General features: G+C 41.2%; 1 protein-coding gene across 1 annotated transcript; it reads right to left on the bottom strand.

Annotated features, from left to right (window-relative positions):
* Positions 1-29,650: 29,650 nt before the first annotated feature.
* Positions 29,651-78,356, bottom strand: LOC308285289 (protogenin B-like; the record flags this gene model as incomplete). Its single annotated transcript, XM_080726005.1, has 20 exons — positions 29,651-30,010; positions 30,752-30,838; positions 33,099-33,279; positions 34,016-34,139; positions 35,103-35,312; positions 36,121-36,291; positions 36,946-37,073; positions 39,612-39,798; positions 40,641-40,730; positions 48,416-48,640; positions 49,407-49,745; positions 51,390-51,554; positions 53,329-53,576; positions 54,427-54,586; positions 55,639-55,932; positions 58,994-59,127; positions 60,381-60,600; positions 69,957-70,268; positions 71,937-71,942; positions 78,272-78,356. 20 exons carry the CDS (start codon positions 78,354-78,356, stop codon positions 29,651-29,653), a joined length of 3,726 nt encoding a protein of 1,241 aa, XP_080582131.1.
* Positions 78,357-144,179: the final 65,823 nt, after the last annotated feature.

Below are 144,179 nucleotides of genomic sequence, written 5' to 3' on the forward strand. Positions count from 1 at the left end.
CTCTTAGTTGTATTAGAAGAATAGTCAGAGTTCAGCATACAGTACAGCAAATCCACCCATAGTTGCTTTCTCTGGTCTAATAGACAGTTGACATGATTTTATATAGTTACTGTAAAACAACAGTAGGATGGGTCCTGTCGTAATGATGTAATATCGTGACCGTGGTCACTTAGATGACCTTTATCAGTGGTCAGAACACAACAGAGTTGTTGACATGATGGTGTAATCTTGTTGTCGACGGCTTAAAGATGGTTTACCAGTTGGATATCAGACACTTGTACAGTACAGTGTCAAGGCTATTGGAATAACAATGTTCAAATAACAAGGTTTGTTTTGGAACACAGACACAGAGTGGCAAACAACACAATTAATTAATGATCCAGTAGTTTGACCTTAAAGGAGTAGTTCACCCCCAAAATGACTTTTTTTCTATTGATTAGTCACGCCATGGAGACTATAGTTCAATAATATTTTTTGGTTTTTGTCACATTCCTAAGACAAAATTTTGATTTGAGTAAATTTACCCCCATTGTTTCCGGATGGTGACCCGTTTCGAAACGGGTCACCATCCGGAATGAATGGGGGTACATTTATTGTTATCACATTTTTGTCTTAGGAATGTGACAAAAAACTAAAAATATTATTGAACTCTAGTCTCCATGGCGTGACTAATCAATAGAAAAAAAGTCATTTTGGGGGTGAACTACTCCTTTAAGACAAAATTGGTACAATAAAGTAAACCAAACTTTTAGGAGGGGGGTAGGGGGTAGGGTTCGGAGGGGGGGCTTCGGAAGGGGGGGGGGGGTGTTAGAAGTGGGGGTGACTCTGTGTCTGTGTTTTGGCATAATACAGTATTTCTGTGCATATGTGCTTCCGGGTCAAAATGACCCGCGAACAGCATTAGAGGTTCATAAAATATGAGGGGGGTGTAGCATGGGTGTAGTGCAAAAATATGTTTTTACATGTTCATCTCAGAAGAATCTTTAAGGCCAGTGAGTTTCAGGTGGAAAAAATGTTTAAACCTCTACCTTTTTTTCCAAATGAAAATGTAAAACAGGTCAAAATGACCTGAACAGAACTTAAGGGTTAATAAATATAATTTAATTAATGAGAATATTCTTGTTGTTTGGAAATGGATAATGTAATTAGAGCTTAAGGTTTTCCAACTATCAAAGCTATAAAACACAGGAAACGTGTGCAAAATAATGTAGAGTTCAAACCTTTAACTTCTTCCCTGCTGGTCGACTTTCAAAACGACTTCCTCACTAGGAGACTCTCTGCCGAGCGACTTTTAAGTCGATCGGCAATTTCTAAGCAATTTATTGGATATTTTTTGATGAATAAATAGTCTTGCCTACCTTGTACGATGGTTTCGAGTGACCGCGTAAAGTAAGGATTGGTTCGTGACGTCACCGCTAGCTCAGGCCTCCTCTGTGTAAAATCGCCTATGCTAGCCGTTGGTTTCAATACACACTACAATACATAAAGCCGCGTCATTACGTCGGATTTTGACCCGGTTTGAAGTGTGGATACATGTCCCAGCTGATCAAGCGCGCGCACACGGACCCACGCTAATGATTAGCTCCAGGCCCATGTTAACGGACACAGTAGGCCAACTATGGCCACATGATCACTCCATCCTTGAAAAGCAAAAAATAGATGCATGTTGAAAGGCTTATCGTTGGCGCGCTCTAGTGGTATATTAAAATCAACACAGCCTCTAGCCATTCAAAGCCACGTAATGTTGAACTGAAAAATGTATGATATTCCTGGCAGTATTAGCGCACATCCATATTTTAAGTTCGCAGGGAATTGGTTGTTAATGGGTTTTCTCTCATTTTATCCCCCCATAGCTGTCCTGCCCCTCCCTGTGTGTAAAGAGGAGCTGGACCAAGAGAAACCACAACCTCCACAGATTAAAGAGGAACAGGAGGAGCTACTACAAGAGGAGGCTGATGGATCAACGTTGACATTACTAGCAGTGAAAAGTGAAGGTGATGATGAAAACAGAGAGACAGAGGCTGTAGCCAGCACCTCAACTGAACACATGAAAACACAAGCTGATGTAGAGGACTGTGGAACATCACAACCAATTAGTGGTGACCAGCTCCTCTCTCCACACTGTTCTCAATCTGACGACACTGAAGACCGTGATGAGCGGGAGGAGACCAGGGAAGGTCAGTCGGTTGTAAACACACTGGATTCACACAAGACGCATAATGTGGAAGGACAAACATTGTCTGTAAGCAACAAGCTGTCCCAGGACCTGCCATCGTCAAAACAAACTCACTCCACACAGAGCCACACAGGGAAGAAAAGTTTTAGTTGTACAGAGTGTGGCAAAATGTTTAAGCACAAGGTACATCTGAAGAGGCACACAGTTGTTCATACAGGGGAAAAGCCCTTTAGTTGCAAAGAGTGTGGTAAAGGCTTTGGTCAAATGGTACATCTGAAATTACACATGAGGACTCATACAGCTGAAATACACTTTATTTGTACAATTTGTGGTAAAGCTTTTGGTCAAAGTAGTCATCTGAAAAGACACACAAGGACTCATACAGCTGAAAAACACTTTACTTGTACAATTTGTGGTAAAGGCTGTAGTCAAAGTGGCGAGTTAAAAGCACACATGAGGACTCATACAGGGGAAAAACCCTTTATTTGTACAGTTTGTGGTAAAGCTTTTGGTCAAAGTACTCATCTGAAACAACACACAAGGACTCATACAGGGGAAAAGCCCTTTACTTGTACAGTTTGTGGTAAAAGCTGTGTTCAAAGTAGTGAGTTAAAAGTACATATGAGGACTCATACAGGGGAAAAACCCTTTATATGTACAGTTTGTGGTAAAGCTTTTGGTCAAAGTTGTAATCTGAAAAGACACACAATGACTCATACAGGGAAAAAACCCTTTACTTGTACCGTTTGTGGTAAAGGCTGTGTTCACAGTGGTGATTTAAAAGTACACATGAGGACTCATACAGGGGAAAAACCCTTTACTTGTACAGTTTGTGGCAAAGCTTTTGGTCAAATTAGTAATCTAAAAGTACACTTGAGGACTCATACAGGTTAAAGGACTCATATGACACCCCTTTACTTGTGCAGTTTGTGGTAGGCTCCATGGATTTGTTTTGTCACTTCTCAGTCTGGACAGCTTCCTCTTTCCAAGGGGAGGTGAGACAGAATGCGAGTGGAATCCAAACGTGGCTTCTTATTGGTCTGTGGTGGGGATGGGACAAATACACCATTGTGTATTGGTTGGCTGATGACGTACCTAACCCTACTCTGATTTGTTGGAACAACATCCAATCAGCTAAGACGTCGCCTCCGTCAAAACTGATGTTCGGAAATACAAGTCAACGGAATCATGGCCAGACTGAGAAGCGAAGTGACAAAACAGATCCACGAAATGTAGTGTAGCAGGCTGGCACCCTGGCTACATACAGGCAGGCAAACCCTTTAGCTGCGGTTTGTGGCAAATGCTTGGTCAAGATACTGAGGATTCAAACAATGGAATTATGGATGTCTTAATTAAAGGGCCACTTCACCTCTGGGACAACCCTATCTTATTTTATTGTTGCTTGGGACACGATCAACACAATCCTGAGTTATTTTTTGTGTTCAATCTGTGTTTTCAGATTTTTTAGTATTTCAGCATGACTAGTGATGCATTTTGCATCATCAGTGATGCGTTTTGCATCATATGATGCAAAACGCATCACTAGTACATGCTGAAATACTAAAATATCTCAAAAACAGATTGAACACAAAAAATAACTCAGGATTGTGTTGATCGTGTCCCAAACAACAATAAAATAACTAATTTCCTGCTATCCCCGTCGAAACCGGAGATTTCCCGCTGTACCGCGGTGCGGTGCCATGCCCGTAAATCCCGGAAATTTAATCAGCTTTAATCATTATGAAACAATTAAAAGTATGGTCGCTGATTCTCGCCGATTCTCTCTCTTTAGGCCCGCCTCCTAACTGTATCCGGCCGTATTTCCTGTTTTGACCGGATCTAGGTTTCCGTATCCGGTCTGAGCCTGGGCCATAGTCCCGCATCCATTGGTTTACATTGTAACAGAAGAGGAAGCTACTCGGCGATGGAAAGCTCGTTTTTCAATCCGATTTTTGCGTTTGGAAACTTTGATCCAGTCTTTACACGCCTGGATTATGATCCCCGCACATATCGTGCGTTTTGTGCGCGAACGTGTCCACGCGTTACCATAGCCAGGCCAAGGTGCCAGCCTGCTACACTACATTTCGTGGATCTGTTTTGTCACTTCGCTTCACTTCGATTGTGTTGATCGTGTCCCAAACAACAATAAAATAAGATCGGTTTGTCCCAGAGGTGAAGTGGCCCTTTAACGCCAGGTGTTGTTTAGGTGTGCCCAATGCCATTTTGCTAATATGCGTGCGTTATTCTGCACACTGCATCAAAGCGTTGCGGCCCTGAATTAGTCATGGGTGTGTATTGGCTTTACTTTAATCAAACAAATCAGAGTATCAGCTGCCATTCCCTTTAACACAATCACTGCCCAAAAAAAAAAAAAAAAAAAAACCTTTGTACTGCTTCTCCGCCAGGCCCGATGAACCAGAGGATTTTTGAAATTAAAAAATATGTATTTTATCGCAGCACAACTAAAATAGGCCGGAAATAATCCTCCGCGATCGGTTTCAACACGGACCCATTGAGGCCGAAACCGGAAGCAGGACGGTCCATCCTCTATTCCGGCCGTTAGCTTTCTGTGTATACAACACAGCTTACAAATAGACAACGGCTGGACACGCATGATGCAAGCATAGTCCGTGTCTGATCGCGCACGATGGAAACTCTAGCACCCACGTTAAAAGGTAAGAGAAGCCAGGCAGTGAAAGACATTGCAACATTTTCGGGTTGCTCGGGTGGTCTGGTCAATGAGTTAATAATGTGTGATTGTCATGACATTCTCTAGAATCAGTAACATGTGGGTGATACCCCACATACACATTGTGTTCTTCAAATGCAATCAAAGGCTACAGCTTACAAAGCAAGCATTGGAATTGCTACAATATATGATTATGGCCATGCATGCACTTGGACATGTGTCCTTTCAATATGATGTTTCTTACCTCACCGCTTAATACATGTCTTGCACTGATCTTAACTCATTAAAAGCCAACCCCGCGATGTCGCGGGAAAAGTAATAGAGTATCTATAGTGCCATCCACGCGATGTCGCGGGAAAAGTAATAGATTACTGTAACGGCGAGTAAAAATACCTAGTACAATGGCCGACGCTCCGGAGACGAAATCCGCGCTGATTTGTCATCATCACGGCTCCACGAGCACACAATAGTCATCCCATAACATTGAGGTGGACGGGCCGCCTCATCTTTAATGTCCATTATCTCAAAACTACACTTTAGAAGCGAAGATGGAGGCAGATGCTCGCTTATAAAACACATGTATAAACGCTACGAGCCGATCCAGCATGGCTCCACATAAACAATGATCGGTTCAGTCGAAGGATCCGATGACGTCAGACCGGAAGTACTTCCGGTGGCCTTCAAAATAAGACAAAATAAGAGAACGGCCGTGAATGGGGGGGGGTGGGAGGCACTCTGGATATTATAATCCGTTAATGTCTGAGGCTTTTAATGAGTTAATTAGTGCTACCATGCAGTGTGAAATATTAACTCTTCAGGTGCACTTAGGTGTTGTCAAGTCCTCTCTGTTTCAGCTCCAAAAAGACTTAAAGGACAACTCAGATTTCAACTCAAACAACTTTTTATTTTCCAACTTTCTTGCTTTGTTGGCTTCTTTGTTGTTTGGTTGCTTCAATAATCAGGTTGAAAACCTTCAAAGACAGAAAATATAAAGATTAACAACATTGTCATTTTACAAATTATAAAATTTCTTTCTAAAGTATAAGATCTTTCTAAAGTATTTATTTTAAACAATTTGTGTTTCAATACTATTCAAAAATAAGTCTTCAAATAATTAAATGCTTGACATTTTTAAGTCAACATTTTAAAAGAATTAACCTTTTAAACGAATCAACCATTTAAGCCCTTTAACTTTTTCAGTGCCAGATGTTATTTATTATTGGGTTTTGTGCCAGTAAAAGCACCTTACCTTTGCGATGTTATAGACAAAGATGTATTATTTCTTTTTTCATCATTATTATTTTATTTTCTCCTTAAATAGGTGTACCGTGGCTCTACCAGCAGTAGAGGGCAGCCTCATGCAAGAATTAATGTGAAAATGGCCGCAGTAGGCTACCGTCCGTCAAGACAGCTCAGTCGCTACAAAGCAATAGATCCAGAGAAAATAACAAGCAATGTTTTGTTACTCCATTGATGCTAACGTCCAGTGGGTTTTTGAGAGTACTTTTACGGGAGCTGTCTCTACGGTACACACCCGCGCGACCCCTCATCAGTTTACAGACATCAAACCAAGGTACAAAAGAACGAGCCAAAGAACGTACAATTGGCATCGCGCCGCCGTCAAAAATGGGGCGAACGGGAACGTCCAAAGCGTGGATAGAGTTAAATGGAATAAATACACATTTACAGAATGGCTGAGCTTTTAGATCTGCTCTTTTCCAATTGGTATTTTAAACCTTTCAACGTGGCAATTTCATGAATTTCTCACTTTTAGTAGTTTAAATGAACATTTTTAAATGAACATTTTTAACTGAACATTTTTAAATGAACATTAACTTCCAATTGTTTTTATACTTTTAGCATTTCTTTATAAAGTAGCCCATTTTAAACAGTGTTTTTTAAACTATTCCAAACATAAATGTCATTCAAATAATGAAATGCTTTTAGACATTAAAGTCAACATTTTAAATGAACATTTTAAATTAAATAGGCCATTTAAGCCCTTTAAATTGAGCATAGAAAAAGCCCTTTAAATGGAAAAGGATAACTGATCTGAGCTTGGAGATCAGACCTTGTCAATGACATTTCTTCTAAACTTAACCTTTTACATTTTAAATCTTTTTAAATGTTAAACATTTTAACCTTTAACCTTTTAACCCTTTAAACTCTTAACTTCAAGCACAAAAAGGGGCTTTCATAAATGAATTCAATGCTGCAATGTTTTTTAAACAAATTAAACCCCAGCAGCCAAACATGAATACATTCAAGCATTTAAAACATTATAAAATGTAAATAAACATTCAACAGACCATTGGCATCTTTGGGCTGAATTCATCGAGTGGAACTTGGAAGTTTGCATTTGAAGCTTCTCCTCTCTGGAGCCTCTTCTCCCTGGAGATTGTTTGCTTGAATGCATGATCATTTCCACTCCTTTTCAGGTGCACCCAATCAGGTGGGCGGCCATTTTTTCTGATTCACTCTGGGAAGTGCAGTTCTCTTATCTCTGCTGAGTTTTGACTTTACAGGTGTTATATTCATTGTATTTATACAGACTAACATCTCAGTGGTTAACACAATTGACACAAGGAATGGAAACTCATGTCTGACAATTACTGGAAAATCTGCATCATAGAGATTTGTTGAGAATTAAAGTGATCCCTGAATAGTAGGCCATGTAGGCCTTATAATAAGCCTATTTAACCTAAATATACCTTTTAATACACTCAGAATGTCTTCCTTTGAGAGAAATAAGTCCTATGTTCAACCCCTGGGGGGAGCCATTGCACTGTCTGTCGCTGAGTAATGACGTATGCAAATGCATTTTGGGTGGACGGGCCCATTTAAAATGGCGGTGTAAACACTTTTAGATGTTGAATTAAGCACTTTACAAGCACGTCAAAACACCCTACTTGATATGAACAGAACAGAAAAGCACCAAACTACTAACTACAGTTAATCTGAGCTTCAAGACAATGTTTTAAATATTGTAAAGAGAACGTTGTTTTGACGTTCCATATTAACCCTATGGGCCGTCCACCCAAAATGCATTTGCATACGTCATTACTCAGCGACAGACAGTGCAATGGCTCCCCCCAGGGGTTGAACATAGGACTTATTTCTCTCAAAGGAAGACATTCTGAGTGTATTAAAAGGTATATTTTGGTTTAAGAGGGTTATTATAACATATTAAGGCCTACATGGCCTACTATTCAGGGATCACTTTAAGAGAGTGGGAGCCTCCCGACTCCAGACATTTCAGGACATTAGAAGGAGGAAGGGAACGCACGCACTCACTCTGACACACTTCATTTGTTTCTCTTCTAAGCTCTGGAACAACATCTAAACCACAAACCATTTTTTTTTGTCACATTTCTCTCTCCATTGTATATAATGATTTCTGACTTTCTTATATGTTTATTTTTGATTTGTTTGCTGTACATATGTTTGGTTTCTGATATCTGACTGTTGGTGTTTTGCATTGTGTTGTCATCTAATGTTTCAATGAATTGACCACAATGTTAGCAAGCCATAGTGCTTTGTTGGGTTAAAATCCTCTTTCCACCTTGTATTGGACTGTACTTTCCTGTGCTTTTTTTTCCCTATTTTTTCCTTCAGTGAACTTCTAATAAATGACATAAAAATAGGTTTCACTGCTACATGTATTGTATTTGTGTATATGTTAGTAACAAGTAACAGTCTTTTTTTCCTCGTTCTTTTTTTTTTTTTGGTTGTTTGATTTTTACTCAGTTTTCCTTCTTTTGTATTACCAAGGTCATACAAGTCCTTAAATTGTCACTTCACTGTCCCAACCACATAATAAAAACCAAAATTGTTCCAGCCAGAAGAACAACAGACTTCGTATTCGTATTCATTCACAAACCAAGGGCCGCTACAAAAGTGATTTGGTTCCCATGGCATCACAGGGAAATCCTTATATGGGCATAAAAGGGATTTGGTTCCCCTGGCATCACAGGGATCTCCATATATGGCAATAAAGGGATTTGCTTCCCATGACATCACAGTGATGTCAGAGTGTGATGTCAGAGCGTGAGAGTCAATCAACAAAAAAGACAAGCGTTACCCAGACAGACAGACAGACTGTCTCTTTTATACCCATATATGGAGATCCCTGTGATGCCAGAGGAACAAATCCCTTTTATGCTCATATATGGAGATATGGAGATCCCTGGGATGACAGGGGAAGTTGGGGAACCAAATCCCTTTTATGCCCATATGGAGATCCCTGATGTCCACATCACTGTGACATCACTGTGACTGTCCCTTTTATGCCCATACTGTATGCTATTATTCCTACCGTAGGGGATGGTGGGGGAAGGAGCTCTTTTTTTTTCAGTTCACCAGCGTCGGCTACTCGCCAGCGCCGTGGTTACTGAGTATAGTTTTACTGAGGTTAGGGTTAGGGTTTGGGTTAGGCATATGGAGTCTAGGTCATGGTTACTGGTTACCACAGTACATGGACTCCATATTTGGACACGGCTGACACAGCACCCTATATTTGGGAAAGGATGACTCATCGTGACATCATCATGATTACAAGAGCAAATGCTACAAAAGCAGCGTAACTCTGGATAGACAGCCAGATCCATCTACAAACAGCCGACATTGCGAACACCACTTCAGCAGAGAAAGAGAAAGCAGAACCAAGATGGGACGTTTGAAATCCTTCCTCAAATGTTTCATGTTTGTCTTCAGTGGCATCCTCATCATGGCAGGCACTGCCGGCCTGGTCGCGGGTGTCTGGATGAATGTGTCTCCAGCCTCCATCCTGGGTCAAATCGGGGACGCGCGACTGGAGCAGTTCCTGAGCTACGTGCTGATGGGTGCGGGGCCGGCCCTGGTCCTCACGGGCGTCCTGGGCTGCTGCGGAGCTGTCACGTTATTAAAAAATACAATACCATAGATGGCGTCTTTTGTAACATTGAAGGCAGGTCTCCATCAAGCCGAGGCTCACGTTACCGCAGGCATTTGTGTTGGGAACACTTGTTGTGGCAAAGCAAAGGAGAAAGTGTTTTGTGGCATCATTCCTTCTTACCCCCACTTTTTTTTTATTTTGTCCTCTCTCCTGGCTTTTATGTATTGGTCACGTAGATCCATTTTTCTTTGCAGTCCTTCACTAAACAACACAAGATAAACCAATTTTAGTTGACAGCTCTCTGCTAGACCACTAACCACATTGCATGGGTCGCGTAGAAAAGACAGTTAAGCAGTTGAAGCTGAACAGTTGAACTGTGAATAGAGAATTGGCCTAAAATGACATCTGAACTATACGTTAACATATCAATAGTATGTGTGCAGTTCAACATGACTGTGTTAAGGCGACTACAAACAAACGACAGGCTAGTTACTGTTACAGTATTACACAATTAAGTCCTTGGATAAAGATGGCCATGACCGTCTTGGAGTTAGTTGAAAACATTTTCTATATATTTTATCTTCCTAGTGTGTTTTCCAGCCCAACAAAACACACATTTTTAACGTTCAGCCCTCCCTTTGCAATCTTTGATTTTCTGATTGGCCCAGAGTGGGTGTGTTCCAACGGTTCTCTCCTGAAAAGCAGCCAGAGTCGATGTCACAGCCCGAGTTGACATCGCCCCCCCCCCCCCCCCCCCCCTCTCTCTCCCCAACTCTCTCCTCTTCTCTTCCTTCCACTGCTGTTGCCTTGCCAGCGACATATTTGTTTTTACTACCTCCATATAGAGTCCTGCGGGCCCGATGGGACCCGACCACGGCCCCCAGGCTTGTTTTGAAACTCACCAACGGGCCTAGGGCCGGGCCGGGCTCAGAAACTGCATGCTCTGAACATTTCGCGCTGTGAATTTCACACAGCACATCTCAGTGTGCGGCTGTGTGCATAGCTAGAATGGACTGTGTGTGAGTGCTGCCTCCCATAGCCACAGGCGCGCACCGAAAAATATGTTTCGGATCGGTTGGGATCGGCCGAAAATTCGGTTTGGTTTGGGTTTCTGTGTGCATTTCCAGGTCGGTTCTGGTGTGTAACAATGAGTTATAGCACAAGGTGCAGTATGTACATACGTGCACACTACATACACACACATACACGCACGCACACACACGCACGCACACACACACACACACACACACACGCACGCACGCACGCACGCACACACACACACACACACACACACACACACACAGCCCTGTAAAATCCAACACTGTTGGTGATATTAACACTGTCCGAGTGTGTGTTTGTATTGGAACTTAAAATCAACAACATAGCAACACTAGACGTTCAATGACACACGCATACATTTTAAAACGCCATAAAGCCACAAATAAGCCTCAGAGTCATTTACAAACATTATTGCACATGGATATGGAATGGATACTGAGTCTGTATCCATGATACTACAGTGAAATTACATTTGTATATCTATTATATTTAAAACGCCAACTTCAGTGTTACAAGTGGCAAGGTTATTTTGTTTTGATCTGATAACTAATGCACGAGATGAGAATGTCTCCACTGCAGGATGTCAATCAGGTCATATTGCCCAGGACAGGATAACGAATTGGATAATGCCATATCTGGCCTTGTCCTTCTGCTACTGGAACAGAATGCTTAACTTTCTTTAAATAAATAAATAATAAGCTTTATGTTTTGGATTGAACTGTTTGATATGTATACACAAATGTTAGGGCCAACATTACCTGTGACATGTTAAGGTAATAAATTAGCATACTCACAAGTTATATTGTTGATACAGGCAGTGGAGGCTGTCCCAGTGTCTGGTTTAATAGGACAGTCTTTTAGGAAAGTTGACATATTTGCTCCTCATAGACATATATTCCATTCAAGGTAACGTTTTAACGTGTCCAGCTGTCCACATGATTAACACCGTGTTGCATCTGACTGGATGCGAGATCATGCGACAGACCAGTGTTGCATCCATGTTTGTTGTTGTCATCTTAAAATGAGCGTGCATTGTTGTCAATTAGCGGTTGAACAACGTGCCAACTTTACTCACAAGTGCCCTCTCATTTGAAAGGCTCTGTGATGTATTCTAACTAATAATAACTTGTTTTGACAGTTCATTTACGGTACATACTGTACAACTAAACCGCGCGCCTCGCTTGTATTCCAAAGTCAAGCCGAGTGCCCGGCCCCATTTGAGGCTTTTTCCCCCTCCTTTTTGGAATTTAGCGTCGCGTCAGCCCAACTGGTGGTCCGCGGCCCACAGGGGACTAAACATACGTGACCCCCCCGGAGGGTACGCCCCTGCCTGTACCCTAGGAAGAAAAGAAAGGAATGTGCAGAAGGGGTGTGTATCAAAATGTGCGGGGGTATTGCACATGCACAGTACAATCTGGCCAGCACCTACACTTTGGCTCAGTAGATGGCGGCGTGTGACCATTAAATGGTAGTATTTGTTTTGTCCTACTTTAAGTGCCTGCTGGGGACTTGCTCTTTGCTCAAACTAAATGTTCTTATGCCACAAAACAAGTATGCTTATTTGGTGCCCTAATAGGCACAACTATGTATTGCATATCCTGAATGAATATTAGCTCATAAGTTATAGAAATCCATCGGATTCTCATCTACTGCTGTTTTACTGATATTTTGTGTAAGTGCAAATAAATTAAATTGTGCGGTCTGTTGAATTTTTTGCACCATACATTAGTCTGACTACAAGTATGGCACAGTTCTAAGACATATACTTCAAAGTACAGGATTATATAAAAGCATCCCTCTGAAGACCAATTATTTCCCACAATTGATTGATTTAAAACTTTATTAGAAGTTTGCATAGGAAAAGGTAGTTTCATAACAGCTGGTACAAGGTCAACTAAAAGGATAAACACCTCCAAAGAGCCTTGGGCTTGTTTCAATTGGGGTCCTTTAAAAAAAAAAAAAAAAAAAAAAAAAAAACAGCACTATGCAATATAAGAAAACCTGCAGCTGTTTAGGTGATGTGTGGAGAGAGAACAAAAAAACAAACACACACCTCGCTCTACTGAGAACGGATCATGATCTTTTTTATCTAGCGCCTCTGCTGGAACACTCCACCATGGCAGCTCCAGTTACACTGCGCATGTGCAATACCCCCGCACATTTTGTGACACGCCCACTGGCACGCCCCCTCTTCCTAGCCTGTACCCAGGAAGAGAGGAGAGTGTCTACACTCGCACGCATGCACGCACGCACGCACGCACACACACACACACACACACACACACACACACACACACACACACACACACACACACAGCAGCAGCACGGAGGCTGGGGAAAAGTGGTGAGGAGGAGGAGGGGGGACCCACTAAATGCGCACCTGAGCAAAAAAAGGACGTTTTGGTACTGCAGCTGGAGAGCCTAATAATAGCAGATCAAGTAAAAAGGAGAACGGATTTGTCAGAGTGGCTGTTGAAGGCTTACACCTGTCTGAGACTCAATTTTGAGCCTATATTTATACAAAAATTTGAGTTGTATAATTATGCATGGTGGAGCCCCTTTAACAGTTATGAACGGCCCCTCTGAAGTACCCGTAAATTACGTATTGTTCAATAAAAAGCATTTTATTTCGATCTGTGGTATTTCTCTCTGTATGCTTTCAATTGCGCGACCTTATCGGTTGGGAGATGTATTGCACTCTTGATACATATAGGCTACTGTACTGTAACTCTATGAGGATATGACCATCCATCAGATTAAAAGGATTTTTATTGGACATAACAAAGTATAACAAAGTGTATGCAGATGTACGGAAGTGCAAAGACCATTTTGAACTAACTCCAAAACTATCATAATATTTAACAGGCTTGTTGTATCACGGCTATATATATTACATTATACTAACCTGGAGCCTTCACGGCCGCACTGACTTGAATATATGTCAGTTCTTTTACGTCCGTCATGTGGAATTTGCGCATTGTTAAATCATAAAGTACTCGATGAGACACAAGTTCACATGAGCGACAACCGGTTGCTCGATTGACAGCACCATCTCCCTTCCTGAGTCTCGGGAACGTTATGCCTTCGTCTCACCCGATTGGACAGAGGGTAAAATGGTAAAATGGTAAATGGTGCATTTATATAGCGCTTTTAATCCAAAGCGCTTTACATAGATTGTGCATTACATTCACCCATTCACACACACATTCATACACCGGTGGCGGAGGAAGCCATGCAAGGCACCAACCTACTCACCGGAGGCAACTAGGGGTTCAGAGTCTTGCCCAAGGACCCTTCGACATTAACTCAGGGGAAGCCCGGATTCGAACTGGGAACCCTTCGGGATTTATACCCTTCGTGCTCTAATACCAGTTTCTCTACCCCTGAGCTATGCCGCCCCCAGGGGGGAAACAGGGCCGGATCTAGGCATGGGCAAGGGGGGGGGGGGGGGAATCTCACCCTAAATGCCCTATCTGCCCCACCATCCATACATGATGGCATGCAAAAATCTAAGATTTCATATATATATATTTTTTATAATAATAAGATATTAGAGAGAGAGAGATAGATAGGCGTATGACCTGTTGTTTGTATTGTGTGTTATATGTATAAGTGTGCCAACATGCTTTTTTTTTCGGATGTTTTAGGGGGTTTGTCCCCCCATTTCTTTTTTCCGGCGAAGCGGCATGGGCTGGACGTGATTCCCCTATAATTTCTTCCTGCCCCACCTAGTGCTAAAGGCTAGATCCGGCCCTGGGGGGAAACCAGAATCTGCGTGGAGAATTTATTTGCTCCAGCATAAGCACAAGGTCTACGTGGCGCGCAGATATCCTCTCCTGACATGAAACCTCCCCCTTCTCATTGAAATGCATTGGCGGAACGCGGATTCCACTTTCATAGGTATTTTGGAGTGTGGGCACCCTAACTGAGTATTTCTACATTGCGGCACTGATACTTTTACTTAGGTAAAACATTTGAGTACTTTCTGTCGGCGCTTCAACCATGATCTGGCCATTGTCATTATTTCTTTCATAGTTAAATGATGGGGCGCGAATTGTTGCTGGTGACCATTACTGATCATTGTGAAGTAGGCTGGAGTACTTAATTACTTTTGATACCAATACTTTTGTACTTTTGCTGAAGTATATGTTGAATTGAGGACTTTTGCTTTAACAGAGTATTTCTACATTGTAGTAGTGATACTTTTACTTCAGTAAAACATTTGAGTAGGCTACTTTTTATACCACACACACACTTACACACGCACGCGCACGCACGCACACACACACACACACACACACACACACACACACACACACACACACACACACACACACACACACACACACACACACACATTGCCACCGGGTGGCTCACTACACTGTACCATCCACTCAACTTGGGGTAACTAATATTTGTTGGTCTGTGTTTCGGAGGAAGATTTTAATGGACATACCTGACCTCATGTTTTCACACCAACAAAGATATTGTTGCGGGGCTTCTGTGTTAACCATAGGGTATCCAGTCGACTCGCCAAAAATCTAAGTCGCCAAATTCACGGGACATGTCGCCGAAGGCAGGTCGCCAACCAGTCGCGGACATCTCGCAAATTCGCTGAGTCAGCTCGCCAACCAGTAGGAAATGTCCCGTGAACGTTCATGGAGGCTTATTCAAGAGCACAAGTGTTTAAGAATGAAGAGTGTTGTGTGTGTGTGTGTGTGTGTGTGTGTGTGTGTGTTTGTGTGTGTGTGTGGAGGCTTATTCAAGCGCACAAGTGTTTAAGAGTGTTGTGTGTGTGTGGAGGCTTATTCAAGAGCACAAGTGTTTAAGAATGAACAGTTCACAACACCGTTTATAATCTCTGTAAAAAATCAATAAAAAGAAAAGAAAAAACATCTTTAAAAAATGGAGAAAGAATAAAACACTTGGAATCTAAAAAAAAAATCTTGCTGTAATCTCTGTACAAATAAAATCTTGCTGTAATCTCTGTACAAAAAAAAGGCTATGGCTATCATCACCTTTTGTTCTCAAAAGCACTTTGCACCTTCAATGAAACGTCCAGTTCAATGAGGTGTTGATTAATGGGTCATGCGCCTGCATTATGCAATGACCCATAAGTATGTGATATTGTGCTATTATGTAGCTACATTCCATGCACAAAGAAAAGCAGAAGAAAGAAAGAAAGAAAGAAAGAAAGAAAGAAGGAAAGAAAGAAATCCAGTGTCCATGAAGTGAAAGCTGTTTGTAGGCTATAATATGTTAAAGTACTATATTATATAGTAAGTAGGCTAATGGTTATAATAATGCATTGCTGCTGTCCCTGAGCAGATATTGTCTAGTGGCCTGATTGTTAGATTATAATTGTTTATATCCAGTGGTGTACAGTAACTAAGTACATTTACTTAAGTAAAGTACACTTTTGAGCTATTTGTACTTAACTTGAGTATTTCCAATTTTCAATACTTTTACTTCTACTCCATTACATCTCGGATCCAAATATTGTACTTTTACTCCACTACAATTTTTGAAAACTTTAGTAACTAATTACTTTGCAGATAAAAAATAGAATAGGCTATTATAAAAAAAAAAAATGCATGGACCACTTTAGCCCCATTTTATACCTTGGCTATTTGAAAATAGCCGATCTACAAGCTCACGACGCGTTGTGAGCTTGTAGATCGGCTATTTTCAAACATTTAGTACTTTTACTTTTGGTACTTTAAGTACATTTTGATGCCAATACTTTCATACTTTTACTCAAGTAGGCCTACATTTTGAATTCTGGACATTTACTTGTAACAGAGTACATCTACAGTGCAGTATTGATACTTTTACTTAAGTACAACATGTGAGTACTTTTTCCACCACTGTTTATATCACAGTCCGTGGCTTAGGGGTGAGCCATCCAAGCTGTTTGGCGACCTGTCCTTGGAGCATTTGGCGAGGCATCCTAACCCATGTGGCGACGCGTCCACGCTAGTTGGCGAGCTGCCCTAGAAAATCCATTTGGTGTCATTTGTCGAGTTGGAAATTTGGCGAGTGGACCTGTATTCTAACCATAGACATTTAAAGGTACACGCGTCCTCCGACAGGGGGCGTTGGTAAAAGAGGACTGGCAAGCTTCCTGAATTCTGAAGGACGCTTCCTTGTGCGTCACAGCATGGGACACTCGGTAGGCCAATCAGATGCAGGACTGGCGCTGGACTGGCGGGACTCCCTCTTTTCCACAATTCCACAGTTCCGCACTTCCTGTTGTGCCCTGCACTGTCCCTCTGCGCCCCCTGTCGTTTCTCCCTTCACCTGACTCTACTGACTTGATTGTTGATTGACACTTGTTGCCTCACAGCTGTGTGTTGTTTCGTTTGATTGTGATTCTTGTGCTCTTGCTGCTTAGTTTGCCCCAGAGCGATCATTCACGGCTCTCATATTGCCAAGTGTAGGCCACTCTGATTTTCTCTCTGCCAAACACCTCTCAAAAATACTTTGTGCCATTCTCCCCTGGCTCCCTGGGTTCCACCTTTGTTTGCCCTGCGAGGCTTATGCTCCTCTGTTTATTACTGCCTTGTGAGGCGTACCTCGGTTTGTTATTTTCTACTACAGTGTTTCCGTAAGTCTACGACTCGCCTTTGTTTGTACTCTGTGGTACTCAGTAAGGTTTATTTTCTTGCATACCAGTGCCTCTGCATCATAAGTCTGCGCTCATTTCTATGCTTCTGGGTTTCCATGCCTAACACTTCCACCAGTCCTGTTTTACCAGTCGTGCCAATGAACTGCAGCGGCGGGAGAGATATCTAGCTTTTTATATGTGGTGTTAACGCTGTTAGCTACAAAAGTGTGAAGTAATTCTCGTCATACAACTTCCGTCCAAAATAAAAATATTATTAAATGTTGTTTTGTCAACTGTACATCATGCAAGTACAGTAGCTTCATGGGAAGAAGCTAGGAACATGGGGGAAACGGCAGGATTTATGTGCAAAAGGTGGAGTCTGTTGAGAGTTGATGCATTGTTGTGTCATTCAATGACGGTTTTGCCTATCCATGATCCATCAGGGTCGCTCTGAATTAGTGGTAAGTGATAAAAGGTAAGACGGAATTCATTTCCCAGTGGACGTCAGTGCAACCACACTTGCAATTTCCCAGAATTGCACCTTTCTAGTCTTACAATAAATGCGAGAAGTCTCTGCCCGGCCTCAACCCGACACGACACGCGTTTTTCCGAAACAGCATTAAACGTCCAGAATCACCGTATGCGGAGCTGATTGTTGACATCACTTCATAAAAGACTCTGACATCACCTACGCCACATGAGTCAACAAAAAATGCCATGGTTACATATTGAATGTCATCAGTATGACGTGTTCTGATGTTTATATATGGGCATAAATGGACACAGGCAAACATATAGTCAAAACGGGTCTGATGGGGTTTGCATTAAAGGGTAGGGCATTCACAGAGATCTCCATATATGGGCATAAATGGACACCCGTATGCGGAGCTGATGTCTGACATCAGAGTTTTCCGGAACCGGCACTGTGTCTGCAGAGATCTCCATATATGGGCATAAGTGGACACAGGCAAACAGATGGTCAAAACGGGTCCTATGACAACAGGTATAATGGGGTTTGCATTCAAGGGTGGGACCTATTTCAAATTCGGCACGCGCGTTCCCTGCCGCAGCAGGTAGTGCAGTGCCCGGCCTCGACCCGACCCGATACGCGATTTTCCGGAACCGGCACGAAAGGTTCGGATTGTGATGTCTGACATCAGGGTTTTCCGGAACTGTGTCTGCTGAGATCTCCATATATGGGCATACAATGGACACAGACAGACAGATACATATATCTCCATATGTGGGCATAAATGGACACATAGGCACACAGATGATCAAAACGGGACTTATGACAACAGTTATGGGTTTGCATTACACAGACTTCGGCACGCGCGTTCACCACCACAGCAGGGACCCGACCCGATACACGGTTTTCTGGAACCGGTGTGAAAGGTTCAGAATCTCCGTATGCGGAGCTGATGTCTGACATCAGGGTTTTCCGGAACCGGCACTGTGTCTGCAGAGATCTGCATAGATCTCCATATATGGGCATAAAATGGATGCAGACAGACAGATACAGATATCTCCATATATGGTCATAAATGGACACAGGCAAACAGATGGTCAAAACGGGTCCTATGACAACAGATATAATGGGGTTTGCATTAAAGGGGGAACTGGCACTGTGTCTGCAACACAGTCGGAGGCACAGACAGATGAGATCTCCATAATGGGCATAAAGGGACACAGACAAACAGATACAGAGATCTCCATATATGGGCATAAATGGACACAGGCAAACAGATGGTCAAAACGGATCCTATGACAACAGGTATAATGGGGTTTGCATTAAAGGGCGGGGAATCATTCCCTATTTACATCGTTCCCGAGTTGGCCAGGTCGCCGACGCTCGGGGCGGCCAAGCTTCTAGTTATTAGATGCCTCAGGACGACGCGCCATGTCTTGGTCATCTGGCCAAAGGGATTTGGTTCCCCTGGCATCAGAGGGATCTCCATATATGGCACTAAAAGGGATTTGGTTCCCCTGACATCAGTGATTATATATTGGCATTTACCTATATGGGCTTAATATTGATGACATCAGGGATCTCCATATATGGGCATAAAAGTGATTTGGTTCCCCTGGCATCACAGGGATCTCCATATCTCCATATATGGGCATGAAAGGGATTTGGTTCCCCTGGCATCAGAGGGATCTCGTTATATGGCAATAAAAGGGATTTGCTTCCCGTGAGATCACAGTGATGTCAGAATGTGATGTCAGAGCAGGGGAACCACAGTGTCAGGCGTCCGCCTACGGTCGCAATTATCTCCATACAATATGGGCATAAAAGCATAGCATACAAGCAAAGCATGTCAGGCATGCCTAAATATGGAGTCTAGGTCATGGTTACTGGTTACCACTGTTGCCACAGTACATGGACTCCATATTTGGACACGGCTGACACAGCACTCCATATTTGGGAATGGATGACTCATCGTGACATCATCATGATCACGGAGAATGCTATAAAAGCAGCGTAACTCTGGATAGACAGCCAGATCCATCTACAACAGCAGACATTGCGAACACCACTTCAGCAGAGAAAGAGAAAGCAGAACCAAGATGGGATGTTTGAAATCCTTCCTCAAATGTTGCATGTTTGTCTTCAGTGGCATCCTCATCATGGCAGGCGCTGCCGGCCTGGTTGCGGGTGTCTGGATGAATGTGTCTCCAGCCTCCATCCTGGGTCAAATCGGGGACGCGCGACTGGAGCAGTTCCTGAGCTACGTGCTGATGGGTGCGGGGCCGGCCCTGGTCCTCACAGGCTTCCTGGGCTGCTGCGGAGCTGTCATAGACAGCAGGTGTCTGCGGTTCACGTTCTTCGCCGCGGCGTGGGTGGAGATCATGGCACTGCTGGCCGGAGCGGTGGTCCTCATGTGGTTCACAGGGGAGCTGCACAACCTCCTTGGCACCAATGCAGTGGAACTGATCAGGGAGAACAAGGTTCCGGCTATGTCCGTGATCGGCTGTCTGGAGGTGCTGACCATAGCTTCCTTGGCTTCCTCCATGACACTCCACAGCATCTCAAGGAAGAAGCATGCAGGTGGCCTACTACCCAACTGACACTGATGGAGTGGCTGGTTGGAAAAGGACAGGACAGGACTTGGGACATTTTAAATATTAACAACTAGAACTGCACTTGGTCGAGGTGACAACTTGCACCTAGCGCACAAGTAAGCCATTATGACCTACTTGTGCGCCATGAGGTGTGCTCACCACTGGCATGACCGCTTCCGAAGAAGACTGATATATTATGACCAATGACATCACTGGTCCCTAATTGCCTGTTAATGATGACGTTGCCAGAGATGCTGGTACCTGATTGGGCTACGGTCTTAAACAAGAGAGGACACCGACATACAGTACATACAGTACAGTACATAGATACATACATACATACATACATACATACATACATACCGGTACATACATACATACATACATACATAAATACATACATAAATATCCAAGTATGTTCAAACAGCTAGTAATAAAAAAGAGAGTTCAAACATCTAGTAATTCAAAAAAATCAGACAAAAAAATGGACGCTTTCACAGTTTTAATGGGTAAATCCAGAGCGACGTTCAGATGCAAATGCAACGCCTGTGTGTGTATGTGTGTGTGCCTCCCCCTTCTCTCTCTCTCTCTCTCTCTCTCTCTCTCTCGGCTCTTTAGCCTTTGTAAAGTGTCTTGAGATAACCTGTTATGATTTGACACTCTAATAAAATTGAATTGAATTGAATTGAATCGTGTTATCTGTGTTTTTGGATCGGCACTTTTGACCCACAAGGTGTCAGCCTCCAGGAAGAAACCCCAAATACAAAGGGAATACATAATTGCTCATAACAAGCACACCAGGGGGTCTAATGAAGTACTGTCAACCTCCTAGACACATGAAAACCAGAAAAAGTACAAAACTATGGCACCGCCTCTTTAAACCAGAAAGGTGCAAAGTAAAAGGTAGAAAGAAATTGCAAGTGTTGGTGTTGGCTGGTTGCACTGACGAGAGCCACAAGTAATCCGCTGGGAAATGAATCCGTCCCACATGAAGAACTAACTTCATGTGGGACGGAGAACTTGTGATGTCACTCCTGTCTGATTGGACATATTTATACATGGTCCAATCAGAAAAGGGACGGAAAATGTACTTCTGGGGTTACAAAAAAGGTCCATTGAACTCAATGAACAAAAAGGTTGACACAAAACAGGTTTACTTTAGCTGGCATGAAGGTTGTCGGACCTACAGTATGCCTATAGCCACCTCACAAAAAATAACACCTATAGGGCTGAAGTGAGCAGTGTGTTAAATCAGGGGATCTCAACCTTTGCAGGCCGTGACCCCCCAAATGATCATATTTTAACTGGTGACCCCCCATAATGACGAGCACTAAGAGGTGAGGCATTACATTTTGTATAATACGGTTGGTTCTATTGTGAAAATAGCCGATCTACATGCTCACAACGTATATATGCTGTTTTCACAATTTCTGCCTCTACCATTAGACAATTTGGCCAATATTACATTTTTCATTTTAGAGGTATTAAAAAGTCCTTAAATTGTCACTTTAGAAATGTGCAGATACCCTCTATACATTCAAACGTTATGTTGGTTGGTTTACTTGTTGAGTGAGAAAACAATGTTGCACATTATAAGTTAATAATGTGGGACCCCAAAATAATTTGGGGTCCCGACCCACAGGTTGAGAACCACGGTGTCAAATAGCCAACAGACAATCCTGTCTGACTAGTCATGCTTGAAAAAAGATAACTCCAGTTAACTGTTTTCAACCCAGATAACTTCAGTCTGAAAAAAATGTAAATTGCACCTGTGCACGGTGACCCACGTATCTCGGGTGACCCACGTATCTCCTTGTCTCCTTGCGTACTTTCTATGACATAAGTCTCGTACTGCGGACTCACGCAAAGCCAGACTTAGGAGCGTTTTAGCACCACTCAACAAAAAGCTTTAACTGGCAAAAGGTTCTTGGACCTAGAACAATAGTGTGTTGCCTATTAATAGCAACCACCCTTATTAAAAAGCTACAGTACAGGGTGCCTTTAAAACCAAAAGCCGGGCACCGAGGCTCCATTGAATCCTGACAGCGTGACGGGGTTCGAGTCCCAATCCCAAAGGCCTTTGCTGTGTGTCACTTCCCGTCTTCCCATCCATAAAGTATACTATATTCAACTAGAAATACTGTTCCTACAAAACAGTGTGGGCTCGCTTCTCCCTCATTGGCTAAAGAAGAATAATAACCTTATAAATGAGGGAGCAGTGTTCTTGGTGACATCACCACCAACAAGTGTAACCTGTTATTTATATCTCCCTCCCTCATTGGCTAAAGGCCCTGCCTTTGTACTGTCGGTAATAGGTTTTAAAAATATATATAAAAAATCCTGCTTGCTGGTCTCTTAGTTGTTTGTCAACTGCATCCCTCTATAATTATTACAGGACAGATAAAGCCTATTCATTTTTACAGGACAGATAAAGCCTATTCATTCTGAACTGAAATGGCCATATATGGACATGGGACACACATTTTGCTTTTTGAAAAAGCCTATTCATTCTGGACAGATATTCTGCACGTACGGGACAGAAAAAACCTGTTCATTCTGGCCTGGAGTGACCATATATGGACATGAGGTGACATACATTGTGCTTTTGAAAAACCCTGTTCATTCTGGACTGAAATGACCATATATGGGCGTGGGACACACAAAGCCACTCATAGGAAGCGGTTTTCACTGCTTCAAAAATATATATATTTTTTGCTCAAATCTGCCTCCTGTTGGCGCTATAACAGGCCCATGTAAAATATGGGGAGCAGAGGTTCTGCTATGGCACCCAGGGACTTTGTGGGTGCACAGTTTCGCTGCCATCGTGCCAACGGTGGCAGCTGTCCACAAACAGAAGGTCACGCCATTGGCGTCAGTTCAGAAAAAGCTAAGGTATGGCAACATGACTGGTGTCTTGCACGCGCGCGAAGCGAAGACACCAGTCATGTTGCCATACCTTAGCAACAGGCATGATACATTTATTTTAAGAAGTTCATTCTGACGCCCCTGGTGCCAGCTGTCCACAAACAGAAGGTCACGTACGAGGACGGACGGACGGACGGATGGACGGACGGACAGGGGCAAAATCATAGTCTCGGCCATGCCTTTCGGCCTGGCGGAGACAATGAAAAGGAAGAAAAACACACAAAAAGGAAAATAAACTAGAAAGTGACTCGAGTCATACAAATGCATTCCGTCTTACCATTTGAATTTTCCCAATTCAAGTCAATTTGGAAAATGTACTAAATGTATTTGTCGCCTTATACCAAACTCACTGATTCCCACCTTCATAGAGCAGTGAAGTCTGACGAAGTCTGACCCCCCCATTCTGAATTCCCATAGACTATTTTCATAATATTGTGTTATAGGCCTATAAGAACTGTGTTCCAAACATAAACAAATGATCTAAGCGGTTTGACTCATATGGATATGAAGAATCAACTGAAAACGCTAATGTTACTGTCGCCGAATCACGTTACATTTCCGCTAGAAACAGGCTTTATCAAATATTAGTGACTGACTATCATAAACCATACAGAGCCACCTCCTCGACAATATCACGCAAACTGTTTGTTTATTGTTGGACCACAATGCTTATTTGAGACGATTTTATGACCCAATGTTATAGAGAAATTACTTCTGTGAACCGGGGGATGAGCGAGTCACGTCATGACTTCACTGCTCTATAAACAATCTCATTAAGCATTGTCAAATCCTGAGTGTTAATCCAAATCTAAAAGTGTAATAATAATGATGATAATAATAATTGCGACCATAGGTAGCAGTTAACTATGAAAACCGGCACATCTTGTCCATATATTGTCCGTCACGCCTCAATGTCTATAGCTGTTCACCTGTTGTGACATCACCATCAATATTAAGCCCATATCTGGGAATTCCCATACAATAGAATCCCTTTTATGCCATTAATATTAAGCCCATTACTAGGAATGCCCATATGGACGTATGGCTTGGCTTGGAATGCCCATATATGGACATATTGTGTGAGTCTCATGTGGTCTATTAGCATAAGACATCGCAGATGTCAGACGTCAGTCATATCCACGCAGAGGTCAGTCATATCCATATTTGGGAAATATTTTGTCTACATTTTGTCCAAATTAAACAACCAACGGAAACTTGAATCACACTTGCAAATTAGTTCAGTCCTGTGCAAATTCCGTCCGGTGCGACCTCGCCCTAAAGGGCCCTAAAAGGCGAGGTCGCTTTTCACCCTTAGGCGTCTTACTGGTAATACTAATAAAAACAAGTGTGCAAGAGAGAGTGCATTTTTCAGGAACAATTTATTAATCTATCAATAATCATCTTGAGAGAGTCAAACAGTCCAGCAGCATTTCAACACTTACTTTGGCATTTACTCGCGAGTAAAAAACAAAGAACACTGTAGGCCTACTGTAGTATTCCAAAGTGGATAATAATATCAGAAGAGGCATAATTTAAATAATAACAATACAAAAATCTACATTCTAAAATGTACAAAATGCTGCCTGAGTTTAGAGTTCAGTGAAATTATACTTTCTCCTTATTGACCTCAAACACAGACACAATGGACGACGTCGGCCTGGGCGATAACACCTCCAATCTATCATGGTTATGGAAACCCCACCATGGTACAACAAAGCAGTGTTTCTCAACCTTTTCAGGCCGCAACCCCCAAAATAATCATATTTTAACTGGGGACCCCATCCACCCTGACGAGCACTAAGAGTTGAGGCATTACATTTTGTATAACATGGTTCTATTGTGAAAATAGCAGATCCGTTGCGAGGCGTTGTGAGCATGTAGATCTACTATTTTCACTATTTCTTTCCCTAATATTTAACAATTTGGCCAATGTTTAATTTGTCATTTTAGAGGTATTAAAAAGGCCTTAAATTGTCACTTTAGACATGTGCAGATACCCTCTATACACTTAAACTTCACGTTGGTTTGTTTACTGTTGAGTGAGAAAACAATGTTTCACATCAAGTCAATCATCTGGGGACCCCCCAAAATAATTTAGGGACCACCCCTGGGGGTCCCGACCCACAGGTTGAGAACCACCGCAGTAAAGTACAACACAGGGTTAAGACTAAACGAGTTTGTCGAATATTACAACAAACAAAAAACGTATTTGTGTAAATTTGTTGGTAGGCTATATAAGAATACTGCTAGTAAAAGGATTCTCTTAACCTACACAAGCAATATTAAGTTCTTGCCCAGCCCCCGTCAACACGCACAGACCAAATGTCAAATTACAAAGAAAACAAACATCATGCCAAAAAAAAAAGAAAATGAAAAAGGAAATAAAAAAGACTAAATCAAATTTCCAATAGGTAATTCACCGTCTTTCAGGTAAGACCTTGTTGACAAAAGAACTCTTTATTGACCTCTCAAGCTTGAAATTAAAAGCACGATAAAGATCTAAGAACTAATCTTCACGTTAAAAAATACCTTTCTATAGGGGTTCAAAAGCCCGGGAAAGATCCGATCACATTAATTATGCAAATCAAATGTGTTTGTTTTCTTTCTTCCTTCAAAATGCAAACCAAAGAAAAATCACTAAATAACAGAGATTTTTATCCACACATTTCTTTGGTCACAAAGTTATACTGATTATGTTGCTCTTCGCATCGTCGTAGGGTTTGGTATTTCATTTTGATCGTCACAATCCTTTGTCATTGTCACACCTGGACAGTCATTATCACACCTGGACAGTCATTATCACACCTGGACAGTTATTTGTCACACCTGGTCAGGGAATGTATAGAGTGACAACATTTTCACCCACAGGGACATTAAGCCAGGTTCCATTAAAACAAAAACAAAAAAAATCTTAAAGGAGTAGTTCACCCCCAAAATGACATTTTTTCTATTGATTACTCATGCCATGGAGACTTGAGTTCAATAATATATTTTTTTCGTTAGTTTTTTGTCACATTGCTAAGACAAAAAATGTGAATGCGACAAATACAAACATATATTATTGAACTCAATCTCTATGGCGTGAGTAATCCGTAGAAATAAAGTAATTTTGGGGGTGAACTATTCCTTTAATTTAATAAAACAGTTGCAGAGCAAAAATACTTGATCTGCAAGCTTATGGCATGTTTATTTAAAGAGATATTTCACTTTCAAACATATTTGGTGTCATTCTAACGTCTACTCAGGGCTTTTGAGAACCCAGACAGTTTAGTTAATTTATTCAGTATTTAGATATTTAACAGTCCACGGCCCCTTCCTATACAAACCCATTTTTAACCATGTTAGATTCACAGAGGTTCTGGTGAATGGAATTGTTTCAAACATCTTTGAAAGTGATATATACCTTTAAGATATTTTCTATCACATTCTTTTTATACATTTTTATAAGAAATTTGGCAAATTGTGAAAAGAAATTTTTGAATAAACAAAAACCAAACCTGTCTTAAGACCACTGTCACAGAATGAAAAGCTAATACACCATTTATTATCAAACCCATATTATTACACCATTTCTTATTAAACCCATACGCCTGCTGAAGCAAAGGCAACTCTTTGGATAATAGCATCGTGATCTAGAAGGCAAACGTTACGGCGTTAATTAAAGCTTTTCATCCACAGATTAAAGGAAACTTCACTAGCGTTACGCTGCTAATTGAAGCTTTTTAAGGTAACATCACTAACGTTATGGTGTTAATTAAAGCTTTTCATCCACAGATTAAAGGAAACTTCACTAGCGTTGCGGTGCTAATTAAAGCTTTTTTAAGGTAACACCACTAACGTTATGGTGTTAATTAAATCTTTTCATCAAGAGATTAAGGTAACACCACTAACGTTATGGTGTTAATTAAAGTTTTTTAAGGTAACACCACTTACGTTATGGTGTTAATTAAAGTTTTTTAAGGTAACACCACTAACGTTATGGTGTTAATTAAAGCTTTTTAAGGTAACACCACTAACGTTATGGTGTTAATTAATAAGGTAACACCACTAACGTTATGGTGTTAATTAAAGCTTTTTAAGGTAACATCATCACTAAAGTTATGGTGTTAATTAAAGCTTTTCATCAAGAGATTAAGGTAACATCACTAACGTTATGGTGTTAATTAAAGCTTTTCATTATTAAGGTAACATCACTAACGTTACGGCGTTAATTAAAGCTTTTCATCATTAAGGTAACATCACTAACGTTATGGTGCTAATTAAAGCTTTTCATTGGCACATTAAGGAACATAAAGGAGCATAAATGGACACCGAAGACTAATTGATACACAACGGTGTCATTATAGCTTCAAAACTAATCTAAAGCAGTAATTTCTTGTTTATTATCTCTTCATATTTTCAAGGATTTTCAAGGATTCCCAGTTTTGATATGCATTTAGATTAGACCATAGAACCAGTTCAATCTACACTGCATTATAACTCTGAAGAGGGTACGGATGGAACCAAATGGACCCGTAAGGGTCACAACACTTTGTATTTCCATTTGGTTCCATTCCTACACTCTCAGAGTTACAGACCTAAAGGGTCCATTTGGTTCTCACTCCCAGGTTAATTTTTACACGATCACAGAACAGTGCAACCTGAGCATTCTCCTCTATCGTACTTGGACACCAAAGTCCATCTTTGGGTGGATTTTTTTCTTGTTCTTTGGATTTATTATAATAATATGCATAAAAAAGCCCTTTTCCACGTTAAGGCCATTATTGTTTTTTTTTTCTTCTTTTTTTAAAGCTTTTCAAGTTCAGTGCAATTATTATTATGACCTCACTCACTTCCCTTGAGAATTTATAATACACTTTTCTTTCTTTCACCTCCACAACGTAACAACTCAAATCGTGTAAAACGCAAAAACAAAAAGCACTTGGACGTCGGCCGAAAACAAAAATTGTTCTACCAGATATAACGCTCCAAAAAACACATTAACAAGATGCGGTGAAAAGACGAAACGTCATAAAGGTAAAGCTAACCCCTGAGTCAGAGAAAATACTGCATTCGTTAACTAATTCATACATTCATCCATCCGTTAATTCATTGGTTCATACTTCACGGTGTAGTTGAAGAAAACAAGTTGAGGTAGTGGCGTTCGTACAAACAAACAAAACAGAGAACTGAGGTAGATATTGAGCAAGCAGGGTTTCAAACCCTCAACCCGGTTAAATAAAAGGTCTTTTGGGACATTCATTTAGGACATTCTTCGTTGGGACATTGGGACACAGGACATTCATTCGTTTAGGACATTCATCGTTGGGTGAGCTTTGGTTGGAACCAAATTAAGACGCGCACCAGAGACAGCATCACACCCCAGAAAAACAGACCATCGTGGGCGTGGCATAGGTTTAAGGTTGTCAGGTGTACCGGCGGCAGTGGCTCAGGGGTAGAGTGGCCGGTAGAGCAGCCGGATGGAGAACCGCAAGGTTCCCAGTTCGATCCCGAGCTCCCCCCCAGAAGTGTGGAAGTGTCCTTTGGGCAAGGCTCCCGATGAGCAGGTTGCTGCCGTGCATGGATTCCTCCGTCATCGCTGTATGAATGTGTGTGAATGGGGTGAATGTGACGCTTTGGAATTAAGCGCCATATAAATGCACCTGTTTTTGTTTGTTTTCTCTTTTTACCACAGTCCCTCTGGTCTCACGGCTCTCAGACCTTTTTAATGTGGAGGTCCATTTGGTTCCATACCAACTTAAAACAATTTGAACACATTTGGGATTCTTTCTCCAATTTGGTGGTTTCCTGTAGTCCGCCAGATGACTACAACATGATGTAGGTTCTTTCCGCTCCCGAACCGGATCAGAAACCTGAACAAGGGGGGTTGGCGATAGGGCCTTTCTGTGTGGAGTTTACATGTTCTCCCCGTGTCTCCTAGGGTAGATACCCTCACAAAAACATGCAGTAATCCTGGTCTCTCTAATGCCTCCCCCTGGCCAGCCGGGGCGCCTGATGAGGAGGAAAGGAACTGGTTGGAATAACGTGTTGCGCTACGTCCAAACCGGGGAAATCCCCCCTGTCAGGTGAAAAGAAACAACTTGGACTACCCATGCATTGAAGGAAGCATGAGGTCAGTCCGTTGTCTCCCCAGGCACGGCAGAGGAAGAGCAGAGCTCAGGATTACATAGGCAATCGGCACAGGGTGAAAAGGGATTAAAAAAAATCGTGGTATAAAAATTATTAAAAAAGAAACCTGAAAATGCTACTGATCCCAGGCTAGTACCGGGCAGGGTGGGACGGGCCCAGGGGGTCCAGGGGGTCCAGGGGGCCCAGGGGGTCCGGGAGGCAGCGAGGCTGTAAGACCACAGAGGTGTTTGGGAGCGGTTCTGCGCCGCGGCAAGAGGCGGAACTCGCCGCCTCTCCGTCTCCGCTGCGCCGGCGTTTGGACGAGCGCTCGTCGCTGTCCTCGTTGGAGTAGTGTCCCGAGTCGCCCGTCTCCCCACTGCCCTCGCTGGAGCTCTGGGAGGCGTCGGAGTGGAGCGGTCCGTAGAGGAGCTCTCTGGACGCCGGGGCCAGGCGCTCGTCGTAGCACAACACCGTCTTACCTGCTTCGTACAGGCAGGCCCTGTTCTCCTCCTGCGACACACAGTTATGAGTATTACTGTTCTATATGGTACCATGAGTATTACTAGTCTCTATAGCAGTGGTTCTCAACCTTTTCAGGCCGCGACCCCCAAAATAATCATATTTTAACTGGGGACCTCCCCTCCCCCAACCTGACGGGCACTAAGAGTTGAGGCATTACATTTTGTATAACATGGTTCTATTGTGAAAATAGCAGCTATTTTCACAATTTCTGCCTCTAATATTAGACAATTTGGCCAATGTTCAATTTGTAATTTTAGAGGTGTTAAAAAAGCACTTAAATTTTCACTTTAGAAATGTGCAGATACCCTCTATACACTTAAACTTTATGTTGGTTTGTTTACTGTTGAGTGAGAAAACAATGTTGCACATTAAGTTAATAATCTGGGGACCCCCCCGAAATAATTTTTCGGGGGGTCTCTCCCACAGGTTGAGAACCACTGGTTCTCAACCCACAGGTTGAGAACCACTGCTATACAGCACCATGAGTATTCATATTCTATACAGTCCACAGTTATGATTATTTTATACATTCTGAGGAGAATGTGCTAAAAGATTTATTATTGGACAGTGAAAGAAGGTTACTGAGTACTCACTCTAGCTGTGAGAGCACACACACACACACACACACACACACACACACACACACACACACACACACACACACACACACACACACACACACACACACACACACTGATAACATTAACTCATCACATGCTGTGAACTCACATCATTCTTGTTGGGATGGTGTTGTTTGTCTCTGTTGAACAGCGCCCACCTGTGGCTGACTGGAGCACTCACACTCATCACCATGTCCTGAAAGAGTGTAAACAAACTGATGTCAGCACAGTAACACACCTAGTCTTACACTATAATTCAATTCAATTCAATTTTATTAAAGTATCAAATCATAACAAGACACTTTGCATAGGCTACAGAGCAGAGAGAGAGAGAGAGAGAGAGAGAGAGAGAGAGAGAGAGAGAGAGAGAGAGATACCTCATGGTAGGAGGCCCCCACCCGGAGCAAACAATGTTGCGACAGTGGTAACAAAAAAACATAGATCACCTGGTCTCACACTAGATCACCTGGTCTCACACTAGATCACCTGGTCTCACACTAGATCACCTGGTCTCACACTAGATCACCTGTTCTCACACTAGATCACCTGGTCTCACACTAGATCACCTGGTCTCACACTAGATTACCTGGTCTTACACTAGATTAGATCACCTGTTCTTACACTAGATCACCTGGTCTTACACTATATCACCTTGTCAGGTGATCGGGTGAATTCCGTCTTACCATTTACATTATACAGTATATTGTGATGATACAGTGTAGAGCCCCACCGATACCATTCTTTTGGTCCGATACCGATATCCGATGTTGGAGAGTGCTAGAGCACCGATACCGATATCGATACCGATGTTTTGTAAAAAAAATATATATATGTTTTTTTACAAAACATAAAAAGAAATGTCCACCAGACATTATATAGCCTTAGTATATATGGTTCTGTATCCGTATATCAGACAGTTTGAGCAGATTTCATTCCAATTGGTTATATAGTAGGCCTAGTCAGACATCTATATTTCTCTGTGGATTTTCACATAGGTCTACACACCTTCCTTCACCCCAAAATGAAAAATCAGAGTTATACAGCACATGTGGTGAGTGAATGACACACGAGAGGCAGCAACTCCACTATAGTATTGGCTTGCGTCTTGGACTATTATACTGCACTCTGCTGGATAATTCTGGTATTGCCCACAAATAGGCCTATATAACTCAGGGTTTCATGCTGTCTCCGCAGACACGTTACAGTCAATTAATATCGGATATCGGTGGAATAATTCACCGATATCCGATACCCCTCCGATAGCTCCAAAACGACCGATATATCGAATTGACCGATGTATCGGTCGGGCTCTAATACAGTGTGTGAAGCATGACCACAAGCTACACGTTTACGTTTGTGCAAAGGTTAACAAAAAGCAGGTTCACTTTGCTGGCAAAGAATTCTCAGACTGAGAACTATTGTAGTGTTGCCTATAGCAGTGTTTTTCAACCACTGTGCCTGGGGACCTTTGGTGTGCCCCTGAGAAGGGTCAAGTGTGCCCCTTGAAACTGCTTGAAAGCCAGTATTGTATTTATCATTTTAAAAATGATTTAAATTAGGCACACAATGCCTCGCGGTGCGAGGCGCTGTGTGCTTGTAGATCTGCCATTTTCACTACTGTTGTGCGACAGCCTTGTATGATGAAGCAGGGCTTTACTTTGCGAAGAAACGTACACATTTGAAACTTGGAGATACAAGGTTTCTTCCCGACAGTGACGATATTTACACCCCTGTATTGTGTTGGTGTGCCCATGGATTCTTGGGACGCGAAAAGTGTGCCCATGCAGAAAAAAGGTTGAGAAACACTTAGTGGGAGAAATATGTAACAAAAATAAGATGTTCACTTCCGGCAGAAATCGTGAAAATGTGCACATAGGGTTATTTTTGTGCGCTGAATAAAAAAAATGCCAGATCCAAGCACTTTTCCCATGGGATCTGGTCGTAAAATGAAAATTAAAGATGTCTCTAATTCACTTACTATACAGGGAAAAAAGACCACCCCAAAAAATCTAGGGGTTTTTCATGATTCTGAATCCATTGCAAGCATAGAGACATCTTTAATTCTCATTTTACGACCAGATCCCATGGGGAAAGTGCTTGGATCCGTCAATTTCTGAATTCAGCGCCCACAAATAAGATTTGTTTTTTTGGGCTTTTTATGCCTTTATTCGATAGGACAGTAGACTGACAGGAAACGGGGAGAGAGATGGGGAATGACATGCGGCAAAGGTCGTCCGGATCGGGAATCGAACCGGCGACGCCAGCAGGCATCATAGCCTAGTATATGGTACGCGCCTTGACCACCAGGCCAGCGGGCGCCCCCAGCGCCCACAAATAAATCTAGATGCAAATTTTCATGCTTTCTGCCGGAAGTGAACATCTTTTTCACATATTTCTCCCACTAACTGGCCTATAGCAACCATACTAACTGTAACAGCATACGGTTGATATGTCACCTCGTTGTGGTTGAAGTGTTGAGAAGACATCATGGGAACCAGGACCACAGCCTTGTGGTCAGGGTGCTGCTCGCTGGACCTGGGGTGCTGATGACGCCCAGGGTACCCACCCTCCACAGAGAGCCCACCCCCTCCAGGTTGCCCACCCCCCACGCCCACCATCTTTGGATTGAACGACTTCCTGTTGAAGAAATGACAAGATCATCATCCAGGACGTCAGTGTCAGAGAGTTGTAAAATAAAACATGTTTGGAAATAAAACACGGATGTGTAGGGTTTTGATTGATTGATTGATTGATTGATTGATTGATTGATTGATTGAAGAATGTATTCGAAGTCTGGGTGGGTGATTATTTACAGTTAAGGGTGTAACGATATAGTAACTGAATCGAAAAATCTATTTTAATTTGCAATGATCTACTATATTGTTTGCAAAAGCAAAATATCGTACCTCTTTGGCTTTGTATCGTATCGTCGTTTTGCAATGCAAATAATGTATGGAAACGAAGTAGTTGTGCCTTGTATTTAGCAATTTTAAGAGAAAATGAAAAAGAGGGGTCTAATTACCTTTCAATTCCATATTTGATAAATGCGTGTAATCTCTGTGTTCATGTCAAGGTGTGGGTTTGTCCATATGTGTTACAATGTCCATGTATTTGCTAGATAATCACAGCGTTTACTTCCATATTAATAGATGTTTTACACGTCTGACACATATTTCATTTCTTTTCTAAATAGTTACTATTTCGATTTTAAATCATTTAATCGAATGGTGTCGTATCGCCATGAATGAACTTTATCGTCCATGTATCGTATCGTCAACAATGTATCGTGATGCGTATCGTATCGCTATTAAAATGTATCGTTACACCCCTATTTACAGTGTATGAGGTAAAACATGGATATGGGATTGTTTACCCGGAGCGGCTCTTGCTGATGAGGATCAAAGCACACGTGACGATGCACGCCAAGGCGATGACCACGCCCACAATGATGCCCGTCATGCTGCGCTGGTCGATGTGGTACAACCCGTCCTGGAACACTGAGAAACACATGGTTCAATTAGAGATCCGTCTCCGCCAGGCCAGGGAGGTTATTGTGGCCTCCTGGTGGCGCTATAATAGAGCAGTGAAGTTATGACGTGACTCGCTCATCGCCCGGTTCAGAGAAGTCATTTCTCTATGGAGGATAACATTGAGTCATCTAAAAAGTCTCAAAAAATCATATTGTGCTTGTGCTGTGTAAACAAACGTCTGCACGATATTGTTGGGGAGGTGGCTCTGTATGGTTTATGATAGTCAGTCAATTTGATACAGTCTGTTTCTGGTGAAAATGTAACTAATTCGGCGACAGTAACATTAGTGTTTTCTCACCATCAGTTGATTCTTCATATCCATATGAGTCAAACCGCTGAGATTATTTGTTTATTTTTGGAGCACAAACGTCTATGGGAATTCCCTCTTGGTGGTGCAATAACACAGGGGTTCTCAATCCTTTTCACCCCCAAAATAATCATATTTGAACCGACCGCCCACCCTGCACAAGCGCATGGAATTGTAGGAGTGGGCATTACATTTACATGTAGTTTGACTTGAACTATTCCATTGTGAAAATAGCTGATATACATGCTCACAACACCTGTAAACTCCAAGCATATAAATCTGCTATTTTCTGCCCCCACAATTTCTGCCTCAATTTGACAATTTGAAATTGAAAAGACGTGAGACAACAAATTCTTAACAGAACTGGACAACTGGTATCTTTTTTATATTGGCCAGTTGTTGTGACTGAGTTTGTGGCTGACCACCATATGAAGATGACAATTGACAAAAGTATAAAACAATCATTCATTAATGTGCAATAAGTGTTAAATGGCTTTATATTATGAATAGTACTGTAATCATTTCTTGATCGCCTCTTGTCTTGATTGTTTAAACATGACGTCATGGGGCCGCCATGCTCGAAAACAAGCTTGATAAGCCCAAAGCTTATTGATAGCGGGTACCTGTGGGGGGGTCCATGGCTGTGTTGTGGGGGTCCATGGCTGTGTTGTGGGGGTCCAGGGAGTGTCGGTTCTTGCGGTGGCGGGGTGGGGGGGCCAGCAGCTCCAGTGGGCTGCAGGAAGGTCCGTCTCCGACCTGGTTGGAAGCGGAGATCTTCACCAGGTACCTTCTCCCTGCTTCAAGCTTCTCCAGCAGAGCCATGGTGTTGCTGCCTGGAGACAATATACATATCCATATATGAACACATGGGCAGTGGTGGAAAAAGTACTCACATATTTTACTTAAGTAAAAGTATCAATACTGCAATGTAGAATTACTCTGTTACAAGTAAAAGTCCGGAATCTACAATGCACTTGAGTAAAAGTATGAAAGTACTGGCTTCCAAATGTACTTAAAGTAGCCCTACCAAAAGTAAAAGTACAAAATGTTTGAAAATAGCAGATCTACAAGCTCACAACGTTGTGAGCTTGTAGATCGGCTATTTTCAAACAGCCTAGGTATGAAATAGGGCTAAAGTGGTTTATGTATGTTTTATAATATTATGATATACAAGCACACAGCATGGCACAGAGAGCTGCGCTGCGAGCTTGTATATCTGCTATTTCTGAAAAGTTGTCAACTCTTGAACTGCAATTCAAATTTTGCTTATAGGGGGGTCGCTGGAACTAAATATTTTGAGATGGGGGTCCGTGGGACAAATACATATCATTTTGTGGGTCCTTCATGTGAAAAAGTTTGAGCACCACAGACATAGAAACATAGGGTATTCAAGATTTTTTCACGATTTTTCAAAAATAGCAGATCTACAAGCTCGCAGCGCGGCACTTGGTGCTGCGCTGTAAGCTTGTATATCTGCTATTTTTCAATGGTTAAAGCACACAATACCCTGTAATAATGCGTTCCCACTTCCCAGTCTAAATGAGTTAAACCCCCTCCCCCTGTGAAGAACATTCATGGGGGGCTCCGCAGTGAATCCTTGTACCCGGGGGCCCAGAATTTGGTGCGACGCCCTGCACTCACCCTCTACGTGCAGGACCTTCCATGGTGCGTGGGGCCCGTCCTGGGGCATGGCATAGCGGACAGTGTAGCGGGTCACCAACACGTTGCTCTCCTCAGGCGGTCGCCACGACAGCAAGGCCACGTCCTCCTCGATCAGCGTGACCTTTAACCCCGCTGGGGGCTGGCTGGGCGCTGCGAACCACAACACGTTATTATTATTATATTATTATTACAGCACATTTACTTTAGTACTTTATTATGATGGGACAATGCATGTTAATGGACATGACATACAGTAACATGCAATGTAAATACGTTGGATTGAGCAAAGATGCAAATTTGCATCCGCAGTCCCCACACGAAAACATAAAACAAAACAGGCAAACAAGGGAGTACCTTACATTAGGAAACAAAACATACAAACTTACAAACAAGAAAGTAACTTGTGCATAAAGTGATGATGTGAACAATGTCATCTGAATTGTTTTTTATTTTTATTTTTTGGTATTTAATTTTTTATTTTTTTATTTTTTTTTGTAAACAAGGTGACTTTTAATGGGCATGTGCAGGGGGTAGGCTTTGTGTGTGGGGGTGAGTGAATGGGTGTGAGTGTATAACAATAAACATAAATAAACAATGAATATAAATACAAAAAAAAACTTGTGCATAAAGTGCAGTATTGCTTTCAGATAATACAGGATTCAAGCAATAATACAATATATTATATAGGACAGATTTTCTTTTTGCACTGGTGGATTTGTCTGATTCCAGACTGAAGCTATATCCATGTTGTCCTGTGGGTTAACAGACTTTTATTGTAAATACAAGCTGCAGAAACAGCCCCACCTGCTGGCGGGGTGTGGTGGTAGACCACAGAGCTCCATGGACTTGACCTCTGGTCCACATGTAGACGAACCACCAGCTCATAGCGACTGTTCTGCTGCAGACCCTGGACCACAATGTTCTGAGAGGAACTGAGGAGGACCAGAGACAACATGTTAGTTAATGTACTTAAAGGACAACTTTAGTTTTTTACAACAAGGGTTCATATTTTAGATTGTAATTAAAGAATATAAAAGATGAGTGTTAAATTGATTTCATTTACTTCTTTCTATTGTTTTAGAGATTCTTATTTCAGTGGTTGGGGGCATGCGTACAAGAGGTATATGTATATGTAATTTTACACAGAATAAGCCCATTCCCAAGATACGACGCAACCTTTCATTGTTGGATGTGACTTATGGGGGCTAGAAGTGTTACTGTAAATAGCAATAAAGAAACTGATGGCTTATTGTGTCTAAAAAGACATATTTAGCCACTTGTACGCATGCCCCCATGCGTACGCATGCCCCACATTTTAGCACGGTAAACGCGATAAAACAATAGAACGAAGCAAATGAAAACATTTTAACAATCACTTTTTCTTTTCTCTAATTACAATCTAAAATATGAACCCTTGTTGTAAAAAAACAAAGTTGTCCTTTAATGATTACTTTCACACGGTATTATCTTCTCCACAACACTTGTATCCCCCCTATTTGACAAATGTTTTATTCCCCGGTCCAGTAGGTCAGCACAGGTGCAATGTATTATTGTTGATTAGCAGCTGCGGCACATTTTCTCAAGTGTGGAAGTCAGTTGTTTACTTGTGTAAAATAATACTATCCACTGATTGTAATCATCATGCCTTTTGCTAAGCCTCCTGTGGCAACATGACTGGTGTTCGTGTGCGTGCAACAGGGCTGGATTAACACCTCAGAGGGCCCCTGGGCACTGAAGCGCCAAGGGGCCCCCCAGGGTTCGAATTATTCCTAGAGAGCTATGGGGGCCATCATATTTGGGTGATATCTCGCCGGCGCATAGCGCCGGCCGAAAATTCGGGTATTTTCGGATATAAAGTTGTCTAAAATGGATATTTTCAGGTATAAAGTCGTCTAATTAAATCATATTTTTCCTTTCACAATATTATTTTGGGTGTCTTTGGGGCTATAATGAAAGGCTAATTGAATTAATTCATAGTTAAACAATGTTAGGGAACTCCAAGACTCACTGCTTTACAAGCATTGTGATACAGCGAATACAATCTAATATAAGAGGTAGCAAAAGTGAATTGTAAACAAGCTGTTTTCCCATTTCCTTTCCATTTGCAAACAGGCCTACATTTATGGACTGAACATTTAGTGGAGCCTATAATGATTATAATTTTAATAATGATTACATAGCCTACTTTTATTCTCATAATTATTAATGTGGGTGTGCAAGCGTGGTTTGGGTAACAGCATGTGTACAGTCCACTAAACACAAACAGTGCTGTGTTGCTCAAATTACTTCACCGTGTAAAATGAAGACAAGATGCGATGTAGCCTATTCTCCCAGACTTTATCTATGGGGGCTAAGCCCCCATTGGCCCCCACCTAATTCGAACCCTGGGGCCCCCGTGTGCCCGCAAAATGTTTTGTAGGCATATCTAGGCATGTAGGTCCAATATAACATCTGTAGCAGCAGTTGGCTCAGTGCGGCCCGGCAGAGTTTTAATCAGTTGACTTGACTTTCAGGAAATATTGTACATTGTACACAATCAGCACTTTTCAGGAGCATTCTCACATCATTTGTTTCAGGGGGTGGTGGACATCATTTATTTCATTCTGATTTTGAAAAAAGGAGATGAGAAGAACCAGAGATATATACCTATTTCGTCCCGCAAGGGAAATGAAGCATTTTCAGCCCAACCCACCTGATTCGCTACCCAGGCGGGCTCCCTAACCATCAGCTATGCTGCCACAAGAGATAACATGGTAATGAATGTTCTGCTGTACACCTTGGACCAGAACGTTCTGAGAGAGCACTGTGCAGAACCAGAGATAATATAAACTGTTATTACGCGGCTAGGTTGAATGCTTGATTCTGATTGGTCAAGCGCTGAAATAAGTGGTGAATTATAAGTGAATAATAACGGACCACAGCCTAATCCAAGGCTCAGAAATTACTCAGAATACCTGCAACACTCAGGCTGCACTGTCCAACATGACAGCCATATAAAGAAACACACAGCGACATTTACAACTAAACGTTGCTCTCAAGAATGCTTTTCAAAACATCTGAGGCGAGAAATAGATGACACAGTATCAGAAATTGGATTTTATTTGATCAGCACTTTCTTGTTTTCCAAGGCGACCGTGTTGCGCTGGGGGGGGGGGACAATCCCTTCAGCCTGATAACTCAGGCTGTCGGTCGGTACTGTTATTTCTGGAGAACCACCATGGAGCCAGTCGTTATCCCTTACAATGAAGAACCATGTTCTTCTACAGACTGACTCGCTGACTCCTGAAGGGTCCGACTCTTAATTCCAATGTTGCTATCGAGTGACCGTCGTTGGCGTTTAACCACTTAAAGCCCACCATTCTTATCCTGCATCACAATGCATCACAACGCATCACAGCGTGGCGCGTTGTGAGCTTGTAGATCTGCTATTTCTGGTGAAGAGACTTGGTGTACTGGTGTAAGGTTCTTACACAGTGAGGTACTGTACAGCCGAGGCGTTGGCGCCCCCTACAGGCGTACAGCGGACGGTGTAGCTCACAGGACGGGCAGAAGGAAAGTCCCGCCTCCAGCTCAGGAACACCGAGGAAGAGCTGTTATTGGCCACGGCGGTCACATGGTCAGGGGGAGGCGGGGCCGCGGCCGGGTGCTCTCGCGTAGCTGAGGAACACACGTACAAGCACACAAGCACACACACACACACACACACACACACACACACACACACACACACACACACACACACACACACACACACACACACACACACACAAAGGTGTTAGTCCCAGTAACAAAGTACGACTTGAGTACTGTTCTACATTCTGTTGAACCTTGGAGTATTTACTTCACTTAAACTAATGACTCTCTAACACAGGCCCATTAACCACTATAGACCAACTTAGACTTGTGACTGTGTGTGTATTAGTGTGTAGTGTTTGTAGATACTCACACACACACACACACACACACACACACACACACACACACACACACACACACACACACACACACACACACACACACACACACACACACACACACACACACATATACATATCCAGGGGTGCTGTGTGTGTGTAGTGTGTGTAGTTGCAACCGTCAGGTCGCAGTTACTATCAAAACCTCCACAAGCTGTCTGTCTGTCAGTCAGTCAGTCTGTCCGTCACACGTCACGTCACACTTTTGCCCTACTCATATCTCCGCCACCGTTGCCCCTATCCATGCCAAACTTTGTAAACACACTCATTTCTCACATGGCCCTCTTAAAGTGCCACCATGAGCCGGATTCTTGCAAAACACATTTTTGGACATTGCTCCTACAGATTTGGCCCTAGAATCAACATGTCATCAACATGGATCTGTCCCATTTCCCATATTCCCTCCTGATTGGCTACCACTGCCTTCTAAAGTTTGTGTATGCGACCTGATGGTCACTTATCTCCCGATTAGGGAGTCTTACTGGTGTGTGTGTAGTCACAGTGTGTGCAGATACTCACACACACATCCAGGGGTGCTGACGGTCTGGTCGGCATGGTAACCGTCTCCAGCATCACTGAAAGCCAACAGCCTGACCTGATACCTCCTCCTGGGACCTGGAAAGAAGAAACACACAAACAGGGACGTGCAGAGAATGTTAGAGAGGCAGGGGCTGACATTTCTAAAAGGGCCTTTTGGTGAAAGTATCGAAAATAGCAGACCTCCAAGCTCACAACGCGTCGCAGCGCGACGTCTTGTGAGCTTGGAGGTCGGTTATTTTCGTTGCTTGTTACCACACTGAACTAAGCATAGTCAAGTCAATACTGGAGACGTGGCTTAAAGGCATGGATTTCGACACAGAGAGGGCAATTCTTTACACATAAGATGCTGCATTCAAGTTCAGGAGAGTTTGGACAAGGCAATTCTCTTGAATGCTGCCTTCAGGTATGGCATGGAAAGAGTTTGCATTTCTTTCACCATAGTAAAAACTGCATTCATGGTCACTCGGAAGAGGGCACTTTTTACACACAGCTAAAAGGGCAGCCCCCTTTGATGTCCTTGTGTGCACGTGCTTGCACACAAATACATCAGAAACATATTACGGTACTGTTTCTTGTTGTTTTTAAAGGTGACACCATGCATTTAAAAAGTATTTATGTCATATTGTTTATGTCCCAAAAACGTTTTTCAAAAGGTTTGAGGCTAAATTCTCATTTTTGAATGGCTCTCAGAGCATTTTCAGCTGCAGTACCACCTTTGGCCTGAAAAAAGAAATCTTTTTGAAAAAAAAGAAAATGTCTTCAAAAACGGCCGTTTATGACGTCACAAACGGCAGCCTGTTTTGAGAACCCGTGAGATGCTTTTAACCTCTACCTTCCAAAAACCAGAGAAAGACACAACGGTCTGAAATGGGACTTTGTGAGGATAGAAGGTGCTAGTGGGACCCCAAAAAAAGGTTTTAAAATAGGAAAAGTGAATTAGGTGTATCACCTTTAACACATGGGCGGCCAAGGTTTATAACATTTATAGCTGTTGCTGGTGCCACCATTGACTTACGTTATGTTTTGATGAGCCCCGCAAGCTTCGTGCGTGTGCACGTGCGTGTCCAGAGAAGATTGAGGAGGTACTCCATTTGTTTACAAACGCTCGCGAAACTCGCGGTAAAAAAATCGCGGTAAATTCGCGGTAAAGTGTCGCCGTGAAAACAATCAGCTCTCTGCCTCCATGGGGCTGTTTTTACCTCATTCTCAGATAAAGCCGTTCTTATGTTTCAAAGTAGAATCTAAAGCCATGTAAAATCCTTCCGTGTGGGGAGAGACAGGGGGCTTCCTGCCCTGGCTGGGTGACGTAATGGATTCAGGGCATGCAAAGGGAAGCTGCGGTCTCCAAAAGTTAACTATTTGTTGACTCGTCCCTCGACGATATAACTTCCTGTGGCAGGGTGACATCTAGTGGCCAAAACTCGTCCCTGAACGAGTTTGGCTCCCCAAGTGTTAAGTAGCAAAATGTATTACAGTATTATTATCTCTGTAAAATGTATTGACAGCTGCCTGTCATGATGCTATTGGTTGACATAGGTTGACACCTGCTAATGTCATCATTAATTGTGGTTTTAATAGGAATAAGTTAAAGGAGTAGTTCACCCCCAAAATGGCTTTTTTCTTTTGATTACTCGTGCCATTGAGACATGATTTCAATAATTATTATTATAATGTTTGTATTTGTTGCATTTTTAATATTTTTATCCCACGTTTTTTGCAACCCATTTTCTCACCCAGTGCCAACTACCTAACCTGTAGTCCTGGTTTCCGCTCTCCCCCTGCCGCGCCAGGGGAATTGGGGAGCACCTGGCTGGCTAGGGGGAGCCGGGGAGGTAGTATAGAAACCAGGACTACTGCATGTTTTTGTGAGGGAATCTACCCTAGGAGACACAGGGAGAACATACAAACTCCACACAGAAAGGCCCTATCGCCAACCCGGGTGTGGGTGCTGATAATGCAAAGGGTACACGCTCGCAGCACCCACAGCTTCTCCCGGCGGGAATCGAACCCAGGACCTTCTAGCTGTGAGGCGAAACGCTAACCAATAATGTAATCAAACTAGAAATACTGTTCCTTCGAAACAGTGTGGGCTCGATTCCAACCCAACAAATAGGATACTTTAAGGTACTGTAAGGTACAGTACCTTACAGTATTGTACTGTACCTTACTATACTGTACTGCACCTTACTGTACTGTACTGTACTGTACTGTACTGTACTGTACTGTACTGTAACTTACTGTACTTTACTGTACTGTACTGTACCTTACTGTACTGTACCTTACTGTACTGTACTTAACTGTACTCTACTGTACCTTACTGTACTATACTGTACTGTACTCTACTATGCCGTACTGTAACTTACTGTACTGTACTCTACTGTACCTTACTATACTGTACTTTACTGTACTCTACTGTACCTTACTGTACTCTACTGTACTTTACTGTACTCTACTGTACCTTACTGTACTGTATTGTACTTTACTGTACTGTACTTTACTGTACACTACTGTATCTTGCTGTACCTTACTGTGCTGTACGTTACTGTACTTAACTGTACTTTACTGTACACTACTGTACTGTACTGTACCTTACAGTACTGTACTTTACTGTACTCTGCTGTACCTTACTGTACTTTACTGTACTCTACTGTAACTTACTGTACCTTACTGTACTGTACTTTACTCTACTCTACTGTACTGTACCTTACTGTACTTTACTGTACTCTACTGTACCTTACTGTACTGTACCTTACTGTACTGTACTTTACTGTACTCTACTGTACCTTACTGTACTATACTGTACTGTACTCTACTGTGCCGTACTGTACCTTACTGTACTGTACTCTACTGTACCTTACTATACTGTACTTTACTGTACTCTACTGTACCTTACTGTACTCTACTGTACTTTACTGTACTCTACTGTACCTTACTGTACTGTATTGTACTTTACTGTACCTTACTGTACTGTACTCTACTGTACCTTTCTGTACTGTACCTTTCTGTACCTTACTGTACTTTACTGTACTCTACTGAACCTTACTGTACTTTTACTGTACTCTACTGAACCTTACTGTACTGTACATATTCTATGTGTTCTAGATCTACATTTTTGATTCTGTGTTTGGGAACCAGCAACTGTCAAATGGACTCCAACTGTAGTGGAGTATATTGAGTGCATATACTGTAGGCTAACAATCCCAGATCACATCTGTCCTCCACTATGTCTATAACCAAGGCGTTCTTCTATGTGGCCACTCCAGACTGAGGAGTGGAGCATGGCTTTTATTGTGTTTGTGGATCTGACTTGGAAATTTTTGATATCTCCCTGACAACCAACAACAACCACTAATATGGCTGACTGTCCCTGCGGGCTCTAGGATATATGGCTATGGGATTTACATCCCATCGCCCGGACTTGATTCTTGATCACAGCTGTGTAATCAGTAGAGTGGAGAGGGACATTTATTTATAGTTTTAACTATAACTATAGTTTTATACATCACACAGCTTAGATATTTGGATCAAATCAGAGAGCAGACCTGTGTGAACGCATTGATATAAATAGCATATCTGAAGTGTGAATATTGCAGCCACAGCGCCTTAATATAAACATGGGTCCCTTTCCTCACTAAACCCATTGGAAATGCATTGGGTGCTTAAAGTTAAACATTTTTATTTTTTTATAATTATACTACAAAACATTTCAAAAAGAAAAATACACGCACACTTGTCCTCAGTAAGCTGAACACATAAAAATTTGAATGGTGTTGAAAGGTGTAAGCGTTTAAGAGATGAAGCGCGCCAAAGTTTTGAGGATACTGACTAGTATAGAAATAAATAATGAAGATAACATACGTGTGCTCGCCTTCCAGGCGAGCCCACAATTATTGTCTTAGGAATGCGACAAATACAAAAGAATACTATTGAACACCACCATGATTACTCCATGGTGTGAGTAATCAATTGAAAGAATTATATTTATATATATATATTATATATATATATATATATATATATATATATATATATATATATATATATATATATATATATACATTTTGGGGTTGAACTACTCCTTTAAGATTGTACACTTGGGGATTTATATAAACAATACATGAAAATTGATTTTCTTTTTTGCATCCATCATTAACTCTGTCACCAATAAGATAGAGGTTTATGCTCTAAAACTAGAGTGATGGTCTTTGATTGATTGAAGAATGAATTAGAAGTTTGCATATTGACAGCACAAATCACTGGTACAAGGTCAAATAAAAGGAGATCCACTTTATGTATCTCATATAACATTGAAAGACAGACGGATAGAACACAGTACTATGCATTATAGGATAACATCAATTACCAAAGCAGAAAAAAGAAATAAGTCTAGTCTAGTGGTCATGCCACTAGATGGTGCTATAATGCAGACTATGTGTTGGATGTGAGACTAATCCACACAGCAGTTATAGTTCTCCCAACTTTTTCATGTCAAGGACCCCCAAATTGATATGTATTGTGGGTCTTTTTTTTTTTTTTTTGAGGAGAACAGCATGCTTTTCAAGGTTTTGGGTTTTAAAAGCTGCCCCCCCCCCCCCTTTAGGGATAATTTAGATCAAGGGTCTTCAACAGGGCATCCGGGACCCCCTAGGGGTGTCCCCAGAGTTACTACAGGGGGTCCTCCAAATCTTTGAGTGATAGAAACTTTTTTTTCCTCCTTTTTTATATTGACCACTTGAACCCTAGCGTCCATATTCGGAGAACTTTAGCCAAAAATAGCCGATCTACAAGCTCACAACGCCTCGCAGCGCGAGGCGTTGTGAGCTTGTAGATCTGCAATTTTTGGCAAAAAGCTTTGGGGAAAAGAGCAGACTAAGTACAGAGTGAAAGGTCAACTTTATTAAGTATTGACGGTTCAAGTGGTTAAATATCTGAAAACACAAATTGACAACACACTGATGATTGTGCTGTCAAACGATGAAACTATATGGAATCTATGAAAAGGGTGGGGGGTCCCTGCTTCATCTCTCTCTCAACTAAGAGTTCCTTAGCCTGAAAACGTTGAAGACCCCCGATTTAGATGAGTTGTATGCGTCCAGTCAGCGTGAAAGGTTAGCCTGTGTGAGTAGAATATTGACCAGAGTGCAGGGGGTCAATTGGGTATGGCAGGGGTATGCAGCTGCCATACCTTGGCTACAGGGGGAAATAATAAAAATGTACTTTTCATCGTGCCTGTTGCTAAGGTATGGCAACATGACTGGTGTCTTCGCGCGCGTGCAAGACACCAGTCATGTTGCCATACCTTACCTTTTTCTGAACTGACGCCACTGCCAGAGTGTTGTCCAGGGTTGAGGGGGGAAGGGATGTTCAGCTGCCCAGGGTAGGGGGTCAAGGGGTCAACTAGGCTAAGCAAGAACAGAAGGATTCCGCGCTCACGGCCACGGACAGGAGGGGTGAGGGGGGGCCGTAAGGGGCCCCCTTTTGTTGGCCTCTTGTGTGTCAGTGTGTTGTTGGCCTTCACAGAGACTTCAACTTGAGACCGAAGGAAAGACACTGGACTCTGGAAACACAACATACCTTCTGTCGACGCAGAACTAAACCCTGTGTTATGTTTGGTTAAACATTTTTTTTAATTAATTTTGTTTTCAATAAATAAAAATAAACGCCCGTATCTACATATAACTTCATAGGCTATTACTTGATTTAAACTAGTGAAAACGCACCGCGAGGCGTTGTGTGCTTGTAGATCTGCTGTTTTCACTACCTTTGTGCGAAGGCCTTATATGATGAAGCAGGGCTTTACTTGGTGAAAGAACGTACAAACTTGAAACTTGGAGACACAAGGTTTCTGCCCGACAGTGACGATATGTATTTAGTCATTTCCAATATATTGGGGTCTCTAATCTCCTAATCTATGGGCCCCCCTCACAAAAGTACAGGGCCCTTTTGATCTAAAAAAACCCCAATGCGGAATAAGGTCTACTTTTGCCCCTGCTAGCATATGTCTAAACATCATGCTATCTAAATAACATTCTGTACATTTGAAACTATAGGATAGCAGGTAAACAATACAAAACAACACTGAGGATTTTCCAGTGTGGTTTGGGGGGTCCCCAGAGATTAAATATGGTATCAAACGAAGGTCAGTGACTTAATGCTTATCAGACTGGGGGTCGTTGTCTTGTCGATATGTATATATTTTTTAAGGGTTGAAAACACTGTGTTTGGTGGGTGGACACATGGATCAGGTCACATGGCTTATTTGCATATTGGACAGCACAGAGGGGAGGGGGAGGTGGGGTGGGGGGGTCGGTCCCACGGCTAGAGGTCTCTAGAGGTCATGGGTTCTGTTCAAGTCCAGCGGTGGGGGGGGGGGGCATAGGGGTCAGAAGTCACGGGTCAGCTCTGGCCCCAGACGTCCGACACACACACACACACACACACACACACACACACACACACACACACACACACACACACACACACACACACACACACACACAATGGCCGGGCGGTCATTATGCAAGGCAGGACATCTGGACCCTGACCTTTGAACCCTGGGACGACGTGCAGTTGAGGGGGGGGGGGGGGGGGGGGGGGGGGGGGTCTAACTATCGATCAGAGATGCTAATTTATTTTTTAGTCAAATACGTTTTAATCACTTTGGTTAAAAAAAAAAAAAAAATCCTATAAGGCTCTATCTCTGCTTCCACTGTCTCTGGAGACGCGTCTAAATTGATTATTACCCTGCATTGATTTAGATGTTATATTGGTGACTCGGCGTTGCTTTAATTTCCTTAATCCACTCATATGCACAATGTGATCATGTGTGATCTTCGTCATTCGGTTGTTCTAGAGTCGAGGATCTGCTGCAGCAGTGGTTCTCAATCAGTGGGAAATTGTTTTAGGGGGTCCCCAGATGTTGAGCTAAATGTTAACATTGTTATCAGTATAAACGGCGTAGGTATCTGCACATTTATAAAGTGACAATTTAAGGACTTTAAAGACCTTTTTAGTCCCCTCTGGTCAAACAATGGTCAAATTGTCAAATATCAGAGGCAGAAATTGTTAAAATAGCAGAGATACGTGCTCACAACGCCTCGTGAGCATGTAGATCGGCTATTTTCACAATGGAATAGATAGTCAAACTAAATGTAATGCCAACTCCTACACTCCTACTAAGTGCTTGTGGAGGGTGGGGGTCCCCAGTTCAAATATGATTATTTTGTAGGTCGTGGCCTGAAAAGGTTGAGAACCACTGTGCTACAGTAGCATATATATATATATATATATATATATATATATATATATATATATATATATATATATATATATATATATATATATATATATATATACATATATTATTAGCATTATATTCAGATGTGGTCTGTTTGAAAAATAAATATGTTGAGTTGTTGACCCAAGGGAACCTCCATAAGAGAATATTCTTGTTGTCATATTAGATTTATTACAGAAGTCTGAAGACTTTGATGTACAGATTATAGATTTTTGGACTGTTTTTTTTTTTTTTTTTTTTACCTACGTTTTCTTAAAATACTATCTCTATGCATTTGATGTATTGCCATGTGCTGTCCTTGCTTATTGTAAATCGCTCTGGATTAAAAGTGTCTGCTAAATGCCTAAATTGTCTAAATTGTCATGGGCTGCTATGCTCGATAACAAACCCAAAGCTTATAGGGTCAATAAATGTGTTATCGAAGTTGTAACAGGCTGGGGTTTGGTGCTCCATTCCTACTCACCCAGGCCGCTGATGGTCAGGTGGGTGACGTTGGCATGCAGGGTGATGGTGGGCTGCTCTGGTTGGTTCTCCTCGTGGTACCAGAGCCGGAAGCCCCGGACCAGCAGACTGCTGCCATCACTGGTATCACTGGCACCGCTACGGCCTGGCACACTGGCACTGTGCCAGCGTGCCACGATGGATGTGCAGTTCACTGGTTCCAGCTGGAGCATGGGGGCACTGGGCACTGGAGAGGAGAACACACACACACACACACACACACACACACACACACACACACACACACACACACACACACACACACACACACACACACACACACACACACACACACACACACACACACACACACACACACACACACACACACACACACAAAATGAGTGTTGTTTTTATGAATCACGTTTCACGCAAATAAACTATAACTATATCTGTATCAATGTTGTTTTTGACGGCAAATTTTGATTTAGTTTCAGTCATAGTCTTTTGAATAAAATGTCATTTAGTTTTAGTCATAATTTAGTCACCTGAAAAGTTTTAGTTCTAGTCTAATTTTAGTCGACTAAACATCATACGTTTTTAGGCAACTAAATCTACAGTTGATTTAGTCAACTAAAACATATTTTGGCAGGCCTTGATGGCATCGTAATGATTTTGCACTTGTCTTGCGTGCTGAAAATAGCAGATCTAAAAGCTCACAACGTGACACGTTGTGAGCTTGTAGATCTGCTATTTTCAGCATGAAACACCTGAGAGCAACCAAACATAAAGGACACTCTTCTCCACTAGTCCCTCCCTAACGTTTTAGTCTAGTTTTTATATTGTTGACGAAATTGTCAATATATTTAGTCTTAGTTTTAGTCATCACAGCTTAGTTTTTATTTTGTTTTTATTTAGGGGGGTTTTATTTGGGGGGTTAGGGTCAGGGTGGGGTTAGCGTAGTGTTAAGGTAGGGGTTGTGGTTAGGTTTAGGGGTGTAGGTGTACCAGTACCTTTGTTGCTGGAGGTCCGGGGGGTCCTGTGTGAGCTCCAGGCGGGGGGCTCACACCAGCCCACCCTGGTGGCGGCGGCCATGCGCAGCAGGTAGATGGTGTCGGGCTGCAGCTGCTCCAGGTGGTAGAGGGTGGCGTTCTGCTGCAGCTCCACTGTGTGAACCTCCGCCGACGCTGCGCTGACGCCGCCGTCGCCCCCTGCTGGCGTGGCGCAGCGCCACGACAGGCGGTACGCCCGCACCCGCCCGCGGCTCAGCTTGGCGGGAAGAGGCTGCCAGCTCACCTGGATGTCCGTGGGACTGGAGCTGACCAGAGACAGCTGTGGAGTTCTGAGAGGAACTGTGGAGAAAACACATCGGCGTCCATGTTAGAGAGGGAAATAGCGTGGTTGCTTAAAGGAGTAGTTCACCCACAAAATGACTTTTTTTCTATTGATTATTCATGCCAAGGAGACTAGAGTTCAATAATATTTTTAGTTTTTTGTCGCATTCCCAAGACAAAAATGTGATAACAATAAATGTACCCCCATTCGTTCAATGGGGGTAAATTTACTTGAATCAAATTTTTGTCTTAGTAATGTGACAAAAACCAAAAAATATTATTGAACTCTACTCTCCATGGCATGAGTAATCAATAGAAAAAAAGTCATTTTGTGGGTGAAATACTCCTTTAACGCTGGTTTTTGACATTATCGAAACGAAGCAGATAAAAGCGCCACACTTTTTTTGAGGTTTCTTTAGGACCTAACGATGGATTTTAGCCTTGGGTACCAAACTTTATTTTGATGTTTACCCATAGAATTATCCATATCAAGTTGGGCTCCCATCGACATCGGTACCCAAGAATAAAATCCATCGTTAGGTCCTAAAGAAGCCTCACAAAAAGTTCTGCGCTTTTATCCGCTTCCTTTCGTTAATTTTATTAAGCCAACCCCTTAAAAACCAGGGGAGTCACAAGGGGGAGAAAGTGGTGACTGAGTTACCAGGGCCCAAGGTGGAGGGGCCTTAATTATTGTATACTTTAGCTATTGAAAAATAGCAGATCTACAAGCTCACAGCGCGGCACCGAGTGCCGCGCTGCAAGCTTATAGATCTGCTATTTGCTGAGTTACCAGGGCCCAAGGTGGAGGGGCCTGGAATTATTATATACTTTAGCTATTAAAAAAATAGCAGATCTCCAAGCTCACAGAGAGGGAAAACCAGGGGCGTCACAAGGGTCTGCGAGCTTGTAGATCTGCTATTTTTGAAAAGTCGTGAAAATGTGTGCAAATCTTTGAATATATGTATTTTTTAAGCGGACATTTGTAACTAAAATGTTGCTTCTGGGGGGTCCCTGGAACTAAATATTTTGAGATGGGGGTCCGTGGCCAAATACAGATCATCTTGGGGGTCTTTCACATGAAAACGTTTGAGCACCACTGACATAGAAACATAGGTTTTTTTCAAAAAACCTTAGAAGGATTTGAAATATTCAAAATGTTCACGATTTTTCAAAAATAGCAGATCTGCTGTTTTTCAATAGATTTTTCAATAGATTTTTCAATAGATTTTTCACAAAATAACGAATTCCCGAATGGAAGGGCTGCAGTAGCAGAGAGGAGGACCAGGGAACAGACTGAACTCCAAAAACTCAAGGAATAAGGTTGAACCTGCACTTTTTATTTCAGTTTTATCTATTAGTTTGGTCATTAAGGTCCACAGAATGAGATGCCTGCTCTGCTGGAAACATCGCGATTTTTTTTTTTGGCCATTTGTATATTCACTGTCCCATTGACTCCACTACACAGGAAAGGAAATATATTATAAAAAAGACAAAATCTGTTTTAAGTAGCATGTGAGGGGTCAAACTGGAGGGTTGTCATGAACAAAAGTGTGAAAAGTGATGAGGTAGTTATACATATAGGCATAGATGCAACAATCTCACCATCCTCTAGAGGCAGTGTTAAGGTGCTTATACATTTAGATATAGCTGTAATACTCTCACCATCCTCCAGGGTGTGCTGGCAGACTTGGTCGGACATGCGGCTGGCGCCCATGGGCATGTACGCCACGATGTAGAAGCTGTAGTTCCTCGCTGACTCCAGGTCGTCGATGATGTAGCTGGTGGTGTCGTTTCCGATGACCGCCTGGTACTCCTCGTTGTTCAGACCTGACCAAAGAAACCACGTTAGATGAACGCCTGACAGATACAGGTTTGGCTGATAGATCAGCCAATATTACACTCAATGTACAATTTACAATTTGTCAAAACTCCTTTGACAACGCCAGTATCGGCAATTATGCAGCCAATGTATGACCAGTGGCGTTAGTTCAGAAAAAGCTATATGGCAACATGACTGGTGTCTTGCACGTGCGCGAAGGCGCACGTGCAAGACACCAGTCTGCCAGTCATGCTGTCATGTCGTCCTCCGGTATGATCTGGGTGATCACCAGTTTACTGAGGAGGAAAACACAATGTATAACGCAAAAAAAATAGCAAAAATAGCAGATCTACAAGCTCAAAACACGTCGCACTGCGACGCGTTTTGAGCTTGTAGATCTGCTATTTTTGACCGTATGTGCATTGTGGCCCTCTGGAGTGAATGTGAAAATATAGTGTCCCTCTCCATCATCAAAGTTGCCCACCCCTGATTTAGTGAATGGAGTAGGACAGTAAGACAGTATACACTAAAAACGGCTGGGTTGAAAATAACCCGATCTGGGTTGTATTATAACCCACCCCTGGGTAACTATTGGACCAACCCAACAGTAGTAAATCTTACACAGCAAAATGGGTAGGTCCTTTCTACCCAGCACCGTAGTAAGATATTCTACCACATCTGGGTAGAATTTTTTACTCACTCTGGGTCAACCACTATTATTTAGTATATATTTTATCCACATGTGGGAAGTATATTTTACTCATCGTAAATGACCATGCTTATATTATTTAACATTAACATAAGATAAGATTTGTTTCAGGGTTTTTTTCTCAGATAATTTGTTCAAAGTATAGCAATATCAACATTAAGGTACATAATTGTAAATTATGCAACAATGTTGAAAAGCTATAATCAGAGAAGTTTAAAGTAGATCAACATAATAGCCTCAAATTTATCATGAGTTCTTCTCTTTCAGAACAGCAGGGGGAGGGCGCTCAAGCATAAGCTAGCAGCCTAGCAGTTACGGTTAGGGTTTTGGCTCAAAAACTGACAAATGAAATTCTGACATATGACAGTCAGCTTGCCAAGGCAGACACATGGATATGATACATTTAGCATTTTTAGCTACCAAAAGCTTAGAAAATATCCCTGAAAACCTAGAGAAATGCTTTTCCCAGCATGCTTTGCATACCAGGTGACCAGCTTAAGTTTAGAACTACCCATACTGAGTAAAACAATTTTACTCAGCAGCTGGGTAATGTATGAGCTGTACAAAACAACCCATTATACATACAAACACCATTATAATAACCCATAATGGGTAAACCATTTTTTACTCAGATTTTGGGTAGATGAATCTACCCAGCAGTTTTTAGTGGACAGTAGGACAGTAGGAGAGTAGGACAGTAGGAGAGTAGGAGAGTAGGACAGTAGGAGAGTAGGACACTCAGAACAGCAGGACAGTAGTAGGTTCTATACCTTCAGCCTTCATATAGTGGGTGGAGTAGGACAGTAGGACAGTAGGACAGTAGGACAGAAGGACAGTAGGAGAGAAGGAGAGTAGGACAGTAGGACAGTAGGACACTAAGGACAGTAGGATGGTAGTAGGTTCTCTACCTTCAGCCTTCATTTAGTGGATGGAGTAGGACAGTAGGAGAGTAGGACACTAAGGACACTAGGGCACTAAGAACAGTAGGACAGTAGGACAATAGGACAGTAGGACAGTAGGACACTAAGGACACTAAGGACAGTAGGACAGTAGGACAGTAGTAGGTAGTGTACCTTCAGCCTTCATGTAGTGGATGGAGTAGGCGATGACCTTGTCAGCGTTGTAGGACGGGCGGTCCCAGGCCAGCAGGATGGCCGAGCTGGAGATGGTCTCGGCGTGGACGTTTGGCGGCGCTCCGGGGCGGTCCTCCGACATCACCACGGTGAGCCGTGCCACCGACAGCACCGAGCCGGCGGCGTTCTGCGCCACGCACTGGTAGATGGCGTCGTCCTCCGGGATGATCTGGGTGATCACCAGTTTACTGAGGAGGAAGACACAATGGGCCTCATTCACCAATTTAAGTTTCCTTCTAAAGTTTCTTCCTAAGAGAATTCCTAAGAGAAGTTGGGTCAGATTCATGAAACGTTCTTAACACTCTTAAGTGCTTTTATTTTTTTAATTGTCCAACGGTGGAATGCCTTGATTTCCACCCATTGACGAGCGGTGTCATATAGTATTAGCACCTATTGTACATGTTAATCACTAGGGGTGTAACGATATAGTAACTGCATCGAAATATCGTTTTTAACTTAAAAAATCGAAGTGGATCGAAATGAAAACAGCTAAAATCAAATCGTATCGTTTGATTTTGTATCGTATCGAATCGGCAGTGCAAATAATCGATTGTATCGATACTACCTACTTGTGCATTGTATTTAGCATTTTTAAGAAGAAACAATTAAAAGGAGGGGATATAGCTACACTGGTCTATCGATAAATGTATGTAATCTCTGTGTTCATGTCAAGGTGCAGGTTTGTCAATATACAATGTCCATGTATTTGGCAGATAATCACAGTATTTACTTATTTATATCCATAATAATACATGTTTCCCTTAAAAACCTGCACTATCCACACCTTTCAGATTTAATGTCTCTGCTAAATAGTTACTATATCGATTTTAAATCATTGAATCAAATCGAATCGTATCGCCATGAATGAACCAATATCGTCCATGTATCATATCATCAACCATATATCGTGATATGTATCGAATCGCTATTAAAATGTATCGTTACACCCCTATTAATCACATGTCATCATTAGTGTAATTAGTATTAGCATCTGTTGTACATGTTGAGTGCATGTCGTTAGTGTAATAATTAGAGCACCTGTTGTACATCTGGATCCTGCCATTTAAGGTCACTTCCTGGGCGTTCTTCAGCCAGGTGATGTGGGGGCGGGGCACGCCCTCCGCCTGGCACATGAAGCGGGCAGTGCCCGCTCTGGGCCGAGTCTGGCTCTCTGGGCACTCTGTGATGGACGGAGGGACTGCAACACAACACATTAGAATGAACATTTATGAATCCATTTAGGCCTAGAATTATTTGATGCTTTAACTATTGAAAAAGATATACAAGATATACAAGCAGATCTACAAGCTTGCAGCGTGGCACCGAGTGCCGCGCTGTGAGATTGTAGAGCTGCTATTTTTTTTTTTTGTGCAAATCTTTGAATATCTCACTTTCAAAGTGAACATTTGTAACTCAAATATTTGCTTCTGGTTCGCGATTTTTCAAAAGTGGCAGATCTACAAGCTCGCAGCGCGGCACTCGCAGCGCGGCACTCGGTGCCGCTTGCTTGTAGATCTGCTATTTTTGTAATAGTTAAAGCATGAAATAATATTACGCCATAATGCGTACCCGGTCTAAATGGGTTAAAGATAACTGTACTGGAACATAATAAATCATATTTAAATGTTTTAGCACCTACAGTATGACGAGCGCGTTCATCATCGCGGGTGTGACGCGCTGTGAGTTAGCAGATCAGCCACTGTCGGCACTACAAAGTAAAACTCAGGCCTTACTTGGGAGATGTGTGTGTGTGTGTTGGACGGACAGACGGACGGACAGACGGACGGACGAGGCGATTGCACACAGCGCCGCAAAATAAACATCCAATGCAATGTATAAAACACTATACAAATTGATATTATTAAAGGGGAGATTTAATGGACCGAAGTCAAGTTTCCTTTCTTTTTGTGCTGAGTTTATAATTAGTCAAATACCCAGCATAGCATTTGGGGACCCAGGACAGGGGGGTTGGTACAACAGATCTATAGTTTGTTTTACCCAGGATAGTAGTAGTGATGTGTCCTCTCAAATCTCTGAAATGTGTATTTCACACCAGGCCTGGAAGTTTGTCATTTTACGAAATGAAATGAAATGATTCGTTCACTGAAATGAACGGGATGGCCCATCACTACAGGACAGTGAGTTTGGCACAACAGATCTATAGTTTTACCCAGGACAGCGATGTTGGTACAACAGATCTATAGTTTTACCCAGGACAGTGATGTTGGTACAACAGATCTATAGTTTTACCCAGGACAGTGATGTTGGCAGCAGCCATGGTGTTATTCCTGGTTCCGGGTGTAGTGGCTCTACAGAGGTAGACTCCGGCGTGGCCAGCCTTGGCGCGGGAGATCACCAGGTTGCCGCCGCCCAGGACCCGGGCGTCGGCGGCCACGGGCCGCCCGTCGGCGCGACTCCACGACACGATGGGCCGCGGGTTGCCCTCGGCAGCGCACTCTAGCACCACCGTCTGGTCGAGGGACGCCGTTACGTTCTGGGGAGCGGCCACGATTCTGGGCCTCTGAGGAGATGGAAGACCTGGACCTGAAACATAATAGAATACAGACTGTGTTACTGAAACTGCATGGTATTTAATAATACCAAGTGTTATCGTGTTTTATATCTTTTTTTTATCGTCGATTTGTCACATTTACAACGAGGTACAGCTTGTAAGCATCGGGCATTCGAGGCATGAGCTACACAGCCAAACGTGTGGGTAGCGCCGACCAAATTGTTGCCAAAATGGCTTGCAATAGTTACTGTTCTGCTGGCATTTACTCTAGTTTTGGGCTTCCCTGTCACTGAGCTTAAAATTAAGTGTAAAAATGGCCAATATGTGTTGTTTCTTTCTTTCCTTATTACTGTGGGAGAGTGCAATCATTCAATGCTCCAAGCAACAAAGGTGAACACCAAAATAACAGTATTGCAGGCCTGCCAGGCCATTTTGACCATTTTTGGAGGGGCGCTACCCACACGTTTGGCTGTGTTGCTCATTCCACGAATGCCAGATCCTTACAAGCTGTACCTTGTTGTAAAGGTAATAAATCAACGATAACAATGATATCAAACTCAATACAATTTGGCATTATTAAAGGAGAGATATAATGGACCGAATGTGCGGTGCTCATTCCATAAATGCCCCATGCTTTACAACCAGGGCAGGAATTTCACGGCGGCCACGACGGCCATGGCCGTCGTTGCCCCTCTCTTTGGCCGTGTGCCCCTCGAAAAATGACATGCCCAAACGGCCACAGTGGCCGTGGTGCCCCGGCGCCCACAGCAGTCCGTTAACTGCTTTTTACCGTTTTTTTCTCTGCGCGATTTTCCAGTCATTACGGTAACAGCAGTGCATGGTTGGTTGAGCTGCTCACATGACCAGTAGTAGATTCCATTTACGCTCGTAGTAGCAGCATAGCAGCCACCGCATAGTGGAGCCGCCGACACAGTGATTATACAACACAAAAACATCACGGGCTAAACGGGAGTTACATCTAACGCAGCCTGTTGAATAAATCCGAATGTGCGAATGAATGCCTTCAAACGGAGCTCTGCTGAGCTCAGGACAACAACCGAAATGCAGCGCTAAGGGAACCAAAAGCTATTCTTTCCCCAAGAGGCTGAGCTGTCAGAAAGTACATTATTGTTGAGAAAGGATCACTTCACTCCGCGAACGGGAGGGAGGAGTTTGTGTGTGTGTGTGTGTGTGTGTGTGTGTGTGTGTGTGTGTGTGTGTGTGTGTGTGTGTGTGTGTGTGTGTGTGTGTGTGCGTGCGTGCGTGCGTGCACAACACATGGCCAGTTGTGGAAAAAGTACTCAAATGTTTTACTCAAGTAAAAGTATCAATAGCCTACTGCAATGTAGAAATACTCCGGTTGCAAGTAAAAGTCCTCAAATTCAAAATATACTCGAGTAAAAGTACAAAAGTATTGGTATCAAAAATGTACTTAAAGTACCAAAAGTAAAAGTACAAAATGTTTGAAAATAGCAGATCTACAAGCTCACAACACATAGTTATGCGACATCTTGAGCTTGTAGATCTGCTATTTTTTCTACAAGCTTGGTTATTTTCAAATAGCCTAAATAGGGCTAAAGTGGTTCATGTATAATAATATTATAATTTATATATGCAAAGTAACTGTTAACTAAAGGTTTCAAATAATTGTAGTGGAGTAAAAGTACAATATTTGGATCCGAGATGTAGTGGAGTAGAAGTAGGCCTAAGTGTTAGAAATACTCAAAATTACAATAAACATTTAAGTACAATACTTAAGTAAATGTACTTAGTTACTTTACACCACTGCACATGGCAAAACAGAAATAAACATTTTCTTGATATTTATTTAATTGAAAGGTATTACATTAAACCTTAACGTTTAAGCTAAATTAATTATGACTGTGGCGTGGACTTAAAATCATTGTTTTAATGATGGCCTTCCTGCCCTGGCACTTGGCCTTTGTGCCCTCAAAAATTTTACAACACCAAAGGCCAATTGGCCTTGCCCCATAACTGATGAAATTCCAGGCCTGTTTACAACTGTACCTCATTGTAAAGGTGACGAATCAACAATAAAAATCGTATAAACCACGATACAAATTGGTATTATTAAAGGGGAGATATAATGGACCGAAGTCAAGTTTCCTTTCTTTTTGTGCTGAGTTTTATATATTAGGGATCTCAAAGTTAACTCAATTATAACGACTTAATGAAAATTCCTTTACGAGCGATGAACGCTCTGTGATGTTTGAACCGAGGTCCACGTCTGGGGGAACCAGGAAACGATGCACTGACATCGATGCCGCAAATAAACAAACCTCTGTGAGCAGAAATCATTTTGATTAAAAAAATATACACCATTTTTAATAGCAAGTTCATCTTCAAAGCCCTGCTAGGTGGTTCTCTGGACAGGACAGAAGTCATCTACTGTCAATGTGAATTGTTGTTAGTTACTGAAGGAGTTCGGACTAGTTAGTCTAAAACCGTGGTTCCCAAACTTTTTAGCCCGTGACCCAAAAGAGAAATTACGTTAGCCCAGGACCCAGACTAGTGAAAACAGCAGATCTACAAGCTCATAACGTGGGGCGAAGCTCAGTGGCGTCAGTTCAGAAAAAGCCAAGGTATGGCAACATGACTGGTGTCTTCGCGCACGTGCAAGACACCAGTCATGTTGCCATACCTTAGCAACAGGCATGATACATTTATTTTAAGAAGTACATATAATATATAATTATATATACCTATAATATAATTATAATACCTTGTTAAAGTGACCATTTTGTCAAATTTTGCATTTGTAGTTATTTTACTGTAATTTACCAACATAATAACCAGCACAGATAGACAAAGAGACATTCATGGATTCATAATAGAACTAACTTTCATCTTCCCCCCTGGACCCAGGGTATGGCAGCTGCATACCCCTGCCATACCAAATTGACGCCCCTGGTGAAGCTTGTAGATCAGCTATTTTTTGGCAAATGTTCCAGGATAATGGATGTTGGGGATATTTTGATTATCGTGATAATATCGTAAAATCGCAATTTCCTTCATCACAATAATCGTGAAATCCCTAGTAATCAGTGATGATGTAATGATGATGTAAGGAACCTTTGGTGACGGTCAGCTCTGCGTCTTGGCTCTCCACAGAGCGGAGGACGTTGGAGGAGACACATCTGTACTGACCAGCGTCCTCTGGCTGGACGTTAGCGATCTGGAGCACTCCACTGGGCAGCACAGTGATTCTACACACACACACACACACGCACACGCACACACACGCACACGCACACACACGCACGCACACACGCACACGCACACGCACACACACACACACACACACACACACACGCGCACAAGCACACGCACAATACAGGTACGTATGAAAAACAATGAAACAATCTGAGCATTCAAAAAGTAGGAGGATGGAAATCTCAAAAGCAACAGGCTCTATAGCCTATATGCACAGCAGCCATTTTGGAGGGAAATGACTTCATTGGGTGTTACCATTGGCTGCGGTTACATGGACAATATGTATTCATTCTCAATCAACTTTCTAAAACGGCTAGTTCCATTCCTTGATTCTGATTGGCTGGTTTCCCTTTTAACTGCTGTGGTATAGACTATAATCCACACCTTGAATCAGTTTATATCAAACCCACCCAGGTGCGTTATTTCTTTCCACAGTGTCCCACAGTGCACCAATTATCTGCACCTGTGTTGTTGGCAAAAAGGCTGGGAACTACTTTCTTGCAGACCTTGTAGTGAATTATTAGTGAAATAGAACAGTTTTAATTGGTACATGTCTATGATTTTTCATATAGCCATATGGTAACCGTTTTAGAAAAGCAATAAGCCACGCAAGGCATGTGGTTACCTGTATTTTATAACGGCTGAGAGGGTTGGAGACACTCGGCTGCGCCTCGTGTCTCTCCACGCCTCTCAACCGTTATAAAATACCAGGTAACCACATGCCTCTTGTGGCTTATTGCTTCAGTTTACATGGAACCAGGATAAAAGTATAGGCTATAGCCAAACTAAATTATTCGGATTCTGAGGTGTTTTACATGAGCATTTTTATTCTGAATGAGCAGTCATTCTGAATTTGTAAGTGGAATACATCTGTCCGTGTAAACAAAGCCAATGATATTAATTCCATTCTGCTCTAAACAGAGTCAGTGTAGGGTTAGGGTTGACTCTGTTTGACCAGAATGTAACAGAGCCTTCATTAGTATCATTGGAACACATTGGCGAAGGAAGTAAGAAAGAGGTAATTTTCTTTTCTGTCTGTCAGCATACATACAGTACGCGTGTGTGTGTGTGTGTGTGTGTGTGTGTGTGTGTGTGTGTGTGTGTGTGTGTGTGTGTGTGTGTGTGTGTGTGTGTGTGTGTGTGTGTGTGTGTGTGTGTGTGTGTGTGTGTGTGCGTGCGTGCGTGCATGTGTGTGTGTGTGTGTGCGCGTGTGTGAGTGTGCTTGTCTGTCTGTCTGCATGCATACCTTTCTGTGTGCATTGGTAGTGCTGTGTGGTTGCGTTCCCAGGTGATGGTGACGGGTTGGGCGCCGGATGATGATGTCACTGTGACGGGTCGGGCGCGGGATGATGATGTCACCGTGACGGGTTGGGCGCGGGATGATGATGTCACTGAGCAGGAGAATCGAGCCAGAGAGCCTTCTGTCGTTACCATGGCGACAGGATGCTCCACAAACTCTGAGACACCTACACAAATATAAAAAAAAATATATGATGTCACACTCATGTCACACTCATGTCACACTCATGTCACACACAGGCACGTGCACACATAGACATCAAAGGGGGCTTGAGCCCCTACCCTTTTACCTGTCTGTAAAAGGTGCCCTCTCCACACCATGAAGTAAGCCATTTACCATGAGAGGGAGTGGGTTGTTGGCAGGCAACAACCCACAACCCTCGAATGGTAAATTGCTTTTCTACCACTTCTAGCATATACATGAAAGAAAACACAGCTGTAACTTGCAAGATCTTGGAAATGTTACAACAACAAGACCAGGTCAACCTGGTTGTGCCAGACCCCCTGTCTGTCATCATCATTTATGACATCATGCCTTTTGTAGGCATGTCATCATCATGTCATCATCATATATACCCTTTATATAGAAAACCCGGACCGACATTTGCTTATGTAGGCCTACCCATTTCATGGGTCTGGCAACAACACAACAGTGGGTGGGGTCCATGAGCCAACTCAAGGTTGTTGACTGATTTACCACTGTTTTAGGCCAATCAGAATCCAGTATCTGAACATGTGACCACAAAAAATGGTAGAATGCAGTTTTTACTATGGTGAAAGAAATACAAATGCAGCATTCAAGAGAATTGCCTTGTCCAAACTCTTCCTGAACTTGAATGCAGCATCTTATCGAAAGACTTGCCCTCTCTGTGTAGAAAAATCCATGCCATATCTCCAGTATTCACTGGATTATGCTTAGTTCAGTGTGTTCAAGTACTGGAAATAGCCGACCTCCAAGCTCACAACGCGTCGCAGGGGGTCCTCAGAGTTACTACAGGGGCCGGCCGCCAAATCTTTTTGTGATAGGATCATTCTTTTAAATGAACAACTTGAACCCTCGCATCCCTTTTCTGAGGAGAACTTTAGCCAAAAATAGCAGATCTACATTGAGAGCTTGTAGATCGGCTATCTTTGGCAAATAACTTTGGTGTAGAGGTAAAGAAAAAGAGTGGACCAAGTACAGGGTGAAAGGTAAACGATCAGCGATTTAAGCGGTTACATGTCTGAAAAACACATGAACACAAATCCAACTGATGACAGTGCTGTCAAACGAGTCGACGAAAATCTGCGACAACAGTTTATACAACATGCTTTATCTCCCTCTTGGCCTGAAAACGCTGAAGACCCCTGTTGTAGACCAGTAGTTCTCAACATGTGGGTCGGGACCCCCAGGGGGGTCCCCAAATAATTTTGGGGTGTCCCCCTGATGATTAACTTAATGTGCAACATTGTTTTCTCACTCAACAGTAAACAAACCAATATAAAGTTTAAGTGTATAGAGGGTATCTGCACATTTCTAAAGTGACAATTTAAGGACTTTTTAATACCTCTAAAATAACAAGTTAGACTAAACATTGGCCAAATTGTCAAATATTAGAGGCAGAAATTGTGAAAATAGCCGATCTACATGCTCACAACGCCTCGCAATGCGAGGCGTTGTGACCATGTAGATCTGCTATTGTCACAAAAGAACCGTGTTATACAACATGTAACTCTTTGTGCTCATAGGGTGGGGGGGGGGGGGGGGGGGGGTCCCCAGTTAAAATATGATTATTTTGGGGGTCGCGGCCTGAAAAGGTTGAGAACCACTGTTGTAGACCATTGACAGTGTGAACGAAGCAGACCCAGCTTCAGACAGTGATGGATGGGAAAGAATGGATCATTATGTGATTCCATGATGCTGCGTCTCTGACCAGCTGAGAGCTCACTATTGACCAGCTGCTGCCGTCAATGGATCAATGGATCAATGAGCCTGACTGATGCGCTGTCATTGATACCAAACACCAATCAATTCACTGCCTCAACCATCATCCACTTGGACTAGAACCAGCATAGTTTAAAAGGTGCATTATAGCTCTATATTGCGATAGTAATCATTGCTATAGTGTTTGTTCAGTAACAGTGTTAAATAGCTCTATATTGTGACAGTAATCATTGCTATAGAGTGTTTGTTCAGTAACAGTGTTAAATAGCTCTATATTGTGATAGTAATCATTGCTATAGAGTGTGTGTTCAGTAACAGTGTTAAATAGCTCTATATTGTGGTAATAATCATTGCTATAGAGTGTTTGTTTGGTTAAATAGCTCTATATTGTGATAGTAATCATTGCTATAGAGTGTTTGTTTTGTTAAATATCTCTAGTATTGTGATAGTAATCATTATTATAGAGTGTTTGTTCAGTAACAGTGTTAAATAGCTCTATATTGTGACAGTCATCATTGCTATAGAGTGTTTGTTCAGTAACAGTGTTAAATAGCTCTATATTGTAATAGTAATCATTGCTATAAAGTGTTTGTTCAGTAACAGTGTTACTTTGACTTCTACTCAACAACATTTCAAAGGAAATTGTTGTACTTTTACTCCACTACAATTATTGGAGCACTTGGAGTTACTAGTTAATCTGTAGATTTTGATTATTATAAGAAAACATACACTTACCCAAACTTATATACATTTCAGCGATTTGAAAATAGCAGATCTACAAGCTCACGATGTGTTGTGATGTGACACACTGTGAGTTTGTAGATCTGTTATTTTCAAAAGACTTGTACATTTCATATATTTGAAAAGTTGTGAAACGGGACATTCTGCATCATAAGTACTTTCTGCTTTTTTCACACAGATACTTTCTTAACTCAAGTATATTTTGAATACCAGACTTTTACTTGTAAAAATAGCATAGCTACTTTGCAGTATTGATACTTTTTCAACCACTGCTATTGGTTGACTAAAACATTGCTCTGGCCAATAGGGTACAGTGTATCTATTTATTCTAAAACAGTGGTTCTCAAACTTGGGGTCAGGACCCCAAGTGGGGTCCCCAAATTATGTTGTGGGGTCCCCAGATGATTAGCTTAATGTAAAAAAAAGTCTCACTCAATGGTAAACAAACCAGCAAAAGTGTATACAGGGTATCTGCACATTTATAAAGTGACAATTTAAGGATTTTAAAGACCGTTTTAATACCAAACTGGCCAAACTGTCAAATATTAAGTAAGCAAGAGGTGGACTTTGTGAAAATAGCAGATCTACATGCTCACAACGCCTCACAACGCCATGTAGATCTTGCTATTTTCACAATATTTATCTGTGGAACTGAGTCACATTAGATGTAATACCTACAATTCCTACAAATGCTTGTCAGGGTGTTGGTCCACAGTTCATATATGTTTATTTTGGGGACCACGGCCTAAAAAGGTTTGTGAACCCCTGTTCTAAAACATCTTTAAATGTAGCCCCACCTCCCAAAACGTCCACCCCATGGACAATAGCCATGACCTCTGACATTTGACCTATGACCACCAACCCCCCTCCCCATTCCCCATCGTCCGCAGTCCCAGGAAGTCAATACCATGTTTGGATCAATGTCCACCTCCCCAAAACCACCTCCCCCTACCCCCAAAAATACCGGCCTGGGGTCTTCAAATGTGTTTCAACGCAAGGACCCCTTAGCTGAGAGAGAGAGAGAGAGAGAGAGAGAGAGAGAGAGAGAGAGAGAGAGAGAGAGAGAGATGAAGCAGGGACCAGAGATGAAGCAGGGACCCCTTATATATCGTTGTTGTCGGGTGAAAACCTTGTATATCCAAAACCGTTTGGTTTGCATTTATCATTTAAAAAATGATTTAAACTACTGAAAACAGCCGATCTACAAGCACACAACGCCTCGCACCGCGAGGCGTTGTGTGCTTGTAGATCTGCTGTTTTCACTACTTGTGTGCGACAGCCTTGTATGATGAAGCAGGGCTTTACTTTGCGAAAGAACGTAGACATTTGAAACTTGGAGATACGAGGTTTCTACCTGACAACGACGATATATATGTGTGTGTGTGTGTGTGTGTGTGTGTGTGTGTGTGTGTGTGTGTGTGTGTGCGCGCGATGATACAAACAACTCCCATATCTGCTGGGTGAAGTACAACAATGTGCAAACACAGCAGCAAGATGGGTGAGCTGCTGTGATAGGAGAAGGATATCACATGGAACACAACCACCTTGAAGACTATTAATCATTGTGTGTATCCCTGCACTGATCTGCGTCTAACTTTGATACATGAAAACTGTTAACATATCGTCGTTGTCGGGTGGAAACCTCGTATTTCCAAGTTTCAAATGTTTCACAAAGTAAAGCTCTGCTTCATCATACAAGTCCGTCGCACAAAAGTAGTGAAAACAGCAGATCTACAAGCACACAACGCCTCGCACCGCGAGGCGTTGTGTGCTTGTAGATCGGCTGTTTTCACTAGTTTAAATCATTTCTAAAATGATAAATGCAAAACGAACGGTATTGGACATACAAGGTTTCTACCTGACAACGACGATTATGTTTTCTCATAATAAAGCCCTTTGAATAGAATAGAATTGAATTGAGAGCGAGAGAGAGAGAGAGAGAGAGAGAGAGAGAGAGAGAGAGAGAGAGAGATAGAGAGAGAGAGAGAGAGTTGTCCAACCAGCCGGTAAGGCCAGTGACATCACAATGACATCACAGTGACCTCTGACCCCCTGGACAGAAGGAGAGCGCAGAGGAGGCTCCTCCCCCTTTTAACCCCTTCACGTCCAAGGTCCGTCCTTCCACCAGGACCTTTTAGCCCCTTCTTTGCCACCCCCTCCTCATCGACCCCCCCAAACAAACCCCCCAGGCTTTAGAGCAGTTTCCCACAACAGTGGGTCGCTGGGACTCATTTGTGGGGTCGCAGACACATGTGTGTGGGTCCCTTCATTTCTGGTTTCCAACATTTAGTTTGGAATTAGCAGTTTCAAAATGTTTTTCAAAAATCATTCCCCCCAAAAAATTTAACAAATGGGCAGAAAAAAAAAAAAAAAAACTAAATTCAATGCTTTTTCCCCCCAGTTATTTCACGAAGAAATCAAAGAGAAAATCGAAGAAATTCCATAAATTAGAAAACAAATGCAAGAAGAATAGTGAAAATAGCAGATCTACAAGCTCAAAACGGGTCGCGAAGCAACGTGTTGTGAGCTTGAAGATCTTTTTTTTTTCGGCAAATTTCTCTTTTGGGTCACAAGCAAAACATGTGGGGAACCCCCCTCCCCTCCCCCCAGCCCAGACCAAAACATCTTAACCCCCTCACTGCCAAATCATCATGGCTCCAGTCCTCACGCAAACTTGACTGTGGCTTGGGTGACAGTCACGTTAGAGCAGGGGTCTTCAACGTTTTCAGGCCAAGGACCCCTTACTTGAGAGAGAGATGAAGCAGGGACCCCCACAACCCTTTCACAGATTCCATATAGTTTCATCTTTTGACAGCACTATCGTCAGTTTATGTTGGATTTGTGTTAATGTGTGTTGTCAGATATTTTCCCCCTCTACACTAAAGCTCTTTGCCGAAAATAGCTGATCTACAAGCTCACAACGCCTCGCAGCGCGAGGCGTTGTGAGCTTGTAGATCTGCTATTTTTGGCTAAAGTAGCTAAACATGGATGCTAGGGTTCAAGTGGTTAATGTAGAAAAGGAGAAAAAAGGGTCTATCACACAACAATTTGGAGGACCCCCATAACTCTGAGGACCCCCTAGGGGTCCCGGAACCCCTGTTGAAGACCCTTGCGGTAGAGAAAGGAGTCTGCATGACGAAGAGCCGACAACAACAGCTCAAAACCTTACTCACAATAAACATCTGCAGACGAAACACTATTTGTCTGAATGATCCAGCCTAAATACTTTTTTCACATCAAGGTTCACAGACCACCGTTTGATGAGATTTCAGACCCAAGAATCCTGTTATTGTTGGGTTTGTCCACAATTCCATGCTGTATTGATCTTGGTACCATAGGACAGTGGCCCTAAACCTCTTCAGGCTGCGACCCCCAAAATAATCATATGTAAACTGGAGACCCTCCCCCCCACCCTGACGAGCACTAAAAGTTGAGGCATTATACACGGTTCTATTGTGAAAATAGCGGATCTACATGCTCAAAACACGTTGAGCATGCATGTAGATCGGCTATTTTCACAATTTCTGCCTCTAATATTTGACAATTTGGCCAATGTTTAATTTGTCATTTTAGAGGTACTAAAAAGTCCTTAAATTGTCACTTTAGAAATTTGCATAATACCCTCTATACACTTAAACTTTATGTTGGTCTGTTTGTTGAGTGAGAAAACAATCTTAACATTAATCATCATCTGGGGACCCCCCCAAATTATTTGGCGCCCCTCCTGGGGGTCCCAACCCACAGGTTGAGAACCACTGCCATAGGAGAGAGAACAGGCCTGCATTGATCAAAAATAACGATTATTCTACATTCTCTAATTGTGTAGACCTCTTTTAAATTAAGTATTATTAAAATGATGTTTATCAAATCGTTTTATACTCTCAAGAGTTATAGATCTATAAGGGTCCATTTGGTTACCAACTCTCCACCACTCAGCCGGGGACCACCTGGAACTCCCTCAAGGACCACTGGGGGTCCCCGGACCACTGGTTGAGAACCACTGCTGTAAGTCAGTGGTTCTCAACCTTTTCAGGCTGTGATACCCAAAATAATCATATCCCCCCCCCTCCCCCCATCCTGACGAGCTTGACGAGAAGAGTTGAGACATTTTGTATAACACGGTTCTATTGTGAAAATAGCAGATCTACATGCTCACAACGCCTCGCGTTGCGAGGTGTTGTGAGCATGTAGATCGGCTATTTTCACAATGATTGCCTCTAATATTTGACAAATTGGCCAATATTTAATTTGACATTTTAGAAGTATTAAAAAAGTCCTTAAATTGTCACTTTAGAAATGTACCGATACCTTCTATACACTTAAACTGTATGTTGGTTTGTTTACTGTTGAGTGAGAAAACAATGTTGCACTTGCACATCAAGTTAATCATCTGAGGACCCCCCCTCACAATAATTTTGGGGTCCAGTTTGAGAACCACTGCCCCCTCAAGGACCACTGGGGGGTCCCCAGACCGCTGGTTGAGAACCCACCGCTGATGAGAAGAGGAGCAGTAGGTTCTCACGCCCCCACACCGCTCTCTCTCTGAGGAGGAGGGGTCACAGCTTTGTCCGTGACCCCTCAACCCCCCGCACCCTGTCCCCAAAGTCACAATGCAAAGTGTGTGTGTGTGTGTGTGTGTGTGTGTGTGTGTGTGTGTGTGTGTGTGTGTGTGTGTGTGTGTGTGTGTGTGTGTGTGTGGAGCCACAGCTGTCCAGTGACCACAGCTCAGTGTGTTGTGTTCAGCCACGGCCGCTCAGGTTCAAAGGCCAGCCAGGGTCAACTCCACACACACAAAGAGTGAAAAGCGTGAAGAAAAAAAAGCCCCCCAACAATACTGGCCTTTTGAGAGATTCCCTGCTGCCTGGCCGAGCAGGCAGCAGTGTGTGTGTGTGTGTGTGTGTGTGTGTGTGTGTGTGTGTGTGTGTGTGTGTGTGTGTGTGTGTGTGTGTGTGTGTGTGTGTGTGTGTGTGTGACAACGCTATAGGCTACACGACCACAAACTCACAGCTGGACCTTTTTAAAACCCTTTTGCACTTTGTTCCTCCTGTTAAAATACGGATAATCTGTGATGAATTGCCTTTTCATCCATAAACTCATCAGGAATGAATATATATATATCGTCGTTGTCAGGTGGAAACCTTTTATGTCCAAGACCTTTCGTTTTGTATTTATCATTTTAAAAATGAACTAAACTAGTGAAAACAGCAGATCTACAAGCACACAACGCCTCGCACCGCGAGGCGTTGTGTGCTTATAGATCGGCTGTTTTCACTACTTTTGTGAGACAGCCTTGTATGATGAAGCAGGGCTTTGCTTTGCAAAACAATTTACAAATTTGAAACTTGGAGATACGAGGTTTCTGCCCGACAGTGACGATATGAAACATTGTATGGCCTGGCCTCTCAGCATTTTTACACGAGAACAAAACCTCGTGGCACCTCTTCTGTCAACAAAGTTTCACAGGCATTTAGCATGTATTGAGAGAGTGGCTCATTCATACAGGAAATACTAAAACACTACATCATAGAAACAGGGAAGCCAACCATGATGTGTTGTTTTTAAATGTTTCCAAGATGAATTAGCCACTCAGCGAAGGCTTCCAAACCCTTCTTGCATTGAAGAGGAAAAAAAAGAGACTTGGATTTTCACTCTTTTGTTGTGCTGTTCTGGGTCCCCAAACAAAAGACAACCTTCATCTCACTTTTTCCGAGATCACCGGACCTTTCTTTTCTTTTGTTTGTTTGATGGCTTAGGGTGGACGACAGAGTACATTAAACTGCAAAGGGCCTGATCTACAAGATGCACTGCACATCTGACACCCACACCCATGCACCTGTCAAACTACTGGTCTACAAGATACACTATACAAAACCAAGCTACCCATGTACAGTACCTGTCAAACTACTGTTCCTCAAGATACACTACACCACTAAGATACCCATGTACCTGTCAAACTACTGGTCTACAAGATACACACCACTAAGATACCCATGTACCTGTCAAACTACTGGCCTACAAGATACACTACACCACTAAGATACCCATGTACCTGTCAAACTATTGGTCTACAAGATACACTACACCTCTTTGACACCCATGTCCCCGTCAAACTACTTCAAAAGCGCCAATGATGTCCAGAGTCACAACACCAGAGGTATCACCACAAATCACATGCAACCCAGATTTGACACAAACAAGAGATTACATTTGTTCTCCTGTCAACAAGTATAAAAGAGTGTAATTCTCTAATTTCTTTTAAAGACACTCTAAAAGAACACCTACAGGTGGCTGCAATTCCAAACTGGCCCCAGGAAAGTCACCTGACTCATTTTCAGACTAGAGCAGGGGTCTTCAACAGGGCGTCCGGGACCCTTAGGGGGTCCTCAGAGTCACTACAGGGGCTCCTCCAAATCTTCCAATCCTTTTTATATTAACAACTTGAACCCTAGTGTCCATATTCTGAGAACTGTAGCCAAAGATAGCAGATCTACAAGCTCGCGAGGCGTTGTGAGCTTGTAGATCGGCTATTTTTTGCAAAGAGGTTTGGTGTAGAGGGGAAAAAGAGCAGACTAAGTACAGAGTGAAAGGTCAAGTTAATTAGTTAATGATGGATCAAGTGGTTAAATATCTGAAAACACAAATTGACATGAATCCAAAATACACTGATGATTGTGCTGTCAAACAACGAAACTATATGGAAAGCAGTGGGGGTCCCTGCTTCATCTCTCTCTCAACTAAGGGGTCCTTGGCCTGAAAACTAGAGTAATGTAATTGTACTACATTGTGCTTGCCATTATATTCTTTTTATAAAAGTATTCCATGAATCAAGTGTTTCCTCTCTTCCTGTACTGTACTTACTTGTGATGGTCAGTCGTGCTGTCTGGCTGAGGATGGCCCCGTCGGGGTTCTGGGACAGACACTGGTAGAAGCCCTGGTCGGAGGAGGGCCCTCCACCGCCTGCCCCGACGACGCTGGGCAGGAACAGCGAGCCGTTGGCCAGGAGGCGCCAGCGGCGGTCCTCCTCCTTACCGGCCAGCGGGACGCCATCTTTGAGCCACTTGATGCTGATTGGGGGACGGCCGTGGGCCTGGCAGTCCAGCAGAACCGGATTCTTTGGAAGGACGGCGACGTCCCGGGGTTCTGTGATGAAGGACAGGTCACTGAAACAACCTGGAGGAGAAGAGAACATCCATGAGATGGTTTTATATTATCATGATGTCCAGGGGCGTCACAAGGGGGGGAAAAGTGGGGCTGATTACAAGGGCCCAAGGTGGAGGGGCCTGGAGTTATTTTATACTTTAAAAATAGCAGATATACAAGCTCACAGCGCGGCAAAGAGTGCCGCGCTGCAAGCTTGTAGATCTGCTATTTTCTTCTTGGGGGTCCCTGGAACTAAATATTTTGAGATTGGGGTCCGTGGCCAAATACATATCAGTTTGGGGGTCCTTCACATAAAAAGTTTGAGCACCACTGACATAAAAACATAGGTTTGTCAAAAAACCTTAGAAGGATTTGAAATATTCAAAGACTTGCACAAATTTTCACGATTTTTCAAAAATAGCAGATCTACAATGCATTTGCACTATGAAAGTAAAAGCCACAGTCGATAAAAGGCATCTATGATAATCTATGGTAGTCATGATTGATTGATTGATTGACTGATTGAATACTTTAGTAGCAATTATCTTATCTACTAATAGGATTTAAACCACAAGAAAGCACTATGGCTTGCTTACGTTGGGGTCCTTTTGACTCAATTCATAGAGGAAGCCTTGATCCAAAGCTCTGAGAGTCCTTGACATGAAGAGGTTTGAGATCCACTGCTATGGTTCTATACATCTAAACATTAGGGTTAAGGTTCTATACATCTAAACATTAGGGTTAAGGTTCTATACATCTAAACATTAGGGTTATGGTTCTATACATCTAAACACTGGACTCAACATCAGGGGTCTCCATGCTAGCTTGTGGTGGACATGTTTTTGTCAAAAGTCTATTCTTGCCATGGATTTTAGAGTGGACATGCTGGACAATAATAGGCTATGACCACAGTGGTTCTCAACCTGTGGGTCGGGACCCCCAGGGGGGTCCCTAAATTATTTTGGGGGTGTCCCCAGATGATTAAATTTAATGTGCAACATTGTTTTCTCACTCAACCGTAAACAACATAAAGTTTAAGTGTATAGGGATTGCACATTTCTAAAGTGACAATTTATGGACTTTATAATACCTCTAAAACAGCAAATTAAACATTGGCCAAATTGTCAAATAGTAGAGGGAGAAATCGTGAAAATAGCCGATCTGCAGGCGTTTTGTGAGCATGTAGATCGGCTATTTTCACTATAGAACCGTGTTATACAAAATGTGATGCCTCAACTCTTAGTCAGGGTGGGGGGGGGGGGGGGTCAATAGGATTATTTTTGGGGGTCGCGGCCTGAAAAGGTTGAGAACCACTCAGTTAAAGAGCCCCTCTGAATCCATAACAGGTCTGTAACTCTGAGAGTGTAACAAATGGAACCATTTGGTTCCATTTGTACACACTCAGAGGTAAGGGGTTCCTTGAAAATGAAACATTTGAGAACCACTACATAGTGTCGTGGTAAATCAGTATCATAGATATTCTGAAGAAAACCTGGAGACTTGACATTAAGTATGGTCAAAATAAGAACATTGTAATGCTGTGTGTAAAACACAACACTCTTAAATTGGCCATGGACAAGACCAAGTCTTTGTCATGGATGAATGTGTCCGTGCATGTGTCCGGAGCTGCGGACACATTGATGACCCCTGGTCAACATAGGCTACTGTGCAGCTGGGGGACCCTGAACTGATCTGCACCTCCAACTACACAACACAACACAACACAACACAACACAACACAACACAACACAACACAACACAACACAAAAAAATGCCCTTATTCAATTAAGAAAAAAACAAAACAAACAAAAGAAAACATAATAAATCTAGCCTAAATGGTCTCATATCAGGCAAATAAATCTGCCAATGGGGTAAGCATGTTTTAGACTAGCTACAAAATCCTTCAACACTCGCATGACTGAGCCTGATTTTAAGATTTTTAGGAGCTTTGGGTTTGCTCAGGAAACTCTCATGACTTTTCCTTAACATACAAGCCAAGTCTTTTTGTTCTACCATTTGAGACGTTTTGTAAATATGAAATACATATTTTTGAGTGTTGAGCAAACTAATTCCATTTCTAAATCTCAAAAAAGGTCAAAATGACCTGTTCAGTCATGCGTGTCTCAAATGAGAACAGAGAAGACCAAGAATAAGACTAATATGCTACAAACAAGGATTTCTTTACTTTCTTGAAAAGCAGTTTTTGCAGCACAGCACAGCACAGCACAGCACAGCACAGCACAGCACAGCACAACTAAACAACACAAACAACAAACATCAGAGGGTACTTACTTGATAAAGGCAGACATAAGGCATAACAAATCATCCAGGACATCCAAGGCACTGCTTTCATCTTAAACTTGGTCATTGTGTCCAGATAGTGTTATAAATCCCCCTCCTCCTCCTCTGAGTCCTGGGCCGGTGCATGCAGCCTCTCTGGACGGAGGCTCTGTGTTCAATGAATGTTGGACTGATTCAATGAGGCTCTCACTCTCTACGGGACGCCCCCATCACCATGCCCCCTCCCTCTCTCTCTCTCTCTCTCTCTCTCTCTCTCTCTCTCTCTCTCTCTCTCTCTCTCTCTCTCTCTCTCTCTCTCAGTGGTGGGTGGAAAGTAACGTACCAATACTTTTACTTCCACTCCACTTTTTAGTGGAGTAGAATGCTGTACCCCCTCTAACTATCCTATAGCCTATACTGTATTAGCCTGGAGCCAGCCTGTTCGCTTCTTTCCGTGTTTTTCTTGTTTATGTCTTTCGCATCATGATGTGGAGCGACATAAAACAATCGGGGAACGGAGCGAACAGGCTGGCTCCAGGCTAATACTGTATATGTTCCTTGTTCTTCCTTATAAACAGTTTTTATTTTATTTTTTGACACTTGCTTTGGCAATGTAAAGGTATGTATGTTTTCTCACAAAATGTCATGATTACCGAAAAGTATAAAGGAGCGTGGTCAAAGACGGGCACCCATTTGAATATTGAAACTTCAACGCCCATGCTCCACTACATCTCAGATCCAAATATTGTACTTTTACTCCATTACATTTATTTGAAAACTTTAGTTACTATAGTTACTTTGTGGATATAAATTATAATATTATTATAAAACATACATTAACCACTTTAGCCCTATTGTATAACTAGGCTATTTGAAGCCTAGGTATAAAATAGGTATGCATCGCGACGCGTTATAAGCTTGTAAAACTGCTACTTTCAAACATTTTGTACTTTTACTTTTGGTAGTACATTTTCATGCCAACACCTTTATACTTTTTTGGAGCGAGAGAGACAGACACAAGTACATTTTGAATTCCAGACTTTTACTTGTGAGGCTGCACCCACACCAAAGTACCTATGAGAGTGGATTCCCCACCAATGTGTGTGGGTGCAGCCTAACAGAGTATTTCTGTATTGCAGTATTGATACTTTTACTTAAGGTGAGACACCCCAGGTGAAAACATGAAAAAATGTAAAATTGTAATCTTGAGATTTTGTGCTATTTTGCTTCTTAAATTCACAATGATTATTTTTGTTGCTTTTTTAAAAGTGTTTTGAACATGTTTTTTTGAAAATGTTTTGAAACCATAATAATAAAAAAAAAAACACTTTTAAAAACACATTATGTGACTTACAAATATGGTTTCCTATTAGTATAGCTTAATGTGGTTCCAGCGTCCTTACACATAAATATTGAACAGAGAATGGATATCAGACAGTTGTAATAAAGAGAAAGAATGAATGCATGAATGATTGAATGAATTAATTAATGCAGTGGTCTTCAACAGGGGTCCGGGACCCCCAGGGGGTCCTCAGAGTTACTACAGGGGGTCCTCCAAATCTTTGTGTGATAGAAACCGTTTTATTTTCTCCTCCTTTTTTATATTAACCACTTGAACCCTAGCCTCCATATCCTGAGAACTTTAGCCAAAAAGAGCAGATCTACAAACTCAGTGAGCTTGTAGATCGGCTATTTTCAGCAAAGAGGTTTGGTGTAGAGGGGAAAAAGAGCAGACTAAGTACAGAGTGAAAGGTCAAGTTTATTAAGTATTGACGGTTCAAGTGGTTAAATATCTGAAAACACAAATTGACATGAATCCAAAATACACTGATGATTGTGCTGTCAAACGATGAAACTCTATGGAATCTCTGAACAGGTTGTGGGGGTCCCTGGTTCATCTCTCTCTCAACTAAGGGGTCCTTGGCCTGAAAACGTTGAAGACCCCTGGATGAATGAATGAATGAACACATATCGATGGCTTCAGTCAGCTGCTCATAAATTAATTCACTTATTGATCGGCCGGCTGACAATGACCCTCATTCAAAGCACAATGAGCCCCCCCCCCCCCCCCCCCCCAGCTGTGAAGTCAGATGAAGCCCCTCCCCCTCCCCTACCCCGTAATGTCGGATGACACAGAAAAAAACACACAAAACCAGTGTTCATTTTGACAGCAAATGTGGATGCATTTCAGTCACATCTTTGGAATGCAATTTCATTTAGAGTTAGTCACACTTTAGGCGTCCAAAAGGTTTAAGTTTTAGTCTAGTTTTTAGTCGAATAAATATAAGATTAGTCGTAATGGCTGATTTGACTCTCAGGGGCGTCAATTGGGTATGGCAGGGGTATGCAGCTGCCATACCTTGGGTCCAGGGGGGGAAATAAAGGCTACTTTTAAATATAAATCCATGAATGTCTCTTTGTCTATCTGTGCGGGTTATTATGTTGTTAAATTACAGTCAAATAACTACAAACGCAAAATGTAACAAAATGCTCACTTTAACAAGGTATTATAATTATATTCTCCACACTGTATTCTCCCCATCTTGACAAAATGGTAGCCTATATTCCCAGGTTCCGCAAGTCAGCTGCATAGGTGCAATGCATTATTGTTAATTGTGGCATGTTTACTAACATGCCAAGTTTAGCTGCACTTGAACAACCATTCCAGGCTGCCATATCCAGCCCAAGAAACCGTAGAAACGGGGGAAAAAATAGAATTCTTAAAATAAATGTATCATGCTTTTGCTAAGGTATGACAACATGACTGGCAAGACACCAGTCATGTTGCCATACCTTAGCTTCTTGACGCCACTGTTTACTCTTGGTTGCATGCGGAAAATAGACGATCTAAGCTCACAACGCGTCACAACGAGTGAGCTTATAGATGGAGCTCGTAGATCGTGGTGAGCTTGTAGATCTGCTATTTTCAGAGCGCAACCAAACATAAAATGACTTGTCCTTTTGTTCTACTGGATCTCTTCTCCGCTAGTCCATCCCTAGAACATTTAAGTCTAGTTTTTATTTGGGGACAAAATTGACAACATATTTATGGTCTTAGTTTTAGCCATCTTTTTTGTCCCACATTGTCTTTAATCGTACGAGGGACATAACCAGTGGCGTCAGTTCAGCAAAACCTAGGGTATGGCAAAGATGGGAGTCCTCATGGAAAAGAGGCATTACATTTTGTATAACACGGTTCTATTCTTCTTTCTTTCTAAAATAGCCGATCTACATGCTCACAACGCCTCGCGGCGTTGTGAGCATGTAGATCGGCTATTTTCACAATGTCTGAAAAAAAAAAGAAGTTTGTCAGTTTTTTACACGGGTATCTACGGTTTCTTGGGCTGTATATGGCAGCCTGGAACAGTTGTTCAAGTTCAGCTAAACTTGGCATGTTAGTAAATGTGCTACACTTAACAATAATGCATTGCAGCTGACCTGCGGAACCTGGGAATATACCATTTTGTCAAGATGGGGAGAATACAAGTGTGGAGAATATAATTATAATAGGCTACCTTGTTAAAGTGACCATTTTGTAACATTTTGCATTTGTAGTTATGTTACTGTAATTTAACAACATAATAACCAGAACAGACAAAGAGACATTCATGGATTTATATTTAAAAGTAACTTTTATTTTTTCCCCTGGACCCAGGGTATGGCAGCTGCATACCCCTGCCATACCCAATTGACACCCCTGCTTTAATCGTACGAGGGACATAATGTGTTGGTTTTCCAAAAGGACGTCCAATCTAGTTATTCAGCTCAGAGTATAATTAAATATTGATTCATTACATATTGATTAGCCCCTTATAACTATTGATTTAATCAACTGGGACCCTATATTATAGTTAAGGCTGGAAACCAAGGGCAATGATCTGCTTATTTAATGACATTTTCACACACTATTCTCTAGATCAGGGGTCTTCAACGTTTTCAGGCCAAGGACCCCTTAGCTGAGAGAGAGATGAAGCAGGGACCCCCACAACCTTAGTTTTCGTAGATTCCATATAGTTTCATCGTTTGACAGCACAATCATCAGTACAATCAATTTGTGTTTTCAGATATTTAACCACTTGAACCGTCAATACTTAATAAACGTGACCTTTTCACTCTGTACTAGTCTGCTCTTTTTTCCCCTCTACTCCAAACCTCTTTGCCGAAAATAGCCGATCTACAAGTTCACAACGCCTCGCGCTTGTGAGCTTGTAGATCATGCTATTTTGGGCTAATGTTCTCAGAATATGAATGCTAGGGTTCAGGTGGTTAATATAAAAAAGGAGATAAAAGGTGTCTATCACACAAAGATTTGGAGGACCCCCTGTAGTAACTCTGAGGACCCCCTAGGGGTCCCGGACCCCCTGTTGAAGACCCCTGCACTAGATATTTCCTTATGTCTCTTCCTTATTTGCAGGATATTCATCTACGTCATTGGTTCCCAAACACTGGGTCGGGACCCATGTGTGGGTCGTGGACACATTTTTGTGGGTCCCTTCATTTTTGGTTTTCTACATAAAAAAAAAAAGCTATTTTTCTTTTTTCATGAATTATAAACACAATTCAATAATTATTTTCTGTAATTTCATGAAGAAATCAACTAAAAATCGAAGAAATTCCATTCCACAAATGTTTTATGTTTAAGATGTAGTGAAAATAGCCAGCTACAAGCTCAGAACGCGGCGTGGAGCGGCACGTTGTGAGCTTGTATCTGCTGTTTTCACTAGTTTGGGGTCCCGGGCAAATGTGTAATTTCATCTTTTGGGTCACAGGCTAAAATGTTTGGGAACCACTGCTCTAGGTGGGTCTCAAACTTCTTCATGTCAAGGACCTAGTGTATATATTTGGCCAAGGACCCCCATCGGACACCCATCCGAAAATAACGTGTGCCTCAGGGAACCCATGCAAGATTTGTTGTTGTTTAAATGTTTCAAAGATATTCAAAACATTTCACATTGATTTCAAGATTTTTGGAAAATAGCACATACGTAGCTTTAACTCTGCAGGGGCGTCAATAGGGTATGGCAGGGGTATGCAGCTGCCATACCCTGGGTCCAGGGGGGAAAATAAGAGTTACTTTTAAATATAAATCCATGAATGTCTCTTTGTCTATCTGTTCTACTTTTATTCTCCCCATCTTGACAGAATGGTATATTCCCAGGTTCCGCAGGTCAGCTTCACAGGTGCTATGCATTATTGTTAATTGTGGCACGTTTACTAACATGCCAAGTTTAGTGCTCTGCACATGGCAACATGACTGGTGTCTTGCACGCGCGTGCAAGACACCAGTCATGTTGCCATACCTTAGCTGTTTCTGAACTGACGCCACTGTTGAGAACCACTGTGTTCAAAGCATTATTTCACTGTAATGACTTATGTAATGCTTATGCTTATTGTGAACACAAAACAGGCCTTAGTTTACAATAAGCATTATTTAATTATTTTAAGATATAAAATAATATATGTGTTTGCACAAGAAGCATTATTTTCATATGAACAGGTCAGTCTTTGTATCAGTGTGTGTGTGTGTGTGTGTGTGTGTGTGTGTGTGTGTGTGTGTGTGTGTGTGTGCGTGCGTGCGTGCGTGCGTGCGTGCGTGCGTGCGTGCGTGCGTGCGTGCGTGCGTGCGTGCGTGCGTGTGTGTGTGTGCGTGCGTGAGTGAGTGAGGAAGAGGAGTGATGAAGGTCAGAAGGAGGTCATGTGATCAATAGGTTAAAGGTCATTAGCATGTCATGAATATCATGGGAAAAACCAACATGCTGTGCTCTGATTGGTCAGAGGATGCAAACACTCTGATCTCTGATTGGTCAGACTGTCCAGCAGGTGACCCCCAGGGGTCATGCCGGACAGCCTGAGCGACCTTTGACCTTCTGCTCAGACGAGGATGGATTTTCTTTTGCATAAAGAAATATCAACGCATGTGTGGTGAATAATTACCTTTTATGCAGCTATAATTAAACACTTTTTACTTTTAAAATACAAAGTAAGACTCCCTAATCGGGATATAAGCGACCGTCAGGTCGCAGCGTGATTTGAGAGCAAAATGTGTAGGAGCAGTGTCCAAAAATGTGTTTGAAAAAATGGTGGCACTATATGGGAGAGATCCATGTTGATGAGATGAGTGTAGACATACGGTGTACCAATTTGCATGATTTTAGGGCAAAATCTGTAGGAGCAGTGTCCAAAAATGTGTTTGAAAGAATCGGCCTGATGGTGGCGCTATATGGGACAGATCCATGTTGAAGACATGAGTGTAGACCAAGTGTTTATCGATTTGCATGATTTTAGGTCAAACTTTGTAAGAGCAGTGTCCAAAAATGTGTTTTGCAAGAATCGGCCTCATGGTGGCGCTAGAAGAGGGCTAGGGCTATGTGAGAATTGATTGCGGAGATATGAGCAGGGCAAAAGTGTGACGTGTGACATGTGACAGACTGACATACTGACAGACAGCTGGTCGAGGTTTTGATAGTAACTGCGACCTAACGGTCGCAATGAACGTATATGGTGATGAAATTGTCACGGTGTGAGACAGGATTGTTGGAAGTGCAGAAACGAACATTGGTGTAAAGTTACTACTTTTACTTAAGTACTGTATTTAAGTACAGTTTTGAGGTACTTTACTGTATACTTTTACTTCTACTCCCCTACATTCTAGATCCACATATTGTACTTTTACTCCACTACATTTATTTGAAAACGTTAGATGCTAGTTACTTTACAGATATCAATTAGCCCTATTCACAGCCCGCCCACTTAGCATCCCCCTGGTGCTGAAGTCAGTTTTGAAGGGGAAAACCCTACTATAAGCCTATAGAGTTAACACAGAAATCGCAAATTTAATGCAATTTCCGAATAGTAAAGTATAAAATACGGCTAGCATGATCAAGAACACAAAAGGCACAAAGCATTATAATTTACTTTACCGTTCGAAATAATGATTTGGTGGCTTTAAGTCCAGCTATTTCTGTTATAGTTTCCCTTTCTAAACTGACGTCAGCACCAGGAAGTTGCTGAGAAAATTTCTGAGTGGGCGGGCTGTGAATAGGGCTAATTATAATATTATAAAACATACATTAATCACTTTAGCCCTATTTTATACATGGACTATTTGAAAATAGCAGATCTACAAGCTCACAACGCGTGGCATCGCTTACTTTTGGTACTTTAAGTATGTTTTGATGCCAATACTTTTGTACTTTTACTCAAGTGAATTTTGAATTCTGGACTTTTACTTGTAACAGAGTCTTTCTACATTGCTATATTGATACTTTTACTTAAAGATGGAAAAAACTAATACAAAGGGAATACATAATTGCTCATAACAACCACACCAGGGGGTTTAATGAAGTACTGTTAACCTCCTAGACAAATGAAAAACAAAAAGTACAAAACTATTGCACCGCCTCTTTAAGTAAAACATCAGAGTACTTTTTACACCACCGGAGACATGATTGTTGGAAGTAGTCTAGTGGAATTTCTGAAAAATGTGATTGTTAGAGGCATTTTGGGGTAAAAGAGTTTTTGACCTTCTAATTTGCATAACAAAATAGCTGCAGAATTGTCAATTTTAAACTATTTCTTCAAGGGATATTTCACTTTCAAAAAACCTTTAGTAATTTTATCGTCTAATCAAGCTTTTGGGAACACCCAGGACAAGTTTTGAGTTGTTTGATTCAGTTTAGATTTAGATATCTGATATTCATTTTATCAGACACGCCCCCTTCCTATACAAACCCATTGTAACTTCAAACTCCATTTTAACCATCATAGATTTAATGAGAACACCCGTCCTTTTTTCTGGTGACTCCTGATATCAAACATATAATTTTCCAAATGTCTGTCTGAGTGAGTGTCTGAGTGAGTGTCTGTCTGTCACAGCGTTTCTCCTCAGTGGCTGGAGCAATTGATCTGAAATCGCATCACCAATAGCATATGAACACACCTAACATAACTGTGAAGCCCGTTTGTCACTTTCACAAATCATATGCTGTATATTAGCATTTTTATGGTGTATCTATATCTATTTAGCCTACAGTACCTTTTGTGACCACACATGTTAAGGGAGGGGCGCTGTTGTTCAGGCCATGCACAATCACACACAAACCCACACACACACACACACGGGGGGGGGGGGGGGAGTGTGTGTGTGTGTGTGTGTGTGTGTGCAGGCGGGCGGGGGGGGGGGGGGGGTGCACATCATTTCAGAGCTCATATCTTTGAACGGGTAAGGGCTAGTGCTCCTATTAATACGTGAGCAGGTTATGTTTTGTCAATAACATTTTTCATTTATCTTTAATACGATCTTAATTGTATTTTATTTCTTTCATTTTCCCAAATAATTATAGAAAATAAACTAAAAAGGTTATCGAAAGAACACTGCCTGTTCGTGTATTAGAAGGGCATCAGGAGTCACCAGAAAAAAAGATGGGTGTTTTCATTGAATCTATCATGATTACATTTTTTTTTTAAATGGATATTTCACTTAAATATAAAGACATTTTAACAATGATAGATTCAATGAAAACACCCATCCTTTTTTTCTGGTGACTCCTGACGCCCTCTTAATACACGAACAGGCAGTGTTTTTTCGATTTACTTTTTTTTTCTTTTTAATAATTATTTGGGAAAATGAAAAATAAATAAATACAAAAAATAAATTATTAAAAAGAAATGAAAGTAGTTATCGAAAGAAAACGACCTGCTCACGTATTAGGAGGGCGTCAGGAGTCACCAGGAAAAAGGACGGGTGTTTTCATTAAATCTATCATGGTTAAAATGGAGTTTGAAGTTACAATGGGTTTGTATAGGAAGGGGGCGTGTCTGATAAAATGAATATCAAATATATAAATATAAACTGAATCAAGCAACTCAAAAACTGTCCTGGGTGTTCGCAAAACCCTGATTATATGATAAAATGATGAAAAGTTTTTTGAAAGAGAAATATTGCTTGAATAAATAGTTCAAAATGTACAATTCGGTAGCCACTTTGCAAATTAGAAGGTCAAAAACTCAACATTTTGATTGGTAACCAGGTTTTTCAGATTCTGCACCCCTGAATTGTGTAAAATGGCCTGGTTCCCCACTTTTACCCCCAAATGCCTCTAACCTGCTTATAGAAGGCCTTTTTTCAGAATTTCCGCCTGACTAAAGTGCAGAAATGACCAGATAGAACAGACGCATTTATGTTTATTGATTTTTTTTCTCACATATCACAATACATACACTCAGACCCATTCACTCACCCCCACACACACAGTCTACCCCCTGCACATGCCCATTAACTCAGTGAATGCCACCCTTTATTCAAAATCTACAAAACTGGTGCCAGCCATTTTGCTTAATTTTGCCTTTTTATGGGGGCCAAAATCATATTTTGTACTTAAATTACATATATAAATCTATGCTTCTATCGAAAGCCACACTACCCCTCTTACAAAGGAAAACATGTATATTTATATATATATATCCTATCATTAGATTTGGGCTTCAATAGAACATGTGTAAGATGTCTTGATCATCATCATATGTGTGTGCTGTGATGGGCCCTGTGTGCAATCTGGAGTGCAATACCATTTGAAAACCACCAGAGGGTGGTCTCCTACTATCTGATCAACTAACAGAAGAAGGAAGAAGACGTCCATCTTTTTTTTGGTTTGGGCCTGTTGTTTACATTTTGGCCAGGCCTTTTAGCTAGCATGCTATAACACTTCGGAACCCTGGCGATCGCGATCAAGGATAGGTAGAGAAGAATGGATGGCACCGCTGGAATCCTGAGAATTTTCTGCGTTTTTTGAGTACTTATAGTTCGTCAGGGATGCACGGGAAAGTGTATAAACGAACGTTTTAGATAACATTTAAACGGCCGGAACCAATCTTCGGCTATACCGATTTTCCGCCGGACTGTGTTACACTGGTGCTACAGTCAAATCGGCCGTATCGCTCAGGTCACGGAGGCATATGGCCAACTTCTAGAGCGATTTTTTTGAAATTACAATTATGAAAAAATGATAAAACTTTTGATTAATTAAAAAGACGTAAAAGACGTTTATGGCACCGAGGTCCAAAGACGTATAAGACGTTTATGGCGTTCAGTGAGTTAAAAGTCACCTTGTTTCCAAAAAAAAAAAAAAAAAAGAATGAAATACCATTTTCAGTTGTCTCCACAGCACCCATATACCTCCCAAAGCTGTTCGAAGTCGCTCTGTCTACCCCCAAATATAAGTCTGTCTCTCCAGCCCAATAGAGTTCATGAGTTCTCGATGCCACATTCTCAACGTGGGGGCATCAACGTTTTTCCAGCATAATGCCACCACCCTTCTGGCTTGAAGAAGACCAAAATCTAAGATTTTTGTTAGTTTTGCTGGCTGTATTAAGTTCTTCGGATAGATTCCAAGTATACAGAGTTTAGCACTTAGTGGAACTGTGGTTTTAAAGATTCCTGACAGACACTTCATGACTTCATTCCAGAAAATGTGCATCTTAGAACACTCCCACATGTACCTTTCTCAGTTGAACACTTAGTACAGACATCTGTGATATTTGCGGACATACTATGATGTAATTTGACAGGGGTTATGTACATTCTCATTATTGTAACCATTTATATTGGAGTAATTTAAACCTTGTATTAATTGTCTGTTTTTGTGCTTTTACACATGCCTGTTTCCACTCTGCGTCATCAATATCTTCCAGAATATCCAATTTCCATGCGTTTAATTTATCTGTTGCCGAATCAGTACTATATTCAACTAACAGATTATAATATTCAGATATGGAACCACTCCATTCTGTACTTAACTCATTTAGTGCCCCTGAAATTAACGGATTATAAAGTCCACAACGCCACCTTCAGGCTGGCATCACCGCCGTTATCTTATTTTGAAGGCCAGAAGTCCACCGCGCAATCACTTCCGGTCTGACGTCATCGGATCGTGTGCCGGAACCGATCCGTGTCCACGTGGCGTTGTGTAATGGCCGACCGGGAGCTTTTATAACTGTGTAACATAAGCGAGCATCTGCCTCCATCCTATAAAGTGTAGTTTTGAGATAATGGACATTAAAGATGAGATCCCCCGTCCACCTCAATGTTATGGATGGGACTATTTTGTGCTCGTGGAGCCGTGATGATGCGAAATCAGCGACGGATTTCGTCTCCCGACCGCCGGCCATTCTTCTCGGTAATGTACTCGCCGTTAGAGTAATAGATTACTTTTCCCGAGATATCTCGTGAATGGCACTACATATACTTGAGTACATTTCACGAGACATCTCGGGAATGGCACTAGATGAGTTAACATTTTCTCAAGTATCGAAAGGGGTGGGATACACATCACGTTGTCACATTTTGTTGACATAAAGCTTCTTAACCCTATAAGTGCCTATCCCGAACAAGTTCGGCTTTATTTCAATCCAATACAATATTTTATTTGCTATTTTACTTACCCCGAGCTGCTTGGAGCAACGTGGGTGGTCCTTGCTCGTCCAGCGCTAACCAACGAGAGATGCTAGATGGTCCGACGATTTATTCCATTGAAAATGGTTTAAAATAAAGTTTAGAGCCCCCCAAAAAAAACTCAATATATACTGTCGGCGGCGCGACGTATTCCAGGGTGCCTATCCCGAACTAGTTCGGGATATTTAATAAAATGAATTATTTAATCGGAGGCCTCAACGAAGCCCCGGTCTAAACGTCCATCCATGGTCCAGGCCAACACTCGGCCATACACGGGCCGTAGTTGCGCTAACGGCCGCATCGCGCCGCCCACTCCAATAATAAATCACATCTTTAGACAGGATTTTCTCCGGATTGTGTTCCCAGACCCAAAGAAAAAGTTTTTTGCGACTGAAATAGCTTTAGATCGGGCTTCTAAATGGGTTAGGATTTTGGCTACGTGTCAGCTAGCTTCCTCCTCTCGTCACCCATAGCATTGGCTGGAGTGAAATCCCAAGGCACTTGGGACAGTGTCGACGGAAGCTAGAGCGAAGGTCTATCCACGAGTTTCCAACGCCCCATAGTGCATTGCGCAAACGTCTGCATCGAGGTTCCGCCGCCGATTTACAAGCTCACAACGGGTTGCATCTGCGACGCGACGTGAGCTTGTATGTCTGCTGTTAAACCCGGAAGTTTGGTCCTGATAGTCTCCAGTAAACCCTTACCAAAAAGTAGTATACTTACGTATACTCTGAGTATACTTGTTATGAACTAAGTATACTTTGTCTAAACTAATACTTTGGTAAGTATACTTTTCTGTTTACTTAAAATGTACTATCAGGAATATACTTAACAAAAGTATACTTAGTTTATACTGACGAGTACACAGCAAAAGTTTAAGTATACTTTTCCTTCATTTCAAGTGCAGCCTATATTCTATAGTACTGTGTTCTTATACAGTATCTGGCTTGTGGGTGTATACTTGTATATTTCTCACACTGGCTGCTTGAGGTAGTTGCCCTACACTGTGCACCTGTAGTGCTTATGCTTGAGGTATACTAGATTTATACTTGAACTGCACTATTTTCATACATGAAGTATACCATTTATATACTCCAAACATACTATGCGTGAACTTAATGTACACTACTCTTTTACTTGCAGTGTACTTGAATTGCACTTTTCTTATACTTGAGGGGTACCATAATTATTTACACAAAATGTATATACTACAAACATACTATGCGTGAACTTAATGTACACTACTCTTTTATTTGCAGTGTACTTGAATTGCACTTTTCTTATACTTGAAGAATACCAGTTATAGACACAAACCATACTGTGCGTGAACTTAATGGACACTACTCTTTTACTTGCAGTGTACTTGAATTGCACTTTTCTTATACTTGAGGTGTACCATGTATTTTCACAAAACATACTATGTATGAACGTAATGTACACTACTCTTTTACTTGCAGGGTACTTGAATTGCACTTTAATTATGCATGACGTATACTACGATTGTACTTGAAATGCACTATTATATACTCCAAACATACTATGCGTGAACTTAATGTACACTTGCAGTGTAAATGAATTGCACTTTTATTATACTAGAGGTATACCATTTATACACAAAACATATTATGTGTGAACTTAATGTACACTACTCTTTTACTTACAGGGTACTTAAATTGCACTTTTCTTATACTTGACGTATACTACATTTATACTTGAATTTCACTACTTTTAAACTTGAATTGCACTTTTCTTATACATGAGGTATACTATGGTCATACTTCAACTGCACTACTTTTAAACTTGCAACATACCAGTTATATACTCTAAACATACTGTGCGTGAACTTAATGGACACTACTCTTTTACCTGCAGTGTACTTGAATTGCACTTTTCTTATACTTGAAGAATACCAGTTATATACTCAAACCATACTGTGCGTGAACTTAATGGACACTACTCTTTTACTTGCATTGTACTTGAATTGCACGTTTCTTATACTTGACGTATACTACGTTTATATTTGAACTGCACTATTTTCATACTTGAGGTATACCATTTATATACTACAAACATACTATGCTTGAACTTAATGTACACTACTCTTGTATTTGCAGTGTACTTGAATTGCACTTTTCTTATACGTGAGGTATACTATGGTCATACTTCAACTGCACTACTTTTAAACTTGCAACATACCAGTTATATACTCTAAACATACTGTGGGTGAACTTAATGGACACTACTCTTTTACCTGCAGTGTACTTGAATTGCACTTTTCTTATACTTGAAGAATATCAGTTATATACTCAAACCATACTGTGCGTGAACTTAATGGACACTACTCTTTTACTTGCATTGTACTTGAATTGCACGTTTCTTATACTTGACGTATACTACGTTTATATTTGAACTGCACTATTTTCATACTTGAGGTATACCATTTATATACTACAAACATACTATGCTTGAACTTAATGTACACTACTCTTGTATTTGCAGTGTACTTGAATTGCACTTTTCTTATAATTGAAGTATACTATGGTCATACTTCAACTGCACTACTTTTAAACTTTCACCATACCATTTAAATACTCCTAACATACTCTACGTTAACTTACTGTACAGAACTCTTTTACTTGCAGTGCACTTGAATTGCACTTTTCTTATACTTGAAGTATACCATTTATATACTCAAAACATACTGTGCGTGAACTTAATGTACACTACTCTTTTACTTGCAGGGTACTTGAATTGCACTTTTCTTATACTTGACGTATACTACGTTTATACTTGACCTGCACTATTATATACTCCAAACATACTATGCGTGAACTTAATGTACACTACTCTTTTACTTGCAGTGTACTTGAATTGCACTTTAATTATACTTTAGGTATACCATTTATATACACAAAACACACTATGTGTGAACTTAATGTACACTACTCTCTTACTTGCAGTGTACTTGAATTGCATGTTTTTTATAGTTGACGTATACTATGTTTATACTTGAACTGCCCTATTTTCATACTTGAAGTATAGCATTTATATACTGAAAATATACTATGTGTGAACGTAATGTACACTACTCTTTTACTTTGAATGTACTTAAATTGCACTTTTATTATACTTGAGGTATACTACGTTTATACTGTAACGTACTATGCGTGAACTTAATGGACACTAATGTACACTACTCTCTTACTTGCAGTGTACTTGAATTGCATGTTTTTTATAGTTGACGTATACTATGTTTATACTTGAACTGCCCTATTTTCATACTTGAAGTATAGCATTCATATACTGAAAATATACTATGTGTGAACGTAATGTACACTACTCTTTTACTTTGAATGTACTTAAATTGCACTTTTATTATACTTGAGGTATACTACGTTTATACTTTAACGTACTATGCGTGAACTTAATGGACACTACTCTTTTACTTGAATTGCACTTTTCTTATACATGACGTATACTACGTTTATATTTGAATTGCACTACTTTTAACCTTGAAGTATACCATTTATATACTCAAACTATACTATGCATCAACTTAATGTGCACTACTCATTTACCTCTAGTGTACTTGAATTGCACTTTTCTTATACATGAGGTATACTACGTTTATATTTGAGCGGCACTTTTTTCATACTTTAAGTATAGCATTTATATGCTCGGAACATACTATGCATGAACTTGATGGACACTACTCTTTTACTTGAATTGCACTATTCTTATACTTGACGTATACTACGTTTATATTTGAATTGCATTAATTTTAAACTTGAAGTATACCATTTATATACTCAAAACATACTATGCGTGAATTTAATGTACACTACTCTTTTACTTGCAGTGCACTTGAATTGCACTCTTCTTTTACTTGAGGTATACTATGGTCATACTTGAACTGCACTACTTTTAAACTTGAACCATACCAGTTATATACTCAAAACATACTATGCGTCAACTTAATGGTCACTACTCTTTTACTTGCAGTGTACTTGAATTGCACGTTTTTTTATACTTTACGTATACTACCTTTATACTTGAACTGCACTATTTTCATACTTGAAGTATACCATTTATATACTCAAAACATACTTGAATTGCACTTTTCTTATACTTGAGGTATACTATGTTTATACTTGAACTGCACTATTTTCATTGTAGCGACGGGGTGCAACTAATTAATAAGTATTGTAATGGTTAAAGAAAGACAGAGTGTGAAATATCATAGCTTTGGAAATGGAGGACTGTATACTCTGGAGTTGAGGTTATGCCCACCACAGGGCTCCAGTCAAAGAGCAGTAATCAATGATGACACTTGATGGCGTTTTATGTGTTTTTTATAAAGGAGGTAGTTGGTGGACACAAACATACACAATGATGAATGGTATCTGAAAATATAGAAATACTACATAAGGATAAGGAGACAATAAACAATATGCAGTAGTAACCTACACAAATGTAGCATATTACTGAAATGAGCCATGCACTCATGTGCCAGCTTAGACCCAGCATGCACTCACACACAGGTTAGACTAGGGCCTGTTAGCTTAGCCACTGAAGTTTAGCTAGCAAACACAATTACAAAAACAAACTTTTTAAACCACACACAGATCAATTCTGATACAATGACCTGTTACCACATGAACCATTATTGTTCTGCAGGACAGAAAACAACTCACTTTGTCAAGAACGCATTCTTATGTGCATATGTTTGTTTGTGGCTGCACTCATGCATGTAAACAGTTGGGGTCCTCTGTTCTAGTGGTGCCCAAACAACTGCCTCAACTAAAGTGTCACCTGGGTCCTGATCAGAGGGTACCTGAGGCATGCCTGCTCTAAATGGGGACAATAAAGGTGGTGATGGGGTTTGGTGTTGCTGAACTGTCTGTAGATTTCACTCTGAATGTGTAGACTTGCCGGTCCCATTATACACCTACAAATGAACAGATAAAGCACATTAGTTATGGGAGTCAACAGTAGTAATATACTTTGAATTGACAAGTAGAATGCCAAGATGTGTGATGATAATACCTTTGTCTGATGTTCTCCTCCTCCCAGGGTGGTGTTCGGGCAAAAGAGTTCCCTCCGGGAACACACACCCTATCTATAGTCCTGGGAGGGTGAAACCAAGTGGGAAGTGGATAGAGGGGAGATTGAGAATGATTCTAATGCATTTAATAATACAAAAGTACTTAAAACACTAGCACATGGATATGCTCCTTTAATTCATATCTCCAATTACCACTATGCCCACTAAATGTGTACACCCACCATACATTATTAAATGCATTAGAATCATTTTCAATCTCCCCTCTATCCAACCCCCACTTGGCTTCACCCTCCCAGGACTATAAATAGTGTGCGTGTTACCGGAGGGAACTCTTTTGCCCGAACACCACCCTGGGAGGAGGAGACAGACAAAGGTAAGGGTTTTACAAATAACAGCTTTACATTATCTTCACAAATCTTGAGTATTCTACTTGTCAATTCAAAGTATATTACTACTGTATATTACTAATGTGCTTTATCTGTTCATTTGTAGGTGTATAATGGGACCGGCAAGACTACACATTCAGAGTGAAATCTACAGACAGTTCAGCAACACCAAACATTCCCCCAACTGTTTACATGCATGAGTGCAGCCACACACAAACATATGCACATAAGAATGCGTTCTTGACAAAGTGAGTTCTGTCCTGCAGAGCAATAATGGTTCATGTGGTAACAGTTCATTGTGTCAGAATTGATCTGTGTGTGGTTTAAAAAGTTTGTTTTTGTAATTGTGTTTGCTAGCTAAACTTCAGTGGCTAAGCTAACAGGCCCTAGTCTAACCTGTGTGTGAGTGCATGCTGGGTCTAAGCTGGCACATGAGTGCATGGCATTTCAGTAATATGCTATGTTTGTGTAGGTTACTACTGCATATCGTTTATTGTCTCCTTATCCTTATGTATTATTTCTATATTTTCAGATACCATTCATCATTGTGTATGTTTGTGTCCGCCAACTACCTCCTTTATAAAAACCACATAAAACACCAAGTGTCATCATTGATTACTGCTCTTTGACTGGAGCCCTGTGGTGCGCATAACCTCAACTCCAGAATATACAGTCCTCCATTTCCAAAGCTATAATATTTCACACTCTGTCTTTCTTTAACCATTAAAATACCTATGCAGAACTGTGTTCGAATATTAATTAGTTGCACCCCGTCGCTACAATGAAAATAGTGCAGTTCAAGTATAAACATAGTATACCTCAAGTATAAGAAAAGTGCAATTCAATGTTTTGAGTATGTAAATGGTATACTTCAAGCATGAAAATAGTCTAGTTCAAGTATAAACGTAGTATACGTAAAGTATAAAAAACGTGCAATTCAAGTACACTGAAAGGTAAAGAGTAGTGTACATTAAGTTCATGCATAGTATGTTCTGAGTATATAAATGGTATACTTCAAGTAATAAAATAGTGCATTTCAAGTATGAAAGTAGTATACCTCACGTATAAGAAAAGTGCAATTCAAGTACACAGCAAGTGTACATTAGGTTCACGCATAGTATGTTTTGAGTATATAACTGGTATACTTTGAGTATGAAAATAGTGCAGTTCAAGTATGAACATAGTATACCTCAAGTATGAGAAAAGTGCAATTAAAGTGCACTGCAGGTAAAAGAGTAGTGAAAATTAAGTTCACGCACAGTATGTGTTGAGTATATAAATGGTATACTTCGAGTATAGAAATAGTGCAGTTCAAATATACACGTAGTATATGTCAAGTATAAGCTAAGTGCAATTCAAGTACAATGCAAGTAAAAGAGTAGTGTCCATTAAGTTCACGCCTAGTATGTTTTGAGTATATAACTGGTATACTTCAAGTATAAGAAACGTTCAATTCAAGTACACTGCAGGTAAAATAGTAGTGTACATTAGGTTCACGCATAGTATGTTTTGAGTATATAAATGGTATACTTCAAGTTTAAAAGTAGTGCAGTTCAAGTATGACCATAGTATACCTCAAGTATAAGAATAGTGCAATTCAAGTAAAAGAGTAGTGTCCATGAAGTTCACGCATAGTATGTTTTGAGTATATAACTGGTATGGTTCAAGTTCAAAAGTAGTGCAGTTCAAGTATGACCATAGTATACCTCAAGTAAAAGAAGAGTGCAATTCAAGCGCACTGCAGGTAAAAGAGTAGTGTACATTAAGTTCACGCACAGTTTGTTTTGAGTATATAAATGGTACGATTCAAATTTAAAAGTAGTGCAGTTCAAGTATGACCATAGTATACTTCAAGTATAAGAAAAGAGCAATTAAAGTGCACTGCAGGTAAAAGAGTAGTGAACATTAAGTTCATGCACAGTATGTGTTGAGTATATAAATGGTATACCTCGAGTATGGAAATAGTGCAGTTCAAATATAAACACAGTTTACGTCAAGTATAAGACAAGTGCACAGCAAGTAAAAGAGTAGTGTACATTAAGTTCACGCATAGTATGTTTTGAGTATATAAATGGTATACCTCGAGTATGAAAATAGTGCAGTTCAAATATAAACGTAGTATACGTCAAATATAAAACAAGTGCAGTTCAAGTAAAAGAGTAGTTTTAATTAAGTACACGCATAGTATGTGTTGAGTATATAAATGGTATACTTCAAGTTTTAAAGTAGTGCAGTTCAAGTATGACCATAGTATACCTCAAGTAAAAGAAGAGTGCAATTCAAGTGCACTGCAGGTAAAAGAGTAGTGTACATTAAGTTCACGCACAGTATGTTTTGAGTATATGCATGGTACGATTCAAGTTAAAAGTAGTGCAGTTCAAGTATGACCATAGTATACCTCAAGTATAAGAAAAGAGCAGTTAAAGTGCACTGCAGGTAAAAGAGTAGTGAACATTAAGTTCACGCACAGTATGTGTTGAGTATATAAATGGTATACCTCGAGTATGGAAATAGTGCAGTTCAAATATAAACGTAGTATACGTCAAATATAAAACAAGTGCAGTTCAAGTAAAAGAGTAGTGTCAGTTAAGTACACGCATAGTATGTGTTAAGTATATAAATGGTATACTTCAAGTTTTAAAGTAGTGCAGTTCAAGTATGACCATAGTATACCTCAAGTAAAAGAAGAGTGCAATTCAAGTGCACTGCAGGTAAAAGAGTAGTGTACATTAAGTTCACGCACAGTATGTTTTGAGTATATAAATGGTATGATTCAAGTTTAAAAGTAGTGCAGTTCAAGTATGACCATAGTATACCTCAAGTATAAGAAAAGAGCAATTAAAGTGCACTGCAGGTAAAAGAGTAGTGAACATTAAGTTCACGCACAGTATGTGTTGAGTATATAAATGGTATACTTCGAGTATAGAAATAGTGCAGTTCAAATATACACATAGTATATGTCAAGTATAAGCTAAGTGCAATTCAAGTACAATGCAAGTAAAAGAGTAGTGTCCATTAAGTTCACGCCTAGTATGTTTTGAGTATATAACTGGAATACTTCAAGTATAAGAAACGTTCAATTCAAGTACACTGCAGGTAAAATAGTAGTGTACATTAAGTTCACGCATAGTATGTTTTGAGTATATAAATGGTATACTTCAAGTTTAAAAGTAGTGCAGTTCAAGTATGACCATAGTATACCTCAAGTATAAGAATAGTGCAATTCAAGTAAAAGAGTGGTGTCCATGAAGTTCACGCATAGTATGTTTTGAGTATATAACTGGTATGGTTCAAGTTCAAAAGTAGTGCAGTTCAAGTATGACCATAGTATACCTCAAGTAAAAGAAGAGTGCAATTCAAGTGCACTGCAAGTAAAAGAGTAGTGTACATTAAAATCACGCATAGTATGTTTTGAGTATATAAATGGCATACCTCGAGTATGAAAATAGTGCAGTTCAAATGTAAACGTAGTTTACGTCAAGTATAAGACAAGTGCACTGCAAGTAAAAGAGTAGTGTAAGTTAAGTTCACGCATAGTATGTTTTGAGTATATAACTGGTATGGTTCAAGTTTAAAAGTAGTGCAGTTCAAGTATGACCATAGTATACCTCAAGTAAATGAAAAGTGCAATTCAAGTGCACTGCAAGTAACAGAGTAGTGTACACTAAGTTCACGCATAGTATGTTTTGAGTATATAAATGGTGTACTTCAAGTTTAAAAGTAGTGCAGTTCAATTATGACCATAGTATACCTCAAGTAAAAGAAAAGTGCCATTCAAGTATGACCAAAGTCTTCCTCAAGTAAATGAAAAGTGCAATTCAAGTGCACTGCAAGTAAAAGAGTAGTGTACATCAAGTATGTTTTGAGTATATAAATGGTATACTTCAAGTTTAAAATGAATGCAATTCAAATATAAACGTAGTATAGGTCAAGTATAAGAATAGTGCAATTCAAGTAAAAGAGTAGTGTCCATTAAGTCCACGCATAGTATGTTTTGAGTATATAACCGTTATACTTCAAGTATGAAATAGTACTGTTCAAATGTAAACGTAGTACAATTCAAGTACACTGCAGGTAAAAGAGTAGTGTACATTAAGTTCATGCATAGTATGTTCCGACTATATAAATGATATACTTCAAGTATGAAAAAAGTGCTGTTCAAATATAAACGTAGTATACCTTATGTATAAGAAAAGTGCAATTCAAGTACACTATAGGTAAAAGAGTAGTGCACATTAAGTTCATGCATAGTATAGTTTGAGTATATAAATGGTATACTTCAAGGTTACAAGTAGTGCAGTTCATATGACCTTAGTATACCTCAAGTACAATAAAAGTGCTATTCAAGTACACTGCAGGTAAAAGAGTAGTGTACATTAAGTTCACGCATAGTATGTTTTACGTATATAAATGGTATACTTCAAATTTAAATGTAGTGCAGTTCAGGTATGACCATAGTATACCTCTTGTATAAGAGAAGTGCAATTCAAGTAAATAAGTAGTGTACTTAAGTATACATCTGAGTATATGAATGGTTTATTTTAAGTAAGGGAATAGCACAATTCTAGTGTATGAATACAATAATTTAAGTATACTCATATATACTTCATGTATACTTTAAGTAAACTTAGAGTTTACTCGAGTATACTCAAAAGTGGGCCAATTCAGATTACTTTTAGTACGGTAGGTATACTGTAAGTATACTAACTAGTACACTAACTAGTACATTTGTTAGTATACTACTTGTACATAAATATCAGTATACTTTTACTTAAAGTATACTTAAGAAATATACTCAAAGTTGACTTAAGTATACTTAGAAAAGTAAACTTGAAGTTTACTACTTTTTGGTAAGGGAACCCCCGGGGAAACTTGTGGATAGAGACATTTCTGGCACTCTAGCGCCCCTTGTGGCCGGCGGCACTGTATGAGTTAACTGTAAATATATATATTTTTTAAATCCATTAGAAATTTGATATCTCCGACATAAGTGTTCAAATGAGGACATAACTCCGTCTTCATAGAGGTCCATTATTTTCTGAATACCATTAATATGCCACATCTTAAAACCTCCATCGTTTCTGGCCGGAATAAACTGTTCATTACCCCATATAGGAGAGAATTTAGATAGTAGGCATATCACTCATATGTTTATGAGCTTCAAACCAAACTGTATTTTTTAGGAAAGGATTTTGTGTACGTTTTTTTAATTGTTTTAACATCTGATGAATATATATATATATATATATATATGTAATGGTAGATTTGAAATAGATGCTTGTTCAATGCTTACCCACCCTGGGGGTGAGATAGCATTAAAATAATACGATGCAGAGGTTAGTTGGGCTGCCATATAATACCATCTAAGATTGGGCAGTTGGAGTCCACCTCTTTCATAGGGCAGTTTGGAGGTTTTTATATAAACCACCAATAAGGAAAAGGACTGGAGACTTACAGTGGAGGATTTTACCCAGTGCTATTGCTGTAAATGGTTTTATGTCTATTAATCCTACTTTTACAAGTAAAGGTCCCTATTGTCAAGACAAAGATACAGGAAAGTGGGACTGAGTTACCAGGGCTTATGTTATACTTTAGCTATTGAAAAATAGCAGATATACAAGCTCACAGCGCGGCACCGAGTGCTGCGCTGCGAGCTTGTAGATCTGCAATTTTTTGAATGTGCGCAAATCGTTGAATATAATGTATGTATTTTTTAAGCGAACATTTGTAACTCAAATTTTGCTTCGGGAGGTCCCTGGAACAAAATATTTTGAGATGGGGGTACGTGGCCAAATACATATCATTTTGGGGGTCCTTTACATGAAAAAGTCTGAGCACCACCGACATAGAAACATAGTTTTTTTTTTAAAACCTTAGAAGGAAAAATAGCAGATCTACAAGCTCGCAGCGAGGCACTCGGTGCCGTGCTGTGAGCTTGTATTCTGTTTTTCAATAGCAGTGAATCCTTGTACCCAGGGCCCAGAATTTGGTGTGACACCCTTGACTGTAAACACGCATGCTGACATCACTGATACTAAACAATGCCCACATTTGGAGAAGACTGTCTGTGGGCAGGTGCCAAGTTAAAATGCTGCTAGCACGTGTTCTTTATTTGTTCTTTATCTACTTTTTAAATGTTTTCTCTTACTGTACCTTTACCACTGTTTGTTTGTTTGTTTGAGGACGCTTAATCTGAATCCAAGCGAAGGATTCTATTGGCCGAGACTGTTGCCGGGCGGCCCTGGGATGGTTTAGTGGAGGCGTTATTCACCATTTGTCTTGTAGTATCTTCACTGTCACATGGAAACGTTGTATGTCCAAAACCTTACATTTTCACCACATTAATACTTTACACTGCTTTAATATTTATAACACCTACAGACACACTTAACCGCATTAATTATTAAAGGGATATTTCACTTACAAAAAAAAAAAAAAAACGTAATGGTAACTTTTGGTGGCATTTCTCCACACACACATCCATTGTAATTTCAAACTCCATTTTAACCATGATAGATTCATCAAAAATAAAATAAAAATTCTGGTGACTCATACTACCCTCCTAATACGTGAGCAGGCTGTGTTTTTTTTCGATAACTTTTTTCTTCTTTTTTTGAAAAAATGAAATACAACACATAATTATTAAAATAATTGAAAAATAGTTATCAAAAGAAAAAAAAAAAAAAAAACACGGTCCGCTCACGTATTAGGAGGGTAGTATGAGTCACCAGAAAAGAAAATAATGGGTGTTTTTAATGAATCTATCATGGTTAAAATGAAGTTTGAAGTTACAATGGGTGTGTATTGGGGAGAGGCCCTGGGCCTGGAGGGCCTGATAACATTTACATCAAATATCTAAATATTGAATCAAGCAAATTAAAAACTGTTCAGGGTGTTCATAAAAGCCTGATTAGACGATAAAATTACCAAAAGTTTTTTTGAAAGTGAAATATCCCTTTCATAATTATAACACCAAAAACAACTCCGAGTGTAATCACCTACAACTATCTAGAAAATATGACCTTATTTAAAATATGCCAAGAATTATGTGGTCGTTTATAAAGACCTGCATTGGCTTTTTCAGCAGGTGTCGTGAAAACAACATGAGACCAAAATACTTGATTGATTGATTGATTGATTGATTGATTGATTGATTGAATATTTTATTATTAACAGTTTTCAAACACAAGCACAGGAAAGTACAGTTCAATACAAGGTCTGTTAAGAGGATTTAAACCCATGAAAGCACTACGGCTTGTTTCCATTGGGGTCCTTTGGACTCAATTCATTGAAACATTCAATGAGAGACAAAATATACAACACTATGCAGGAAAAAATAAATCATATAAACGAGTACAAAACTAGAATAAAAATGTGTACTGTAAACAGTTTGGGGGCTTTGACTTTTTACAGAGCCCAGTCCCAAAGTTTGCAGCCACCAAAGTGTTCTTTTAGAGCGGTTTTGAAGGAGGGTAGGACCCCTGCTGGCCAATGAGTGAATTACAGGTCAAACTTAAACTGCAGGATCACCTACAGCAGGGGTCTTCAAAGTTTTCAGGCCAAGGACCCCTTAGCTGAGATAGAGAGATGAAGCAGGGACCTCCACAACCTGTTCATAGATTCCATTTGACAGCAACGATCATCATTGTGTTTTGGATTGTCAATTTGTGTTTTTTTTCAGATATTTAACCACTTGAACTGTCAATACTTAATAAACTTGACCTTTCACTCTGTACTTAGTCTGCTCTTTTCCCCCTCTACGCCAAAGCTTTTTGCCGAAAATAGCCGATCTACAAGCTTGTAGATCTGCTATTTTCGGCTAAAGTTCTCAGAATATGGACGCTAGAAAAAGGTTTCTATCACAGAAAGATTTGGAGGACCCCCTGTAGTAACTCTGAGGAGCACATTTTCACTGCTTTCTGACTATAATTTGGGAATTTTATTGATTTTGAAATTTTTAGATTAGAGCTTCATGCACATACTTTTTTTGTAATAGACATTCTTAGGTTGATATAGAAAGGCCTAACAGGGACTGGGGTCGCAAAGTAGCCTCGGCTATTTTACAGACGGCCAGAATAATGATTTAAACATCAATCTTATGACATGTATGTTAATGGGTTTTTGACTAGTATTTTAGGTTTTTTGGTAATCATTTAATTTTCATGGTTTTATTTTGCTGTGCTTTCTAATTGCTCAGATTCTTCTGATGTACACAAATCATTCATTGATTTTATTTATTTTTTCCATATGGCCTACATGGCATCATGTTTATATATTAATTATGGTTGTTATTATTGTTCTTAATTGTCTGATTATCTATGAATCATCTTCATCTCTCACACTCATCACATCAAGCTGGCTGGCAACTTCACTTTCATATCCTGAAGAGGGCGCTATTGGTCCAGCATGTCTCTTCAGCAGCCAATCATGAACCTTGTCAGGTGACCAGGGGTATGAACTTCCTGCTTCAGATGGTGTTCCACCACTCACTGCAACACAAGACAACACACAACGATATACTGATTATTCAAATTATCAATAACAACAATAATATGAATACACCACCACTCACTGTGCGTGCGTGCGTGCGTGCGTGCGTGCGTGCGTGTACACTCTCGCGCGCACGCGCACACACACACACACACACACACACACACACACACACACACACACACACACACACACACACACACACACACACACACACACAGCGCTGATAATTACATTCAGAAATGTTACTGAACTTGAAGTCTGTTATCAGTTGTATTTCTGAATTTTAAAGGTTAGTTTAGCAGAATATGATGAAGATTAGTTTTGCAGACCAATAACATTGATACTCACTGCTTGGAGGACAGTGGGCTGTGTCTATGCTGCTCCTTCTCCTGACAGCTGGCAGGGTTGGTTCTTCTGGCTCCTTCACCACAAACTTCAACACCTTCTCTATCATCTCCTCCTCTCTCTTTGTCAATTCCCCCTCTCTCCTCCTCCATTCTTCTTCTCCTCTCTTCTTCAATTCCCCCTCTCTTCTCCTCCATTCTTCTTCTCTCTTCTTGAATTCTTCTTCTCGTCTGTTCCAATCTTCAGCAGTATACGCTGACTTTCCTGTCAGTCTTTCTAACAGTGTCATCTGTCTCGTCTCATGTGCCTCCCTGAGGTGTCCTGTGTCTCTGACAGACCCGTCTTCTCTGGAGTCTGAAGGTCCAAAGTGTCCTCTGTTCCTCGTCGCCATGTCTTCCACTTTCTCCATCAGCTCTTTAACTTCTGAGCCGTGTAGAACCTGGTACCTGTAGCCACATTTCTCCAGGATCCACCTCAGAGGTTCCCCTTCATACGCTATGTACTCCTCAAGACGTCTCTCTCCCAGCCAGACTCCCATTGTGAACAGAACCAGAGCGTGTCTCCAGACTCTGTCCCCCAGCAGCTCCATGTGTCCCTCCACTGATCTCCTGTCAGCTTCAGAGAAACTGGACCAGACAGGAACATTCACTAGGACAGTGTGGGGTCCAGGAGAACACAGAGTCACACCGTGTAGAAGGACATCTTTGATCTTCTGTGATGGAGGTGTAGTCGACCAGTCTGGACAGTTCACCACACTCACGTTTCTGTCAGCAACTCGTCTCTGTTGTCTGACACATTCTGTCGGTTTAGTCTGGAATATGAGGTTTACTGTATGTTAGTAATAATCTCACATGTGACTTAGGAGGTGTGTGTGTGTGTGTGTGTGTGTGTGTGTGTGTGTGTGTGTGTGTGTGTGTGTGTGTGTGTGTGTGTGTGTGTGTGTGTGTGTGTGAGCATTAGACCGAATCTAGATGAATGTTAGTTACCTTCCATTTCATTCAGTGCAATGAAACCCAGTTTGCATAGCGTGTATCAAAACAATATCCCGGTTCCAACAATGGGACAAGGGCGGAGCGCTTGTTTTCGGTGGAGATGACGGAGGTGCGCCGGCGTTATATTATAAACACAATCTGATCTAGCTTTAACAACAATCATGACATAGGCTATTTATTATAATCACTAATTCACCATGAAGTATCTTTAATTATAATTAAAGTAAAAATAGTAAAATAACAAGGACAAATTGTTCTGCCCACAACTTTATCAAACCAAAATGCCTAAACTACTGTAAATGTAGGTCTATTACCAGTAAGACTCCCTAATCGGGAGATAAGCGACCGTTGGTCGCTTATCTCCTGTCACACTGCTGACATCAGTATGACATCACACCGTACACAAATGACCCTTATATAAGACCGGCATTATCTACCGACAGATTAGTAACAAGATGTCAAAATCATTGAAGGTTTACCCTACTAACCAACTGTTTACCATAGCAACCATGTTTTTTACCTTAGCAACCAACTGTTTACCCTAGCAACCAACTGTTTACCACAGCAACCATGTTTTTTTTACCCTAGCAACCAACTGTTTACCCTAGCAACCAATTGTTTACCATAGCAACCATGTTTTCTTACCCTAGCAACCAACTGTTTACCATAGCAACCATGTTTTTTACAGGGCCTGGGATTGATGACATCAGAAATCTCCATATATGGGCATGAAAGGGATTTTGTTTCTGGAAATATGTCTGTGGGGTGCCACATTTGGAATAAAACACTTACATCACACATCTGGATATCCATACAGCCCATCTAGTTTGCCTGTGTCCATTTATGCCCATATATCTGATGACATTGGGACAATGATCTCCATATATGGGCATAAAACTTATGTTAATTAGTAAAGCCTGGGGATCTCCATATATGGGCATGAGGGGTACCCTAAAAGGGCATCATCTGGGAATAGCAAATATAGTTATCCTAGAAAGTGAAAATCTTACATCAAAGGCCATAACTACCTACCTACCACCATACTGCATTCCTCATTAAACTACCTACCAGTAAGATGCCTAAGGGAGAAAAGCAAAGGGCGAGGTTGCACCATTTCTTGGTCTTCTGGCCAGTGATGTATATCGGACCATATATGGAGACATCTGGTACCCATAGATATTCACAGATATGGGCTTAATATTGATGACATAAGGGATCTCCATATATGGGCGTAAAAGGGATTTGGTTCCCCTGGCATCACAGGGATCTCCATATATGGGCATAAAATGGATTTGGTTACCCTGGCAACACGGGGATCTCCATATCTCCATATATGGGCATAAAAGGGATTTGGTTCCCCTGGCATCACAGGGATCTCCATATATGGGCATAAAAGGGATTTGGTTCCCCTGACATTACAGTGATGTCAGTGGCTGGTTCTACAGAGGGGATCTCCATTTATGGGCATAAAAGGGAATGTATGTATGATGATGTCAGATATCATAGACGTCATAGGACTTTCACATAACGAATAACTGAGTAAGCATGTAAACCCGTAAAATCTATATTTGGGCATGGCTGATTTATGACCTCATCATGATGACACGAGCAAACACAGCTGAATTGTATAAATGATCAGTGCAGAAACCAACAGAAGTATTTGACCAAGACTCTTGATCTTCAAGAACCCTGAGAACCTGTATTGTTTGGTATTTTACCATTTTTGGTGTTTGAAATGTTGAACTGGACTTTACATCGTGAAAGTGGATTCAATATATTGAGACTAGGGTAAACAGTTGGTTGCTAGGGTAAAACCATGGTTGCTAAGGTGGTTGCTAACGTACACTAACAGACCAGCAACAACAGACTGTTGCCACAGCAACGTACACAAAGGTTTGTGTACACATGTAGTGTGATGTCATACTGATGCGGAGATATGAGCAGGGCAAAGGTGTGACGTGTGACGTGTGACCGACCGACCGACCGACCGACCGACGGACGGCCGGTGGAGGTTTTGATACTAAACTGCGACCTACGGTCGCAATAACTATGATAATGGTTCTTGTACTGTAAGTCCCAATTATTAAAGGGATATTCCACTAATAATTTGCTTCCTTCAATATTTAGATATTTGATGTAAAATCAAAATGTTATCTGCCCCCAGGCTCAGGGCCTCTCCACATATACACCCATTGTAACTTCAAACTTAATTTGAACCATGATAGATTCATTAAAAACACCCATTGTTTTTTCTAGTGACTCAAACTACCCTCCTAATACGTGAGCAGGCTTGTGTTTGCTCAATAACCTTTTTCATTTATTTTTTAATAATTCTTTGGGAAAATTAGAAAGATTAAATACAAAAAAAAAATATTAAAAATACATACAAAATTGTATCGAATATCGGCCTGCTCACGTATTAGGAGGGTAGTATGAGTCACCAGAAAAGATAATGGGTGTTTTTAATGAATGTATCACGGTTAAAATGGAGTTTGAAGTTACAATGGGTGTGTATGTGGAGAGGCCCTGAGCCTGGGGAGGCAGACCCATGCAAGGCAGAGTTTCTTTGAAAGTGGAATATCCCTCTAAGTAGAATACTTGACAGTATAAATATAGAATATTTATAATGTGTTATGATTATTTCTTGTGTTATAGGCCCTATGTTATGAAACATCGCAAGTAATCCTATTATATTACCTATTACCTATACACAAGTGAGCTCTCGGCACCTCTGCGCGGTCCAGGCGAACACAACAGAGCGCTCCCTACCTCCGGTTCAGCCAATCACAAGCTTCCACTGCTGGAAACGGGATGTTGTTTTGATACACGTGTTTGAATAGGAAGTGAGCCTGGGAGGTGTCAGGTCTATCGGTAAGTGAATGTGTGAATTGCCAGCGGTCATTATGGCCTCAAGAAAGACAATAGTCATTAGCCACACATTCCTTAACATCAGGCAACATTAACACACAAAAGTCAATGCAGTCGCTTGTTCCCCCAGCCACTCCCACCTGAACGTATCCGGAGCGCTTTTGATGGACGTCTCACGAGGGCAGACGTTTTTTCAAAAAAAAAAAAAAAAAAAAAAAAAAAATCACAGCATACTAGAACACACCACTGAACCGGAGCGTACAGAGAATGTCAGAGGGGTAAAAAGACAATCTACAGTACAAGCTCAAAACGCATCTGGCTGCAACGCATTGTGAGCTTGTACAGATCCTTCTCGAAAAATTAGAATATTGTGTAAAAGTACGTTTTCTTGAAACGTTCATATATTTCTTGAAACTTTAATATATTCTACATACATTGGACATTCAGTGAATTATTCCAAACCTTTTTTTGTTAAACCTTTGAATTTTTATAGCTCATGAATATCAAAAGTCCATATTTCAAAATATTACAATATTACACGAGACCACTCAAAACAAGGATTTATAATAGAAATGTCAACCCTCTGAAGTCAGAGTTGCTTGAAGTCCAGTGGGAAGTTTCCGAAGTCAGTTATGATTTGGGGTGCTATGGAATCTGCAATGCTTTTTTACACAATATTCTAATTTTTCGAGAAGGATCTGCAGATCACATATTATCAGTGCACAACACAGCGTTCCATTAAAGAGGCGGTGCCATAGTTTTGTACTTTTTCATGTGTCTAGGAGGTTGACAGTACAGAGCAATTATGTATTTGGGGTTTCTTTCTGGAGGCTGACACCTTGTACATGGGTCAAAAGTGCGACCAAAAACACAGATTAAACGGCATCATATAATCATTTTTTTACCATTCACCCAACACTGTGGGTGTGGCTAACTTCAGCTGGGTCACCACTCGCCATGACAACCAGGAATACTTAATAACTCATTTTGCGCCGATCCCGAGAATACTCGTGAAAAATACTCGAGTATCACATGGTGCCGATCCGAGTATACTCGTGAAAAGTAATATATTACTGTAACGGCGGTTATCCTACCACGTTGATGGGCGGAAGCTCCTGAGTCCATCGCCCTCGCTGATTCATCATCATCACGGCTCCACGGGCACAAAATAGTAATCCCATAACATTGAGGCAGACGGGGAATCTCATCTTTAATGTCCATTATCTCCGAACAACACTTTCAAAGCGAGGATGGCAGTAGATGCTCGCTTATATAATAACACATGTTGAAAAGCACCGATCCGATCCGCCATTACACTATGTTGACTATGACCGATTCCTGTGAAGGACGCGATGACGTCAAACCGGAAGTGTTTACGCTATGGACTTCTGGCCTTCAAAATAAGACAACGCTAGTGAAGGCAGCCTTTTGCAGGCACGCTGGACACTTTAATCCGTTAATTTAATAGCACAAAATGAGTTAATGTGGTGGGTGTGGCCACATAAAAAACTAATTTTAACTCTTTCTGTACACTTCTTTGGAGAAAAAAAAAATCTTCCTTCTAGTATAATCATAATACCTGATAATCATGTTTTAGGGTGGGAAAAAATCATGGCACTTCATCTTTAATGCATCTACATCTGCATGCACTGAGGACAATTCTTTAGCTTTATTTTATTTTAAATACAATATGCTGCATTCAAGTTAGTTTGGAAAAGGCAATTATTTTGAATGCTGCACTTCCGGCATGGTATGGAGAGAGAGAGAGAGAGAGAGAGAGAGAGAGAGAGAGAGAGCGAGAGAGAGAGAGAGAGAGAGAGAGAGAGAGAGAGAAAGAGAGAGAGGAGCATGCAATTATGTCATCATAGTAAATGATGAATTCATGGTCTGGAGAGGACACTGTTTGAAGGTGGGTAAAAGAGCAGGGAATCAAGGACTCTTTTATGTCTATGTGTGAACGCCTGACCACATGCAGATCACAGTGGAATTTAAATGTAAAACACAGCAGGCTGCATGAAAGATTACTGAGTGAATGTATTTGTGTGTGTGTGTGTGTGTGTGTGTGTGTGTGTGTGTGTGTGTGTGTGTGTGTGTGTGTGTGTTTATTGATCACTGACAGTTCATTGGTCACATGGTGGCTCAACATTCATGACATCATACTTTCACATTATCATCAGAAAACATTGATATTTGATCTATTTATTACTTTGAGGTCATTCATTATAAAATGAAGTTCATATACAACTAGAAATACTGTTCCTACGAAACAGTGTGGGCTCGCTCGTGGCTATATTCTGCTGCGTGCTAACTGTCATGTGAAGCTTAACCAATACTCCAGCTAACACTACTCCCAGATGTTCCTGCCTTTGTACCCACAATAATGAGGATAACAGTGTTCTCGCCTTTCAGGCGAGCCCACAACAATAACTAAAATAAAAACTCTTAATCAAATAAATTGTTAATTTCTTATGTTTGCCAATGTGACTATATTCTGCAGCGTGCTAACTGTCATGTGAAGCTCAACCAATACTCCAGCTAACACCACTCCCATATTTGTTTCCACCAATTGTGCCTCATTGGCTAAGGGCCCTGCCTTTGTACAGTCTGCGGCAGAACTCACAATATAAATAATGAAGATAACATAGTGTTCTTGCCTTTCAGAAGAGCCCACAATTACTCACCTCCCCATATGGAAACACATCCTCCTGCAGTATGAAACATCCAGCCACCATCCTTGTAAGCTGGTCTCCTCCAACCAACATCAGCCTCACATCTGGTAGACTCTGATGTTCTCCTGACACACAAACTCTACATTAGTTCACTATAGCCTACTACCCTTTTAAGGTATTCAGAGATTAAGCTCCAGTATATTCATTATAACAAACAATTCTTGCTGAATTGATCACAGAACAGCACAACTAACAAATTGCTCACATGGTATTATATTGTATGTTCTCTTTTGATCAATGTTGGAAATGTTTTGAAAATGAATTAATTGTGGGCTCGCCTGAAAGGCGAGCACACGTAAGTTATTGTCATTATTACGTATGTTCTTGTCATTATTAGTATGTTCTTGTCATCACTAGTGATGGGGAAACTTTATTTATTTCTAGATAAACTTTTTTTTGACGCGTTTCACCGTCCCCACAGTTTTTGCACACTCGCGTCATATGTCAAATCGACCAGCTTCATCGGGAATCGTGTGCTTATATTTTGCTAAGAGAAAAGTTGTATCGTTTAATTGATATTAATGTATTCGTTAATTAATTTTCTCCATTGGAATCGCAAAAACTCACATTCAAGTATTTCTCTTTCACAAACCATTGGGGCTACAGTTTTAAAACTTGGAGAGATGATTCATAATAATTTCAAGAATTAAGTGAAAATCAGTCAGCCTCATGGTGGCGATATAACAGCCCACTTTACCTTTTGGCCTATAACTCTTGAACCGTTGGTTGAAAATTAAAATTAAAATTTCCCTGGATTTCTTGGGTCAAGACGTATCTCCCCATATACACCCATTTGCGGATAGATTTTCATTTCAAATTTTCTTCAAAACGCACTTTTTGCTCCTTTTCTTACATATTTTCTCCAAATGTCACATGTCACGGTACACATGATCTCTGGACCCATCCGATAAACATATTCAAGCGATATTTGGATAGTCCATACCGTTTGTCCATAACAGGCTTCCAAAGTTAGCGGGAGGGGCCAAAAATAACTAACAAAACATCCAGTCAACACCAAATTTGAACCACAAGTCGCGGGTGGTATACTCAACGAATCCCCAAAAGCATTTCCACTTCGACCCATGGGGCACCACAAACGCGCAAAACGTAACCGTTTTGTGCCAAACCGTAACCGTTTTGTGCCAAACCGCGTTTTTCAGTGGGAACGACCCTCTCTAAAACGAAACACAAACGATCTCGGGAGTGACGTGACAACGTAAACGCTTTGCGAAACTTGTGGGAGGAGCCTATTTCTTAAAAACAAGAAACCATATCCTTACATCTCGAACGCAGTGGCCCCGATGGTATCCGTCCCGACGTTATCTTCCTTGGCCCCCAGCGTTTCCCTCTGGGTCCCGGCGGCGCACCCCCGCGACTCGCGGTGGGGTGGGGCGGGCAACCACACTCGCAATTTCACAAATTGCACATTTTCTAGTCTATAAGTCATATCAAGTCCTCCTCAAAACTTTGGCACCATTCTACTCCTACATACTTTCACCGAAAATTGATCTTCAAACATCAATGTGTTCAGCTTACTGTGGCGACGTGTGCTATTACTTTTTACAGCAATCGGCCAAATGGTGGCGCTGTAGGAAGCCTTCGAAAGTGAAACCTGGACACACATATGCGTCTCCTCATGCCGAACAACTTTGACACTCTGACTTTTGACCTATGACCTTTAGATCTCCCGCCATTTGAATTATATGAAAAACAGTAAAAATCTATCTCCTCCTGGAATTTTCCCATTACGCGGACAAAACTTTTTTCACATGAAATTTGAACTTATATCTACACAGGCTATGGGGTGAGAAGTTTGTACGTTAAATAATACTTTTTTAATAATTCAATGAATATTGCTGTTTTATGCAAATTATTCTTCTGCCTCTAAATAATACATGCAAAGTAACACGTTCATGGCATTTGGCAAAGATGTAGATGGTTAGTCCAAACCAATCTTATTCCAATCGGCCAAAGGGGGGCGCTATACGAAGCGTTTGAAAATTCAAACTTTAATCGGGCATAAGTCATGCCTCGTTTCGTTTGTTCGTTTTAAAATTCACTATCAAAGCAAGACTTTCTACACAAACTAGTTCAAATTCAGGTTCACAGCTTCTAAATGAACTATGTCATTTCATACTTCATAATTCCACATTTGAACTAGTTCATGGTTCCCCAAAATGTTAACTTAACTTAACTTAGTTAACTTAGTTATTTTTAGTTCTTTTTTTTTAACCATATTTTTTAATACTTTTGGCTAATCAATACAGTGGGGGGAAATAAGTATTTGATACACTGCCGATTTAGCAGGTTTTCCCACTTCCAAAAAATGGAGAGGTCTGCAATTTCTATCATAGGTATACTTCATCTACGAGAGACAGAATCTAAAACGAAATTCCAGGAAATCGCATTGTATGATTTTTAAATCATTAATTTGCATTTCATTGCAAGAAATAAGTATTTGATACGCCTACCAATCAACAAGAATTCTGGCTATCACAGAAATGTAACATTTTCTTTAAGAAGCCCTCCTATTCTACACTCATTACCGTTTGACGTTGTTACCTGTATAAAAGACCCCTGTTCACACACTCAATCAATCAGACTCTAACGTTTCCACAAGGGCAAGACAAAAGAGCTGTCTAAGGACCCAGGGAAACATTTTTTAGATCTGCACAAGGCTGGGATGGGCAACAGGACAATAGGCAAGCGGCTTAGTGAGAAGACAACAACTGTTGGCACAATTATTGGAGTATGGAAGAAGCTGAAGATGTCTATCAAGCTCCCTCTGTCTGGGGCTCCATGTGAGATCTCACCTTGTGGGGTATCAATGATCATGAGAAAGATGAGGGATCAGACCAGAACTACTCAGGAGGACCTGGCCAATGACCTGAAGAGAGCTGGGACCACAGTCTGAAATATTACCATTAGTAAGACACCGTACTGAGGGGAGGAAGGATGGGGCCATGTATCGCAAGATTGTATGCAACAACCTCCTTCCTGACCTCCTTCCCTTAGTAAAGAGCATTGAAGATGGGTCATGGCTGGGTCTTCCAGCATGACAATGACCCAAAACACACAGCCGGTACTGGATCATCCAGATGGTCATTGACAAACTTCACACAGTGCTGGCTTGAGCAAGGGACCTTACACTGCGCTCACTGCAGGATTTTAATCCCCCACTGTATATATATATATATATATATATATATTAATCCTGCAACGATAAATGAACCGATATCGAACCGTTCGATACGGGGGTCTCGGTTCGGTACGCGCTACGTACCGAATGACCGAACGATAATTAATTATATATATATTTTATCAGCAGCCCGCAGCTGCTGCTCCTCACACACACAGAGAGAGAAACGTGCATGCGTGCAGCCGTGCACTCAGCTGCACAGCCTGCACTGACCAGATGAGAGACAGAAAGAGACACTGTTTTTTGGGGGGGGGGGATTTCTTTTCACGGGTGACGCTCATGTGAATCATAATGGAGAAGATGCACTCTTTCTTGGCTATGGAGAAACATATTAGCACTCTTACGCACCGAGAGGATATCTCTCTCTCTCACACACACACACACACACACACACACACACAAACACACACACACACACACACACACACACACACACACACACACACACACACACACACACACACACACTCTCTCTCTGTCCCCTAAACTGGCTACTTAGCCTAGCGTTAGCATTAGCAAGCTATCGTAGCCTGCAGCTAGACTATCAGATTGCCAACACAAAAGCCAAGGGCAGTCACAGTGTAGCCTCGAGATCCAGGCAGGTCCCCAGCATAGACTGTAAAATATAGGGGGTCCCAGGCATGTCCACAGTGTGATGTTGTTTGACTCTGACTGACGAATATGCGAGCCGCTCGAGCAAGCAGCAAATCTTAGTCCCCTCTCACAGTGGCGTCAGTTCAGAAAAAGGTAAGGTATGGCAACATGACTAGACACCAGTCATGTTGCCATACCTTAGCAACAGGCACGATGAAAAGTAAATTTTTATTATTTCCCCCTGTAGCCAAGGTATGGCAGCTGCATACCCCATTGGTTGTGCATGTGATCCATTTGCTACTTGATTCTTAAGGGTAGGTCATTCCATACTAGCTTATTGTACCATGTGTTACTCTGTGTGTTTTGGGGGCTTCGAGGAGGGCCTCCTTAGAGGATCTCAGGCTACGGGGTGGATTATAGGGAGGCATCAGGTCCGTAATGTACTAGGGGCAAGAACATTTTAGGCCTTAAAAGCTAGTAAAAGTCAAATAAATTCTAAAGACAACACAAGGCCAGTGGAGAGTTGCCCTGATATGGGCACTTTTTTGTGTTGGTCAGAAGCTCGGCAGCTGCATTTTGTACCGAGAAACAGACTTGTGGGTACAAACCAGATTTTAAGATACCACTAAGGACCTACAGTAGACATGGTTCTGACAGTTTTGTAGTGATATCCACCCGCCCATAAGAGGCCTTCTCTCCCCACTGAGCCCATCTTACCCATCAGTGGTGTGATATGGATTTTTGAAGTGGTGGCCCTCTAAATTCATGACGTCACTGCACGTCACGTGCGCGCGCACGTGCAAGCGCATGTGTGCACGCATGCCTGCCACTCGGTGCTAATACTATATAACACAACATTTTTAATGTAGCCTAATTATATTTCTTATTATTTACTTACATTGTTATTTTGTTGTTTTTATTTTAGTTTCAATTAATGTATTTTCCTTTAAGTTTTATATAAAATAACCTTAGTTTACATAGACTTTTATAGACTCACCCACACACAGTAAAGTCTGAAGCTCTGACAAAATTAGTGATTTAAACTCATGACATGAAGAGTGAGCGGAGGGATCCAGGAGAGGTTCCGAAAGGAGCTAAAAGTCTGCAAAGAATAATGCTAGGCGAACGTATATGCTGGCCGCATATGACCTACAAGTGTAAATGAGCCTGCCTACCCGAGTATTGTTATGCAAAGCAGACAGGTAGGGGATTGAAGTGTTGACTGAGCCGTCGAGCCGGCACACAACGACGTGCGTGCACACGCGTGTGCGTGCGTGCATGTGGGGCGCGCGTGCGAATAAGTGTGGGCTCGCCCAACCGAGCCCACCCCTGTTTCCCATACACCTGAATCAACTACTCACCTATCGAGTGGCGACACATAGTGCGTCCATGCGCGTGTTATGCAACTTTGGGAGAGTTGAAAAAGCTTTGGTGGTGTTCAAGAAATTCAATCAAGTCTATGTTTGTTTATATGTGTTGGTTGTTGACCGTGTGTGCATTCCTTAATTCCGATGGCTTAACCTGCAGTGAACAATGTTGAAAGATCAACAATGGCATGATCAGACTTCCCTCTATAGGATTTTAAATTGCCAGTCACCTTGACTGGCAGTTTAAACATTTCCGGACACCTGATAAAAATACCGGACATAATCATTTTAATGCATGAATTACAAGCAGGTGCACAAACGTATAGCCGATAGCAACAGTTAAAGTATTAGGCCTACTGCATAGTTGGGACTGAAAACGAATTGATTGTAAAGGAGTAGCAGGCTATAACAAATGTAAAGCTTCATTTTGCATAAGGGAATTAATTATATTGGACTATAATCGCTCAGGCTGTATCTGCATGTGCGCATATTGCTTTCACAACAAGGTGTTTCTGTTGTATCATGTTTCATGCCAACACATGTCTTTTTTTATAATTGATTTGGTGCTTTTGTGTCTTTATATAGTCTAACAATCAGGTCTGAGCAATCATTTCATAAGGTTGATAGATTCATTTGGCCAGCAATGAATCAACTACTCACTGGTCGAGTGTTGACTTTGGGAGAGTTGAAAAGGCTTTGGTGGTGTTCAAGAACTTCAATCAAGTCTATAATGTTTGTTTATATGGGTTGGTTGTTGACCGTGTGCATTCCTTAATTTCCATGGCTTAACCTGCATTCTAAAACGGCTAGTTCCATTCCTTGATTCTGATTGGCTGGTTGCTGTGGTATATGAGACTATAACCCACACCTTGAATCAGTTTATATCAAACCCATGCGTTATTTCTTTCCACAGTGTTCCACAGTGCACCAATTATCTGCATCTGTGTTGTTTCTGCAGCCTGGACGGGAACTACTTTCTTGTAGCTGGGGACTACTTTCTTGCAGAGCAGACCTTATAGTGTATTAGTGAAATAGAACAGTTTTATTTGGTACATGTCTAAATTTTCATTTGCCATATTGTAACTGTTTTAGAAAAGCAATAAGCCACGCGATGCTTGTGGTTACCTGTATTTTACCCTGGCTGAGAGGGTTGGAGACTCGTGTCTCCCTACGCCTCTCAGCCGGTGTAAAATACCAGGTAACCACTCGCCTCTTGTGGCTTATTGCTTCAGTGCTTCAGTGCTTCATGTTGAAAATACCTTGGCATGATTTTGAATAAAATATCACGCAAGTTGATTGTAGCGCCTTGTCAGAGATGACAGCTCAAGTGGTTAAATATCTACGTAACACGAATTGATATTATTAATCCAAAATACACTGATGATTGTGCTGTCAAATGATCAAGCTATGAAAAGGTTGTGGGGGTCCCTGCTTCATTTCTCTCTCAACTAAGGGGTCCTTAGCCGGAAAATGTTGAAGACCCCTGCTTTAGGCTATAGAAATAGTCTGTCTTTATTGACAACATCCTTACAAATTAACCATCTAGTTTATCTGTCATACCAAGTTCTCCTCAAAAACGTTGGCACCTTTCTACTCCTACATACTTACACCGAAAATCGATCTTCAAACATCAATGTGTTCAGCTTACTGTTCAGCTATTTTGAGCAGTTTGTGAAACGCTTAAACCCGCTTTTATTCTGGAATTTCACGTCACGTGCACAGAACTTTTTTTACATGAACTTTGGACCAATATCTAAAGATCTGTCTGATCGGATTGTTTTAAAATTGAAAATTCTTTTTTAATAATTCAATGAATATTGCAGTTTTATGCAAATTATTCTTCTGCCTCTAAATTAAAACATAAATGCAAAGTCACATTTTCATGATAAAATACTGTAGAGGCTCAGTCCAAATATCACTGAAACCAATCTTACCCCAATTGACCAAAGGGGGGCGCTTTATCATTTTGAGCAGCTTGTAAAAAGCTTAAGCCCGTTTTTATCCTGGGATTTTTGAGCAATTTGCATGAAACATTCAACACGCAATCTAAGGACCTTTATCTAAGATGCCTATGAAGTGCAAATCTTTTTATAATAATAATAATAATAACTAGAAAAGAAAATTTCTAAGAAATTTTAAGAGGCACTTCCTGTTTGGCGAAGGGCACTTCCTGTTTGGCTAAATAGGCCCCAATTAAGGTTTAGGACTCTTAATCAAGTCATTTGACGCCGCCCACAAGTCTGTAAGACAAACGGTTCATGAGATGAAGGGTCACTTCCTGTTTGGCGAGGGGCACTTCCTGTTTGGCGAAATAGGCCCCAATAAAGGTTAAGGACTCTTAATCAAGTCATTTGACGCCGCCCACAAGTCTGTAAGACAAACGGTGAGGGGCACTTCCTGTTTGGCGAAATAGGCCCCAATTAAGGTTAAGGACTCTTAATCAAGTCATTTGACGCCACCCACAAGTCTGTAAGACAAACGGTTCATGAGATGAAGGGTCACTTCCTGTTTGGTGAGGGGCACTTCCTGTTTGGCGAAATAGGCCCCAATTAAGGTTAAGGACTCTTAATCAAGTCATTTGACGCCACCCACAAGTCTGTATGACAAACGGTTCACAAGATATAGGGTCACTTCCTGTTTGGTGAGGGGAACTTCCTGTTTGGCGAAATGGGCCCGAATTAAGGTTTAGGACTCTTAATCAAGTCATTTGACACCTCCCACAAGTCTGTACGACAAACAGTTCATGAGATAAAGGGTCACTTCCTGTTTGGTGAGGGGCACTTCCTGTTTAGAGAAAGAGGACCCAATTAAGGTTAAGGACTCTTAATCAAGTCATATGACACCACCCACGCGTCTGTACGACAAACGGTTCACGAGATAAAGAGGCACTTCCTGTTTGGCGAAGGGCACTTCCTGTTACAGAGGGGGTGGGGCTTAATCAATTACAGCTCATCCCTATTGACCGGAAAAAGACCAAAGTTGTGTGTAAATTTTAAAGTTTAAGTGACGTTGCTAGGCAAAAGTATGTCAGAGTAATGTGGGGCCAAAGTTTCTGTTTTTTTTTCAGAGTCCCCCATTCAAAGTCAATGGGGGTTTTTGAGCGTAGTTTTTTACGAATTACGTTGCCATGGTAACACGGATCGGAAAGAAAAGTATTTTTTTACGAATTACATTGCCATGGTAACACGGATCGGAAAGAAAAGTAATAGCACACCATTCCCGGCCGAGCCGTACATTTTGATGTATATATTGCGGGGGTGGCGTAAATCTTGTGGCAGTTATTACGTGCCGAATTTTCCACCATTCTAAGTCAATGGGGTTTTTGGGCGTCGTTTTTTGCGAATTACGTCGCAATCGTAACGCGGATCGGAAAGAAAAGTAATAGCAACCTATTCCCGGCCAAGCCGCACGTTTTGATGTATATATTGCTTGGGTGGCGTAAATGTTGAGGCAGTTATTACGTGCAGAAATTTGCAAGAACATGACTTACTGACTTACTTAAAGGTGATACACCATGAAATTTCACTTTTCCTATTTTAAAACCTTTTTTTCGGGTCCCACTAGCACCTTCTATCCTCACAAAGTCCCATTTAAGACCTTTGTGTCTTTCTCTGGTTTTGGGAAGGTGGAAGTTAAAAGCATCCCACGGGTTCTCAAAACAGGCTGTCCAGATTTGCTGCCGTCGATGACGTCATCGACGGCCGTTTTTGAAGAAAACATTTTTTTTTTTTTTTTTTTTAATATATAGCTGAAAATGCTCTGAGAGCCATTAAACAAAAAAAAACGTTTTTGGGACATAAACAATATGACATAAATACTTTTTAAATGCATGGTGTATCACCTTTGAGTATGGCGGAGTACAATAAGTGCAGGCACACTTAATAAATATAGCTGCAAGCAGCGATAAAGTGGACAAAAAACGCCTCAAATCATGAACACCTGCGATGTGCGGGACATTTTGCACACACATTCTCACTAGGTCAAGGAACAGATGCCATCCTTCTCACATTGGCCTGTTATAGCGCCACCCGCGGGTCAACTTTTGCATAACACATTTTTGGAACAAAATGCCTCAAATCATACCGCTAAGTTCATGTAATAACACTGCTTGTCTGCATTGTAGTTCAATTACCATTTTACTTCAGTAACGTCAAAGAAAGCACTGCCTGCAATCTTGACATGTTGTACTATTATAGCCGTTGTTTTTTGGCTCGAAGTGAGCCCACAATTGTTTCGAAGGAATTTTCTAGTTAATTCCTGGAATATGTCAATATTCAGGTCATTAAATCAGTTTGCCCTTCCGTGGCTCCAATCTACAAGTGTGACTGACTGTCTGACTGACTGATTCATTGATATATAGATTTTTATAATCATCACCTTCAAACAGAGCTTTCAGAACAGCTCTCTGTCTGTGTGTCTTGGTCATCAACGTCAGGACATGTTCCTCTATGTGCCTCTTCCTCTCTGACAACTTCTCTGCAAGATCTCCATCAACTTCATAGTGTCCACCTCTGTTTCCTGCCACCATCTGGTCTATCTTCTCCAGCAGCTGTGTGACTTGAGTGTCATCTCTCCTCCTATTGTTGAAGACATGGAACCTGTTCTCACATTTGTCTACAAGCCAGCGGAGGTCTTCTCCTCCAGCCTCGATGTGCTGCTCAATGCTTCTGTCTCCCGGACGGTCTCCAAAGGTGAACAGTACCATAGTGTGACTCCACACGCTCTGTGGCAGAAGTGACATCTGTTCCTCTACTGTTACTCTCTGTTCTTGGGTGAATGCTGTATAAAGAGGAACAGTCAGAAGAGCAGCATGTGGTCCAGGAGGACAGAGACACACACTGTTCTGGATCTCCAGTTTGTCCATCTCTGGAGTGTTGTAGCTCCAGCCTGGTGAGTCCACCACTGTCAGACGTCTCCCTGCTACTTCACCATGTCTGACCTCACACTGCACTGACCCCTGACTAACTTTAAAACCGCTTCCTCCCAGAATGGTGTTTCCTGCTGAACTCTTTCCAGACTTACGCCCTCCCAACAACACCAGCCTGAGGTAAGCCATTCCTGTCAGAGAAAACTTTGTTTAGTCAGCATAATAATAACAGACAAGGACAAAAGCTGTGAGGAGAAGAGTGCGCCAAGGAATGTTTTGGGCAGGGAGGGACACATTTTACCTCACAGATTAAATTGGAAAACTTTTTAAAGTTCATAATAAGTCTTATAGTCTGGGAGCAGTGGTGGAAGAAGTCTGAATTAGTATTAAATTGATGTATAATATATTGTAAGGTTTAAGAGTCCTGTATTCAACATTTTGCTTCAGTAAAAGTAAAAACGTAAAGCCATCGAATATACTTATAGAAATATTTTCATCACACTTTTATTTTCAAATATTCAAAGTAGGTAGTTAACATATTTTTTGGAAATAATAGCTATAGAAGGCAATGGTATAGGCAATCAGGAGGGAATATGGGAAATGGGACAGATCCATGTTGATGACATGTCTTTAGAGATACTGTGTACCGCTTTGCATGATTTTATTGCAAAATCTGTAGGAGCAGTGTCCAAATGGCCTGATGGTGGCGCTAGATGGGACAGATGCATGTTGATGACATGACTATAGAGATACTGTGTACTGTAGGGTGACCACCCGTCCCGCATCTCGCGGGACAGTCCCGAAAATGGACCGTCTGTCCTGCGTCCCGTAAAACGGCACTGATGTCCCGCGAATCAAAGACATGTAGGGAAAAAAATAGGGAGTATTTGTTTTCACAATATGTGACGCTTATGTGAAGCATAGGTCTTCATTCTCTCATACCGTTGGATGCACCGAGTCTCTCTCTCTCTCTCTCCCTCTCCCTCTCTCTCTCTCTCTCTCTCTCTCTCTCTCTCGTCGCTGAGTCCAGGAGAAGTCTGCTTGTTCTTGTTAGTCCCTTACATCATTACACAGACTGACTGGTGGTTTCAACTGATTTGTCTGCTGTGGCTACACATACGCCATAGATAGCAGTCAGCGTTAGCAAGCCAAACGTAGCCCCCAGCCGGAGTGTCAGATAAGAGAGAGATGGTGGAGGAACAGCGCATAATCCACGTTGAGCTATTTTTTATGTAAAGTTGCTTGTAAATAATGGTGGATGCGGTGGTGAGCTCGGATCGGCTCGGCCACTTTCAAATAGCCAACGTATATTGGTTGAAAGAGCTCATTGGCCTATAATCACTTATTTAGGCCTTGTTTTCATAGACCTGGTTGCTTATTCCTCTCGCAAAATTTGGCAACACAGTGAACACACACGACTATTTTGGTTATAGTAATGAAAACTTACAGAAGCTATTTGCTTGAGCTTGTAGCCTATAGTAGTCTAATTGTATCTTATTTATGAACAAAACAATGTGTTCATAAATAAATTAAGCACTTTGAAACTGAAGACGATGGCCAATATTGATGATAATGATAATAGAAAAGAGAATCTTTTTTAAATTATAACATGGATATTGTCATTTAACTAGATTTATAAATGTATTGTCAGTGATTTAATTAGATATAGACTGTATAAGATCTAGTTATGTAATCAGTTATGTAATTACATGTATAACATGTTGTCAGATCACTTCTTACCTGATCGTTGAAGAAAGGTCCAGACTCTGAGCCCTGTCCTTCACTGTCAACATCGACAACTAACAAGAGATTCCTGGGAGTCACTGTTTTCCAAACAGTGAGACATGAATAAATATGGGTTGTGAATAAACATTTTCCGTTTCCTACATAAAAAGGTCACGTTTACAACGAGCTATAACTTGTACGGATTGTGAAATTGTGGAATGAGCAACACCGCTAAACGTGTGGGTAGCGCCTACAAAGAAATATGCTTCTGACTGTTTGCCACTCTCGGTCTGAGAGCAGTGGTGTCAGTTCAGAAAAAGGTAAGGTATGGCAACATGACTGGTGTCAAGACACCAGTCATGTTGCCATACCTTAGCAACAGGCATGATAAATTTATTTTTAAGAATTACATTCTATTTTCTTCCCCCAAAATTTCTATGGTTTCTGGGCTGGATAATATGGCCGACTGGAACAGTTGTTCAAGTGCGGCTACATTTGGCATAATATAGTAAACATACCACAATTAACAATAATGAATTGCACCTGTGCAGCTGACCTGCGGAACCTGGGAATATACAATTCTGTCAAGATGGGGAGAATAAAAGTGTGGAGAATATAAGTATAATACCTTGTTAAATTTTGCATTTGTAGTTATTTTACTGTAATTTAACAACATAACCAGCACAGATAGACAAAGAGACATTCATGGATTTATATTTTAAAGTAACTTGTATTCTCCCCCCCGAACCCAGGGTATGGCAGCTGCATACCCCTGCCATACCCAATTGACGCCCCTGTCTGAGAGGTGTGTCGTGTGTGCCAGACACAGGTGTGGGACTGGCACCTGAAAACGGGTCCTGCCACTTGGTTGAGTTTGTTGCGGCCGTCAGGTTGCAGTCACTATCAAAACCTCCACCGGCTGTCAGTCTGTCAGTCTGTCACGTAACACTTTTGCCCTACTCATATCTCCGCCACCGTTGCCCCTATCCATGCCACTTTGCACACACACACTCCTTGGCTGCCAAACCACAACCCCCATCCCTTATTTCTCACATGGCCCTCTTCTAGCGCCACCATGAGGCCGGTTCTTGCAAAACAATTTTTTGGACACTGCTCCTACAGATTTTGGCCTAGAATCACACAAAGCGGAACACAGTATCTCTAAAGTCATGTCATCAACATGGATCTGTCCCATTTCCCATATCCCCTCCTGATTGGCTACCATTGCATTCTAAAGTTTGTGTTTGCGACCTGGCGGTCGCTTATCTCCCGATTGGGGAGTCTTACTGGTGGTTATGTTTCAAGCGGCAACGCTGTTGGAAACATGCCATGTTGTCCTTTTAGGATGAGGTCTGTGCAGTAGAGCTAGTAGAAGCTGGTAGTCCAGTCAATCTGAGGTTTGACCCAAAATAAATTGCAATAGTAATGGTTCAAGGTTTTTTATGATCCTTAGGGTCATCCAAAACACATGTTAAAAAATTTCCAAAATATTCTTAGTGGATCAAGGTAAATTCAGGGGGTTCAAGTTTGGGTCCCTTCACTATACAGACTCATCACTAAACCATCTCTACACCATAGTGTTTGGGGCAGGGGCATAGTTCCGCCGATTTAAAATGACTCCAATACGGAACTAAAACTTCCTATGATTGGCCGCTAGTTGCGCTGTTTTCCCCCCCGGCTGATCGCAAAAAGAATTGTTCTCCATTGGACTCCATTCATTTTCCCCTTTCGTTTTCTAACCTTAATTAACACTTTCATACATACTTTATGGTTCCTATCGCTAGTTAAAAATTGCCTTTCAATCACGATGATATGCGTTTTGTGAAAAATCTATGCAGCCGGCTGTGTTCTTCTTCGTGTGCTGTATTTCGGGAGGCTCCGTCCACATTCTCCCATGTATCCCTGAGGTTGCACGTGACTGTTGGCAGCCAATAGCATCTCTGATGCCTTTACAATCTATGATGGCAACACCCATGCCAAGGACCCATATTGTGTCATTTGCGCTGCATAGAAACCAATGGCTTCGCTTTGTACATATCTTTTATACAGTCTATGGTTTGGGGTCAGTTTTTGGCCTGAGGAATGTTTTTCGTGCAAAACAATTGCTTGCAATGGATTCAGAATCATGCAAACCCCCTAGTTAGACCCATCACATGCTACTTAAAGAAGATTTTTGGGGAGTCTTTTTTCCTGTATAGTAAGTAAAGGGACCCAAACATGAACCCCCTGAATTTACCTTGATCCGAATATTTTGGAAAATATTTACCATGTGTTTTAGATGACCCTAAACAACATAAAGTTTAAGTAGAGGGTATATTCACATTTCTAAAGTGCCAATTTAAGGACTTTTTAATACCTCTAAAATGACAAATTAAACATTGTCCAAATTTGTCAAATATATAGAGGTAGAAACTATGAAAATAGACGATCTGCCCTTTATTCACAGCCTGAGTGGCAGAGATACCACCAGCTATCCCTTTTTCACTGGAAAGAAGGCATGGTTCAAGACCAGCATGGGTCTAGATCTCCCTGCACTTCAGAAGTTTGGTGAAAATTCCTCTTATTCCCTCTCAGAGGATGTCAAGAATCAGGATAGAGACCTCACAATAGCTGTACAGTATATGCATCAAAAGCTGACCATTCGGAGGACTTTGACCTGGCAAAGCTGAGAGTGTACAAGTTCCTAAATAACCGATCAACCCTGTTGAAGCTGCTGCCACCTACAGAAAATGCCTTTAGCCTGCACCTGAAAAGAGCTGCTCTAGCAGCCATAATACATAAAACTGCACACATCGCGAAGCCAGACATCCCTTGCTTCACTGAATATGGATGGTCTCTCAGTGATGGGAAGGCAGTCCCCTGTCCATCTACAGAGCCAGCCTGGCCTATATCAATGGACAAGGCAATATCATGTAGCTGTATCAAAGGCTGCCAGAAAAACTGTTCATGTGCGAAGAAGGGAATTGCAAGCTACTTGGGGTGTCATTGCCAAGGACTGGAGACAAGATGCAGCAGGATAGGTACACATGACAGTGATAGTGACTAGCAATTATTTGCATTATAATGCAGCCTGTTTTAATCATGTGTTCATTATAATTTCCCTGAAGCTGAAGTTGTTGGAAAGCATGTGCATGTCTATGTGTGAAAGACCCAAAAAGGCAGTTGCATTCATTTCATTGAGATAATCTCTCTCTTTTTTTCTTTTTTTTTAATTAAAAAATAATTTCTAAGATACATTGTTTTGGTCTCTGATTTTATCTGAAGTCATTGCTACAACTACATACAGTAGAATCGGACAGGAAATATAATATCTCGTTTACAGCCATTTTGACAACATGCAAACTCAAGAATAATACAGGTATAAGTCCCTTCTGTGCCATAAATCTTAGCAAATGGATTCATATTGCTTGAATTTGCAAAAGCAGTCAACAATCATGGTAGAAATTATGTTAAAGCTCTATTTTGGGAGTCCACCATCTTGCAAATATGCACAATAAAGGTCGAGACACACCCAATAATAAAATTAGCTATTCCATTGAGTCTCCCATGGTCAGACACCATGAAATAGACACCAAGTTTGCGTTTCTAGCTCATCTGGTTCAGAAGTTAGAGGCAAAACCTATTTTCTGGGTCCTTACATTATGGCGGCCATATTATGGCGGCCATATTGGATTTCATGGAAACTTGCAATACAAAAAATGTTCATATGTATACCATTGATCAACCTGTGAAGTTTCGTGGAAATATCCCTCAGTTTAAAATTTTGCCCTATTCACCCCCCCATTAAAACTAAAGGCGGCCATATTGGACTTTGTTGTACAAATTGACCGGGTTGTCCATATAGGTTGTGATCCTACTGGGTCATAGATAATATTTCTGGTGGACAACTTTGTATGTCGGGGCAAATGCAGGTTTCCTAAAAAAAGGCTGGTTTGCCCCCTGGGTATTAACTGTGATTTTACCATACATACACAAACATGCTAAAAGAAAAAAAGAAAGGAAAAACAACTTCATTCATTTAAACTTTTTATTGTACAATTCCAATACAAAGTGCAACATTTCAAATGGACAAAGAAGAACCACACATGAAGCCTTTTACTCAGTAGAAGTGTTAAGTCTACAAACACTCCTGGAGTTTGGTCTGGTGTCTGGAGGCCAGTTTGAAAACTGGTTGTCATAGACTTTAGTTATTTAGGAGGCTGCAACACTGTTTTCCTGGGAAACTCCAGGAGTGATTTTGTGGACTAAAAAACTTCACCTGACTTTGTATCAGCATGGTGGTGAGTAGATACAACATTTTCACTTTTGGGTGAACTGTTCCTTTAACTGCAAAATAACTCATCTACTCACCCTCATGCCAGTTGGAACAGAGGTGAAATTTGTCCATATAACACAAATGGAGGTTGCCTTCACAACTTGGGGAGAAATGGTGACTGGTTCTCTCTGGCAACCCTCCTGTGTGTTATATGAACACACTTCAGCAGGCACGAAGTATGTGAAGTACACCTCAACTTTGCACTCAGTCACATAAGTCCTGAAGGTATAAGGCAACACAGCAGTGGTAAGAACATAGCAACCTAATGATTACAGTATGCACCTTGCTAACATGCAGGCCGAGACAGAAGAGGCGAGCCTTGCTGAATGAAGTGACAGGGCATCAGCAAAGAATATTGGCAATTTTACATATCCAGATAAGAATAATGGCTGGTGGAGTTGGACAAACAAGAGTAGGGCATCTGAAACACGTATGAGTGTGTCTCATATTCGAGTCCTGAATACCATCGACCATTCAAAGTCCACAAGTTTTCTCAAATGCGTATGAGTGTGTCTCATATTGGAGTCCTGAATACCATCGACCATTCAAAGTCCACAAGTTGTCTCAAAAGTGTGCTCACGTGTGGGTTGATACGCCACGCTTCTTCGATTTGGAGCCTCTCTCAGGGTTAATGCCCATGAAGCACCTGTAAACAATAAGACAAGACAACAACTTTTACTTTCACATAAACATATATTGCATCGTTTATACAAGGCACATGCAGCAGTTCCCCTTTCCCTTAACCCTTAAGTGCTGTTCGGGTCATTTTGACCCGTTTTACATTTTCATTTGGAAAAAAAAGGTAGAAGTTAAAAATGTTTCCACCTGAAACTCACTGGCCTTAAAGATTCTTCTGAGATGAACATGTAAAAAAAATATTTTTGCACTACACCCATGCTACACCCCCCTCATATTTTTTGAACCTTAAGTGCTGTTCGGGTCATTTTGACCCGGAAGCACAGAAATACACAGTATTATGCCAAAACACAGACACACAGTCACCCCCACTTCTAACACCCCCCTTCCGAAGCCCCATTCCGAACCCTCCCCCCCTTCCTATAAGCATGAGCAATATTGCCCAGTATTAAATGAAGTAGTTTTTTTTACATGGATTTCAGCTAAATCAGTAAAAACGCCTAGCTCTTTCAGTGTTTAATGTGATATAGCAAAGCAGAAATGCAAACATTTACCAAATATATCATATGAATTGTTTTGTATTGAGTCAAAGTCAATGTATCATGATGATTTGTTAAGTTAAAATTTATATTAGTGTTGTTTTTTTTAAACCAAATATCCACCGGGTCAAAATGACCCGAACAGAACGAAGGTGTAGTGAATCTGAACAGAACTTAAGGGTTAAGTAAACCCTACACCAGGGTTCCCAAACTTTTTTGTCTCAGGGTACCCCATAAATATCTTTTTAATCCGAAGCACCCCTACATTATAATTTTCACTCCCAGCACCTTATATTTATAGCATATCATCGTTGTCGGGTGGAAACCTTTTATGTCCAAAACCGTTAGTTTTGTATTTATCATCCATAAAATGTACTAAACTAGTGAAAAGTGATTAGGTTGAGAGGAAAACGTTGAGATAATAGCCATTTTGGTTAGAACTGACTGAAAATAACTGTACTTCAAGTTTAAATGATACTAAATATTTGTCCAAATAAATAAATTTCAAATATTATCAAATGATCTCGCGGCACCCCAGGGTGCCGCGTCACCCACTATGAAAACCCCTGCCCTACACCACAGAAAGAAAGTAGTACTGAGAGTAAGTAACATTCAAGTATCAATGTTGAAAGTAATCCAGTACAATGCTTCAGTACAATTTCAGTGTTACAATACCTCCAATCCAGAGTACACACACCATCCTCAGGAGCAGATTGAAGTTGTAGTAGATCGCGAAAACCACAGCTATCCAATAATGATCCCATCGTGTTGTCCCATCACACTTGCTCTTCAATGGACAGCATCCAGGCCATAGACTTAATTAAATCACCTGAAAAGAGATACCCATTATGTGATATTGTAGAGGTGAAATGCTAATTGAACAAGAGTAGAATTTCAATGATCAGCAACATCACAAACTGTGACACAACTCACTTTATTTTGATCTACCTTGGACAATCAAGCAGGGGGTGCTTGGTAATTTCTCCGTCATCTGCACATCAGTGGCTGTGGCACACAGCTATAAAATAAATAAGACAAGACAAGACAACAACCACCTCAATGATTGACCATGCCCAAGAGATCTCAAGCTGACACCAAACTCTCTCCAGGACCTCTAAAACCTTATCTAGAACCTCAATCAATCTGTCAATCACATTAGATCTACTTTGTATTATTCTATGCCAAATTCTATTAGCAATGTTAAATTCAGTATAATACATTTTCAGTAGCCTATAAGTATAATACCTTTGGATAAACTCCAGAGTACAAGTGCCATCCTCAGGAAGGATACTGCAGATTGAAGTTGCAGTAGCCATCACGTGGTCCCATCTTATTCTTCAATGGACAGCATCCTTCATTATATCACCTGAACAGAGATACCCATCGTGTGATATTGTTAAGAGGTGAAATGCTAAATGCATTCCACAATACACACACACACACACACACACACACACACACACACACACACACACACACACACACACACACACACACACACACACACACACACACACACACACAATTTATTTATGCCCACAGAGTGACTTATCACTCTGTGGCATGTACTGTTTTGGTACCGTTTAAAAGAAATGAAATATTTCCAAAATGTTCAGTTTATTTTACTTTAATATTATTTGATGAAGATAATATAAAAAATAAAATCTCTATTCAGACACATTCCAGTATTTTTCTGACTTACATTATTTTCTAGGTATGCTTACATTATGATATTAAGGGGAAAAAAATCACCGTATGTCACCCTAATGACCATAATGTCTCACATGTGGAGGAAAGGGGAGGGGCGACTGGGCGAGGAGATTCCATCAAAGTCAAAACAAAGTTTTAATGTAGGCAATTAAATATATACATTTAATCCATGCATAAAGATTTAAGGACATTATACTTATGACGGGATTTTTGACGGAAATTAAGCTCCTACTGCAGTGGACACCACAGGTAGGCTAATGATCAATCATTAATCTGATGGTGTCACCTCCGAGAAGATTTTGAAGGCTCTGTAGTGATTCCATTTTAATTTCAAGGACCCCCAGGACATATGTAATGGTATTTCTATCTCTGAGATGATATATGTTAATTTAACTCTCAGAATGTACAAATGGAACAAAATGGACCTGTTATCATTTAGCCAGGGACCCCCTGGAACTCCCTGAAGGACTCCTGCGGGGTCCCGTACCCCACTTTGAAAACCAATGATCTACACAGGCTCCCATTTGTTGTGACGCTTGGCTTGTGGATCGGTTGCTTTTACAACAGCAACTTTTAGCCACACTGGAGCATAAAACCTCCCCCGGTGCAAATATTATCATTGATATAGTTGAGAAGAACCAAATGGACCCGGCGTAAGGATACGTACAACTGACACAAGGATTGTCTGTGGTTCTCAAAGTAGTGTCCGGTCATTATCGCGTCCGAGTGATGGAGTTCCAGATGGTCCACAGCTAAATGATAGATATAGGAACCAAATGGACCCGTGTGGGTCTGTAACTCGTGCGTCGCGGGGAGTTCTTCCACGCGCGTCGGCCGTATTGAACCGGGCAGGGAACGTTCCCTACCGCGGTCCGCTAGTAGTAAGCAGCCGACATGATATTTAGTTAAAGCGGTTTGTGAGGGAAAGACACATTTAACTCGACAGTTTAAATGTGTGTTTCCCTCACACACCGCTTTAACTAATAGCAGATATACAAGCTCATAGTGGCGCGCGTCGCTCGGTGTGTACGCTAAGCCGGTTCACCGGTGTGTTTGGGTGGTTTCTGCCGCTCGACAGGCGCACGTCAGCAGGGAAGCAGTGCTGCTTCAGAGCCTGCAGCACACATACTTTACTGGAGCAAGACTGAACCACAGGCGAAAGCACAACTAGTTGTCATTAAGGTGGAGGGGGTAAAAAAAGAGCGTGACTTACCTTATCAGAGCAATGTTATGAACTTCACATGACTTCTGAAAGTTCCTTTGAATTGAAATTGACTTCATAATTTCATAATTCCATCTTCACCATCAGTTCACTGCTTTCCCTCTCACAATGGATATAAATTTGAAATGTAATCCCACAATGCAGCGCAGTACAAGTAATTTGTTGTGATATCACAGTAACATTCTGAAAACAATATTTTATTGTGAGATATATTGTAAAGTGTTGTGTAATCCTGATAACAATTTAGAGTACAGTCATTTGTTGTGTTATCACAGATGATGGTGTGATTACACAGTAATATTCAGAATACAGTATTATATTGTGAAATAATAATGTAAAGTATTGTGAGATCCTGGTAATATTTAACAGTGATATATTGTAACTTCGTCTTTCGACTTTCTCTGGTGGGAGTCGACTTGTGTAATGAAGTCGACTGAGTCGACTTGTCGACTTTTTCGTTAATGCCCTAACACACACGCGAGCGCACACACACACACACACACACACACACACACACACACACACACACACACACACACACACACACACACACACCGTATATGAAAATCGCCAGCAAAACCCTGGCAGCCTCACTTTTGTGCTGTGCATTGAGTGTTTAGATTAGAGGTGTTGCCTCCAGATGCTTAAACCTTACACACACACACACAGTTTACAGATAGCCTTCATCCCTGTCGGCATTAGCTTTAAATCCACAATATGGCCAAACAGGAGCTTTTGAACTGGGCTTCGACTCCAAATCCCAGACTAAGCAATTGTTTGCCTCTTGCAAACTGAGTTTACCCCCCTGTCACGTGATGAACTCGCCTGAACTCTCTAACTGGGTGAGGCGGAGAGCAGGAAGACAAATCTTTGCACTGTAAATAGTATTGGACTAAATATTGAGAACAAGTTTAGTAATTTACAAAAAAAGAAGAAAAAAAAAAAATGCAAGGGAGCCAAACAAGTTAATGTATTGCTACAGGTACTTATACCAATATCTGTATAAACTTCCTGAAGTCAAAAGTCCACATTTGCAGATGTGGAGCCAGACGGTTAACAATTCACAATGTCAACAAAACACTAAAACATTTTTCCTCCAACATAAAGTATATGCTTTGTAAAATGGTTGCAAATAACCTACTTGAGTCTAGTGTCTCATACCTTCCTCTAGACAATACATGGGCAACAGGCGGCCCGGGGGCCACATGCGGCCCCCTCCTTCACTTAATGATATATTATTGATTTCAGCTGTTCCAATTCCAAACATGCAAACATGACCCGTATTAATTCCATCAGTCCATCTTCCATCTTAGTAGCTTAATGACTAGTAAAGTAAGCCTAGTACCAAAATGTTAGTCATTTTTTTTCCTATCAAACACATATTTATTTAAGTTCATGAAGTTAATATGAGTATAACTAAATGCATTTGAAATTATAGTCTGGTTCACTACGTTAATAAAGGTTTATTCGTTGGATTTTTTTGGAGATTTGTAAAACTATACATTTTTGGAATCTTCAGAGCATGGGGAATCCAAAAATCTTTGTTGGCATTTGCACAGACATGTGCAAAGCCGCCAATTTGGACGTTCAAAATGGCCGACGTAAAATACATCATTTGTGCTATCTTGGCTTCTAGACAACCTAGAAACGTAATTAAACATGCCAATCCTATGTTTTCTGGGTCAAGGAATCGAATGAGTGAATGGTGGATGTAAAATGTTCGGGACCCCCACCCCCTTTCTGGGGGTTATCTATTTTGGGACCTCCCACAACAGTACGCCAGCCAGTTAATGTCCGATTTTCATAATATTAGAGTTGTTTTGTAGGTTTTAAAACATCCTGAGTTCATTTATTAGACTTTTAAAGCAGCCAGAAAAACCCTTCTGACTTTTGGTTGGGGTCTCGGGGACCCCCGAGACAGACCCCTGAGCCTATCTCAGTAATCACTCTGCTCCTGCTCCAGAACAATGTTAAATTAGATAATAGTTTTTGCATAAAAGTTGTTGTAGCTGAGCTCTGAAAACAAAAATGAGTAGTAGCAAATACCTCTGGGGGTCCGGGACCCCGGGGGGTCCTCAGAGTTACTACAGGGGGCCCGCCAAATATTGATGGGATCTTTTTTTTTTACATTTGAAACTGAAACTTTGAATGTGTTTATGTATCCTGGGTTTATTGCGACCATAGGTTGCAGTTTACTATCAGACCCGTCACATCTTGACCGTATCTGTCTGTCTGGACGGGTAACACTTGTCTTTTTTGCTGATTGACTCTCACACTCTGACATCCCACTCTGACAACACTGTGATGTCAGGGGAACCAAATCCCCTTTACGCCCATATATGGAGATCCCTGTGATGCCAGGGGAACCAAATCCCTTTTATGGACAACTAGGTAGTCATCTGGCAACAGCTCATAGCTGTGAAGCCGGGAGGAGTTCAGATTGACAATCAGGTTCACAGGAGGGGAGGTTGGCGAGCAAAGTGTGGTAGAACAGGGGAAGGGCAAGGGCCAGATCCAAAATTTGACATAATGAAGGTATTTCAACTTCTCACTTTGGGCGCGCAGAACAACATGTCCATTTATTGCAGGATCTATTTGTCTTCATCATTGTCATCTTCAATGTCCAACCTAATAGTGTTGACAGTGTCTCCACCATAGCATAGAGTTAAAGGCAGGTTATTTGAGCAGCTGCACCGTCCCTTGCAAACTGCTTTGCAGCCATATTTGATTAACTCAAGTACTGCGTTTGGAGCAGGGAGGGCAAGACACCTGACTGGAACATACCCTCCACTCTCTGAATTCCATCTATTTTCTTGATTGGTGGAAGCTCAGAGCAATTTATCAGGTATGATTTATCCCACATTGTGACATAGTTGGCACAGAGGATTCTGTGGTAGCAGTGCAGCACAAGTTGGAGGTAGCCTCTCACCCTCCAAGTTCTTTGACAGAAATAGTTCCCATCTGAGTAATCGCAGGGTTGTTGGATCTTTTGAACCGTTAACATGGCACGCAAAATGCTCCAAAGACTGCAATGTTGAATGAGCTCGGGAGGAATGGAAACCTTGCCAAGGTCCTTGAAGTGGTTAATGGCTTGGTCAACATCATCAGGCTTCAAGTAGGCATTGACCCATGTCTTTTTGTAGATTCAAACAAATGCTCTTCCCCAGCCAGCACCAGAAAAATTGTGTAGGCCAAGGAACCCTTGATATTTGCGACACTTGAAATCGCTCGAATATATCGATTTCCTTTTTTTCAGTAACAGCAGGAGGACATCGGTGTTGGGTGACCAAACACATATGTCTTGCAAAGCACCATAAGCCGTAGAGGCAAGGAGTGTGTGTGTGTGTGTGTGTGTGTGTGTGTGTGTGTGTGTGTGTGTGTGTGTGGTGTTGTCAGTGTGAGTGCAGTGCAATAAATGCACACGTTAGTCTGCACGCCCAAAGTGAGAAGTTGCAATACCTTAATTCTTGCAATCCCTGCAGTAACACCTGTCAACCATAACTGTCTAACACAAAAATGTTATAAATAATACTGAGAATACTAATAAATCATCGAAGTACAATACATGAACCCAGGATACATAAAAACAAAGTTTCAAATGTAAAAAAGAAAATCCTTTCCCATCAAGATTTGGCGGCCCCCTGTAGTAACTCTGAGGACCCCCCCAGGGGTCCCGGACCCTCTGTGGAAGACCCCTGGTATTTTGCTAACCCATTTTTGTTTTCAGAGCCCAGCTACAACAACTTTTATGCTTAAATTATTATCTAATTTAACATTGTTCTGGAGCAGGAGCAGAGTGATTACTGAGATACTGTAGGCTCAGGGGTCTGTCTGGGGGGTCCCGGGTGAGGAAAGACCCCAACCAAAAGTCAGAAAGGTTATTCTGGCTGCTTTAAAAGTCTACCGAATGAACTCAGGATGTTTTAAAACATACAAAACAACTCTAATATTATGAAAATCTGACATTAATTGACTGCTACTGTTTTGGGAGGTCCCAAACTAGATAACCCACAGAAAGGGGGTGGGGGTCTGGAATATTTTACACCCATCATTTACTCAGTCGATTCCTTGACCCAGAAAACATAGGATTGGCATGTTTAATTAGGTTTTTAGGTTGTCTAGAAGCCAAGATAGCACAAATTATGTATTTTATGTCGGCCATTTTGAACGTCCAAAATGGCGGCTTTGCACATGTCCGTGCAAATGCCAACAAAGATTTTTGGATTCCCCATGCTCTGAAGATTCCAGAAATGTATAGTTTTACTAATCTCCAAAGAAATCCAACAAAAATACATAGTGGACCTGACTATTAAATACAATTTGTACATTTCAGGATTCCAATTAAAAAATAACAAAAAATGATTCAGGAATCCAATTCAAAAGAAGCAAAAATAACAGATCCTGAGCTTGTAGATCTGCTATTTTAAAAACGGACACCATAGTGTTTGGGGTCCGTCTTTGGCCCGAGGAATGTTTTTCGTGCAAAACAATTGCTTGCAATGGATTCAGAAAACCCCCTATAGTGCGAGCGTTTCAGGCAAAAATCGTGCACTTTATGAAAGAAGCGTGAAATTTGGCACACAGTTAGAACATGCCATATGGAACATTTTTGGCTATAGGGGCATCGCAGATTTGTCTTGGGAAACTTGTGGGAGCCAATCAAAGTTGCTCTCATAGACTTTACTATGAAGTAAAATAATAGAAAAAATAAATATGCTTTAAGTAGCATGTGAGGGGTCAAACTAGGTGTTTTTCGGGATTCTGAATCCAATGCAACCATTTGTTTTGCACGAAAAACGTTCCTTTCCGAGAAACGGCCGCCACAAAACTTTGAAAAGTGATGACTCATCACTAAACCATAGTTTTATCTGGTCCGTCTTTAGCCCAAGGAATGTTTTTCCTGCAAAACAAATGTTTGCATTGGATTCAGAATCCCGAAAAACACCTAGTTTGACCCCTCACATGCTACTTAAAGCATATTTATTTTTTCTATTATTTTACTCACCTTTAATTGGCTCCCACAAGTTTCCCAAGACAAATCTGCGATGCCCCTATAGCCAAAAATGTTCCATATGGCATGTTCTAACTGTGTGCCAAATTTCATGCTTCTTTCATAAAGTGCACGATTCCATCAAAATACGGCCCGAAACGCCTGGACTACTAGTTGTATGAGATACTAGAATGACAAAGTAGGATGTAGCAATATACATTGTGGCCCTGTGGAGTGAAGGTGGACATATAGTGGCCCTCTCCATCATCAAAGTTGCCCACCCCTGCTCTAGACAATACAACACAGATTCTCTGTGGGGTTCAAGTCAGTCCAGTTGGCTGGTCAGTCAAGCACAGTAATACCATGGTCAGTACACCAGTTACTAGTAGTTTTGGCTCTGTGGGCAGGTGCCAAGTCCTGCTGTAAAAGTAAATCAGCATCTCCATAAAGCTTGTCAACATTCAGAAGCACACAGTGGACCAACGCCAGCAGATGACATGGCATCCTACATCACCTCCTGGACAGTTCATGTAATGAAGTAAGAAACTGTTTTAATGTGCAAAAACATAACTGATTAATAGTGTCATTTGACTGCACTACAATCATTTAGAAATGTAGTTACAACTTACTTTGTCGATTTAACTTGGGGGGAAAAAGATTACTGATTTCCAATCAGAAATTAATTAAGCTAAACTAAAGAAAAACAAACCAATAAGTTGAGACACTGTTTAAACAGGCTAATCCGTACATGAAGACCCTGGCAGCTCTCCTTTGGTGTTGTTAGCTTTAGCCAAGTTAAACCGAGACTCTTTTTATAACAATGACCTACATGTTAGGGTTAGGGTTAGAGACAGGACCCAAAAGTTACAGAAGGATTTAGATGCATTTGCCTAAGTAAATTGCTTTAATTGCCATCTAGAGGCTTAATACACATACTGGATATCATCACAAACAGCTGAACCATTATTCAAAGGTTGTAGGCTACATTATAATTTAGCTATAGGCCTACACATAATAGGGCCTATACATTATATTTTAGCTATAGGCCTACACATAATATACATTATATTTTAGCTATAGGCCAACACATAATATACACCAACCAGCCACTTCCAAGCCTGGCATGATGATCATATAAATGGAAGCAGCTGCGTGTGTGTGTGTGTGTGTGTGTGTGTGTGTGTGTGTGTGTGTGTGTGTGTGTGTGTGTGTGTGTGTGTGTGTGAAATTATTAATGGAAAAGGGCACACAATCTCCAGCATGACACTGCTGCTCTGAGCCACTAGAGGGCAGTATTTTAGGGGATATGAATATCCATGTCTGTTGCCCAGATAGACCACTGGTCAAGGACTTTTTACATAATAGATTCTTTTAACCTCCCACACGACAAGGGCCACGCACTAGACTCTTGGTTCTTTCATCTGGCCTGCACATCTCCAATATGCACATTTTTAAAAAAGGTGTCTCTGACCATTTCATGGTTGCTTTCAAATAGTCGGAGGCCTTAGGGATATTTCGTGCTAATTAGTCTAAAAGCGCCAAATTTTGCACAGATGTAGCACAGGGCATGCTCTAATGATTTAGCTAGGCCGCCCGAGTCTGCAACCTTCGGGGTCGCCACAGCGGCCAAATCAAGTTGGGCTCCCATCGACCCAGAAAAACATATTTTTTTCTGGGTATTTAAGTAGGATGTGAGGAGTCTAACTAGGGGTTTGTCATGATGCTGAATCCATTGCAAGCATTTGTTTTGCACAAACAACATTCCTTGAGCTACAAATGGCCCCAGAAAACCCCCACAAAACTGTGAAAAGTCAGTGAAATGTGATGACTCATCACTTGACATCACTAAACCATCGTTTTCTGGGGCCATTTGTAGCCCAAAGAATGTTTTTTGTGCAAAACAAATGCTTGCAATGGATTCAGCATCATGACAAACCCCTAGTTAGACCCCTCATATCCTACTTAAATACCCAGAAAAAAAGTGTTGTTCTGGGTATTTTCCTCCTGAAAGTCAATGGGAGCCCAACTTGATTTGGCCGCTGTGGCGACCCCGAAGGTCGTCGACTCGGGCACCCTAGCTAAATCATAGAGCAAGCCCTGGGCTACATCTGTGCAAAATACATCTGATTAGCACAAAATTACCATTCTATCTCCCTAAGACCTCCGACTAGTAGTCTTGAGCTGCTGTATCTGGGTGGCAACCTCATCACGGCCATTCCACCGGAGTTGGCCAACCGGCCCTACCTCAGCTACCTGTTTCTGTGTGACAATCGCATCCAAAGTGTTCCCCCACAGCTCACCAGGTAACCACTACACACAACCACGGCGTCTTTATTTCTCAGCCTGGTCAGTTTGTCAAAGTTTCTGTCCAGAGTGTAATAGCCGACAATCTTGGAGTCCATGGGGTAGCTGGGTTTGTTGAGAGTTTTTCTGGTGGTTCAATATGCTGGTTTTGCACTGGAGATAAATCTGAATTTCAGGATAAGGATGTTAAGTCAGGTGCTTTCCAACTTAGAGTTAACAAAAAACGGAACATACTTCAGCCCTGGCCCAAGGCTGAAGGGAATCATGCTTGAAGGTCTAGCACAGGAGATAATGAAGTACACAAAATACCCAAAAAGCCACCTGTGGGATGAAATAGCAGCGGCTTTGACAAAGGCCCATCCTTGTTTGGCACAGCTGGGAGCCAAGGAGGGATTTGGGGGATGGATAACTAAACTGAAAACAAAAATGCAAAACACTCGAACGAAGCTTGTGCGTCTCGGCCATCCTGAGGTTGTTGTAAACTCGTTAAAGCACAAACGTGATGGCAAAGGGAAATCGGCTGCTAATATCAAGAAGCCATTAAGGAAGGCTGAAGTGAACTATATTCCTCTTCCACCTAAAGGTGAAACGACAGAAACTATGGAGGAAGAGAGAAAAGCTTTGTTGATGGAGGTGAAGAAGCGTCACAACGAGGCAGTTGCAAGGGAGAAAATGGGAAAAACCTTGTCCACGAGAGGCCCTTCATAGGGGATTTCAAGGAAAGATGGACTGTTCTATTCCAGCACTCTGAAGTAAGTCAGTCTATATGCAAAACAATCTGTATTTTCAGATAACCCTGTATGCTATAATTATAATAGAAAAGGTAACAAATGACTTGTGTTAATGTTTTTCAGATAGATGCAGAGTTCGTGAGGATCACGACCATGCCGCTCCGGTCAAAGTTCATGTCGGAGTTCAACGGCTTTTCCAGAAAGCTGATCGAGATCTATGAAGGCAAAGGAGGGGCGAAGGGGAAAAGCATGAAGCGCATCCTGGAAGACATAGATTCGGTTAGTATCATCTTTTCACTGTATTGAATTTTTTACCATAAGGTTTTCTTGTCCATATCTGCTCAGTTAAACACATGTACACATTGCAAAAGTCCTGCTCATTTGGTGCTCATATCCAAAGCACTTTACATCATTTTCATTTCATTCATCCACTCAACACCAGTGACTGTGGAAACAATGCAAGAAGACTACAACCTCATTGGGTGCATTAAAGGGATATTCCACTTTCAAAAAAACTTTTGGTAATTTTATCGTCTAATCACGCTTTTATGAACACCCTGAACATTTTTAAATGTGTTTAATTCAATATTTTTGATGTAAATGTTATCAGGCCCTCCAGGCTCAGGGCCTCTCCACATACACACCCATTGTAACTTCAAACTCCATTTTAACCATGATAGTTTAATTAAAAACACAAATATTTATGGTGACTCATACTACCCCCCTAATACGTGAGCAGGCCGTGTTTTTTCAATAACTCTTTTCTTTTCTTTTAAATAATTCTCTGGGAAAATGGAACAAAATGTAATACAATAACATTTTATTAAAAATAAATTTTAAAAGTTATTGAAAAAGCACGGCCTGCTCATGTATTAGGAGGGTAATATGAGTCACCAGAAAAAAATTATGTGTGTTTTTAATGAATCTATCATGGTTAAAATGGAGTTTGAAGTTACAATGGGTGTGTGTGGGGAGAGAGAGGCCCTAGGCCTGGAGGGCCTGGTAACATTTACATCAAATATCTAAACATTGAATCAAGCAAATTAAAATCTGTCCAGGATGTTCATAAAAGCCTGATTAGACGATAACATGACTAAAAGTTTTTTTGAAAGTGAAATACCCCTTTAAGGGATTGGGTATATGGCTCAGGGACATCTGGATAGATGCACTCATCTCGTCCTCAGTCAAACACAATTTATCCTAAATGATGTTGTTGTTGTTGTTTTTTGTCATTGCTTTAGTGTGACATAAACGCAAGGAGGGAGCGCATCCTGAAGTGCCTGATCCTCTACTTCAATGAGGATCCCAATCTGATCTTCAAAGAATATCAGGTAAGTTATCTGGTTGGCTTATCACGTTTTCCTATGTAATGATGGAACAGAGTTAACCTCAGTCTCAGAAAATTAGGATATTGTGTAAAACCTTTACTCATCCTAATTTTCTGAGATTGATCTGTATGTACTGAACACTTTGTTTAAAAAAATGGTAGTTGTTAATCCAAGAATGTTGTGTTTTTGGATATAGTTTTCCTCCGTCCCCACCATGTCTAATATATAATATATGTTGACGTTTCTTTTTTGCCTTTAAAAAAATTACTGTATATATATTTAGGTAAAGTAAAATTAGCTTGTACCCCTGTGGTCGCTACTCAACCTTAGGGAGTGTTACTTGTTTTCCTCTATGGTTTTTCAGTATTTTGCTTATCGTGTGGTCTCAGGGTACCAAATATATATATTTTTTTTAATCCGAGGCACCCCTACATTATAATTTTCACTCCCAGCACCTTTTTTATAACATATCATCGTTGTAGGGTGGAACTGTTTGTTTTGTATTTATCATCTATAAAATGTACTAAACTAGTGAAAACAGCAGATCTACAAGCACCTCACATTGCGAGGCGTTGTGTGCTTGTAGATCGTCTGTTTTCACTAGTTTTGTGCGACAGTCTTGTATGATGAAGCAGGGCTTTGCTTTACCAGAAGACGTACACATTTGAAACTTGGAGATACAAGGTTTCTGCCCGACAGTGACGATACTTTGGTGATTATGTTGCAAGGAAAACGTTGAGATAATAGCCATTTTGTTTAGAACTGACTGAAAATAACTTTGTACTTCTAGTTTAAAATGATACTAAATATGTTTTCAAGTGTCCAAACAAATTCAAAATATTATCAAATTATCTCGCGGCACCCCTGGACTGCCGTCACGGCACCCCAGGGTGCCCCGTCACCCACTTTGAAAACCCCTATTTTAAAGGACTCAACTGCCGCTGAGACAGAGATGGGGGTGATGGGGATCTACTTGGCAGGGAAGAAGGAAAATGGGGAGCCGGAGGAGGTCGGCATAGTGATGGAAGGTGTTACGGTCCTGAAGAACATCACCAGCGTCATTCACACACACACACACACACACACACACACACACACACACACACACACACACACACACACACACACACACACACACACATGATCAAAGGATAGTGATATATATATATATATATATATATATATATATATATATATATATATGTATCAAGCAAAACCAACTCAGTCCAAATATTGCATAGTCTAATGCTCTAAAAAATATTATTTAAATGATCACAGTATCAATTAAAAGTATTGCAGTCAGACCAAGTAGAGGTTCACAGTAAAATGATCACAGCATCAATTAAACATATTGCACTGTCCAAGTAGAGGTTCACAGTAATGTGTGAACATTTTGCAGTCCGACTCTGTTTTTGGAGGATGCAGTGAAGTTAAAACCCCCTAGAGTTTCTCTTAAAGGTATATTATTTCCTCTTCTTCGTTCCTTCTGTTACTCAAGGACATGTTTTACTCATATGTGGCAGACTTGGCATTCCTTAGTACCTTCTTAGAGGGAACATACAAGTGAGCAGGGCCACTTAGTTGATCTTCACAGAGAGAAGTGCACACAGTCATAGAGTTGAGTTGTCCATGCGCATTCTGCTGTCCGTGAGTATGTTGTTCAGCATGCTGAATGCTCTCTCTGAGCCTGCATTGCTGTGAGGGATGCAAATCATCGCTTTGGCCTTATCTATGCACTTGACTTGAGTTATCCGGACAAACTGAAGTGCACCTTTGAGTTCATTCAGAAACTGATAATGAATCTGGATGCACACAAGCTTAGTCCAAAGATGGAGCAGCTGAAAATCAAGTTGTTTGCTTAAGAATTGAACACAGTTACATATTGACCCAAGTGTTTAACATATAATCTGTACATTTTAAAAAGGAAACATCTGTTAAAATATAGGTCATACCTTTTTGTGACAGTTAAAAAAGTTAAATGTTTTCACTGCGGTGTAGAGAAAATTACTTGAATCGAACCTGCAGCAGTGCACCTGTGGTCTTCAACAAACAGAGAAGACAAGATCTCAGAGCAGAGCAACACTGAATAAAAGAAGCAGTCCACTTGCGTCCTTAAACAAACCCAGAAGAAGATCTCAGAGCAGAGCATCACACACCCCACAATTAAGTCCTGACTAAAAGAAGCGGTCCACGTGGGTCCTTAAACAAACCCAGAAGACAACAAGAGAGTCAAAGCAGAACACACACGCCACAAGTAAGTCAGAAATCAAATTTCCTCCAGACACGGCTTGTGATTTTATTATATCCTCGCTCCTAGCAAATTATGCATTGTCTGACAATTATTAATCTCTCAAGAACATACACTGTTAAAATATCATTATTTTGGGGGAATTATATATGCAGGATGTCAATTGCCTACAGTATATGAGGGCACTCTCTCACACTTCTGTCAGTGTGCCATTGATCACCCACCCCTGTGCCAGTGTTTGCGGATGTTCAAGCTCCCAACATACCATGTTGTGACCTTATAGACTTAACAGTGTGATTGAGGGGTGTCATGGATGAAAAAAATATTTACAGGGGTGACCTGTGTCAAAAGTTGGAAAACCCCTGGTCTAGAAAAAAACACTTGACTCATTGTGGCCAGCTCACTGTCTAATGTACATTATTCATGCTGCTTTCAGTGTTGCTATAGATATTAGTCCATGGGCCATATGAGATTTTGCTATACCGAAGATGGCAAAGGTTACTTAGTTTAGTGAGTCATCACTTTTCTCCGTTTTGTGGGGGCCACACAATCTAAACAATGTTCTCTCTCCCCTCTCTCTTTTAATGTGTAGGATGCCAACCCGTCCTGTTTGTGTCCAGGAATACACAGTGGCCTCCCTGCCAGGCCATCTAAAGGATCTGCACTCATATAGAAATATAAAAGAGCACAAGATTGTATTAAATCTGTGCAATAAACGCACCAATATCCAAAGGTGCCCATGTCCAGTCCCGAGCTGCGGAAACGTAGGAACATTCCTCGAGAGGCACATAACTGGCACCCATAAGGAACTGGGTAATGCAGATTGAGAACTTTATACAAGCAGCCTGGAGACTGGAAACGGATCGACTCCTCCGAGAGTTAGGGGCCACCAACCCGATGGTCCCATTAAGGACCACCTGGGACGACGTATGTACAATGTATTTTTGTATTATGTTGGACTTCCCTCTCCGTATTCATCTCCCCTTCATCCTCAGCCTCATTCTCTCTCAGATGTCCTAGTCTATCGACTGTAGTGCGCCTATTGTGCACACTGATCCTGTTTCTTCTCTCCTTCACACAGAATGATGGTCTTGCCATTGACTTGTCAAGTCCCAAACGGCCAGCCAGGCAGAGCACTCCCCCATGTCGAATGCCTAAATGTCGGGCGCTGTAGCAAAGATTTAACACACTGCGTAATAATTTCAGGTGGCTGAAGCAACTCCACGGGACAGCCGGGGCTGGTACCAACGCGTCCGCCTCTGCGCCACAGAGACAGCCGTGCGTAGAGCGCCACCTATCGGCAGAGCCCCGCCACTGCAGCCCACTAAAAAGGCGGTAACTCGGCCCCCTAGCGACCGGGGCAACCTGGCAGTCACTTATCTCCCGATTAGGGAGTCTTACTGGTAGGTGTAATAGAGTACCGAACCACACTTTGGGAACCAGTCATGGACCCCCTTCGAAAACCCTCACGGACCCCCAGAGGTCCCATATCATACTGTGGGAGGTGTACACAGATCACATTCTAATATCCTTTGCATATTGTTGTAATCTCGGCACTGCTGAAACAGAGGGTACCAGCCTTCAAAGTGTTACTGAGAACTAAATAAAGGTTGAAATTAAATGAAATAAGGGGCGCCTGGTGGCCTACTGGTCTAAGCGCATACCATATAGGCAATGATGCCTGGTGGCGTCACCGGTTCGATTCCCGATCCGGACGACCTTTGCCGCATGTCTCTCCCCATCTCTCCCCCTGTTTCCTGTCAGTCTAATGTACTATCCAATAAAGGCATAAGAGCCCAAAAAACAAATCTTAAAAAAAAAAATTAAAAAAATGAAATAATACACAGAGCACATGTCTAATAGTTTTGTCTCATAGCTGCCACACTGTGGCAGTATGCATGAACTGCAAGATAATACCCTAAAACATAAACAAAGGAAACAAAAAGCATTGTGGGTCATCTGTAGGACTGATGGGCGAACAAGTGGCGACAACGCGCAGAGATGGGCCCAGAGGACATGTAGAGTCCGTCCCCTTAATTTTCACGCCCCCACAGGCCGCACAGTGGGACCCAGAATTTGGCACTGGCACCTGTACACCAGCCATAGAAACTGCTGCTTGTGTACACCTATTCCTATAAGGGTAATAATAATAATAATAACAATAATATAGTAAAGACCTCCTCCTCCTGGCCATGCCGACATCTGCACTGGTGCTTAACATATAGTCTAGTAAATCTAGGGAAGAAATACACTCAGGTTGGACAACATTTTATTATTTAGTTTTTCAACTGATTATGTTAGGAAATTAGGTCTACTAGCCAGGATAAAAAAAATCTACCATAATCTGCTCACTGCAAATACCCACAGTGGCCAAATCAAGTTGGGCTCCCATCGACTTTCTATACAGAAAATACCCAGAAAAAAAAATCAGCTTTAAGTAGGATGTGAGGGGTCTAACTAGGGGTTTGTCATGATGCTGAATCCATTGCAAGCATTTGTTTTGCACAAAAAACATTCCTTGGGCTAAGAATGGCCCCAGAAAATGATTGTTTAGTGATGAAAAGTGATGAATCATCAAAAAAATCATCTTTTGTTTTCTGGGGCCAATGAATGTTTTTTGTGCAAAACAAATGCTTGCAATGGATTCAGCATCATGACAACCCCCTAGTTAGACCCCTCACATCCTACTTAAAGCAGATTCTTTTCCGGGTATTTTCCTCCAGTGATACATTAACAAAGTGCCCTCAGAGCAGCATTTCAGCATTGATCTTTGTATATCATTTAAGCCGTCCTCAGACCAGCCTTGACTAACTGCCCTCAGAGCAGCATTTTAACATTGGTCTATGCATATCATTTAAGCTGCCCTCAGAGCAGCATTGACAAAGTGCCCCCAGAGCAGCATTTTAACATGGCACTTTGCATTTTATGTAAGCTGCCCTCAGACCAGCATTGACTAACTGCCCTCAGAGCAGCATTTTAACATTGCTCCCTGCATATCACTTAAAGTGATAGTTCACCTATTTTTGACATAAAGCTGTGTGAAATACTTGCATTAAAACAGTGGTTAAAAATGTATTAATTGATTACCAGAGTCCCGTGGTCAGAGTTCTGGTCAGTTTCTAATGAATATTAAGTAGTTCCAATGGGGTGGGGGCCATTTGGCGTGGCCCAATCATTGAAAATAGATGAATCCATTTTGTATTGTTGGCCTATTTCTACCATATAGAGCGAGGTTTCGTTCTGATCAGCTGACTGCAAAGCACCTTGTTTTGGGGAAATACGTTGCAGCGGCGTAGTGATACTGGACACAAAAAATAGAACCATGTGACAGAGGGGTCAAAGTTGAACGAAAGTTGGTCTATTTGGTAGAAATAGGTCAACAATACAAATGACGCTAGTTTTGTGGATTCATCTATTTTTAATGATTGGGCCATGAGCCCCTGCCAAATCACCCGAACTACTTTATATTCATCTAAAACTGACCAGAACTCTGACCACGGGACTCTGGTAATGGATTAATACATTTGTAACCACTATTTTAATGGCAAGTATTTCACACAGCTTCATGTAAAAAATAGGTGAACTATCACTTTAAGCTGCCTCAGAGCAGCATTCTAACGTAGCTCTTTGCATAGCATTTAAGCTGTCACCAGAGCAGCATTGAGAACATGCCATCAGAGCAGCAATTGAACATTGGTCTATGCTTATCATTAAGCTTCCCTGAGAGCAGCATTGACAAAGTGTCCTCAGAGCAGCAATTGAATATAATAATTGCCTTCCTTGCATTCATGAGTGTCAACGAATATCATGAATAAAAAGGACCTCCCCGGAAGTGCCATTTTGGGAAATGTGGGGCCTTTTACCCTCACAGTCCGTAGTTTCCGGGCATTATACGGCCCGATGCCAGACTTACAGATGAGGTATGTAGTATGTATTGTAAAAAATGATTTATTGAGTCTTAGGGCCCCCACAGACAAACAGAACTCGTACGCAATGTTGTGGCATTTGAGGAATTTATGACTGTGACGAGGAACTGCCCAAATTCGCTCATGAGGCACAGTTTTTCTCGTGTCGTGTGGAAGCGCCTGCCGATATGTTAATTAGCTTTTTACAACCTTTTTTACAACCCACCCGACAGCAGAAAATATCAAACTTGCTTGAAAATCACCGCACAGCGGGGTAGAGATCCAGCAGTGATCCGGTGTGGAAACGGGTAGTGGCGATATATCTCCGAGCAAATATATGAAGTCCCTCCTTCCTTCTCCCTCCTCTCTCCCTCCTCCTCTCTTCCTCGTCCTGCAGGCTCCCGTCGTCTTGTTGTCATGTTTTTTCATGACTCATGTAATCATGGTAGTTTACCACTTGTATGTAGCTAGTCACAGACTAGAAGAGTGTGAAACATGACAAATTAAACAAAAACTCCAATATCTGCTGGGCGAAGTGCAAATGTGCAAAAATAGCAGAAACATAGCACATAGCATGTGTGAGCTGTTGTGATCGGAACCTCTACCGCAGCGCATTTGGTTCCGGAGAAGTTCTGGGGCTGGACGGGATAAAAAGGGTGAACTGACTGACCACCAGGTACTTCGCCATTCTACACAAACAACAGCAGACCGACGCAAGAACAAGACGAGCTTCTTCGACATGGCGCCAAAGAAATGGACACAAGTGCAGGAGGACCAGCTCGTTGATATGTGGCAGATGCGGTCCCATCTGTATGATATATCGAGCGCAGAATACCACAACAGGGTTTTAAAAGCTAAAGCTCTGCAAGACATGGCAACAGCTCTGGATTGTGCAGGTGAGATACAAATGTGTTTTCATGCAATATGCCTACTATATCCTCCGCTTGCTCAGGGATGCTTCACTGCTCGAAATATACACAACGATTAATTTGTTTTTGTTTCCCCGTTTGTTTGTCATTTTGTTTTTCGAGTGAAAGACGTTGAAACCCGAATGACAACGCTCCGGACATAGTTTTCCAAACACTTAAAGCAGAAATAAGCAGTTTTCTGCTGACATAAGCAGGAATCATCCAATTGCTTATTTAAAAAAAATATATTTTAATTTTATTTTATTCAGGCGGCTAACAATGCTTCCCAAAGAAATGTTGTGTGTGTGACACTTCCTGGGGCTACAATATGCCTCCAAAACTATTATTTTTATCTGTGAGAAGTTCTGTCATTGGTCGATTAAACTGGGGGACCATTCAAAATAACAGACCAATCAGGACCACCTCTTGTTCTTGTTCAGATTGGTTGACCTCTCTGTCAATCCTTATAGCCCCGGTCGGCTGGTTCATGCACCAATGAGCCGCTAATGACAGAGCTTCTTACAGATAAAATAATAGTTTTGGAGGCAGACTGCGGCTCCAAGAAGCACCATAGAGACTAGATTTTTTTAGGGAGCATTGTTAGCCGCCTGAATATAAGCAATTGCATGATTCCTACTTATGTCAGCAGAACACTGCTTATTTCTGCTTTAAGACCTCCGCCGAGTGGCAGTGCTGGCACTACCAAGAGTCCGAGGATACAGGGGCTTTTGAGGGCGTTGGATTTCTTAAGGCCACATGTAGCCCACCGTCCATCTGTGACGACGGTAAAAGTTTGTTTTGTAGTCAGATCTTGTAAATTTAGGCCGACATGCATGCAGACAGTGATATAATACTTGCAAGTTGCAAACATGCAGTGGTGTAATAAGTATGCCTACTCATGTATTTTTTACTCCTGTATAATTAATTGTAAATTCCACAATCTAGATACTGTGTCAAGTTACCCATTCAAAAGCAATTGTGTAAAGTAACTAAGTACATTAACTTAAGTGCTGTACCTATGTACAATTTTGAGGTATTTGTAATTTAATTGAGTATTTACAATTTCCAATACTTTCACTTATACTCCACTACATCTCGGATCCAAAATATTGTACTTTTTACTTTTTTCAAACATGCCAAACTATAAGTACATTTTGTTGCCAAAACCTTCATACTTTTACTCAAGTACATTTTGAATTCCAGAATTGCACTTGTAGCAGAGTATTTTTACATTGCAGTATTGATACATTTACTTAGTAAATAATGTGAGTACTTTTTCCACCACTTTTCAAAAGTATTGAAATAAAAATATATACAAAGTTAACTTGAGCCTGAACATCAACAATTAAAAAAAAAAGTCTACATAATAATGTAGGTTACTTGCTCATAGGCTACTTGTTTTTCCACCACCGACAGTGTTTTCATATTTTTTTGTATTTTTTATTGTGTTCCAGCTTGATTTTCCCCAACTCGATTTGTCCAGCTTCAACGAGGATGACGAGGAGGAGGAGGAGGAGGAGGAAGAGGAGCTGCAGTTGTCAGAGCGCTCTGCCTCCCGCTCCCCTGACAACGAAGATACGGATTCTCCACCCTCACCCACTTTCCCTTTCACACCCACCACATCAACACCCACATCAGCTGTGTCCGGAGCTGGTACATCTCACCGCCGTTGGGAATCAGGAGCGGCCAAACGGCAGAAGAAGACTGATGAGTCGCAGAAGCTTTCAATTCTGCAAAGGATGGCAGGCGTAGCCGAAAGGGCCGAAAACAGAGCCGAAAACAGAGCCAAAGACGACGAGATGGAATTTTTTTTCTTTAGCGAACGAAATGCGTCAGATCAAAGACAAAAGCAAACTCCCAGCATTAAAAAGTGAGCTATTGTCTTTGATTTGCATTAACCCTAACCTTAACCTTAACCCTAACCTTATCTCCAACCCAACCATAACCTTGATCCCTACTCTAATCTTAATCCTACCCTAATACACAACTGCACACCCGGTTGTGCCCTATACTTACCTCTACACTTACCTTTATATTATGACAATATTCACCTTAATACTTACCTTGATACTAACCTTTATACTATGAAAATACTTACCTTAATACCACAGTTACATACTTACCTTATACATCCTTATTTTAAATACTTACTTCTATAATTCTCTTAATAACTTATACTTATCTTTATACTATACCGTTTTATTCTTACATATACTTACCCTAGTCACCCGCTCCGTAGATTCTAATCCTTGGCTATGTTTGAAGACTTTATACAAAGTGATCTCAGAGGTACCTTCTGTCTTACCTCAATCCTTACTTAATCTCTTTTACACTTACGTCATTACCTACCTTTTATGGGGGGTTGTCCTCAATACTTATCTTATATCTCTCTAGTTACCTAAAACTTATCCGCCTACCATACTTACCCTTACCTACCTTTCTTATACCCATACTTACCCCACCAGCTCGCTCCTCCTTACCTATAATACCTTTAACAAAGTTATACTGGTATAGTAACAACCCTACTGGTATACTGTCGTACCCCTAATTAGTTTAACTCGGTGATACAGACTAAAAATGTATAACCCTTTCTCGCGGTTCGCTAACGTCTTTCCCCGTCGTTTTCCCCAGCCATATGATGGAGATGGATATCCCACGGGGAACCTTGGCTCCACCTGACACTGTGGTCGGATCCTTTCCTGAGGGACCTCCCCCTCCCGAGAACTACAAACCTCTACTGGAGGAG

This window comes from Nannobrachium achirus (genome assembly GCF_963921795.1).
Source record: "Nannobrachium achirus genome assembly, chromosome: 5".
NCBI lineage: Eukaryota > Metazoa > Chordata > Actinopteri > Myctophiformes > Myctophidae > Nannobrachium > Nannobrachium achirus.